The 144,179-nt window shown below is 39.5% G+C and overlaps 1 long non-coding RNA gene across 1 annotated transcript; it reads left to right on the top strand.

Annotated features, from left to right (window-relative positions):
* Window positions 1-30,762: 30,762 nt before the first annotated feature.
* Window positions 30,763-131,943, top strand: LOC132687813 (uncharacterized). The gene is made up of 3 exons (XR_009614273.3): window positions 30,763-31,036; window positions 67,157-67,269; window positions 131,794-131,943. It is a non-coding gene; the product is annotated as an uncharacterized LOC132687813 (long non-coding RNA).
* The last annotated feature ends 12,236 nt before the right edge of the window (window positions 131,944-144,179 follow it).

Here is a 144,179-nt window from a genome sequence, read left to right as displayed (position 1 = left end):
AGGCCAATGGGTTGTGAAGATAAGTGAGTAAGTATAATTTCTGATTAAATACTTTAGGGGCACCTGGTTGGCTCAGTCGGTTGGGCGTCCGACTTCAGCTCAGGTCATGATCTCACAGTCCAAGAGTTCAAGCCCTGCGTCGGGCTCTGTGCTGTCAGTTCAGAGCCTGGAGCCTGCTTCGGATTCTGTGTCTATCTCTCTGCCCCTCCCCCACTCACGCTCTGTCTCTCAAAATATGAATAAACGTTTAAAAAATTAAAAAAAAAATACTTCAAAGTGGTGTAAGTTTTCCATTTTTCCCCCTGCTGATGCAATCCTGGTAGGCCTATGTTGAGATAGCAGTGTTAGGAGATGGTGAGAACCTTCCTCAGCCGGATCCCCGAATGTCCATATGGATCAGAGCTACCTGCTGACTTGTGTGCGAGATGAAGCAAGAGTCTAAAATGAAGCCTGGTCATATTGCACTACTGAGATTTTAGAATAAGTTTGTCACCACAGCCGGGGGGATATCCGGAATTTATGGGCTGTGAAACTTATACAATTTGATAGGTGTTTTTACAACAGAACACGAAAATAACTTACTTTGGTAAATTTGACAAAACATATGACCGTGAAGACTCATTTGCTAGGATCCTTCTAGGGCCTTGGTGGGAGTCTGTATAGATGAGAGGCCCTGATGCTTAGGGCTTATTAGCTGTACTGTAAGTCTGCCTCTCCCCACAGCATAGCCTACTCTGATACAATTTCTTAGAAACATTTCCATCTCAGGCCTTCTGTTTCGTCATGGAAAGCAAAGTTCTGTTTCCTGACAGGGGAATTCACTCATTCCTTTAAGGGTAGGAAAGGTTTTGGAGGGGAGCTGGTGACGATTCCTACTCCCCTGAAACCGTCCCTGTGGTGACAGACACACATCCACACATGTGCATCACCCCAGTAGCACCATTTGTGTCTTGTGAAAAAGGAGCATAGACAACTTGCAATCCGGGGGAATGGTCCGCCAAACGCCCCGGCTTGTACTTCCCCTAGCTTTGAGAGTTTGCAGATTGCTATCAGAAATTCTCAATGAATGACTGGTTGTCCACTGGATCCACCTCTTCACCCAGTCACTTATTTAACAAGTATTTCTTGGGTCTGAAACTACTCTAGTTGCTGGAGATAGCATGATGAGCAATATTTTTGTGGTGCCTGTACTCCTGCAGTTAAAAACCTAGCCAATTCCTTGATCGCTACTATCAGAATATATGGGGCCGAAGTTAATTCTTTCCGATCTGTGGGTTAAGATTGTCCTGAGCCAAATGAGTTGACTGACCTTTGCCCCTTTTCGACTTCCCACTTGAGGCAGCAGAGAGAACGAATTAGGTCATTCAGGAAAAACTGTTATAGCCTCGGGAAGAAAGTGCTATTTAAATCCAAATCATTAACACCAATAAATCTAATAATAGACATATAAATTCATAATGCATTTGAATAACTCTAAAATAAATATGTGTGGTGATTAAGTGATGCTGTAATTGGAACTCTGTAGGTGGAGGTGGGATGAGGGGGAGAGAAAACCACTTTTTCTTCTAGTCCTTATTAACCACCCAAATTTGGGAAGTGTTAAGTTGGAAGTGGAATTGTGAGAGCATCTCTGATTATGAAGGGCAGGTAATGTAATCAGTTTCTGTGCGACGCTTTTGCAAGGTGTACATGCATGTCCTTTGAGTCTGTTTCTCATTGTTATTATTAAAATTTTTGCTACATTGCCAAAATCTCATAGCAGTCCAGGAGCTTTATATGGGAATCATGCTAAATGTGGAGCTTAGGCGCAGTCAGGTGATCATTGAAATATGAATGGTGGTCATGGATTAGCATCCACTTCTCAAATTTCATGCAGTTTGCAGGCTACAGTGGCTCATTCTTATTGCATGATATGTAATGGCTCAGTACTTACAGATTTTCTGTTTTTTAGTGCCAGCCCTTTCCTTCCCCCCAACAAGAGCTATCTTTATGACACCCACATATTTTAAATGAAAGAAAACATAAATACATGCAAAACTGTCATTGGCTTTTAAGGTATTATATAAGTGATTAAATTTTATCATGAGGAGACAACCAGCTAATGGTTTTAGTGGAACACATAAAACCTCATAAAATACAAAAGTTAAATTTTGTCATATAATGGGAATCGGTTAGAGAAACCAACAGAGTTTCCTTTTCCCCCTGAATAAATTCTAAACAGTCCTTAGAAAATGAATTACCAGACTGCAAATCAGGATGAAATATTTTATAGCCATAAAACTAAAGCTACTTTCAGACCACTTAGTTGGAAGGAGAAAAAAAAAAAAAAGGGAGAGTAACTTGTCAACCCTGTTGTTGCAGTGTCATTGCCAATGGCATTGATGCTGGGTTCTGCCTCCATTTTAACAGTTTGACCTTGTTTAGAACAACCTGAATCCGATCGACAGGGCTCCCTCACAATCCCCCAACCAGAATAGAAGGCGCAGCCCCTCCGAGAGCACATTCAGCTGGAGCTTTGCCAATTGAAGTAATTACGTGATGAAACTATTTAACTTTGACTAAAATACTCTCACCAGGTTCTTGCAAACGGTGTGTCTTATATCTTGTCGAAGCAATTTTATATCATGCCTTTAAAGTACAGTAATGGCCCCTTGCATTGACAGAATCCTCGTAAAAGGAGAAGACCGAGACCTGGCTCATGAAGTGGTATTGATTTTCTGAGTTCCTGCTCGAGTTGCCAAAGATACAACACTGTTGTTAAGGAGAGGAGATGCCTTGGCCTTCAATATCACAGGAGGGTTCCTCGGTAAGCACAGGCGTCCGGAGGCCCCTGTGATAAATAATGTATTTGGGTGATAACTGCCTGTATTACTTTGTTAGTTTTAAAGTGACTCAGCACTCGTTCATCCCAAATGCTTCTGGATGTCACTGGTAGCTGTGGCAAACTGTTCTATATATAAATAGTGCCCAGACTCAAAGAGAGCTCCTCTTGAGGGTTAATTTACATGAATGATTTATTTTAGGCAGATTTTTCTAAATTTTAATCAGTTAGGACAATGACCAGATCTGACTTCTGGGTAGAGTGATGGCTTCAATTTGTTGCTTAAAGAGAGCTTAAATGTGTCTGCAGATCCGGAACTATATCTAATACAGGTTAAGTTAGTTTTTAGTCACTTCTAGTAAGTTCGTGTGAGAAAGATTTATAACCTTGAGCATAGCTCTATGTATGTCATTATAGATAGCAAGAGAAGGAAACCAAGCATCTGATCAGATGCTTGCAAAATATGCATTTCCACCAACCTACATAAATGGATACAACTTAATCTTCCCTTTTTTTTCCAATCTTAAGTTGATAAACTGCACAGTGTCTAATGCTGAATAAAAGTAAGAAGAATGATCTGATGATTTTCGAGGAAAATTGAAAGTTATGCTTTTTAATCTATTGAAAATATGAATATCTATACTCAAAGCCTTTTTTTTTTCTTTTCAGTAGTGGTGTAGAGATGTAAGGGATAGGAGTGTTGTATATTGACCCCACTCCTGATTAGAACACTTCTTGGAGGAAGATAAAGGTGAGGGTGGAAGGTTTGGAACAGTGGAGGCAGAGCTAAGTCTCTGGCAGAGAGCCACGTAGTATGTGTCCCTGTCCCCCATCCCCACGGGGCCCACATGAGTACCCCATGAGAGAAAAGGAGAGGGAGAAGAGGAGGGAGGTACACACATGGTTTCTCCTCACTGAGAAGACAGAGAAGGCCAGAAAAGCAGGGCAATCGACTGGAGTCTCTCCTAACCAGTTAAGATGATACTGGTCTAGTAGCTTTTCTTTCCTCTCCTATTCTAAAAAAACTGGAAGAGCTGGCAAGTTGGCCATGAGTCACGAATGTACATGTTGTGCACTGCTTAACTTTCAGGAATGTCACTAAAGTAACAGGGCTCTTTGTTGGGATAGCTTTGGTGGTGAGGGTACTGTCTGCCTTGTAGTCTTTGTTGAGTGACATCACTGGAATTATGCAGCATTCAGCCAGCTTGCCAGCGTGCAGTGGTCCTGGAGAAAAGATGCTGTGCAACGAAAAGATAGCGCGACCTCAGTGTCCTTAGCCTTACTCCAAGCCCTTCGAGGTCACAGATGGCTCTAGGCTTGGCTGGGGAGAGAACTTTAAGTCATATTTGAGATTATGGTTTTTAAATGAATCGGAGTGACTCTTAAATGAGACAAATCTATCCTGAAAGAGACTGGGGGTTTATGAAACAGCAAGGTATGAAGAGAACCATTTATCGGGGGAGGTAAGGATTAACATGGTAGAGTGGGAGGCGGTGCTAGAAAAAAAGTTATATTGTTTCATGTTTACATGGCAATGAGTAGCAACTTCTCAATAAATTCAGTACATATAAAATGAGAAGATTGCCGCTCTCTTTCCCTGCAATCTCAGAACATTTTCATCACACCAAAATACATATTTTCTCATGAGTCTAAGGAAACTTACTTGCCTAGAAATCAGTTTTGCTTGACTTTGTGCTCTATTTCCAGTGAGGAGGCTCCTCCTAGTCACGTGTCTGCTGTGCCCTGTTTCCAAGGATGGACTATCACCTTTCCCTGTGTCTGAATCCATTCTCATGGTTTTCTACAACTGAATGCCTTTACGATCATGATCCTATTTTACTGTCAGTAGTTGTCTGAACCCCCATCCCTTACCTGAGTTTTATTTAATCTGATGCCAAAAAGTTTAGGGTTTGCTGAGATTCATGTGGAAAACCTCCCAAACTGGTTGGTTTAGGAGACGTGCTAGTGCAGGACCACTGAGGGCATTGCTGCTTGGTCAGCAGCCTCCTAAGACACTGTGTACCTTATTTGAGGTGGAAGGAAGCATCTTTGACAATCCCAATACCACCCAACATTTACCATTTGGCTACCGAGGAATGGTGTCATTCCTGGGTGTAATCGCGTTCTTCTAAATGTTCTGTCATCTTAGATGGACGATGTGAGGATAGTTAAGGGTCCATTAGCCTGGGGCAAATGAGGAGGTGATGCCCTCTGAAGCTTGATGAAGGTCAATTAAGGACAACTGAAAGATAACAGTAATTCACACAGTGGGTAATAAAACAAGGGACCTCATTATCCTAAAAGGTGATACTGGAAGGAAATATAAATGGATTTTAAAAGGGTTTGGACAAATTTATGAATGACAGATTCATAAATGGTTTTAAAGAAAAGTGGGATGCAGTCGACCTTTAAGGTGGATGTCAGGAAGGATAGTCATACCTTCTTGGGCCCTTCCACTTAGAGCTGTTTTGAGCAACAGGACCCAGAGTTGAAGGGAACACAGGCATGGGTGGTCAGTCTATTGCCAGCTCAGGAACACATGGAGAGCAGAATGGAAGCGGAAAGGTTGAACTTTGAAGGCACACCACTTTCCAGTTCAATGGCCGTGGGAAACATCAGACGTCTCTAACAAAGGGAAGGATAATATGTAATACGTACTTTGCACAGCTTTTAGGATCAGAGAGACTATGTGCAGAATATGTCCAAAGTCTATGGCGAGCACTCAAAAATTGCAACTGTTATTATGAGTAAATCAATGGATATTAAAATGACACTCTTTGCTACTTTTAAGCACAGTCACTTGTGCTGGGCTGGTGGTTTCATTACATCATTGAATATTCCATCTGTAGAACCACATAACTTTAGACCGTTACCCATAGAATCTTACCCATAGAATGGCAAGTGGACATCGCCTTGAAGAGGTTGGTTCCAAGAGCAGCCTCAGGTATTGTGATGCCTTAATGTAATTTTAGGAAGTTTTAGGTGCCTACACTAAAGGCTTATACCTCTCCCACCCGTTACCTTCATGCTGAATCTCTTTACAAAGGACAAGATTTACCGAAGCTCTGAAAGCTTCCCAAACAACCCTTTGAGGAAAGACAAGGTGCATTTAATGAAAATCCTTTGACACCACACTGCCAATACCACCCTGCCTAAGAATTTGAACATTAATTAATAAGAATTATTAAGAACAATAAGAACATTAAGACCAAAAAACAAAATTAAAACCAAAAAAAAAACCTTTCTCTTGCTGAAATGGTGTGATTTAGGGGTAGATGACACTTTTGGGTAGGAAAATACCTTCAGGAGCCCTCTTTCTTCAGAAAGACAAAATCCTTTGGATCTATTATGGAAAAGAAGTGAGAGAAATACTCATTTAGTTTTGCATAATTGAAAAACATAAAATTTGAGTTTTATAGTGACAGTTGATAAAAGAGATGGGCAGAGGACTTTTGCCTGGGTGTTTAAGGAAAGAAATGATGGGCAAGAAATTCCCTGGAACAAGGATGACCAAGGGACTTTAAGATTAATGGTATTTGCTTTGCAATTTTAGGTTGTTTCTATTTGGTGTTGTGTCATGATCTCTTCTATTCTACCCAAAGTAAAAATTAAAGTTAGTCACATGCAATAGCTTTGTACTGGTGGTACTTTGGGGAAGCAAAGACGACAGAGGAGATGATGCACATGGGTAAAGTGACCAAGGAAAGAGGGGCAGTCTGGGGAGGCAGGGCCATAAGTAGAAAGAAATAAGTGGGAGTGACCAGGAAAGTAGGACATCCTTACCTTCCTGGAAACTCTCAAATGTGTTAGGGACTGTACTACATTTCCCATGTGTGGGACTAGGCTGAGCCTGGGTCATTTCATCAGGACATTTAAAGGAGACTGTGTACCTAGAAGATGGGAGGGATTGAGACATTCATATTATATGTCTGTTATCATTTGAACTCCATTTAAATGAACTCACATCCCAAAGATGCTGGTATTTGTTGACTTTCATCAATTGTCAGTTATGGAGATACAGACCGAAACAAAGAATGCTAGTCAAATTAATACTTCATTGTATGTGCACAGTACTTGAAACTTTACAAAACACTTCCATCTCTATTATTCATTTGACTCTCCAATCACTTTGTTAAATAGGTAGCAAATTAGGAAAATTTTAGTTTTTCCTAGTTTAGGTATCTAGAAATCCCATCCTTAAATAGGTTACAGTTCACTCTATGCAAGTAAGTCCTTGGATATTTGTTAAGCGTTAAGTAGTTAACTCATAGTTGGTTAGAAAACCCACATGGGCTGGAATGTTGGTTTTGTTACAGTTTATGAACCCTGGTATTCAACATTAATATAGAAAAGGAAGAGGGGACATTTGCTGAGCCGAATGCTCAGGTCTCTGGTATCTTGGACACACAGAACAATATGTAAAGTAATAGCAAAAACAAACAGCTTAGGAAAAGCAAGGCAAGGTATATTTGTAATTCCTGAAAAGGATTTACGACCTATATAAACATGAATCATAAACCCATTGGCAAATAGATCCAAGCTCTTTCAGGAAGATGTTTCATTTATATGTGGGAACTAAAAAGTCGGGATGAGAGAGGCAGTCAACAACAGAAAAGAAGATTCACGTTACTCAGAACACATAATACCTTGGTAAATGATTATCCTGACATTTTAGTTATAGACATTTGATTTTAATTTCCTCCACACCTGTGCTCACTTTTGAGGGGACAAAGCTTGCCAATAATCCTCTCAGAATTTTTTGGGTTATATAGCCTTATGGAAAGTCTTCTCTGTAAAATACTGGACAAGTTCCTCTGTTAAATTTCCACTGTAGGCTCACTAGAAAGGGTCAAACTATATCCATCAAGAGGAAAGTGAAGGAGGAAGTAAAGGCATCTATAATCCAAGCTTTGCTGCATATTAGCCGAGTAGCCTTGAGCAAGTTGCTTATGTTCATTCATATATTTATTCAGGTAATCAGTGGATATTTATTGATTTCTTATCACATTTAAAAATATATATTTTCCACAATGATCAATATGAATATGAGAAAACAAAGCCATTTCCCTCAGGTGGCATACCACTTAGCAGACTTGAACTCAAACAGGAACTGAAAACAAGAAAGGAGAGCTTAGGACAGTGTTTGTCAGCCTGTAGATCCTCCAATAAATATATCTAACGAATAAGAGAAAACAAAAACAAAAACAATGGAAGTAAACAATCAAAAATGCATACATATATACATCTTTAATATCGGTATATGCCCATTCAGACTATGTTGTGTATAAATGGGGGTATATATACAGATGGGCTTACACTGGGCATACTATTTTGCAATCTGACTTTCCTTTTTTTCCTAATAATATACATACTGAATATTATTTACTGCTGACTTTATTGAATACTGCCTTGTAAGCTAAACAGTTTACTTTTTCCAAAAATTTCCTGTAATAAGGAGAATTGCAGGATCTGTGATAAACATGCCTTTTTTTTTTAATAGTTTTATGGGTCACTTTTCACATATCTATCTATACACATTTTATTTAATCATATTGATTTTTTTAATTTTTTATTTTATATCAAAAGGATATGTATGTATGTCTGTGTGATATGTATGATATGTGTGTGCGATATATTATTTCATATATATATACTAAATGTGCCCCGTAACATTATATCATGGACACCTTTCAGGTCAATAGGACCTAGCTATTATTAATGGGATTCTATGTCATTATGTCATTCAGTTATTTGTCCCATGATGGGCATTCATGTTATATCTGCTTTAAATTTTTTTAGCAGTTTAAACCAGTTGTCCAAAAAATGTGTCTGTATTATATGTATCTGTGTGGACTGATGTTTTCACAGGGAAGATTGCCAGAAGAACAGTTTCTGAGTTAAAGAGTCTGTTTATCTTTTTTATGTTTATTTACTTATTTTGAAAGAAAGAGAGCACGTGTGCACACTTGTGCAAGCAAGCAGGGGAGGGGCAGAGAGAGAGGGGGAGAGAATCCCAAGCAGACTCCATGCTGTCAGTGCAGAGCCCAACGTGGGGCTCAAACTCACGAACCGTGAGATCATGACCAGAGTGAAATCAAGTCAGATGCTTAGCCAACTGAGCCAACTAGGTACCCTAAGAGTCTGTTTATATTTAATAAATATTGACAGAGCGTTTTCTCAAAAAGCTTAGCAATCCATTTTCCACCAACAATATGTAATACCCTATGTCAATAGTAGCACCATGCACTGACCTTGAGTGAAGTTTTAGGTACTTTCTTACCCTCTCAATTATGTACAGAATGTCTCAGCCTGGCATTCAAGACCCTCTATAATATGAATTCAATTTAACATTTGAGTATTTTCCTTCATTACTGTCCTAATAGATAGTACATATATGGAAACCCTTACTTTAGCCAAAGTCATTGCATTGTTTCTAACATCACATTGGTCTTTTTTTTAAATATAATTTATTGTGAATTGGCTAACATACAGTGTGTACAATTCCTTAAGCTTTACTCAAGACTGTTTGGATTTGGCTTTTTCTTCCTTTCCACCACTTTCCTCTTTCTGACAAAATTTCCCTTGTTCTTCAAGCCTACATTTTTCCTTGGTCTCCCTGAGACCTTCAACTGTGTTCCCCTCCACTCTTGAACTGTCATCGTGTTTTATCCATGTCTGTCTTGTGGTACTTCTGTATAATGTATATTGTATTATATACAGTTCTTTATATACCTGCTTATTGCCCATACTAAATAGTAATATTTTGAAGATAGATGATCTGTCTCTTCATTAGTATTTTTCATATCTATACTTAATTTTTTTTTACCAAATTGAATTAAGGGGATCAGTGAAAGAGCTATCACAATATACTCAGTGAGTAGGGAACAAAGCAGAGGAAGCATTAAAAAATAATGAGTATATTTCACAACTGAGTTACTGGGAGAATGAGGATTCCTTTCTTTAACAAGTAGCAGGAGGAGACCATAGTTTGGACACAATCCGTTTTAGGCATTATCAGGACACCTGGGTGGCAGTGTACAATAGGGAGATAGTTGTATGCGATTCTGACTTTAGATAAATTTGTATATAGACTTCCCTCAATTCATTTATATGCTTTTATTTTGAAATTAGAATGAGCTAACACATGTATAATAGTAGAAATAATTATTTCCTATATGGGAACACTCTAAAATAGTAGGAAATTGCTAAAGAGGCTTTGACCGCCCATTCTTTTTTACAGGTGTCACAGATTTTGAAAGCCTTATTTTTCTCATGTAAGGCAAATTGGTGATGGTCACACTTCCAGTGGTGTGTGTGTGTGTGTGTGTGTGTGTGTGTGTGTGTGAATATTCTTAGTTCTTTCTAGGATAGCTGACGTTCAGCAGCTGACACATACGTGTATGGTCATCCTAGTTATCAAAATAGTGAAATCCTTCTCTATTGGAATTTAGATTGTTTATGATCCATATCCTATAAATGCTCTCTTGCCATCACCCTGGTAGCCCTAATCCTTCTCTTAGAATCCGTTTTCCTCTCTACCAGCCCCTTCCTTCTCACCCTAATCCTCCCATACTTAATCAAGATCTGGCAACTAAACTGTTAACACCTGACAAGGTAGAGCCCTCTTGGGTCCTGTTATAGCTCTGGATGGTGTCTATACATAACTGATCATCCCCAGATGTCTGTCCATTTGAATACACACAAAGCATGGTCCAGGCTTCTCCTCCCTTATTTGAACGAGGAATTACTCATTTGTCCATCTGAACCCGAGCCTTCTTCATCCATAGAGTACCACTCAGTCTTGACACGTCATTAAATACATTAAACCAGAACTGCAAAAGCTAGAGATTTTAAGAATAAGAGGTTGAATGGGCATATTGTGAAAAGAATTCATCTCAGAGAGGACAGATACATGCAAGCCCTGTTTGTTTCAATATTTGCATTTAAAACTGCTGAAGGCAACTTAACGACAGATCAGATGATGATGCAATCCCATTTGTGAATTTAAATCTGATTTGTTTTGATATAGTTTTTACCAAGGAAAGCACTGAGGGAGGTTCTGTGCCACTGCTGTTGCTGGTGTTATTTAACCCATCTATTCCTTCTAATAAAAAATCTGAAGAAATAAAAAACTATTGATCTTTATTTATTGACTTCCTTGTGAGTATAGTTAAAGTTGACACAGATCAATCACAATAAAGTTAAATGGATGATATAGTGTAACGTGCCCTGAGGATTGCGAGGGGGGGGGTTAATTATGAGAACGTTAACATTTCCCTGTATGCAAACTGGGTAGGGACAGGGATTGTCTGACTACATAGGGACACTAGTAGTGGCAGTGACAGAATTCTGGCCACTCCACATGTTCTTCAGCACAGTTTTAAGCCCCAGTGGTGAGGGGGAAAAGCAGGAATAAAGGGAAGTCACACAGCCATTTCTCAAATTTCTTATTAAATATGTGTTTCACCCTGTTCCTCTTTGGAGATCCTAACTAAGATTAATATCCAACATTGTCAAGAGGGAGAAGGGAAACATACCAGGGGTGGTGAGGCATGCTGGAAAAAGCAGAGTATCAGTCTTGAACTCTACTGCCCGCATCTAACCTATGCCACATTACAAGAGTCATTTCCTCTCTTCCTTCTACCCCTATCACTCTGCTATTTCTAACCCATGGAGTAAAATAATCTCTTGGAAAAAGAGCATGTTGCCAGTGGAAGAGTTCTCATCTCTTCTGTTGAGGTTGAGTCAGGACCAAACTGCTCAGATAGCAAAGTCGTCTGACTAATAATAGTTGTCTCTGACTCCTGTGTAAACGAAGATGACATAGTTAGCTCTGATTAGCAGTGCACGTGTTGTGATTATCTTTCTAACATTGGGAATGTCTTTGCCCTGAATCGTCCACACATGCTCACTCAGTTCCCATTGTAGCCAATATCGAATCTCAGCTGAAATTAAGCAGTTGGTGGAGAGCAATAGTTACAGATCAACTAAGGGGTATTTGTGGGAACTGGAGCATAAATATCTTAGCTTCATTAGGCTAGTGTTCTGAAATGGACTCACTAAGCATCTTGATCCTCTTATGGATGCCTGTTCCAGTGACTGCAGTCCCGATGGCTACCAATACTTAGTTGTGTGTCCAGGTGGATTGGAATTGAAATGATGATAGCCTTGTAGTGGAAAATTATGAATCCTTCATTGTTGTGGCATAAAGTACTGCCATTTATGTCTTTTGTATTTGATTTTATTTCTAAAGAACCCAGGTTTTAAAGTCAATAACATTAACAGAATTCGAGAAAAGTGTATGGCCCTGCTTTATATTGTATTCATATGACATTTGAAACCAAGAACATTTCTGCTGGTGCTCAGAAACATGTTTTCCATCTTGTATATGGGCTTTTCTTTACCCCATCCCCTCCACAAAAACCAGACCTGACAGAAACCGTTGTACTCTTATGTAAAGGTGAAAGAAATAGGGCTGCATCTCAGGGAATAAATGTTTCTTTGATTTCCTTTTCTTTTTCAATTGGTCGCCAATAATTTTAAACTTTGCTGGTGTTTTCCAGGCAATAGAAGAAAGAAAGGAAGGGACTCTGGAGAGGAATTCTGGTCCTTTCTGTAAAGTGTTCTCACCTGGTTGTCCATTTTGAAATGCAGCCTGCCTGCATACAAAGAGACCACCACCATTTTTCACATGCAAAGACAATTGACAGTTGGTCCAAATGCTGGAAATAAGGGTCACAGCAATTTCCATAAGAGGCAGAGTTAATGGGATTCTGGCCACTCCTAATACTACATGAAAATACTAAGTTTGGTGCAAAAATCATCTTAAAGTGCACACCTATATTACCAGGAAAAGAGAGTCCTGATCTCTTTGGGGAGCCTAGAAATCTAGGATGGCTAACTCATTTTCAGTGGATGGTACCTTCAAGCTTCTTGTTATCATCCACTTAAAAGGTTTATTGTGAAGTTCATAGTATTTCTCCTGGGTAAGGGGTGAGAGTGTTTGGAGGAAGAAAACTGTTTCTTAAAAAATACCATGTTATATATACATTATTTTTGGAAAGGCTATTTATTTATTTTGATGAAAAGGAACTCTAGTTTCAGTGCTTCAGTGGATATATTTGGGGATGCCTGCTTAATATATTAATAAAAGAACCTCATGGAACTCTGCTTGTCGGTTTGTTATTTTTCTTTAGATTCTTTTTTTTTTGATTGAGTATACATGAGTTGAGTCAGTATTTGTGCATTCATCAAACGTTGATGAATAGTGTATTAATTAGGATTAGGTTCAGCTGCTAGTAACAGAAAAAAAATGGCAGTGGCTTAGGGGAAAAACATGTGCTTATTTCTCTCTGACTTGATATTCTAGAGGAATGCAGTCCAGGGCTATATGGTGGCTCTGTTTCCCCTGGGCCTTCGAGTTCTCCACTCCACCAACCCTAGACTAGAGTCCTCAACCTTATGGTCTCCTGTGGCATTGATAATGCAGGCTGCAAGATAGAGGATGGGTTATGAAGAGAACAAAAGGAGAGGCGTGCTCTAAAGACAGGGTTCTGTTTTTTTAAGTTTATATATTTATTTTGAGAATGAGAGCAAGCAGGATAAGGGCAGAGTGAGAGGGGAGAGAGAGAATCCCAAGCAGGCTCCACACCATCAGCACAGAATCTGAAATGGGGCTCGAATTCACAAATGGTGAGATCATGACCTGAGCCAAAATCAAGAGTCAGATGCTTAACTGAGCCACCCAGGTGCCCCAAGATAGGATTCTTTTAAGGTGGCAAAGGCAGGGGGCACCTGGCTGGCTCAGTCGTTTAAGCGTCTGACTTTGGCTCAGGTCATGATCTCATGGTTTGTGAGTTCAAGCCCCACATCAGGCTTTGTGCTGACAGCTCAGAGCCTGGAGCCTACTTCAGATTCTGTGTCTCCTTCTCTCTCTGCCTCTTCCCGACTTGTGCTCTGCCTTTCAAAAATAAATAAATGTAAAAAAAAAAAAAAGATGGCAAAGAGGCATTTCCACTTTTATTCTAATGACTAGAACTTAATCACTTGGCCACTTGTTATTTCTGAGATACTGTGAAATGTAATCTTAATTCTGTGGGGTCCTGGCTTAATATTCTGCTATTATGGGAAAAAATTGGAGAACAGATATTAGAGTACAACTAGCATTCTCTTTAACAAGAAATTTACCTGATTTGGACACATAAATACAGCTGAGGGATGTAGGGAAGCCCTAACCCTTAGTTCTTCAAGGAATACTTCAGAAAAATGGTACAATGCCAAACATACATAGAATTAGCTACATTAAATGCAAAACAAGTAACCATTCTATTTGTTCTGTGACAGTGTAAAATTGCTAAATGTCATCAAGAGGGGAAAATGCTAAGTCAAAGAAGGCTGTAAGCTCTTTGGTGTAATTCAACCAATGAGTTCTGGTGAACCAGATTGATGTTCTTCACCCTTGCCCTAAATGTGTTTGTTTATATCAGGATTTTCCATGATTATGTAGATTCAAGCACAAATGTTGTACTCATTTAGTAGTTCCAAATTTTGGCAATGATAATTTACAGTTTTATTTATGGTACCTGTGATTATTATATGGTACCTGTGATTGTTTGATAATAACATCAACATATTTTTATTTGTTTCTCCCTTATAATCTCTTAGTGTCTATATCTCCTCTTCTGTCTTTATACACACCTTTTAATCTAGTATCTTCCACAACTAATTCAGAAATACTTGCTCCATTTTGAATAAACTGGAGAAAGATCCTCAAAGGTTTCCTATTGTTGGGGAAAACAGCCAACACAGCAGTAAGATGATCAGAACCACGGACAGCAACACACATGCTTCATCCCTACCCTAATCCCACATTCCCACAAGAGTTTTATTAATGTCTATAAATGTTAACCCTGAGGCAGTAGAGATTCAAGTGAGAGAGTCTGAAAGGGGAGAGCATTGGGGAAAAAGCCAGGGGTGGCCTACATAGTTCTGTACTCACTCCCCTTCCCACCTCCCACCCCCACATCACCAACCAGAGTAGTTTTTCTCCTGAACTCTCTCAACCCTTAATTAATTTCTAACATCTACCTCTATTACTATGGAAAGTATAGACCATGGAAAGTATAATAAACTTAAGATAGTATCTCATAATTTTCCCAGACTACATTTCTTCAACATCTTAATGGTTTTAGCTTTGTTTTCAATTCAAGTATATGAACAAGGCATAATTCAAATTATTTGACGTATTTCCAGGATTAATTAAGAGGAATGCCTAGACTCCGGAGTCTCTGGGTCCTGCTTATTGTTGCTCACCTAAAGTGCAACTTGTTCTAATGATTCTGACTCATTCCTTCTTATTCACACTCATTCTTTATGTAGTGACACTAGAGTTCAAGTTCTTTATTTTGTAGATAATTAGTTAAAAGCCCAGGAAAAAAAAAATCATGTAATAAGTTCAAGGTCATATGGAAAATTAGCAGCATATTTAAGCATCCATTCATTGTTTTCTGACCCCAGACCCGTCACCACTCTGATCTACTGTAACATATCACTTCTTCAGGACATTAACATTAATCAGATTTAAGGTGGTTATAAAACACATAGTTTGTGGTCACCCTGAAAACTTTATAGCTCAACTACCTCTCAGACAGGGTTCTAAAACACATCATGGCTTTAACTCTATTATTTCTTACTCTTCCACTTGGTACATATTTATAGAACTCTTGAGTATCACATGCTGCATATTCTGATGGAGCAACCTACTCCATCTGCTTGGGCTTCAGAGCTGGATACTGATGAACCATGAGTCAAAAGTATCCATGGAACTGAGAACTCTCATTCAGGTATATGGATCCAGAGCCCAGTTTGTAAGAGCCCCTCCGTTGGCTTTCTCACTGAATGCTTGCCTTAACTAATGGTGATCAGCAGCAAAGTGTGTCTGTGTGAGCTCACCTCTACTCCAAAAATGACCTAATAGAGACTTCCAAATGGAGAACTGACAGGACTCTGGGGCAGGCATAATTTCAGAAATAAAATGCAACAGCAGTTCAAACATAGCACAGTCAGTTCATTCTTTTTTTTTTTTTTTTAATTCAGTGCAGTGCTCTGGGCATATAGTTTGTTTTCTTATTTGATCCTCAGTTTTGCTCTTTTTCCCCTCTCTCACTGAGGACCATATCTAACCACATCCACCAGACTTCATAAGAGTGCTGAGTTGTCATGCAGGAGTTTTACCTCACACTAGGGAGATATTAGTTGATAAGATCCACCTTGTTCAGATTTATTGCTTTAGCATATTTCATGCTAAAAATATTTTTTCTACCATCTGCTAAGATTAGCACTCTAGTGGTATAATAAATTTACTCACCCTGTTTCTGTGATGTAGTTTGGAACCAACTTTATACTTTATTCGGCCTAATTGAAAATAGGATAAGATAAATGATGCACTTTGAATTTCTCTCTCCGACATACCATTGTTCATTACTTCAACAGAAGATGAGTACATGCAATTGTAATTTTAGTGGTTCAGTAAAACAAAAGTTCCCATGGCAAAAATACAGCTTTAGCCATTGTCATCATCCAGTGGAGTCTTGTAAAAAATATTTAATGTTGTTTGGCCCTCCCAAATTGAAATATTGTGTTTCATTGAAATACAAAACTGGTGGCCATCTTTCCAAAACATGTTATGAAAAGAGATATATTTCATGGAAATATGGGACTTGGTATTCATTTACATCTGAGGCCCAAACTTAAGGCCAAATTTAGAATCTGATATATTCTTGGCTCAGTAGGACATGTGGATTTCCTTCTCTGATTTAGTCTTCTGCTCAAGCTTGAGTTGTTTTGGCCATTTTGAAAGAGAAGTAGATGTAGGGAGTTTATTATGTGTTAGATTGTTATGGACCCATACTCTTGTGTAGCAGATCAAAGTCTCCAACTTTGATCCTGGGCTGGACTGTGAGACTTGCTTTTGCCCAGGGGACATCAGCAAATGTGATGCAAGCAGAGGCTTTAAAAATGCTTGAAGACTGGGACCTAGAACACAGTCGCCACAAAAAGAAGTAGTGACTAGCCCATTTGAGACGGGTGGCCAGGCTGACAGACAACACCAACCTCTAGACATGTGAATGAAGCCATCTGAGATTATCCAGCCCTTTTTGAGCCACCAAATGATGATAGTTGCATGTGTGAACCCTGGTAAGACTAGCAAAAGAGCCGTCTAGCTGAATTCAGTCTAACTTGTTGACTCACAGAGTCATAAGGAAGTAATATTTTTACTTTTTTTATTTTGACTTAAATTTCTTTCTTAATTTTTAAAATTGTGATAAAATACACGTAACAGTATTTTTAATTATAATCTACAACTTTCTGAGGTGGTTTGTTATACAGTAACAAATAACTGATAGAATATTTAAAACTTTCCTCTACCACCAATAAACACAGAGAACTTTATGATTAGGATTGAGAATGATGGACAGACTAAGGCCTAGATTAAGCCATAGTTGTGGCTGGGTGGAAGTTGCTAAAGAGACCATGTGAAATGTACTAGAAGATCAAGATAAGAAAAAAAATGGAAAACCGTTATTTATTACTGTTTATAAACATTATATACCTCACTTTCCTCTCCTATAAAATGGGCATAGTAAGGGTAACTTCTGATGAGGACTAATCCACATAAAGCACTCAAAACAGGGCTTGATACAGAGTAAGCATGCAATAAATATGAACTGTTATCATCCTGTGTACATAATATATTAACATGTGATTGGCCAAGTATCTTTGCAGCCATGATATTAGTGACTCACAAAGTTGAAACACAATAAATAAATAGAGGTGGTTAAGACTTTGTGATTCTAATTTAGTTTACAAGTGATGGGCATGTCATGGCTCAGCTGCAGAGAGCTGTCTGCACATTGGCCACTGGGCCCTTTCCAAATGTCTCTGTAGGAAAGTTAGTTTTAAATCAAATTAACACAAAATCCTACACGAAGTTTTCACAAGAAACTTTTTACTCCCAAATTACCAATTTGACCTATGTCCATACCCTCAGAAATCAGAAAGGAAAAATAGCACATAATGTAATAAAAATACCTCCATACAGCCCTATTTCCCATGCCAGATCGTTTTCCCTAGTGTAGAAAGAACTATCAAATGATTAATATGATGTGATGTAAAATTCTTGAAAATATATAAAAATGTAGATATTTAAATTTTTTCCTCTTAACATTACAGTTTGGTGACCAGGTGATGGCAGGAGTCTATATTTGAGTGTGAGTCTTTGAGCGTGAGCATACTCAGTGTGTGAAGAAGGCTTCCTCCACATTTTACCAGATATGATGTATTCATTTGCCAAAAGGTATAATTTGTATATTGTGGTCTGAGTTTGAAACATGGATATGTTTGAGAGAGGGAAAGTGTTGTCCCAGTTCTCTGACCAGAGCCTTGAGGCTCTACTGAAATGCCTCAGTATTTTGTGGATCTTTCTTTTTTACCTCTTTCCTTCCTTCCCTCCTTCTCCCCTCCCTTGTCCCTTCCTTCCTTATTTCTATCTCTCTTCTCTTCCTTCCTTCTTCCATTTTACCGGTATGGTTGACTGGAAGAGAGGAGTATATGTTTATTAGAATGTTATCATCTGCTGTACTGTTTCTGACTTTCTTAGTCATTAAAAAGTGAAAGCAATAAACTTTAACCTTTCTACACCTCTTCTTGTCTCTACAATCTGGGAAACCTTCATAGGAGTGAAGGTTTAAATCAGTGTATCATGGTGGTCAAGAGCCTGGTCTTGAGTCTGGAAAATCTGTGTTCAAATCCACACCCCGTACTTTCTAGGAGTCTGACATTGGGCGGACTAGTTAGTCTTTTTGAGGCTGAGCCCATCACCTGGTAAATAAGGTTAATGATTGCCACCTTAAAGAGCTGAGATGATTAAGTGATTTTATATACGCAGCATGAATGGTACATAAATAGTGGTCAATGAGTGGTGAGGATTATCATTTCATTTAATAGAATGTGCTGGGCTATGTCATGAAAATTTTCAACCACCCACTCTGCCCACCAACTCTACACCACTTACTACTAACTGGAATAAGACAGCTGATCAGGGATGGGGTTAAGGTCATGTCCTCTCATCAGCACGGACCTTAGAGATTACTAAGCTCAAAATCATGGCCACAATGGCTGGCACTCTAACATCCTGTTCTCACCCACCCACAGGTCACATCTACATTTTCAACCTGAGACTGATTTAAAATGAAGAGCAGCAGAAAAAACATTTAGGTGATGTTATTTCTCAAGATGATTAGTTCAACCTGCTCATTTTTCAACCTTTTGCTATCTAATATGCTAACCAGTAGCTACATGTACCTATTGAATAATTGGAATATGGCTAACCTGAATTGAAAAGTGCCATAAGTATAAAATATACACTAGATTGTGAAGACTTAGTATAAAAACTAATGTAAAATATTGCATTAATAATTTTAAATTGATTATACATTGAGTGATTGCATTTTACACACATTATATTTAAAAAGATATTAAAAGGGGTGCCTGGCTGGCTCAGTCGATGGAGCATGCGACTCTTGATGTCAGGGTTGTAGGTTGGAGCTTCATGTTGTGTGTAGAGATTACTTAAAAATAAAATCTTAAATTTTTTTAATATTAAAATTAATTTTCTGTTAAAACTTTTTTTTTTACTGTGGCCACTAGACAATTTAAAATAATATTTGGGTTCATATTCGTGGTTCACATTATGTCTTTTTTGGGCAGGACTGTTTCAAACAAAGCAAATTAGGCATATAGATGTGAAGTGACTTGCCCAGGACAGCTCAGCTTTCATCAGCAGGACACAGATGTGATTCCAGATTGCCTAGCTTACAGTGATTTCTCTCTCAACACACAACCTTTTTTTGGCTAACGATCTTTTTTTTTTAGACTGTAGAATTGGGTCTCTGATGGTGTCTGGGTCCCTGAAAACTGAGGTTTCTTTGAAAAATACTGCCAGTACCTCCTGTGACTGGCTGTGCTTTTTTGTTGTTGTTGCACTGCCTGGGAGACTGTGCTGCTGTTATCCATTTCTTGCGTCGGTTACAGAAATTGGTATTGTATCTAAAACAATTGCTGTTATTAACAGGTTAAGCTGCTGGGATGTTAAAATAAAGGCTGCCCAGCTTTAGTGCATTTTGTCGTAATCATCTCCCAGATGCCTTGTCGGAAATCAATTCAAGTTCAAAACTGGCTGGAATTGGGAGGTCAAGGCTTTGGCAGACTAAATATTTTATCTTCTGCTCATGTCTGGAGCTTTTAAAGATGTGGACTGGGGGCTCTTTTCTCATACCCCATCTGGACAAAGATGATTGGCTTTGCCATTTTGCCCAGGTTAGGACAAGGTTAAAATCAATTATAATCAATTATTAAGAGTCTTCTGTGGCTGCATTGCTTATAGGGGGATTTTAAAAGTTTCTCAGTTCTGAAACATGCATATCTTAGTTGCTGCTGGAGATGTTGTTATTCTAGAATGTCAAATATAGATGTTATCAGCATCAGGAGTAAATACGCAGAATTTCTACTTCCCATTTCTTTGATACCTATGTTTCAGGACAATGAGAAAAACCTAAAAAGGCTGAGATAATCATCGCTGCTGCACCAAGTTGAAAAATCTTGTTACCTTCTTATATGTGTTAGACAACTAGAGCTATTTATAATTTGGTCACACTGTCAAATTATTTCCTAGGAATTTATTGAGAGGCTCTCTGCAGTTCTTATGTGATCATTTGCAGTATAAATGCACATGTAAGTGCTCAATCTAAGGTAGACTGAAAGAATCATAGATTTCTAATTCCGTAGTAATTTTGAGACAAGCTAGATCCAGCCCTACATTTTATGATAAGAAAACTGAGGCTGAGAGAATTTAAATGGCTTCCCCAATTCTTACAGCTATCCAAAGGGAGAATTGTATCTCCATGTTCCCAAATGCACATGTGGTCCCTAAACATCCAAATGAATCTTTTCCTTTTATATACTAATAATTTTCTTCACAATGATTTAAGAAGAAAAGCTACTTGTACAAAATGAATTTCATTCTGAACCTTGGACCAAGACATGAACTCAATAAACAGAATATAATTTTAAAGTGTTTTCAAAAGGTCACTCAGCTTTATCCTTCATTTCATTTTCCATGAATGGAAATTCTTTGTATCTTAAAATTTCATCCAGATGCAGTAGCTCAGGGTTCAAAATGCTGCCCCCCAATTCTACTTTATTCAGAGTCTATATAGAAGAATAAATCTAGAAAATATGCCAGAATTTTTCTAAAGGCGTGTGCAATACCAGCTATTGAATGAAGAGCGTGGACCACATGCCGATTTTGTCTAGGATGAGCCCATCATTGGCAAACACTACTACATGTTTTCATAGCAAGATCCTTATCCTTGTACTGTACTTAAAAAAAAAAAAAAGAAAAAGAAAAACCACACTATTCCTAATTTGAGAAAAGAAAACACATGTAATCAGGGGCAGCTCTTTGATTTTTAATACTTACTTATCTTTCCACCATTAAAATGAAGACCCTACTGTACATATTAGCTGTCCACAAGCTTACGTTGGCAGTAGAACCAAAGTGAGATATATGTAAAGCTTTTGCAAAATTAAAATTATGAGGCCTCAGTCATAATAATTGTGTAGACATCAATGAAACACAATGTAGGATTGGGTAAGATCACAGCTTGAACCCAGACAAACCTGGTTTTGTGCCTGGCTCCACCATTACTAGCTATTTGGCCATGGACATGTTACTTACCTTTTTTAACTTCACATTTTTCATGTGGAAAACGGGGGTACTAATTATGCTAACCTCAGGGAGTTGTTTGAAGATTAAATGAAAAAATGTCTGTAAAACACTTACCACAAAGCTTGGAGTATAGAATAGCAAGCTCCAATAAATCTTAACTATAGTAATGATAACAAATAATAATCATTATCATTAATAATGGTAGCAGCAACAGCAGCAGTCACACTGATAATATATATATTCTCTATTTCTAACATTGTATTATTTTCTTTTGCATCTATATGTGCACATATGGGATAGAATTGCTTCAATGTCTGTTCAGATCAAAAGTTCTGGATGAATTTTTCATCATGGTTTATTTCATAGCAACACAATTCAAATACTGAACCTTTATCTGTGTGGAAGGATCACAATGTTCATTTGGATCATTGGTTATATTCTAAGAACAGTTTATTCACTGCATATGCAGGGTAACCTGATCCTGATATTACAAGGGGTATTAATTAATTGGTAGAACTGTTTACTCTTTCTTTCTGTATAATATCTAAGTTTGTAGAACATTGTATCAGAACTTTCAAAACCTTTCAAACTCAGCAGATGGCATAATGCAGTGCAGAAGATGTAAGGATTATGGAATAAGACAGACTAGTAGATTTTGCCACTCACTTGTTGGGTCTTGGGCAAGTCACTTCACCTGTCTGAACCTCTGGCTTGTCATATATAAAATGGAGAGAATAGTACTTACTTTCTGTTATCATTTTGAGTGTTAAAATTAATATAATGCAAGTAAAACTCTTAGCACAATGCTTGATTCATGTTAAGTGATTCTTAAGTGGCTGCTGCCATTTTTATTTTGTGTATTCATGCAACTGATAAATTATGGTATTTGTTTCAGGGAAGTGAATAAACATTTAAATTATATCCATTCATAGTGTCAGTCCACAAACATTGATTGATTGATTGATTGATTGATAACTGACGTGTGCTGGACACTGTGCTAGACCTGGGAGGGAAATGGTAAGCAAGAGAAACAGCCTTAAAGGATGAATGGTGGGGCATGAGGCATGGTGAAAGAGAACAAATAAACAAGTGATTTCGGTAAATTACATTAGAGTTTCACTGACTATCTGTTCTCATTGGGGTTGGTAGCCAGTTTGGCTTGCCTCGTTGTAGCTATCAGCTCAGAAGACCACCAGTTTGGAATCTGGATTCCGTGTACACATGCTTTGCTTTGAAGTTGTGCAGTCCTTTACCCTGTGTTTACATAGTTCCTCCATCCAAACATCTCGAGCATTTAAAATTGGCTCAGGAACCTAGTGTGTAACTTCCTAGCTGAGAAGAGAAACTGAAAATATACTCTACCTGCTAGAGTGTTGACATAGCAACAGATAAAGAAGCTCAAGAAAACGACTTTCCATTCTCAAAGGTACCCTGTGATGTCCTGCTATTTATTTTTCTTTGCCTGGGCATCATTTCTTCTTAACTGGTTTTGCATCTGATAAGATGAACATTGAGCATTTGCAGTATGATCCTTGCCTGTTGTCAGTTACCAGCCACAGATCACCAGGAGGACCTGCTATTCTTGCATTCAGTACCAGCGCTCCTCCATTCTATTTGCATCTACTTGCTTAGTACCAGGCATGGAAGCATAGAAAGGAGTAATAGAAGAATGAATAATCCTGTTTAGTTTTCATAGAGAAGAAAGTGATTTGAAGGAATGAGTACTCCAGAAGACCCCCATTTCCTTCACCTTTGTGAAAGGAATGCCCTATGTTTTAAATAATGGTTCGTGTGGTATGCAGCATATCCAAAGAGTAAATGCAGAGATGAAAGCTTCTATTTATTTTGTACAGTGAAAATAGAGATCTGGAAATCGCATCTGCTTCTCATTTAAATGTATTTTTTCCCTAATTATTTAGTTGTATAGAGGCATCAAGCCAGGTTTCAGTCAACAACAAAGGTCTTGTGTTATCTAAATAAAACCTCATTCCTGAAGCCACAGGTCATAACACTTAAAATAACTTAAAGATCTCAACATGGCTTTCAATGCAAAGTAATTATAATGCCTGGGTCATGAACAATATTATTTTTGTTTTTCTTTTTTTTTAATTTTTTAATGTTTATTTTATTTTTGAGGGAGAGAGAGAGAGAGAGAGAGAGAGAGAGAGACAAAGCATGAGTTGGGGAGGCACAGAGAGAGAGGGAGACAGAATCAGAAGCAGGCTCCAGGCTCTGAGCTGTCAGCACAGAGCCCCACACGGGGCTTGAACCCACAGACTTGTGAGATCATGACCTGAGCTGAAGTCAGATACTTTAACTGACTGAACCACCCAGGTGCCTCTGTTTTCATTTTTTAAATCAAGTCTAAAGGTATGGAGAAATAGAACTATATTTCCTGACACTTTATAACACCAGGTAATTTAACCTTGGTTATGAATCACCTTACTTTTTTTTTTCTTAAGCTTATTTATTTATTTTGGTAGAGAGAGTACAAGCAGGGGAGGGGCAGAGATAGAGAGAAGAGAGAATTCCAAGCAGGCTCAGCTGCTGTCAGCACACAGCCCAACACAGGGCTTGATTCCATGAACTGTGAGATCATGACCTGAGCCAAAGAGTCCAGTGCAAATGCCTAATCGACTGAGCCACCCAGGTGCCCCCTGACTCACTTTACCATTTGAAGAATAAACTTTGAAATCATGACTTCCATCTCTTGTTTGTAATAGAGAAGGATAAAGACCTTTTGGGGTCTTTGGGTGATTTGATAATACAGATTAGGTATTGGAAGCACATTCGAGAAGGTGGTGCCTCACATATTAACTGGTATAATTATGACTCCCTCAATTCCATGACTCACAAAATAGAAGAGTCCACAATAAAGACCTTTTTTTATATAAGCTCTATAGCTATTCAGAAACATTGTAATTTTGGAGAGAAATGAATTCAAAATTTTGAGGAAGAGGGCCCTTAGAACCAGCAAGTTCTCTGAACAGTGGGTGTGGTTGTGGAAGCCCAGGCGGTGTGGTGGATCTGTAGCCTATGGACAGATCTGTGTTGTGTAGGTAGCCCCACAGCCAAAATGAAGACAGAAGCAAAGGAGGGCCTAAATGGAGGAGAGAGCTGTCACTCATTGCTTTAAAAATGGTGTTTGCAAGGCCATGTGAAAAAATGAAGCTATCCCTGATTTCCTTAACCCCTTCCCTCCATGAGGACAAGGCTTCTAGTGCTGACTGCAGATTGTCTCTTACAAGGGATCTCCTAATTATTCCCAGTATGACTAGAGGCTGAAAAGATGTTGAATTGGGGAAAATGGTCTTTTATATTGCTATTTATTTATTTATTCATTGAAAGGAGAGCAAATGAATGGGGAAGGGGCAGAGAGAGAGAGAGGAGAAGAGAGAGAAAATGAATGGGGAAGGGGCAGAGAGAGAGAGAGAGGAGAGGAAAGAGAATCTTAACCAGGCTTTGCGCTCAGCATGGAGCCCAACGCAGGGCTAGATCTCACCACCATGAGATCACCACCTGAGCTGAAATCAAGAGTTGGACGCTTAACCGACTGCACCACCCAGGTACCCCCATATTGCCTTTTAGATAATTTACAGTATGTTCTGGAGATGTAAATTGAAAAGTTAAAAAACAAAAAACCAACACTTCTCTATTTCTCTCTGGCTTGCCCACCATACAAACCTATTTCAGTCTTATTTTACTAGCTCACCAACCTACAGCACTCATGACTTCCCTGATACATGACAATTGAATTTAGGATAAGAGTTTACATTTTTATATTTTCATATGATTTATAATCTGCCTGATTTCAAAAAGGATTTGGGGCAGCAAGAGTAAATGACCCTGGGAGTTACACTGATATTTTTACTCTTCATTTGGTCCATAGTTTAGACTGCATACATTTCCATAATTCTGAGCAAGGATCATATCTGGGTGACCTTTATCCAGGGTAAAATTCACAGAATTGCAGGAGGTGGAAAATGAGTTCTTCAGTATTTACAAAATCACCAAAGGCACATCTGAATGAGTTAAGTATTCTACCCAGTGTCTGTAATGGTTCTATTAATTATATTGTTTTGTACTTTAGACACGTTTCCTGTTGGGGGTGAAAGGAGAAGATGAAAAGATTTAAAGTATCCCTTGGATTGCTGTGTGACTTTGGGCAAAACACTGACCACTCTGAGCTCTAGATTCTACATCTGTTAAATGGGGATAATAAACTAACAGCATCTTTATGATGGGGTTGTTGTGAGGAGCAAATGAGATAATGTATACGTAAGAGCTTAGGAAACAATAAGTCACTATGTATTATGCAGTCAGTGTGGGTGAATGCTTTATTTACTTCAATCTCAGCTTCATACACTGAGAGAGACCAGGCCCTAGCTCTCGGGGATGCTCTGTGAAAAGTGCCTCATTGTGTTTAGGCTTTATTTATTGAATGCATTTGAATGAGCGATCATTCTAAGAGCAGAGAGTCATTCAATTTGATCTCACAATGGGGTGATGGGTGAGGCTGGAAACTACATTCTCAAATGCATTATCCAGAACACAGGAAACAAAACCACTTTTTAAAAGTGACTCATCTTTAATATCTCATAGCAGTTTTGAAATACTTCATTCATTCATTTTTATAGCAAACTCTTAATTGAGAATGTCATAAACCGCTTTGCAGAGAGAGGCAATCATGACCTGGGAAATTAAGTGGAGTAATTTACAAATAGGCTTTTGTTGGGCTGGAGGTTTTAGCTTATTCACAGCTTGCCTTTAGGTTATCTTAGCAACACACACTCCCCTTTCCCCACCCTGTTGGCAGTATCTATTTTGGGTGCCCAATATGCGCTGAAAATGAAACCAAACAGTTTCCTATATGTTGCTTTTTCCTGGCCTGCATTACAAAGTCCTTCTGACCCATTATTCTCAAAAACAAACACTGATCACTGTCATTGTTCTTTAAGACCCTTCATCTTTTCACCTCATCTATTGTCTATCCAACTTTCTTTCTCTGTGGGTCATATAAATAATATTGTGAATGAATGAACTCTGGGCCCATTTCCAACCAACCTTGACCTATGTCCTGGGCGAGTTCCCTCTTTTCTTATTTCTTTACAGCTGGGAGTCTCCATAATTTGGCACTTGAGAAAATATATCATTTTTTCTTACTTTAAAAAATATCTTGTTCCTCCTCCTCCCCAACCCAATTCTATGACAACTTATGTGAAAAATGCAGACTGCTAAGTCTGATACACTTGGATGAAACCCCTAGTTCTGCCATTTACGAGTTGGGTCACCTGGGATGATAATAATTACTTCATAGGGTTGTTGGAAAAGGTGAAAAAAAAAGATAACTCATATGAAGCATAAAGCACATAATATGAGTTCATTAAATCTTACTCAAAGATGAATTCACTGATTCCTCTCTAGACAAAGCTTCCTCTTTAAGGAGAGGAGGAAGAGAAAGATCTCTCTCTCTCTCTCTCTCTCTCTCTCTCTCTCTCTCTCTCTTCTTTGTAACCAAGGATGCATTGCCCCAACTTTCCCACCCACAAACTCTTAACCTTTTACTGTTGAAGATCCTGTGAACTTTCACCTAATTTCAGTCTTGCAGCTTTATCAAATGTTCATTGGTTTCAGTTCATTCTTTTTAACAAACATTGATATCTCCTGTTATGTGCCACGTATTGTGCTTAATGTGATCAAGAAAATGTTAAATACAAAATTCCTGCCTGCAGATTAGCGAAATACTTTTTAAAGCCATGGATTCATACGGTACTCCTCCCACTCTCCCTTTCCCATATACATATGCTGTCTTAAAAATTAAGCTTGGGGAAAGGGGGAAGAAAGTATCCATGAAGAGAACCCAGTGGACTACAGCTTTCTAGGTCACTTTCAACAGGCTGAACATCTACGATACAGTTTGTGCAAGGTACAAGCCATACCCTACATTTCATCCTATGGGTATTGTGCGTATTTCTGTGCTTAGTCACTATGTCTTACTTAAAAATTATTTGAGCCTTCTTGCTCTTACTTTATTAGGTATTGATTCAGCATTTTAACTCATAATTTGCAGTTTTCTGATTTTATGTATCCACATGCAATCCATTTGATCTTAAAACAATTGCTTCAAAAGCAATATTTATCTAGCTTAACAGTATTAATAGTCCTCTGCCAAAGATTCCTGACCAATTTATCTTTTTAAAAGACAGAATATTTATATAATTTTTAACTAGGTTAGAGCAGTTTATTTATTTAAATGATGGGTAAAGTAAAAAATAAAAATAAAAAAGACTGCATTGGTGATGCCAAAACTCAGTAAGTGCCCATTTTTTTCCACCTGCAGCAACAAATAGCCAACAGGTTATCATTGATTTTGGTAGATTCATAGAATTTCCAAGTTGAGAAATAATATCTAGTCACCTATTACTCAAATTGTGGTCCATAGGCCAATGACATCATCAGAACTTGGGAGCTTGTTCAGAATGCAACAAAATCAGAACATGTATTTTAACAGAATCCTCAGATGATCCGTAAACCACTCAAAGTTAAAATTGACGTTCCATTTTAAACCACCTCCTCCCTTTATTTAAGAGATGAGAAAGATCGAACTCAGAGTTAGTGCAGGCTAGGGCCTGCACTCCAAGTTCAGAGTTCTCTTTTGTACTCAGGGCTGCCTCAGTGGCTTTCTCACTGTTAACAGTAGAAGTAAGAGGCTACTGCCCAGCTGTTCACTATAGGTTTCCTTTTATCTTAGTTTCCTGGCTGATGTGTGGTGGTCTAGAAAAATAAATTTCAAGATTAGAGAATGACTTTCCCTTTCACCCTGATTTTTCTTGTGCAGGAGGCCATTTGGCTTATCATCCTATATTGCATAAGCCTCCTAAATAACAATGAACCCTTAATGAGGCCAGAACCCTTTTTATTATCATTAACGTTTGTCAGCACCTATGATAGGAATTTTACCACCTGACATTCTTTCCCCAACTCACAGGTTATGATTGTGTAGTAGATCTCCACTCATATAAGGAGGATTGAAAAGGCTGAGCCAAACCCTGTTAACAAAACAGTCCCCTGAAGGGCTATAATATTGCTCAGTGGTAATATCATCCCTATGCATTTTATCTTGTACATGAAATCTGGGCTAATTATCATTTTCTCATACAGTACATTTTAGACCATTGTGTTTTTGTGTCCCTGCCTAGTTCATTAAGCAGGGTTTTACAGCTCCTCCAGTAACAGGATTGCTATTGACACTTTCATTAGACCCATAATTCAAATGCTTGTCTGCCTTCCAAATGGAAGCCTCTCAGTCCAGAACCACAATCTGGCCACCGACCGTATGTTGGCTTTTAGAACTGTCATAAACTCATCATCACATTCAAGTTCTTGAAGGGTCAAAATCTGCTTTCTTGGTGAACTGTCTCCATCCAACAAACAGTCAACGTGTTCTCCAAGAATAGTCAGCCAAGCTTTTTCTGTCGCTCTCTGAAAACTCTTCCAGACAGTTCTTAGTATAGTGCAACTATGACACAAATAATCGTTGCCTATATTTAAATAATTCCCTGCTTCATTCATTCATTCTCTTATTTTACCAATTTAGATCAATATACCCATCATTACAGCAGATGTTGTAATCACTTAAAGATAAATAAGATGGTCTCTGCCTTGGAGTATCTTATAGTCTAATAGATGTGTGTAAGTGGAATGTGAACATTTTCACGACCAGGTTGTAAGCAATTGGAATGACTATAATTGTAGATTGCTGTGCTCTAACTAATGGCTGTTATCAACTGTTTTCTCATCAATGGTTCAAATGGAAATAGCATCAACAAGCCTAGGCTTGTCCACAGACATGATTCCGATGGGCAACAGGGACAAAGTAGGGCTGGATCAGAGATAGTCAGTGCTCTGGTGATCATGAAAAGTGGTCTTTGTTTTTTTATTAGTGTTTTGTTTTTCTCTTTGACAAGGTTCAAGAAAAGGTTCAATGCAAATATTTGATCTAACTGACAATAAAGCTTTTTAGGAGAGCCTACTAGACAAGGAAATTTTCTCTTTTAATGTTTGCAGAAGTAACTTATCTTGGCCCTTTGTGAAGAAGCAGGAAATCTGAACAGACCTATGTAGCTTCAGTGTGCAGTTGAGGTTTTCAACATTTACAAATTGCTTTTAGCTATTTATTTGAACATATAATTGTAGACCATATATTTCAAGGTACAGTTAATTGTGTTTGATTTAAAAGGCTGCTGTATGGATACTTTGCTTTTGTTTTATGACCAATCAAATCACAAAACAAAAAACAAACAAAAAAAACTTATCTGTGGGTAGTTTTTACCTCCATTGTATCTTTGCCTTTGAAAGAGAGGAAGAAATGGAAAATACGAGAGTATGGTCTTGTACCGTATCTTCGCATGCTTTTTTTTTAGTTCTTAGCCTTAACTAAGTATACACATTCAATTACCTCCTCTGACCAAACCCATGTCTGGACTCCAGAAAAAGAAGGGCTCCCTGCTGGAATGGACTCACACCACTAAGCAGAAGAAGGATGTAAATCTGGTGTCTGTTGCCGATCAGGATAATGTGGCTCCATTTTGCAGTAATACTGCTGTGGTGTTGGAAAATGACTTCAGCATTTTTCCCAGTGCATTTCATTCCACTGCATGTGCCTTCAGAAACATGCCCGATCGCGTGATGGAGGTCAACAACAATGTAGGGTTTAGAAATTGTTGCTTAGAAATCACACTCACTTAAATACCTGAATCTGTCCATCAGCCATGCCATAGCTTATTCCAAGCTTGTGCAGAAGAGTGATTTGCAATCTCCTTGCTTTTCATTTCAAGTAGCATCACTCACTTTAAGTCAGATATTCAGGCCTCTTCAGAAGCCTCCAGGGTGAAGGACAAGTAAGAAGAAGCTTATCAAATCTTTCACAACTGGGGCCAACTGTATCTATTGCATCAAATTTGTTACCTCTTTCTCTGATATTTTATTTTAAAATCACACATTCTTCCTTTCATGTGACAAATAATGAGGATTTTGCCACATAATTTCACAATCCCGATGGTTCTTTTTTGGTTCTACACATTTAATTGGTCACTCCCCAGGTTAAAAGCTGGGCCAAAATGACTGGGGTTAAGGGAGAGGATCTAATATTTGTTTTTGTAAGTTCTTCCCTTTGCATTATCTTCCCTCATCTTTTATCTTTTATAAGCTCAGGTTGCATAACTAAATTCTGGGTTTTTTTTTTTCTTTTTCACTCACAAGGATTTACCAATTTGGGCTTCTTCCAGCGCTAAAAACCGATTACAAATATGAAACAGATTTTACTACTGGACTTGAATACCATATTAAAAACAAGAAGATCATCAAAATAATTGAAAAAGATCCTCACCAAAGAATAGATGCATTGTGAATGGCAAGATATCAAGGAGGTAAGAGGTAAATTTCTTAATAAAAACATGTTTGTCATGTGGTCAGGTGTATACCAATTATGACTCTAGGCTAAAGGTAGCATTCTTTCTCAGTTAAGGGTCAGAGAGGGGAGGATCATTTCTAATCAAAAAAACATACTGGATAATCCAGTTTCCTTTTTTTCTGGGTCTGTCCATCTAACTATTAATTATAGAAATATTGCACAATGTTAGATTCTTTCTAAGGACATCATTTTAGAGGAGCGGTATGCTTAGTACAGGAAACATCCTCCGCAAAAAAACACTCTCAGAGACATTTACCAATTTCTTGTGCTTCATCTTGAAAGCACATCTTGAAAACCCATCTCCAGGATGACAAGGTAGCAAATCAGAGGCATAGGGCAATAAAGCTCTTAAACCTTGTTTATCTTGATGTTGGAAGAAAGGACATTCAATCCCCCAAAACCAAAGGGCAGGAGATGGGTGGGAGGGTACCTGAGGTGGGCATGTGAAAGATTCTACCGAACAAGAATGTAACATGAGGATTTGAGGAGGTGGTGGAAATGATTTTTGAAAGGAATAATGGAGATTGAACAGTGAGTATGTGAGCTCCCAGAGTGTGCTATCACTATCAAATTGATAGGCTCAGGGTATTAGAAAATGAGAGAGCGTATGAAATGTTAATAGTAATTGCTGTGCACTGCATTCTTGGATCTCCATTCTCCTCAATGAATGAGTAAAGGGTGGTATCCCCCAATTTTAAATAAAATGTCACTTTGGGTCTGAACACATGGCTGCAGGCTTTATTTCACTCAGAAAGCAAATATTCAACTGGGCACCTTGGCAATGAGATTTCTTTTAAAATAAATACTAGTGTCTTCTCAGTGCCCAAGCCTCAGCCTAAGTACCAGGTTTCCAGTTTTCTTCATGCGGCCAAGTTTGTAAAGAGCAAATGTTAGAAGAAAGTGTCAGCTTTAGCACTGGTGGAACTAGTTCAGTAACTAGGTGACTGAACCCAAGTCAGTCATCCGAGGTAATGCTGTGCACTAGTTGTGAACAGGACAGGACTTTGGAGTCATACAGATTTTGCACAAGTTACTTGATATTCATTAGGCATTGTTTCCCATATCTATAAATCTATAATGCTGGGCATTAAAAGAATCTCCCTCATCAGGCTTTTTAATGGCATAATGTATGTGAAGCTTCACAGTGAGGAGTTCAGTAACTACCAGCCAGTTATAGTTGTTACTGCTCTCAGGGTGGTGTCCTCAGTTTCCTCATCTTCAACATGGAAAGATCAGATAAAAAATTTTTCTCTATGCTCCTTTCTAGTTCTAAAAATCATTTCTGTAATTCCTCGGTGAGGCGCACCAACCATAAGAAACAGGTAATGTCAATGAGACAGCTCTTTTGCCTTGAATCTCTTAGAAATATTTGACTTCTTTTAAAGTGCCCCATCCTTGGAGGCACCTGGGTGGCTCAGTCGGTTGAGCATCCGACTTCAGCTCAGGTCATGAGCTGGCAGTTCTGAGTTCAAGCCCCACATCGGGCTCGCTGTTGTTAGCACGGAGCCTGCTTTGGATCTTCTGTCCCTGGTTCTCTGCCCCTCCCCCACTTGCCGTCTCTCAAAAATAAACATTAAAAAAAATAAATATCTTAAAAAAATAAAACGCCCTATCCTTGAGAGGGCCCAAAATTTCATTTAACATGTGCTTTACCAACGTGTACACTTGTATACCTGTGCTGCTTGTACACTTTCTGAATAGGAAGAAAAGAGATGTAGTTCTTCTCTTTCCATCTATAAACTAAACTATACCTGAAGCATTTGTGATTTACCCTATATGCATGGAGAAGTTGTTCTGCTTTTCCCTAGGAACATAGGTAGCCACCAAAATGTATTTTCCTTTTCCTTTTTTTTTTTTTTACCCTCCTCCTCTTCTTCCTTTTTAAAAAGATACTAAAACCCTACTTCTTCTGCAATATGAAATAGTCTCAGAGACTTTTGAGCTATTTTTTTTTCTTTTTACTTGATTTTTTGTTGTTAGAATCTGGCCCACAGAAATGTAATACTGATAGACTTGTTGACTGGCCCTAGAATATATCACAGTCCCCAAATACATGAAATTAAAAAAAAAAAAAAAAGAAAAAAGAAATCAACATTGTTCTGAAAGGAAGGTAGTTAAAATTCAGAAAGAGAGATTCTTTAATTAACTTAATAAAATTACTAATGGAAGCATTTTAACTGCTAAATTTAATTTACTTGTCAAGATATCAGGCTACAAAGAGGAGGGAAGAGTAGGAACTCTGCTTTCCATTATGATGTACTCTATTATAGAATAAATTTGCTTAAAATGAAATATATCACCAAAAGCCATCAATGACATCTTAATTTGGAACAGCCAGTTGAAAAGTAATTAGACTATGAAGCAATCAGTTCTAGTAAATCAGTGTTTCCCTTTACATAAACATACTTTTTTTTCTTTTCTTTCTTTTTTTTTTTAATTCTATTTATATACAGGAAAGACTTTCAGGTAGTAGGCAGGCAAAGATGCTGATTCTTTTGGCTGTCGGTGTTTTTACTTTACATTACCAAGCTGTCAAAACAAAATGTTTTATGATGGGTTTAAAAAATGTATAAGCATCTGATTTGATTTAATGTTTATATTTATATGTTGAACTGAGGAGAGTTTGCTTATCATAGGGGTTTAAAAGATTTACATTTGTCTGCTTCTTACTTCCAAAATGCTTTCCAGATCCACAGGCAGCCCTGACACCTTACTTCAATGAATGAGGCTCAGTCAAAAACCAGAGAGGAGCCTTGCCTCTCCCTGCAGGGTCCCTCCTAAGTTATATAAACAAGGGTGGAAAATGTGGTTGCTAATGATACATGGATGGGGAGGGAGGTGGGAGTGGTTAAAATTATCCTTGTGTTCTGTGTCTGACAGTTCACCATTAGTAATTTCTCAAAATGTAACTGGCCTTCCTAGCAGTGTGTTTGTTTATTATTATGAAAAGCTAATAAGGGGGATGGGTGAAACAGAAAATAGTCTAGATTTCATCTGATTTTGAAAAGTTAACCTGATTTAGCTGAGGTATCAAGAATCCCAGTATCCAACTCATTTCTATTAGGAAGATCTTTTGTATCTCTGTCTTTTCTGATCACCTTGGTAAACCTCTGAAGAAGACATTTTCAACTTCAATTTACAGACATAGAAATGGAGGCCCAGAGAGGTTAAGTGACTCGTGGAGATCGCAGAGGTAGTTAATGGAAGAGTGGGGGCTACAACAAGGCTTCTAGGCTCCTGATACTCTTTCCACAACATCTGCTTCTGATGATGGAATCCCATCTGTTATATATGGAGGGGAAGAGGTGTGAGAAAAAAATAACTAGATGAGATATCAATCACTCGGCAAAATATTTATGAAGGACTTCATTCAGATATTAGGGGAGTCACCATTGTCACCAGCCCTGAAACATCAGAGGCAATGATGAATTATGCCAAAGAGAGCATTAGCTCAGAAGATAGAGAGTACCTTGCAATGTCATGCTTGTGTTAGTGTGTATTACTCTCTAGTGGGAGAGAATGGCATGAGAGAGGAAAATAAAGGACAGTTTTTAGTGAGGAAAATAAGCTACACCTTGTTATGAAAGGAGAAATGTGGGGAAGCCTGTGAAACACAGTTCCAGGATGTGCCAGCATGCAAATCACTTAGCAGTATGCAAATGACCTCACCCTTATAGAGTAAATCATTTCCATTCTCTCCACTGCCTCTTTAGAAATGTGATCATTGATAACAGCACTACAAGGTACTATTCCTAGTTGAAAAACACATTGGGAGGAAATCTAGTATGTATGATACAATGAGATTATTAGCATTCATAATTGTAGATAGGTGTGAAGTAGCCTAAGACAATGTAGTCTAAGCGCAAAACAGATCTCTGCTGCCTGTAGCAGTGAGAGAACTGAACAGAGCACAGGGCTGCAGGCACCCTGCTTCCAGAATTCTAGTTAAAATACAGTTTGTCATCACCAGTGGCTGCTCAAGATTCGTATATAACAGGACAATTGCCCTGGGAGTGGCAAAGGCAAGAACTATATGAAAATAGACAGAACAACTTAAAGTTAGCAAAGAAGGATAAGGAGAGCAAAAGTGGGAAACGAGATATTGCTAGTAAGAGACGTTGGATGGAGTAAGGAGGTCTTTTATAAATGTATCAAGGAAAAAAAGTGATCCTCAAGAGAAAAAAGACCAGTGAATAAATGAGAAGAGGAGGGTGTGAAATTAATGATGGCTGAGATATTGACCTCCTGCTTTAAGTCAGTTTTTAAGAGAAAAATGAGAAGAAAATTTGGACAGCTGGAAGGCAATAATGACTTTTAAAAATAGGTATCGACAAAGAGGATGAGGGGAAATTTAGAAAAAAATTAAACATTGTGGCATATACAGATTGTAAGCTTCAGATAATATGCTTCCCAGGGAATTAGATTTCCTGCCTACTAACTAGGCACAGATATGGAAGAAGAACAATACAACTAAAAAAATGTCAGAAATTCCTCAAAACAAATGTGTTTCATATAACAATAGAATAATGATGGGGCTGGCTGGCGGAGCAAACACAGGATAGGCCCTCTTAGTGTTGTGTAAATTTTGGATGTACTTGGTTATGCCTATGTGGCAAATGCAATTTTTAAAAATTTAGGGAAAATTTTCTCTTTTATTTAGCAAGTAAGGAAGTAACCTCAATAACCCATGTTAGCTACTGTGTATTATGTACAAGAGATACTGTCATTGTCCCACAGGAGAAAATTGGAAAATGATGCAGTTCCTAAAACATTACTGAAAATGTTGATTAAATATGTACACAAAATTGGAAAATTCAGAGTACAATGAAAAAAAAGGATCTGAAAGAAAGTTTCAGATCCTAATAAAAATTTTAAGGCTAAATCCTTAATATCCAACTAATTCTTGGGAAGCTACTAGATACTTGGGAATAATCATTTAGGGAAGTTTTTGTTGATATTAGGTAATGCATTTTTGTAAGATAAAGATACAACTGCTAGTATTGGAGTTTTAAAGAGAGTAATTTATTGGAAGTGCATTCATTTTTATAAGTTTTTATTTATTTTTATTTTTTAATATTTGTTTTGAGAAGGAGAGAAAGCATGCAAGCAAGGGAGGGACAGAGAGAGAGAGAGAGAAAGACTCTGAAGCAGGCTCTGTGCTGTCAGCACAGAACCCTACACGAGGCTCCACCCCAGGAACCGTGAGATCATGACCTGAGCCAAAATGAGTGAGCCACCCAAGCACCCCTTTAAAGGTTTATTTTTAAGCGATCTCTATACCCAACATGGGGCTTGAACTCACAATCCCGAAATCAGGAGTTGCATGTTCTACTCGCTGAGCCAACCAGGCACCCCATGGATGTGCATTCTTTTTTTTTTTTAATTTTTTTTTAACGTTTATTTATTTTTGAGACAGAGAGAGACACAGCATAAACGGGGGAGGGGCAGAGAGAGAGGGAGACACAGAATCGGAAGCAAGCTCCAGGCTCTGAGCTGTCAGCACAGAGCCCGACGCGGGGCTCGAACTCGCGGACCGCAAGATCATGACCTGAGCTGAAGTCGGACGCTTAACCGACTGAGCCACCCAAGAGCCCGGATGTGCATTCTTAAGGGAAGATTGTGTCTTGGAATATTTGCCCCTAAACAGTTTCCTTGGCAGTCCTACATATGGGCTTAGTTGACAGACCGTAGTCATTGGCTTCTTGGTTTCTCTCATTTTCAATGTCCTTTTTTCTCTTTCCCTCTTGCTCTTCAATAACTAGAATCTGAGATTTGTGGTATACCATGCCACTGATGCACTATATCCATACTCTACAAGAACTCTGCAGCACCTACCTTCAAGCTGTTTACAGTCATAAGTCAAATGTAGTTTACTGTCAAGTCAGTACCACAGTGAGGAAGTGTAGAGGAGTTTGAAATCATATGCAAAGGGATGTGGCAGAGAAAAGGCTTGACTTCCTCCCTGAAGTTTACATGGAATTTAGACACATTGGCACCAAGTGGGGAGAGAGAACATTCCAGAGTCTGCAGCAGTTAGAGCAAAGGTCTAGACTGAAGTGCATCTGCACAAGGGGGTGGGAAATAGATCTTTTCTGGTGGAGCAGATTCTTAAAAGGCAGCAGATGCAGCTGTGATGTGGTAGGACTGTTTGTAATCTGAAGACCTGGACACAAATCACTGCTCTTTTGGAAAAGTCATTTTATCTCTCTAAATCTCATAGTCTCAATTTGTAAAATAAGAGCCATATTCTCCCACAAGGCTACCCTGCTGGGTGCCAGCCAATAGTAGAGTCATGGGTTTAAAGCAGCTATATGATCAGCTTCTTGCTTTTTACCCAATGTTCTGCTTTGCTTATGCTGGCATTCTGTTCCTCAACAGTTACTTTGTGCCTAAAAGGCATTTGACTCCTGGTGTATTACAGTTAAGCCATTTACTTTTGCTAATTTATGGTTTCATATTCCTTCCAAGATTTTTAAGCAGTTTCAATGTTTTCTATTAATTTTTGATATTTTATTATAATCATTCCCAAGTGGGATGGGAGGGAGATAACCCACTTCCCCATTGGATTATGACTGTGAAGTTAAGGCAGAGAACTTATGCTGAAAAAAGAGGAGATTCCACTCCATCTATAGAATGTTGGAGACTCTGGGGGTGCCTGGGTGGCGCAGTCTGTTGAACGTCTGACTTCAGCTCAGGTCATGATCTTGCAGTTTGTGAGTTCAAGCCCCACGTCAGGCCCTGTGCTGACAGCTCGGTGCCTGGAGCCTGCTTCGGATTATGTGTCTCCTTCTTTCTCTGCCCTTCCCTCACTCACACTCTGTCTCTCATTTGAATATAAATAAACATTTTAAAAAATTTAGAAAAAAAGAATGTTGGAGACTGATGACTAGAATAGTGGCAGATTGTGAGTGCAAAATGGGTGTACATAGCTGATTATTTTACATAAATCAGACCCTAAATCCAATAAAGAACCCAGTCCTCATCATTGAAAGTGGTTTCTGAGTACTACTGAAGAAGGGAAAGAGGGGTGGAGAAAGGAAAAGGAAGAAAGATAGAAAGTAAAAGAAAAGAGGGAAAATAAAGAAAAACACATAGGGAATAACATTTTTTAAGAATTCATTTTGAAGCTATGTTGTATCACTTGGATATAATTACCCACAGATGAAAAAGATCTTTATTTCACTTTTCATGTTTTTCTGTTCCTCTTCTCTAAATTCCTCTATTTACAACAACCTCACCCTTCTCTATTGCAAAAAAAAGTGAAAAGTGTTGGTCCATTTTTTGTTGTTGTTTTCATAGGTAGTTTTAGTAAAATCATTATACATAGAAAATTCTTTTTTAAATCCTTGGTTTCTTAATTTCTGCACTCTAGAACTTAGTCCCAAACTCTCAGGAAATCAAAGTAGTTTAATAAGTCAATGTACATATACACAGAACTGAAAATGCCTGACTAAAATCCTAGGTACTAATAAGTAACAGATAATGGTAAAAAAGATATTCCTCTTAGTTGGAATAAATGCTATTAGTTATAGTTATTTTCTCATGTGGCTACCATACAGTGTTTTAAAAGGTTACTTCCATATTTCAGACAATTGGACCTAACTTATGGCTCAGAAGACATTAAAAATAAAATTGTGTATGATTCAGTAAACAATAAATATGAGGAATGCTACAAACTGAAACTTGTAAGAGTCAGCCAAAGCTATACTCAGAGGTGAAGTAATAGCATTAAATATTTCATTTCCTTGGGGAAATATAGGATAATTACGAATGAATTAAAGAAGACCTCTGGAAATTAAATATAAAGCTATGAGGAAATAAGTAACGAAGATAATAGTAAAAGAATCTACTAAAAATAGTAGAAGTGATTAATCATCTCTAGGTATTAGCAAAACTATTAGCAAAACTATTTAGCAAAACTATTTTATTTATATAACAATGCAATGTTTATACTTATCATAAAAGTTAAAATATATTATATATTTATAATGTAATAATATATTACTTATTAATTTATTTTGTAAATAATTTTATTAATTGACAAAACCTTGTCAGTTTTAATAAAGGGGGGAGCCACAAATGAAATTAGAAATGGGAGCATGGATTTTTAAAATAGATTCAGGGACAATAAAAATCGTAAGAGAGTTGTGCAAAGTTATGTTCCAGTGAGTTTGAAAATCTCAATGAAACGAAACTATTTTGGAAAAATATAAATTACCAAAAATGTTTAAGAATAATTGAAAAGAAAGAATTAAAGCAGTGGCCAAAAATGAAACTAAATAACTAACCAGCTAAATACAATTTTAAACAGTTAGTGTATTAAAAGTGATTAGTGTATTTAAAGTATTAGTACTAAAACAAATCCTGGGAACTTCAAAGCCCAATTAATTTTAAATTAATACTAAATGTAGAAAAATATTAAAAACTACCTAATTTTATGATACTAGTGTTACTCTGATACCAAAATAGAGAAAGGTAGTAATATAATACAATAAAAAAATTTATAGACCTCTCCCACTTGTAAATATAGGTACAAAAAATGAAACAAAGTGATTCAACAGTTTGTAATATGAATGGTCTTCTCATCATGGTGTGGTGGGTAGGCTCAGTGTTCATTTCAGAAGGAGGTGAGGCGGTCATTGCATTTTTTATTTTTTATCAGAAGAGGACTCAGTCTTGGAAAAGTGGCAGGCAGTTGGAGTAGCCTCATCAACGCTGTGACCAAGTTGAAGATCACAGAAACAATTAGAATGTGTCTTCAGGAAATGATTTGATTCTGCATATATTTGCTTCAATACAGGGACTGGGGTTAAAGTCATGAAGCAGTCAAACTTTATTTTTTGTTGCTTCTACTATTTTTAAAGTCAATGTTTACTTCACAGAACAATTATAAATCAGTGTTCTGTATTAAATCTCCAATATAAACAGTCCATGTGGTAGGCACTGCATGCAGTTCAAAGAGGTCAAAGTAATTGTTAGTTGTCATAAACCTCATGCAAGGTGGGCACCTCCATTGTACTTGTTAGTGATCTGTTTCCTTCTCTTTCCACTGCGTAATACCCATTTCAAAGATCTATTTCCCTCTCCTCCTCCCCTTCTCCTTTCACTCATCTCTACTTCCCTCTCCTTTTCCTTCTCCCTCTCTCTGTCCCTCTCTGTCTCCCTCTCTCTCTCTCCTTTCCTTCCCCACCCCCATGTCTCTGATTCTTTGTATTTTGGGGGGAATTTGGCAAGCAGAGCCTTTGTCAAGAGAAACCTGAATGGCACCCTCTTGCAGAGGAAAAAGCTGCCTTTAAGTGCCATTCTTAATTTATGGGTAAGAGCTGCTACTGTACCTGTGTGAGGTTCCCATGAGAATTTCACTAAATGTGTCTCTGCCAATACCAATGACCGAAAGAGACCTTCCATTAACTTCTGAATTAGCCAAATGGGACAGAGCTTAATCTAATATGTGTTATTTCATTTTCTAGGTTACTTGTTTTAAAGGAAATAAAGTATACTCATAGGCTGTCTAAAACTGTCCTGGGAGATGTGCATGGAAGGACTCCATCTAAACAGTATTGGCTTCTGTGAAAGCTGGGTGCATGCCTGAGGGCCCAATTTAGCTTGCTGGATGCCTTTCTCACAGTAGGCAAAGCAAACCCCTAATTCCAAAGAGCTCTGAGAGAAATTACACATTCGTGAAAATGATGAGCGCTTGTGCTGAAGTTTTAAGATGCTGTAATAAAGGAGCTTTTTCCTGTCTTGATACCTCCACCAATGCCTATCTGACTTCTGCGTGGAAGTGGCCTTCCTCACAGTAACTGTGATCTCTCCTCTTTGGCCTGGTATGACAGTGCTATGAGCAGTCTAGCCGTCATCAGAAGCAGATTGGAAACTGCTTCTGAAACCTCAGAATTCAGACTGGCTTCTGAGGAGGCGGAGTGGTATAGTGGAAAGAGAACCAAACTCACTGCCTGTAGACTGAATTTCTTTCTCAGCTGAGCCCATAACAGCTGAGTGACCTTGAACATAAGTCCCCCTGGGCCTCAGTATCTTTATCTATCAGATAGGGTTAATAATATTTGCTCTGCCCATTTTCCATGATTATTATATTGATCAAATGAGATAATGAATATAAAAGTGTTTGCAAACTACAAAGCTCCTATAGAAATTTAAATTATTTTTAGTGTGATATGGCATATGGAATGGTCCAACAGGTTTCTGAGATCTTGTAGGTATCTTGGCAATGTCTTCTTGACTGTCTAGGATTTTCATGAAAGCAAAATTTGCTAAACAGAGCTAGATGCATGCAGCTCTCTCTCTTTTTATAGCCCTCCTTCCCAACTGCCAACCCTATTCATGGGACTTAGGAATGTGCCAAGGTTAGAAGACTCAGACATGGGGTGTGAGCCATAACTTCTAAATCAGTTCTGGAAGGATGCCAGACCATCAGTTTAGAAAAGTGATTTGAGTGTCTTCCTGAGGACAAAGAATTACTTAGAGAGTGTATCTTTCAAGAACATGTTATTGAAACTTGGAAAAAAAGAGTTTTAAAACATGAGAACACTAGTATTAAAGGCACTCTAAACCAATTACAGCATATTTACTTGGATTTCAATGGGCGGGATACCCTTTTCATTATTTGCAAGCTTCAAGAACATTAGAAACACTTCACTGAAGACAATGTAATATCCAAATCTGAAGTAGGCTGTTGTTTGTCCATTTAATCCACTTTCTTGCTTTTACCTTCTTCATGAAGGCAGAAGAGCACTTATATGTTTTTGGAATGCACAATGTACCCTGAGTAGGCAGTGTACTTTTGGATAGTTAGCACCCTTTGTCCCCTGAAAAAAAAAAACAAAAAAAACAAAAAAAAACAAACGTATTATATCCTCCTTACCCTACCCTGTAGTTGCTGTGTTGGAATAGGAGCCATGAAAGGGACAGGTTTAGACCCCTGAGCCCTTAGCGCAGAAAGGCCTTGTCATTTCCAAGCGCTTAAAGATCATTCTGCATGCTTCAGGGAGTTTCCTTGGGGCCATGGATGATAGATGGGGATAAAAGGCATAGAAGCCTGAGGGAGACTTATGTTCAGAGGTGCCCAGTATTTTAAAGATTTGTTATCCACAAGGCATTGACTACCTTCAGGTAATGTGAGGGCCTTCCACATTTTAGTACCCTTTAGCCAGATGATGGTCATTGAACGGAGAAAGAATATCTACATTTTTTTCCTGATTGCTTCTCTGTATGGGTTTGAAGTGAGTTTGGGGACCCTAAAGTGCACTGGTGAATCGCTGCATATCATCAACTGTGGCCCTTTTCTTCATGCCAACTGAAAAGGCCCAGTCTATACAGGCTTTTCTTTGGATCTTGTTTTTCTCTCACTTCTCTGGGGTAGAGGACTCTCCCACTTAGAAGGGCCTTGACAATCTGTCCTGCCAAACAGTGGCTTGTGGTGCCTGCCTATTTTATGCCAACTTCCCAAGCCTTACATGCTTCAGTGGTACCCAGGTCCTGCTTCAGTTTGGATGGACCCATCCTAAGCATCAGCACTTGACTCCGAGTCTTTTGACAGTAGGACTTCTGGGTCCCACCTGCTGGAGTAGCTCCCAAGAGACCACAGCCAGAGTGAGGGGGCCTCTGCCAAGGTTTCTGAGGCTTCCTTCCCTCTTGGCTCTCTTCTTCTCACTGACCACCTGGTCAGCATTTGATTCCTCCCTCTGTTGTCACTATCTCTGTGACTTTAAGCCAATTACGTCATGCCCCTCCAGAGAGATAACTCCCCATCTTCTTAGGCAGGGAAGGATAACTGCCATCACACTCAGATTCCCTAATTAAGTCATTATAATAATGACTTAAGCACACGGTAAGGTCAAAAGTCCAAGTTGGTTCGTAGTCAATAGCAGGATGTTGTTTCACAAAATCATTCAAAGACCTCAGCTAATGGTAACTCTGCTCTTGGCAACATGTAGTTTCCAAGGCCACAAAGTCATAAGGGTTCTAGTCTAGAAAAGAAGAAAAGGCACATGGGGAGCCCGTACCCTCTTAAAGGTGGTGGTCCAGAGTGGCACACATCACTTCTCAGCCTAGAGCATTGACAGATACTACCCATAAAGCCATGTGAGGGGCAGGGTGGCTGAGAAAGCCATATCTCAGTATGAGCTCTGAAGTGTGGAAGGAGAACAGGAAGGAGGACATTTTGGTGCACAGCTCCCTCTGCAACACACAGCATGTCTGGCTAGGTTTCCTAGGTTACTATTATATGTAGTTGTAGCGAGCATGGGCTACTTTTCAATTTTCTTCTGCCACTTACTAGTTTCATGATGATGAATAAGTAACTAAACAGCCTGCGCTTCAATTTACTCATCTTTAAATGGAGAGAACTTAATACTTACCTGGTAGGATTATTGTGAGGACTGAATGAGTTAATTCTCACAGGGCTTAGGAGAGAACAAGGTGCCTATAATCACTCAATACATGTTAGTCCTTCAGTCAACCTTCTGTGAGTTCCTGTTAAGATTCAAGATTGAGGCTTATGGTAGAATGGGGCATTTATACTCTTTGTGATGACTTGTGAAACAGGGTGTTTCTGTACTTCATAATGGCTTAGTAATAGCAATGCCCTTTCCCTAAGGTCATAAAAAATCTAAAATTCTAAATGCAGATTCCAAGTAAGAGACAGAGAGAGGGAGGCAAGAAAAGAAGGGTAGAAGGAGCAAGACAGACAGACTCCCCATTGGCCTGACTGAGCCATACTTGAAACTTCCCTGCAATGGGAACTTTCTACCCAGGCTTCATTTGTTCCCCTTCATAAGGTCAGACCTGCACTCAGGTCTGAAGGCTCTCCCTGCCTTCTCCAACTCCCTCTCCTTCTGCCTCTGTAGGCATCTCCTCTACTAAACTTCTCCCACATTTAATCCCATTTTTGCATCTGCTTCTCAGAAAAGCCAAATAACACACTGAGTATTTCACATATATGTACTCAACATAAAAAGAAGCTCTCCCCAGTTATCCTTATGCAAACCCCAAGAAACTCTCTCTCCAGTTTTGTGTAACATTACTCAGTAGAACATTTCATTTATGCCAACATTTCATTTATGTAGGCAGTGGCTAGTTTCCTATAACAGGGCTACCTTCTTCAGGGTACAGCCTGGGGAACATGTACAAAGAAGACGAAAAAGCCTGTCCTACTGCTGGACGTAATGCTTTTGGACCTTAAAGCATGCTGGCTTGGGACAGACAGTGCCTGCCACAGGGCCACAGAGGGATTGCATGGTGGCGAGGTGCACCTGCCGGCTCCTCTGTGGCAGCGTGTTTTGAGCAACGGTGAGTGAGCATCTGCCTGGCACTGTGACAGGTGCTAGGACTACATAGACAAAGGCCCACTCCCTGCCCTCACAGGGCTCACAGGCTGGCTGTGGGTAGACAGTTCAACAGGTAGTTGCAATTTCTCTTGTTGGGTGCTAGGTGAGAATAAATTCTGGGTGCTGAAGAACTATAGGAGAGGGCCATTTACGAAGGAGGGAGTCAGGGTGGGTGTCCTTGGGCAGGTGAAAGCTGGGCTGTGGGCTCCTCGGTTTTGACTAGAGGCTGAAGGGAGATGAAAAGCAGATGGTGTCCAGACTGGAGGGCATGACAGAGTGGGGAACATCCAGTCAGAACATCCAGTCGGCCTGGAGGGTGGGCCGGAACCAGATTTAGTGCTCTATGGGGAGAACTGTAAAAACAACTGTAATATAGTGTGATGGATGCCATCATAGGGCCTTAGAGACAACAAGGCTATTGTCACCAGAGGAAGGGAGGTGTGCTGAGAGTCTTTTAAGACCCTGATATCAGAAGGGCTTGATGGAAATTACAAAAAATGGAGAAATATTAAAAACATATTTTTCAACTTTCAGTTAGCCACCTCTTGGTGGCTCAGTTTGCTGCTTTCTGTAAAAAGTAGTATTTCCTTTTATTTGTTCTGAAATTCTATTCATTAAGCTTCAGGGGATGGGGTGTAGTATGGAGTATGTGACCAGACACTTAATAGTAACATCCTGAACATGAACTTTGTTAATGATTTCATATACAATCAATCCTTTAAAAAATCATGAATTTTGTCATGCTTTCCTTTAGGCTTTATCATTATATAGTGAAGAGCCCTGCTTCTTTATCTCTCCCTTTTGTGTTCTTCCCCTCTTCTTTTTCCTCATCTCTTCTGCCTACTTGGTCATCTTCTACTCAGTCAAGCTGTGAACAGATGGTTTCCAGCTTTGGGGCCCCCTGAAGGTGTGAGAAGCTCTTTGCTCTGTCTGTGATTCCCTCACGCCAGCCAAGGTAACCACATTTGATCATCACCCTCTGAACACTTGGCTTTCAGTGGAACCCTGGGCTATGTGTAGATATGACTCTGAATAGCATCCCAGCTGCTGTATGGACACAGCACCCCTCCCTCTCTCACCATTTCTGAGAACAGTTGGCCCCCATCCCAGTTCTGGAAAATGTTCTGTAGTACGTGGGTCCATGGAGCAGCTTAGAGTTCCTAGTTGGCTATTCCTACCTAATGATGCTATGTGCATTTCTGGCTCCTTCCTCATTTGGCCTTTTGGGTAAGCTGACCCGGAAGTACTGTTAAAGGTCCCCTGTAGGAGCTTGCTGCTGGGCTCAGATCTTTGGAGTAAATCGACCTCACTAGACAAACCCAGAATATGAAAATCTCTGTTTATCTGTCAAAACCCAGAGTCTTCAGTGACATGCTTTTAAAATAGCATGCACCTTATGTATAAAAATATTATTCCATTTCTACCTAGCTTTCCCAGGAATGCATGTATTATGTAAAATAAGACACACCTGTGTAGTTTCCCAAGGCTCCGGGTCCTGTTGCTTCTACTGCTGCTCCATTCTTCCGCTACTGAAAATAAACGTGTGAAAGGCTTGCCACACACCGGGATATTTTATTTTAAGCTAATTGGACACAAATAATTTTAATTTGGGTTATGATCCAAGTGAAGCTGCAAGTGAACTCCTATTTTAAGCCAAATCCATCTCTCTAAGTGACCCCACCAGATTTTTTTCTGCCATTGAAGAGCGTGCTCCTTCTCACCCTTTTAGATTCTGCTAGCACAGATATTCTTTAAAAAACAGGTAGGCTTCTCCGGGCTATGTGGTTCTTCTTTGTCTGCCTGGTGCTGTTGAAGGGCAAAGGGCATTTGAAAGCATTGGTCTTCACATAATGCTACCACCTTGCTCTTAGCTCCTTCCATCACCACATGAAAGTTGCCGTGAAAAAACACACATCAAAGAACGAGTCCCATTGAAAAGGCGAGTGCTGCCTGCTGAGCTGGCATTCAGAGCCAGGGCTTTTGTTTCAGTGGTGACTCTGACTCTCCTCCACCGAGTTTCCTGTTAACTCTGGTGCGGGTTCTGACTCTCTCTTGATGATATTGGAGTGTGTGTTTGTGGCACTCACTTTTAATCAGTGCATTTGAGTTTCTGAAGTAAGAACTTCTTTCTCCAGCAGGTTGAAACTTTTGAATGGAAACATCATGTTTGGCTAGATTTGAACTTAGTCCAGTGATACGGTTTTAAATCTGGGCCCCCAAATTTAACGCACATTTCGGGAAGAGAGATTTTCCTTTCTTATTTTCTTTCTTCTTTTTCCCCTTTATCGATGGTTTGATAAGTATGCTCATCTTTTGGAGGGAGAGATGCTTCCTTGAGAAGGGTTTATGTGGGGACTATGGCAAGAGGCAGTGTGTCTGGCCCTTTGCATCCAACTTGGTTCTTCCTGCTTTGCCCCCTCCCCTCCTCACCACTCTATCTGCAGAGTGTGAGGGATGAAGTCTCTGGCTGAGCCACCGATCTGCAACCAGTGGGCATCTGCTGCTAGTTCAGAAGGTTAGGCTGAGGTGGGCATTACATTACACACAGAGACTTACAAGTCTCTGAAAATGTCATAGATATCTCTTATCAGATTGCCCAGCCAGCCACAGGTGGTTAGCGGGATGCTCTTCTGCTATATCTTTGCTAATGGGCCATCATCTGTCCCTTTTCAGGGTTCCATACCACCATTTACTTAAGTGGCAGCCAGAACCCGCATTAGATGCAGTTATGAACTAGACAAAGCTGGCCTTCCAGACTTGTCCGTGGTCCTCTTTTGCTCTTCTCTGCACTCTATCCCATTGTCCTTCAGACCTTTCTTACTCTGCAAACAAGTTCATATAGTCAATAATATTGTAATAGCTTTGTATGGTGGCAGATGGTAACTATACTTATCATGATGGGTATTTGGTAATGTATATAAATGTTGACTCTTCACGTTGTACACCTGAAACTAATATAACACGGTGTGTCAACTATGCTTCAATTAAAATTAAAAAAAAAAAAACAAGTTTTCAGTTTTAGAGCTTTGTGGAGTTGAGTGCGGAACTTAGCTTGTCCACTGCTTTCCACAGGTGATCTACATAGAGCCTTTTCCTGGCTCCCAATCTCTACCCTGTGCTCCAAGCAGAGCATTGCTTCCATTCTTAAGCATTTTTATCTACTAAACAGTAATGAAGAATTAAAGGTTGACTTAGGGAAAGAATACTGCTAGAATGCTTCTGAAATTCACCAGTTCTATTCCAACACTGTCATTTGATAAATGAGGAAAATGATTTTCAGGATGGTTATAATTCTTGACATAGTTAGTCTGGTGGCAGAAACAGAATTAAAAACCAGATTTCCTAAAGTCATCCTCCTGTCTTTTCTTTTATATCACCCTGTGCAAAAATATTTTTGACCCTTGGGGCTTTTACATTTTGAAAGGAGTTAGAATTTAAGTTCATGTTTGAAAGAATTTATCAAACCCTATAAGTAAGCTTTAGGCATAAGCCATCAGATGGAGAATTTGTGTGCTCATATGTGCAATGACAGCTTCAGGATTCTCCTGGAGACTGAAATTACAAAGTATAGGGTGGCCTCTTGCTCTGTCCCCAAGTGGTGGCATCCCAGGTGCTTCCTCTACCTTTCTGCAGCAGGAATCACAAGCATTTGCTACCTAGTTGCAGTGCCTCTGTTCCATGAGAATTTTAAATCAGAAGCAGCTTCTGTCTGCGGTGATTATTATGCCTTATGAGAAGATTCAGGAGCATGCTCCTGAATGAGTATGAGAGAACATGAAGTCCTCCAGAAAATCTGAACTCAGCTCCACCATATCAGATTGTACCAAGTATATGCAAACTCTCTCTGAGAGTTCCACAAAAATGTCCATTTAAAACTCACTTCTTATATCTGGATTTCTTCCCTCATCAATTCTTCACAAACATTCATTCCTTAGCGATATCTCCATGAAACAGTGTATTTCCACTCTTGGATAACAGTTCTAAGAATAGTTAATTTCTACCTGTGGAAAAAAAAGTATCATTATAATGTAAACTGGATTTGCAGCCTACATTCTAGAAAGACATGTGGCTTTCTTGAGAAATAGATGAGTTCCTTTGAAATTTTTGTTGCTATTTTTAAGGTGTCTTGTGCACAAAATGATCTTTCCATACATTCATATAATGCTCAATTAATATATAAAGCATTATAAAATACATTATTTTGTCAGATTCTCAAAACCAATCAGCCAAGTAGGTAAAGCAGTTGGAGTCAGGATGTTGAGTTAGAAAGGTGGAACCATTTTTCAGGATGGGAACCTGAGTCTATGTTAATAAGCTTTTACATTTTGGGAAGCGGTCCCCTGCTGGAAAACTGAATTGCCACAGTTAAGTGAAAGCTGTAATTAATGCACTACTCGTACTGTTCAGCAGGAGGCAATAGAGTTAAAGTTGGCTTTCCATTTTCTACATAATTTTTAAGCAGCGCAACCTTCCCCTGGTACCTTTCTCTCATACTCAGGTATCATTTCCCTCCACTTCAACCCTATCTTCCTTATGCTCCTGACCTCCCACTTTATTAAATCTTGATTTTGAAGTGGAAGGATGGAACTGATGCTGATGTGTAAATTTTACCTGATGTTCTGCTATCTTCATTCATTCATTCAAAAAATATTTAATCAGCTTCTATGATGTGCTAGATACTAGAGAGCAGTGTGGAGATATTACACTGAACAAAACAGATACAATTCCTGCCTTCATGGAGCTTGCATTCCTGGGGTAAAGGCAAATGTTCTATCACTCAAGGGTTTCGCTTGCAAGCAATCCATTTTAAAATCGGTTAACTAAAGCAAAAAAGAAATTTATAATTGCTCCGGAATCAATAGGAAGCTTAATAGCAAGTTCAGGTTCTGAAATGGGCAAGACCTAAATGTAGCTAGGCAGCAGGGCAATAGAGACGAAGTTCTTCTGGAATAGTCTTGGTAATGCATGCTGCTGTCACCAGTGTGTTAGACGCTTGGTGCTAATGCAGTCCCATTCTCAAGGTCGCTCTGAGTGATTTCTCAACTATTTCTGTGTCTTTATTTTACTTCCTTAAGATTTAAAATCTTGAGTTAGAATGTTATATTGTCTGAGCCTACTCTTTAGCTGCTAGCCATGTAGAAAGGGATATCTGAACTCTTCGTACCTGCAGTGGGAGGCAAAGCTCATCCTTTCAACAACACACACTTGTTATTCTACCTCAAGCATTATATTCTTTTGCAATTGTGAAGGGCAATGTGAATCACGATAAGAAGTTTTAAATATTATACTAAGTGCAACAGGAAGCCACTGAAGTGCTTTAAGATAGAAAGTGATAGGTGTCAGTTTACATTAGAAAAAGAAATTTCTATGGCATTTTTGAAAGCCCCAAACAGGAACTTGACAGCAATATACTTCCCACAGACATTGGAAAACTAGCTTTTAATTATTTATATTTGACTTATTGTTAATTATTATCATTATTATTATTATTACTATTTTAGAGAGAGAGTGGGAAGAGGGGAGAGAGAGAGGGAAGGAGAGAATCTTAAGCAGGCTCCATGCCCAGCACAGATCCTGATGTGGAACTCGATCTCATGGACCCTGAGATCATGACCTGAGCTGAAATCAAGAGTTGGACACTTACCCAACTGAGCCACCCAGGTGCTCCTATAATTATAATTGTTAGAGTAATATATGTATGTTATATTACTTTAGAGTAAGTAATGCTAGATGCTGTAACAATGCCCAAATCTTAGTGGCTTATTTTATTTCTTATTCACATAAAGTCCAATGCAAGTGTTGCTAGTTACCAAGTAGTCTTCAATATGGTCCTTCAGGGACCAAGGTTCCTTCTATCTGGTGGAACCACCATTCATTTCAGCCTTGGATTCTTTTGCTGGAACCTCAGCATATGGCCAGGAGTCAGGGAAAGAGAGGGAGTAAAGGATCATGTGATAATGTTTTCTAAGCCAGGCCTAGAAATGCTTCTATTACTTCCTCTCATATTCCATTGGCTGGTACTCAGTCACATGGCCATTCAACAGCAAAGGATCCTGGGAAATATAGTCTGTGTGTCCAGGAAGTGTAGGGAACAGGTTTTAATGAACGCATGACAGCCTCTGTCATACAGATAAAAACTTATAGGCAAGAAGTGTTATAACAATAACAGCAACAACAAATCAAATCCTTTCCACCCTCCTAGCCCCTTTCAGTCCCTTAAATCGACCACTTCCAACTTGTTTTGAGAAGATGTGACAGTGAGAATGACCTTACACTTAGCTCTATGCAGCATACACATTGTGGAGGAGGAAGAATTCTACATTTCAGATTGTTAAAGTAATTCTGGATCAAGGATGCAGAGTTCAGTGAGTTGTGTCACTGGCCACTTGGGTGGAAGCATCAAGGTCACCAAAGACCAGGGTTTGTGAGTCTCAGCACCTTTCACATTTTGAGCTGGGTAATTATTTGCTGTTGGAGGCTGTCCCATGCACCATAAGATGTTTAGCAGAATCCCGGCCCGTATCTGCTAGATACCAGTAGCTCTTCTCCCCCTAGTTGTGACAATAAAAAGTGTCTCCTGACATTGTATATGTGCTCTGGTGGGCAAAATTACCTCTGGCTAAGAATCACTTCCAGAGAGGTTGAACCTGGGGGACATAGAGGAAGGTGGATCTCATTACCGTGGGCCTCAGATTATGGCACCCCTGAGCTTTTTGTAAGAACTCCCCTTAGCTTGCATTGTAGAGAAAGATGAGGGTGTGGAGGAAGAGCGTGGATGGGCCGCTTCAGCATAAAAGACTGTGTTAGGTGCTTTATGCCATCATCCCACTTTAAGATCGGTGAGTAGCTTGTGTCCGTGACTGTTTCCATCCTCTGTCTCTCATCCCTGTCGCAGCTGTTGGCCAGGAACATGACAATACTTGAGGAAAAGTTGGGCATTTGGGACAGAGGGAGCTGGGTGTCAACTTGATTTACTTGCTGTTGCCCCAAACTTCGGTTTTTTGTTTTGGGGGTTTTGGGTTTCTTTTCTGAAGTGCAGCCCCCTGGTGGATAAAGATTGACTCTACATCCCTGATTCAGCTGCTCTGTGGAGACAGAGACATTAAAAAAGAATTAAGAGTGAAGACAAGTATATTGATCTCCCTCACCAATCTCCTCCAACCGATACCTCTTAATCACAGAACAAATTGGAGTCCTGGTAAACTACTTTAATGAGCATCCATTCTATTTCCCAGTTCACATGATTGGAAGGGAAGCTGTCTTCCTCCCTCCCTACCTGGCTTCTCTTTGTGTTGTGATTCACTCATACCACATCTATATTTCATTTTATGTATACATACATATATATATTTTTACATTTTTATCTGTGTTTTGCCATAGCACTGGAGGTTTATTATTGTAGATCATCGTGAGGCACCTGAATATTTTGCAAGACAATGAGCCTCTAGAATCTCAGTATCCGAGGAACTAATTTTGTGCAGCAAGAGGAAAAAAAAATAAGGAAAGAAAAAGGAAACAGTAACTATACATCTGGTTTCTAGACAGTATTAGGATGGCATAACTTGTTCCTGTCTGAGTGAATTCAGTGGATTTGTATTGTACAGTGCCTGCTTAAAATGTGTAGCCAAATCAGAGCAGTTCTTTAAATTAAAAACAAACCCCATGGCTTTCACAGCATTGCGAGTGTGCCTCCTATTTGCAACTCTGTTCAGGTGAAACCAACTCTTATCCCAAGAGGGTGGGCAGGCAGGAGAGCTCTTAGTGCACAAGCATAAATTTCTTCGTCCTTCCAAATGATATTTTATAAAATTGTAAAGGAAATTGACACCCCAAAGTGCCTGGGTAATGCCATGTCATAAACTTCATAGTGTAAATTGGAGAGCTGGGGTGGGCTTGTGTTCTGAGCAGCAGGCTGCATACCCGGAAACTGGGTCCATGTTTCCAGGTCTGTTTCTGGTTTTGTGTCACCCAGGGGAAATCAGTACTTTTGTCAGGGCCCCAATTGCCCATCTCCAAAGTGTGGATATACACTTCACTCCCTCCCTTTCTCTGTCCCCAGCTGTACCTTGCATTATTGGTATTCAGAAAATAGATGAGCCAGTGTTTATGAAACACTTTGAAACTCTGAGTGAAATAATCTTATGCAAGCCTAAATTGTTATCAACTGTATTGTTATCCTTATCGTTACAATGTACATGCTGTTGCATATTTGCAAATTACATACAATAATTATCTGAGTACATACAGTAATTCAAGTACCATCACTAGCACTTGACATTAGTATTTCATAGCAACTTGCAGGGCAATAAATAATGTTGGGATTCTTTCCCTTGACACTTGATTATTTGTTCAGGGCTCAGAATTTGTTAGACATTGTAATTAGGAGAATTTAAGCCATATCTTCCAGGGGCTTTGTAATCTCTGACATCTTCTCTCTGGCAATAGTCCTGTGTTGTAAGAGGTTCCCAGAATACTAAAGCTGCTGGAAACATTTGCATTTACTCCTTCAGTGTTTTCATTTTGCAGATGAGGAAACCAAGGTTCAGGAGATCAAGTGACTTTCCCAAGGCTGTGTACCTAGTTAAGGTGTCAGAACTGGAATTTGAGTATCTGGATTTCTGGTTTAATCCTCTTTTCACTGCCCTTCACTACTTGGGAAAGGCAGAAGAGAAAAGGGATAGAAAAGCAGGTTTGATTATGAAATTCCTCAAGGACGATAGAACCCCAAAGTGTTAGGAGTTTAGAAGTCTTCCCAAATGCACCCTAAAAGAGTAATTGAGGTTGACAAGAAAGGTGAAGGTCAAAATGTAGCCCATGGGTTAGAGATGTTGATGGCATGGTTAGAAGACTGTAGGATCGGTTTCCCTAGAGAGCCTTGGCATCATCACCTAGTGTGAAGTCATAGTCCTTGAAGTTGTTCTCGTCTCTCTGGGAAGATAGTGGATGGGCTCCTTTCCACCACCTTTACAGCTGGGATGTAAATGAAGACTGTCAATTCCTGGCACTCATCCGTTGCCTTCTAGAGAACACACACCAAATAGTTAGCTATTGATGATGGTGGACGTGAATGTTGGGGCGGGTGCCAGGGGTGGAGTATGGCAGCCACCTCGCTGCCTGTGGAGCAGTGATTGCCATTACTGTGTGGAAACATTTATGGTTGACCGATATTCTCCAGGTGATTCGTGGGCTAGTCTTTCATCGTATTAATATTTTCTTCATAATACAGGACTATTCCTGGCATGAATTAGTAATGTGCTTATGATATTTTAATGGCATTTAGACAGTCGCTGTTTGATTGTTATCAGCGGCAGTGCATCTTCCCATTTTTTTCTGGTAGGAATCCTTTTTTTCCAGTCAGTCATCACAGATCACTTTTGCTTTAGTAGGCTAAACTTCAAACCTAAGGACTGATTTTGGGTAGGGAGATCCATATTATTCCTGGGAACATGGAAGAGTTAATTACATAGCATGGCACTGAAGTTGAGCGTAGTGTTGAGAATACTACACTAGAAGACAAAGGACCACGAAACTCACACTGACTTACCTAGCAAGTACCTTTGTAGTATAACAACTCACTTAACATTTCAGGGCCTCACCTTTCTCTTCTGTGAAATGACAGAATTTGATTAAATCAATTCTAAAGCCCCCTCTAGTCATAAAATTATAGGAATCTAAGTGAATTGAAAATTGATGGTACAATTTAGGAGGAAGCTTCCTGGGATATGGAACTTCTAGAAGATGTGATTGCAATTCTTCTGGAACACATAAATTACAGTAAATGACCCAAGAGTCAGAGCCCTGAAGTATCGAAGCTTCCAAGGTATGAGAGAATAGCTTTATTTTTATGCTGTACCCAAACCACTCTTTCCCCAGACATGACAAGAATATTTCCAAACGTAGATATTGAGTGATGACATAACAAAACATTGGCCGTCACAGACAATCTCAGTGTTTCTTAACACTATGTGACAGAATGGTGTGCCGTGTCAGGTCTTTCTTCTAGGCCCAGGAAGGAAGGGGAGCAAAAGAGAAGCTGGAGGGGAAGCAGAGAAAGGAACTGAGGCACAGACTTGCTGAGCTGAATGTTTGCTAGTAAAACGGCACTAAAAACACATCTACTTGGTATGACTGAAAATTAATAAAGCTGATTCTCGTGTGGCTAATAGGATCCATCCTATGTTCTTATCATGTCATTCCACATACATTAAAACAAAACAAAACACTGAAACCCAGTGGGGTAGCTCTTTGATCTGCCACCAACTTGGCAACAGAGAATTTGCCCTCATGAATTGGAGCCACACAGTGTAATTTTTCATTGTGACATAGAATTCCTATGACAGAGGGGTTCCCTTATTGCCCAGTGCCACCACCAGTGAGGTTCCATTGTGTGTGTGTGTGTGTGTGTGTGTGTGTGTGTGTGTGTGTGTGCGTGCCTCCAGCCCAGTGCCCAGTGTGTTTGAGGAATTACAGTAGTTTAGGGAAGAGATGTCGAGAAACCTCTCTTGTTTCTGCAAAGCCATCTTAATCATGCCTGCCTCTTTTCTTTGGGTTGATTTACATAGCAGTATGACATTTCATCATTAAGGAAGCAGGTCCCAATCTTCTGTGTCTTTTTCTTGGCTTGTCTGGCAAGCAGTTCTCTTTTGCAAGCTATGAAATCCTTAAGGAGGACTTCCTGGCAAGGGAAAAATCCTCAGTCATCCAACAGTCTCTCACTTTTCTATTTTAAATCTTGGCCATGCACATATGGTTGGGCATGTGTGTCTAAAAATTTCTTCCACATTGACTAACTTGAGCTATTTAATAGATTGTGCTGGCCGTGGGCCTCTACAGCAAATCCTGTGATGCTCATCTCCCTCCCTGGGGAGGCAGGAGACCGCCTCATGCATTTGCCTTTGTGCTTTCCTTGTAATCTCCCTCTCTGGCCCTGTTAGAGCATGAAAGTTAAAGCCCGCTTCTTTGCTCATTTTCTTGCAATTAACATTGTCTTTGCTCTCCTACTTCCAGCAGAAAAGTGAGATCTCCAAATATCTTGGTTAATGTCCCAGCAAATGCACTCTCCCTGGAGCTTTGCTAGGGATGTTCTAACTCATTTCTAAGGACAGGAGAGCTTGAGGATATTTCTACCCTCTGCTCTTTAAGGCCTGATGGTGTATATGTGTGTATGTATGCATGCATATGTGTGTGTCTGTGTGCATGTGTGAGTTTAATGTGTCTGAACCTTCACTTTTCCCCGAAATTTGTAATCTCTTGTCTCCAACAGTCCCAAACACAGACCTGGGTCCTATTAGGTTCTTAGAAATGATGGGTGAAGTGAATTCGAAAACAAAGCTGGGCTCTGGCAACTTTTCTCCTTCTTCCAGTTGTAGAGAATAGGGCCAAAGGGACACAGGAGCACGGTAGAGGCTTGCACCCAGAGCTCATCTCCAGCTGTGCCTCTTCCAGGCATGAAGCCCAAACCCCCACGGTTTTCTCAGCAACTTAGCAACCCCGAGAAGCTGGCAAAATGATGCCCTGTGATCCAAAAGAATAACTGCCCTGCCAGAAGGTGAACTGTTCTGTCTTCCTGAAAGAGACTGTTCCTAAGAAGACAAAGAGCAATACTAACAATAACATCGTCATCATCATCATCATCATAATGTGGGAGAAGAGCTGTACGTGAATACCAAGTAGTTTAGAAGCTTGCATAATTCCCACCCCCCACCTCCCCACCCCCAGGAATCCTATACGTTGTCACACTCTATGCCTGGACTGTTTAGCACTGTCTTAAAACTCAGAGCCGCTCTAAGAGTGGTGATATTATCCTCCTGCTGGGGAGGCCCCAGAAACTTCGGGTTTTGTTGAATGTTAAATATGTCCCCTGAAGTTTATCACAAACAGCATGAAGGAATAAAACTCCACGTGGCTCGTGTTCCGTAGATCTTCCTCCCCACTGAAATGACAAGCCCTTAAGTTAAAAAAGTCCGAAGGGTATGTGATAGATGTGAACATCAGGCTTACCTTCTCGGAGGGGTGCCTCGGCAGTGCACGTGGTTTCAAACTTTATATAAAATAATGCTGCTCTAGTAAATGGGAAGAACATGTTGTCGTTTTTGGACTCCAGACAAAGGCAAGAGTAAACATGCATTAAAACGGAATCTCTATTTTTAACTCACCTTTCTCTTTCTAGAAATCACATCAAAATTGGATGACACATACTACTGCATATCTTTCAAGGCTGTAGCAACTTCCCAGCAAAATTCACAAAAATCATTACTTTCCCACTGCTAGTCAGATGGATAATGTCTGAAGGCACCACCAACATTTTCTCTGGATTCTGAGGGCTCCACTTGGCGAGAAGTGGTTGATTTGGACTTTGTAGCTCATTTAGCAGCTCTCACTTTGTTGTGGTCTCTGGGAGGAAGGTATTTAGGTGATGTGGCCCCCTTTCTCCTTTCTCTGCTAAGCTTCCTCAGCCCTTGGAAAGCTGTTTGTTTATTTTGCATTTCTCGTTTTGCTTTTAGTTTGTTTCTGTATCTAGACGTGCTACTTAAGGCATCCGCCCCAAGAGCCTCAGGACACCGGGCATCCTGGAAATGGGGCACACATGTCTGTTTATGGGCTTTGAAAGCACGTGAGCAATGGCACAAGGGACTTGGGATCTGCTGCCCATGGAGCTTCTGTCATGGCTCTTCTCCTACCCCTCTGCTGAGAGGAAGGAACACCCAGGGAGGGAGTCTCAGCCTTCCTTGACATGCTGTTTGGGGCCTACTCCTAATAATGAAGGGGCAGGAGCCTGAACAGAAGAAATGAATATTCCCACAGAATCATCCTGAGGCTTTCCAGGTATTGCCAGGGTAATACCTGTAATCCTTGCACCGCCCTCACTGTGGTAAGGGCTTTGCATGTATTACCTCTTTATGCCTCCAGACCATGCCTTGAGGCAGGAACCGTTATTCTCCTAGTTTATCAGTTGGGAAACTGAGGCAGAGGGTGGCCGTGTAACTTGACTAAAGGTCACAGAGCAGTCAGACCATCCGGCACCAGAGACCACACTCATAACCGCTCTGTTCTCCTTCCTTCATGCACCACACCTCATTTCATCAGTGCAAGTAGCTTGTAAGCCAAAAGTAAAATGCTCAAATGTACTGTCCTTTGACTACCAAGACCTCGAGGCCATCTTTCCATCACAAGTGGTGCATGAGGCTTGATTTTTATTTTTCTTTGTTTGCACTGATCCTCACTGCTCACTTCCTAAGACCATTTTAGGAATGCCAGTGGCATTGTTTTTAATTTTTAACACTTGTCTGAAAATACACAGATAGTCCACAGGCATAGCAAAGTTCTGTCTGTAAACACACCCACGTTGGGATTGAATGCACGATCTTACGTTAGTACCACCTATGACCTTACGGAACTAACCAGCTCAGGTGATGGAAAACAATCTGAAATCAGACTGATGCCCCCTCCCCACTGTATGTAAATTCAGCCATATACAGCATACTGGGGGTGTAAGGAGAGAGTACAGTGTTGCTAATTTGTGGCTTTTATTTTATGGAAATTAATTTTTTAACCAAATATTAGAGTAAATAACTAATATTCACTCTTCTAATAAAATGTTATGGATCCTCACTGTGCATATAGAACTATGCTAGATGAGGAAGGGAATATGATGATACATAAATAAGGGTCCCTTCCTTTGGGGGATTATAGACTAATGGGGAGAGATGATGGAGAATGTAAAGTCCCCCTCCCCCAAAATTGAAAGTCACAAGAAAGTAAATATAACAAGTTGTTACACCCAAATGGCTTAGACACAGATTTCTCTGAATTGGAAAGGGAGAGGAGAAATAGGAGAACTAGCATTTATTATGAATCTATGCTATCCCAAATGCTTTTAAAATGTATTTTGATGTAATTATCACAACAGCCTTGTAAGGCAGACATGACTGTTTCCTCATTTTAATGATGAAGAAGCCAACTGATGCAGAAAAACTCCTGCCCTATCAGAGGGTGCACCATTCTGTCTTCCCTGTAACTATCACCATGGTTCCCTTAGATATTTGGTGGTAGACTTAGAGTTTTGAAGCCAGGCATTAGTTCAGGGAAGGCTTCTTCGAGGAGGCGGACTTGAGGTAATCAGGATAGAGAACATATGGGCAGAGAGCGGGAATCAGCATGGATACCCTGATGGAGAGAAGACTGTGCATACACACTGACCAGAGCAGACTTAATACTCTTAGGACATTTACTTAGGGGTGGAGTTGGAGATAACGTTAGAAAGAGGCATGAAGCTAGGTTTGCATCACTATGAACTGATTCTGGTGAGGAAACCATAATGCATGTGTACACACACACACATACACACACACACACACACACACGATCACCAATCGTTTTGCCACATTCAATCTCGAACATAGCACCAATAATATTTCAACTCCACATTAAATGTATGTTTTTAAAATTTCATATCAAGGTATATGGTCTACGTAGGAAAATCAGCTCTTCTTCACCCTGTGATCATTCATTGAATTGTTGTTTGATGTCAATAAGCTGTGTAAACCCCAATGCTTGCCTTACCCTCTTACCGTCCCGCTCATTGCTTGCTTTACCTGAATAGGTCAAGTAGAGAAATCCCTGTGGATCCAGATGTGTGGGTTTTGCATTCTACCGGAGTTTTCAAGGGGACTAGAAATGGAAAGTAGCAACTACATAATCCTCTCTCTGGGACATGCATAATTTTCTAAAAAATCCCCTTTGCCTGACTTTATAATGTCACATTCTAAAATATTCAGGTTGCTTTTGTTGTTCTCTCCATAAAAAATTAATGATCATGAAAGTATTATCATGTTTATTTTAAAGCAACTATTTTCTACATTTTAATTAAAAGTTGTAATTCACCATCTTTTGACCAAGTTATCTTAAATCTTCATCTTATTGGTAATGGGTATTGGGCTAGATTCAGAGAGAAATACAAGCATTACTTAATGCAAACAGTAAAATCTCGGCATTTCTAGAGATATGGTTCTGTTCATTTCATGTGCTGCGCTAACTCTGCCTTTTTAATTAGAAATATCCTCCTGCTTATGCAAGAATCCTGGGAAAGGGGCATTGTCTTATTCATTATGTATTCCATGAGAATCACAAGTGGACAAAACCAGGCATAATACAATGACTGTTGTGTTATTAAAGCACTTTAATAAGGTTGCTCCCTCAGTAGAGTGAGCTTCTCAAATACCCATTTCTTTTTCAAGAGGTGAGCTGCATGGAGCGAGATGTTCCATGCTTCTCTGGGTATGAGTGAGGCTCCTTTCTGTATGTATTTTACAGATTTCCGTGGGTGTACTACCAGACTAGTTCCTCTCCCTTTTTAGTCCCCTGTCCTGTCTTAGAGAGTGATGTCCTAGAAAGTATTGGATTTTCTATTTTTGTCCTGTAGTATATAAGAGGAAATAGTTTAAAATAATGATATATAAGGGAAAGTTCTGTAAACAAAGATCCACTACATTTGGGGCATTTCTATGCAGTGTTGCCCTGCTATATTTACCCCTCTGTTCTCCACCCTCGGCAACAAAAAACATATTGGTTAAGATTCTATCTGTAATGGTTTTCAGTAAAAACAAAAACTTTAATGGTACTAAAAATCTCTTTTTAAGAAAGAAACTGCAAGTTGTGAGGAAGGGTGGAAGGTGGGAAAGGAGGGAGAGAAGAAAGTGAGGAAGAATGAAAGGCAGAGAGAGAGGAAGGGAGGAAGGAGAAAAGGAAGGTTTTTTTTTTTTTTTAAGGTACCCACCCAATTGTAGCAAAGACTTATCTATATGCATTACTTTGATTTCAAATTATTTTTAGCATGGCTTTTATTGTACTCATTGTTACATACATAAATCTTTAAAGTAATACGTTTTGTAAGAAATGGTCATAAAAATTTACAGCCAGTAACTTTTCCCCTGTCCCTTACAATGATATTCTACTAAAACCATTAAATGGTTCTCATTAATGCCCTTTAAATGATTGTGTAATGACCCACAATCGCTTGTAAGTGAACAACCATTAAAGAATTACCAGTTCTTAGCATGCTTTTAAGTACAGCTTAAATACATGGGAGGTAACATATAATATATTAGAAAAAGTATTAAATTTGGAATAGTAAAAACATGATCATCACAAAAGAATGAGTAGGTGTGCAACTCTACCCTGCAATGACCATGGTTCCTACTGAACATATTATTACAGTAGGTTTTATGGCATTTGTCCTTTTTTCCATATTAAATCTTTTTCCTTTTTTTCTGGGATTAATAATAATAATAATAATCTCTGTCACAACAGGAGTGAAAGTGCATATAAAACCAAATGGGGGAAATAATTAAACCCATGTGTAACAGACAGCAGCCTATCTAAACAAAAAGTGAACAGTCTGTCCCCCAGATATTTTCTACATGAGGGCAATTATTCATTTTTTCCTAACCCTACAGATATTGGGTAAGGGATGGTCTAAGCACTTGGATGACTGAATTTTTTACACTTCAAAGTGTTCTGCATCCTGGGAACATGGTCAAAGATAGTAAAAAAGAATAACTCTTCCTTGAAGGTGTGAGGTCAAATTAATCCTCTGCTATCCAAGGCATGTTTTATAGCAAGCTTACCCACCCATGTAGAGTTGGGTGGTTGACTTACCCTAAACTACAAATGTCAAATTTGTGAAGAGTTTGGTGGCATGCATTTTTGAAGTTCTTTCCATCCTGACAGACCTTGTTTATACCCAAGTGCCACTTATGGGGATGTGGCAATAGAACCAGGGCTGCAGGAACCTTATCACCAGATACAACAACACACAGGTTGGCAAGATACCGAAGTAAACGAGGGACAAGAGAAAATCAAATTATTAACTTCCATTTGTATCTGCTTACCTTGAAGACATTTCATCAGGGGGAGGGGGAGCTGGGGGCAGAAGTAGTTTGGGGCTGGAAGGCACAGCTACATATTTTTTCCTGTGTAATTTTAGAAACCTGAGGTCAACATTAAATCCCCAGCTGGCATCTAACTGGCCTCCAAGGATTGATGTCACACTACATTTTCTGCTCTCCAGTAAGCTCTGCTTATCCCCACATGTTTCCTTTACTTGTCTCCTTCTGATGCCGTGAGCCAGTGGCAGGGAGGAGACTCCTAATCTCACAGGTGATAAGTTAGACTTACAAAGGTGATCAGACTTGTTTCGCTATATCTTCAAAGTCTCAGCTTAGGTGTTACTTCCCCCCAAGGACCCTTCCCTAACTCCACAGAGTTGTTCCCTTAATGCTTATCAAATGCTAGTAGAATGCCAGAAGATCTGGGAGGGCAGGAGCCGTGTTGGTCCTATTCATGGCCAATCCCTCATCCCTAACACAGTGGCTGACAATGCTGTGCTCTTAAATAAATACCAGGTTATTAAACTCACCCAGAAAGGTTGCAGAATAAATTCAGTTGGTCAACTAAAGCTGGATAATTCTAAATAGGTCACTATTCAAAAACAAAGCCATGTTGGAAATTTATAGAATTGTCGTTAGAAAGTGGAAATTTGGGCCTGTCAAGAATAAAATGAATCTCAGGCATTCCCCAATTTCTCCTTTCTGTGTCCTTTCTCCTGTTCCGTTCTGGTCCCTCCAGTCTCTGTCCTCTTTCAAGCAGCTCTGCTTCTATTATTCTCATCTCTTCCATTCCTCTCCTTTGCCATAAAGCCAAATCCCCTCGAAAAGCTGTTCTTCAGAAGCTGCTTCCACTTTACCCTAGTCCAAGGGTGTCTGTGCATCTTGAAACTTTGTTATATCGTAAAGAAAGTTTTTTTTTTCCCTTGACTGCAGTTCTGGGTATTGGTGGGCTTGTGGGACGCACTTCCTGGGCACCCTGGAATTCTGATGGAGTGCTGGCAGAGAGTGGAGTGGAGGAGGACTTGGGTTAACTTGAAGACTGACCTAGGAAAAAGCATTTCCCTTAACGGGCTTGTAAAATACATCAAGCATAGAAACAAAGATGAAAACAGGGCACACACACACACAAAAAAAACCCCAACTCTTATTCTCTCAATATTTTCTTAGCTCTGTGTCAGCTGGTCGTCTCTCTCAGAGTCAGGGACCTTTCCCATCTCTGACTGTGAGAACACATCCAACTCTGAGACTCTTCCCTGTGTGCCTGGCAGTAGCTGCCACACTGTGTGTTATTTAAGAAGCTCCATTTGGCTCCATGCTCTACAGAGGAGAGGAACATATGGCCTTGACTGTTAAAAATATTCATGAGTCATGTTGCCCAGTGTTGAAGTACAGCCACCTCAAGGGCAATTTTCCAACAGCTCATATTGGTTTACAACATGGAATGAAGACCAGATGAAGTTCCAGGAGGTATTCAGAGGAGACAGAATGCAGTGACGCAAGTTAGAATTTGGTCACTATGCTGGGTTGCATGTCCCTTCTGGAAAGAGGCATGGAGTGTTAGTAGAATATCAGAGTGAGGGATCCCACTCTCTGGTTCCATTTATAGACCCCTTGTTCTGCTAAATCCTTCTGTAGAAAGAACTTGAGTAGACTTGGAAGTGAGGGTTACTCCATGCATGGACTCCCCAGTGACTTTCTTCTTCTTCTGTGACCACCAAGAGCTCACCTTGCCTCATGGCATTTGCTTGGTCTAGAATACTGCGTGCTTTAACTCCCATGCTGCTAATGGAAGGCTCTTCCAGGATAAGCATTCCTGGTTTAAAAACAAAAGAACAAAAAACAAAAAACAAAAAAAAAATTAGTTAAGGCTCCTAGGGAACTTCTGAAAAAGTGCAGATTGTGGATTTTTGTTATTGTTTTGGTGGTTGTTTTCATTTTCACATTTCTGAAGTTTCTATAGAAATGGTCCTGAGTGTGTTTGGCTTCCTGGGGACATTTTATGTTTTTTGTCAAACACCAATATTAAAGAAGCACAGTCAGAACAACTGGGGCTGGGGGATAAAACGACTTAGCTCTCAGATGGTCTGAGAGTAGACAGGTGGGACGTCTATAATAGCTTCATGATTTAGAATACAATGTACTGTTTGCCCTCTATCCTTTTTTCTATTGTAAATTAATCATTAGAGGGCTCTATCTGAAGCACTTTTTTTCTCACTGTGTATCCTGTTTCAACCTGCCCCATGCGGGCGACTGCACCTGACTGTAATTTGGGGAACACAAATTGCAGTGGTTCAGCACTTTGTGACTCCTCTAATAAGTTAATGTCACTCCCATCTCTGACACAATTCAATTCAGAAAGGTTGTGATGTATCATTAATGCATTAAAAAATGTTGTGTTTTTAGACTTGAATACCTGGAATTAGTTGGGGGCCTGACAATCCAAAACAGACTCTTTTACAGTGCTTGGGAGCCCTGAGGAAGCAATTCTTGTTTAAGCATCTGCGTTATTCAGGAAGCCCAAGTACTTCAAAGGTCTGTGCAGGATGCTCAAAATAGGCACCTTGCCAAACAGAAATTGAAACACATATACATACTATACTATTTGCCTTACAGAAATTAATTTTCAGCCAGCAGCACCTAGGATTATTTAATATTTATCTTTAGCAGCAGGAAGATGAATCTATTATTTTATGAGTTGATTTTGTTATTTTACCTGAGTGTTTCAGTCAGTCTTTACAGTAGGAGACACTTACGGTCTCCCCTATGCCCTGCCTGTTACCCTCTTTTTTAATTATTATTATTTTTTAAGTGTTCAGAAGCAGTGGGAAGGTTCATTTTTTAATCACTTGATTTCCCCCGTTGGTTCCCTGGGAAGAAGTGATCAGGTCCTTTCAGTAATCTGAGTAAATGTTGAGATCCAGGGTCCTACCAGTTAAATGGACTGTTTGGTGGTAGTAGGTGTTGAAGAAACATTTCTGGATTGCAAGTCAGAAAACTGAATTCTAGAGCCTCTCTTCACCTTTGTGACCTGGGAGAGATCTCTTAACTTTTCCCAAGCCTGTCTCCCATCACCTGTACCTAGGTAGATTAGAGTCAACAGTCCCTACCGGAACTCTTTCCCCTAGTGATTCATCATCCTGAAATGCCACCGGGTCCTACAGTTCCTCCTCCTGTCGCTGAGATTCCAGAGGGTTGTGTGCTATGTTGATTGTTTGTGCCTGTGAAATTAAAGCACCGAGAAAGGAATATGTCAGTATGTTGAATAACAAAATGACTGATAGAGTATCAGGGGGACTTGAGTGTATAAAAAGCCACAATATTGCAAAGCACCTTGTAGATGGGAACTGTTAAATATCAATGGAGCATTGCTGTGTCTGCACTGTCAGCGCTTCCCTGTGACCACAGTGAGAGAGATGCTAAAATGTCATTTCATGGACCACATTATGTGCTGCTTACGATGAATATTCCGGCCATGGTTTATTACATTTTTGATAAATTGTAACTTCTTGGACCCAAATTTGGTTAGCTTATCTCTAGTGCCATTTAAATCTTAAAAGACTGAATTTGCCCCAAAGATTTAATCATCATTCAGCAGCGGTCTGTAACCATGTGGTACTAATTTAAATTACTGTAGCAATGGACAAGTCTCTATCCAGAAATTAATAAATGCAATTTATAAGGAATGTTAAGTAACAACTAACAATTTAATGCTTTGTGAGTTTCAGCCAAACTGATTAAATAATTAAAACAGATTTCTAGGGATAGGGGAAGAGATTTTACCATAAAAGAGATAAACAGTTTGGGAATTGTATGCATTCTTTTAGACATTTAAGATAATTAAATCCAAAACCTATGTTAAAATAACACTGAAGGTCTGGTTTAAATCACTAGTGGGAATTGCTAAGTTAAGAGTTGAACACCATCTTCAATGTCTGCTCCATTGTTTTAAATAAGGCATTTGGGGACTCTCAGAGCACTGGGTCAGTTTATAGAGTATGCTATTGGTAGAACAATATTGGTCTCAAGCACAAATAAATGTATCAAATGGAACTACCTTCTCACCATGATGTTTCTAGGCTTTTACTAAGCGAAACTAGATGGTTAGAATCATCTCAGAGCTATTGTACCAACCTAAAACTTCCTGGTTTTCAAGTTCTTATTTGTTGAAAAAAAGATAAAGGAATTTAAAGATTATAGTTGTTTGGACGGAATGTGTAATAAGGATAATATGTACTTTGATGGACTTAAAATAGTTTACTTTGCAACAAATTATTGAATGCTTGTACATGTGCAGTACAGGTATGTCTGAGATACAAAGATTAATAAATAAGGAATGGAAATGCTCTGTTTTCTGATGAATACTAAGTTTGTAGGCAGCAAAAGCAGATGGGTAGTCCCCTTGATAGAAATGACTATAGGTTACCATAGGGCATACTCCTTTTAAGGATAATTTTTTAAAGTGATTTGCATGAAGGGCTCAAAAGGTGCCCATCATTCATTCTTTGCATTGTGTCTGCAGTCCACCAGCCCTGGTGGAGAAAGACTATTGAACCACTTCCTGCCTTAACTGTGTGAAAGCTGGATGGTATTTACAGGATGGAGTGGAAATGTGAAAGTTGTTTAAAAACCATCTTTTTTGGGGGAGTGCATAGCTAGTGAACGCTGTGGGGGCTTCCTGCCTTAACTGTGTGAAAGCTGGATGGTATTTACAGGATGGAGTGGAAATGTGAAAGTTGTTTGAAAACGATCTTTTTTCGGGGAGTGCATAGCTAGTGAACACTAGCTGGTTGAATTTTCATGGAGCTGACCAGCTATTTGAGGGTTAAGTAGATGCCAGTTGAATGTTCTGTTGCCCAATAGGCTTGGAATTCATTACCTACCAAACTGAACTTATCACACTTTCCTGCAAATGTACTTTTCCTTATGTGATAACCAATTGCCCTGGTATGCCTGGGACCCAGAGGCTTCCCAGAATGAAGATCTCTTAGCACTGAATCTGGAAAAGCCCTGGCAAACCCAGATAAGTTGATCACCCTGGTTTTTACCTTTTTCTCTTGTCTCCTCTACCCTCATTAACCATACTTACCCGATCATTCTGGACTTTTCCAGTTCTTTTTCCACATTCAGATTTTTACTGAGTTCCATCACGTATTTCGTCTCTGCCTCTTCTCCAGACTCCTTGTTATTGCCTTGGCTCAAGTGATGTCTTGATGTTCCTGAACTATTGAAACAACTGCTAAACTGAACAACCTGCCTCTAGACTTGCTCTCACCACAACCTCCCCACGACCCAGCTGCCAGTGATATTTTAAGATGTCTATTCACTTTGTTAAGCCTTCAGTGTTACTTATTGCACCAAATCCCAATTTATATACATGAGGTAAAAAAGACTCTCTGTCATCTGGTTCCCGCCCAAATCTCCAGGCTCACCTCCATCCACACCTCCTCTTGAACTCTGTTCTCTGGCCATTTGGATATCCACTTGGGATTTTCACGGGGGCAGAATACTAATTCACACTTGTACACCTTTGGGTATAATATTTCCTCTTTTAGAAATGCCTTTCCCAGTCCCCTTTTCATCTCAGAAACAACTAATTATTTTTTAAGACCCACATCCTTTTTGAGATGTATAAACACAATGTGATGTTCAAGCATCACATTCCTTTATGAAATCCTCCTACCCCCAGAGTAAAAAGTAAAAGTGCCTAGTATACTCATCATGGATCTAAAACACATTTTACAGTTATTTATTGAGTTGTTAGTCTTCTGTTATAGATTATATATTTTAGTGTAGGAACTTGTATTGTGGTGATGAAAAACTGGTTTTATTAACATTTATTTTTAGGTTTTGGTATTTGGTCTGACACATAACAGACCCTGAAATGTTGGTGGAGTGAATGAGGAATCTCTCACGCTGCATCCTGGGAACTATACTTAGACAGCAATGCAATGTGTGTGGTGAGTTTCCAGGCACTTTGATAATGCCCTTCTCCTTTCACCTGGTTGAAACTTTTAGTACTTATTTACCTGTTTATCATTTCACTATTATGTCATCTATTTGCTCATAGAATAACTTCCAGAAGCAGATTTTATGTCCACAAGTTAGAAGAGGTACCATTTTATATCGTTTTCTTTTCTTATGTTGTATTCGTTTTCATTCAACTCTAACAAACACTGTTGACTGCCTATCCAACATCCATCTCCCCACCCCATGACTTATCCTTCCAAACAGAATCCTGTGTATTCCAGGGTCACCTTTCCGCTGCAAGATTGTGTACTTCTGAAAAGGTTGCTTTTCTTCCCAAGGAGGGTGTCTCCTGATTAGTCTAAGGCAATCCTAGTGCCCACATATGTAAAGCTACCTAAAGACAGCTTGAAGTTCTTGTGATACAGTTCTGGCCAATGAGATGTAAGACAAGTCTGTTGGAGATCTTGTGGAAAGGTTTCCTCTTACAACAAAGGTACCAGGAAGAAATGGTCTCTTGTTCTCTGAATGTCATTCTATCTATATGTAACACCTAAAACTACTGTGCCATCTTGTGACATTGAAGGAAGCCAGCCTTTGGGTGAAGCCAACACTGAGACCAACATAGCATAAAAATATAAGGAACCCAATTATGGATGTCATTATATGGAGTCTCTGATCCTGCCCTAGCTAGAGCCCTCATTCTCCTTCTTCTAGACTTGTAATTATGTTGCATATGGTTGAAGGTCTCAAAATTTACACAGACAAGTTTAACATTGTAATCTGAGAGGGCCAGGGGCATTTGTTTAATACATACAATATGGAACTTTGAAGGTAAGGATAAAAATGAATAAAATATACTCAAAGGAAGAAGCCAAAATGACTACCTGAGAAGATTCAAGTTCTACCATTTATCAGTAACTACTTTGAATGAATCAACCAATGAAAGAGGATTCTGTTCGAGGAATTACAATAAGTGCTTACAAAGAACACAAAGTCTAAGCAGTCATAACCTTTTTCTGTGTGAGCTAATGGTCTCATTAGGGAGCTGGAGCAGCGACCTAAATTACTATAAGATAAAGAAGAAAGTAATGGATATTATGGTAGTGATAATGATCTAGCATTTTACTGAGCAGTCACTATGTACTAGGCACCATTCTGAGTCCTTCCCAAGAATTTTTATTTGCATCAGCTGTATTTTATCTCTCAAATATTTTTCTCACAGACCACATCCTGTAAATACTTATATGCCACTATACTTGTATAAGTCTCTCCCATTCTATGAGAGAGAGAGAGAGAAGAAAACCACCATCTTTCCTGACTTTCCTTTCCTTTCAAGATACCGCCTTATTTATCTTTACAGACTTCACCAAGTTTTTTTTATTAATAAACTTTATTCTTTTTAAAAATTTTTTTCAATGTTTATTATTATTATTATTATTACTATTATTATTATTTTGCGAGAGAGAGACAGAGCGTGAGTGGGGGAGGGGCAGAGAGAGAGGGAGATACAGAATCCAAAGCAGGCTCCGGGCTCTGCACTGTCAGCACAGAGCCCGATGCAGGGCTCGACCTCACGAACTGTGAGATCATGACCTGAGCCAAAATCGGTTGCTTACCCGACTGAGCCACCCAGGCGCCCCTAAACTTTATTCTTTATTCTGTTTTAAGTTCACAAGACAATCGAAGCAGAAAGTACAAAGCTCCCATATATCCCTGTCCTCACATGTACATAGCCTGTCCTGCTGTCCGTATTCCCCACCATAGTTTTGCTACAATCAATGAATCTATATTAACACATTATCATCACCCCAAGTCCATAGTTTGCATTAGGGCTCACTCTTGTTGCTGTACATTCTTGTGTTTGGGCAGATGTAGAATGCATCTATCTCCTGTTGTAACAGCACACAGAATAGATTCACTGCCTTAAAAGTCTCCTGTGCTCTGCCTGTTCATCCCTCTGACCCGCTTCTCCAAGTTTTTTTAAAAACTAAATAAATGACCCCTTGTTCTACAAGTCTGTGACTTTTCGCATCATATTCATTCTTTGATCCACAGCACTTATTTTCATCCCCTTCATTTTTCTGAAACTGCCATGAGAGAGGTCACTGTGGACCATGATGCTGACAGCTCAGTGGCTGCAGCCCTGCTAGTTACTTCTTTTGCCCTTTCTCCTTTACAGCATCATCTGTCGAGTTGACCCAAAACAGAAGCCTCTCCCTTCACTTGTCTCTCACCCGTCGTCCCCTCTTGCTTGTTAATTACATCATTCTGTCTCCAAAACGTTTATTGTGTAAGTTTCTCCCAAGAGGAACAACTTTTCCTGCCTCTACTTAGGCTCCCATCTCCCCTCCTCCAGATGCCTACAAGCACCTCCGAGCTTATTCTCACATCAGCCTGTACCCTACAGCGCAAGTTAGAGTAACTTTCTAAAACATCATGGTCTCCCTGGCACTCACCGTTTGAAACACTTGAATAGTGTCTCTTTCCCGCAGAATAGCATCTAAACTCCGTGGCTCTGCTGTGAAGGTCTCCCCACTCCCGCAGCGGTGCTCCTTCCCAGGCCCTCCTCCAGCCTCTCCTCCTCCACGCTGTCTCTTCTGCCTACACTGGGGTGGTCTGGCCCTGAGCATGTGTCCCTCCACCGCCCCGTGACTCTGCACAGTCTGTTCTCTTGGTGTAGAGTGCCCTCTCTCCCTTGTCCAGGTACTGAATTTCTACTCCCGCTGAGCCACATTGCAAATGTTTTCTGCCTTCCTTTAGCCTTTTCATGGAACATCAAAACTGTTGTGCTGTGTTGTCATATTTGTCTACGTGCTCTTAAATGTGAGCTTTTGAGACAAAGTACTCTGTCTCGTTCACCTCAATATCTCCAGTACCTGGCATAGTGCCTAGTATTTAATAAATGTTTGTTGCATTAAGGCTATTGCGATAGAGTAAGCAGAGTGTGATGGGAGGTCTGAGAGGGAGCAACTGGCAGGGGAGCTTCATTCATTCATTCACTCATTTATTCATTCAACAAATATGTGCAAAATATGTACTATGATTCAAGCATTCTTCCAGGTATTGTACATAGTGAACAAACAGAAGGATGTCTTACACTCGTGGGAGATAAAATTCTGTTTTATTTTATTTTATTATTTTTTAATTTTGTAGAGGCAGAGAGAATGTGCAAGCAGGGTAGAGGGGCAGAGGGAGAGAGAGAGAGACAGAGAGAGAGAGAGAGAGAGAGAGAGAGAGAGAGAGAGAGAGAATCTCAAGCAGACTCCACACTCAGTGCAGAGTGGGGCTCAATCCCACGATCCTGGGATCATGACCTAAGTCAAAATCAGGAGTCTGATACTCAACCAATTGAGCCACTCAGGCATCCCAGTAACATTTTATTTTAGTAGGAGAAGACAGATATAGTGAGTTTGGCAAAGGACCAGTATCATGAATGAATGAAAGGAATAAGACAGAGGTATAAGGCATAAGGAGTGGTAAGGGCCATTGATAAACTGATCACTCCATGACCCACCCAAAGGCACTTAAACTCACATTAAAACATCAGTAACAGTAGCTATGCATGACCTGATCCCTGATCATATTCCAGGGACCAGCTTTAGCCAGTAGACTACCCCTTTGTGGTCCTTGTTGCAGAGGCATCTTTGGTCCAGATCTTGTTCCTTGAAAAAGCAGGGAGAGGCAACAGATCCTTGGATGCTGGCAGAATATCCTTACTAGTTTTACTCCAGTCTACCTTGATAATAGCACCTAACTGTGGCTTATCCTCTTTATCCTATGCTTATAGAGTAATGACCTTTTTTTTTTTTTCAGCAACCATAAATTGTCCTGAGAAAATAGTCTACTTGTATTCCTTGGAAGGAATACCCTTGTACTTGGAGATCAAAATCCCAACAATGAGAGTGCCAAGGAGCAAAAAAAGCATGGGCTTCTCATTGAGAAGTTTGGGTGTTTTAAAACAACTTCTGTAAGCATGCTTTTTAGGGGACAGGAGAACAAAGAAATGTTTGCCATTAGTATGTGTGTGTGCAACGAGATGGCAGAAAAATAAACTTCATAATATTTTAAAGTTGAAAAGACCCTGGAACGTAGCTCTAAATTAACCCTTTCATTTTACACATAGGGAAACTGAAGTTCAGGAATCAGTGACGTACCCAAAATTGTGCACCTCGCATATATTAACACAGTGTTAATGGTTGACCATCTACCTCTGCTCTGTGTTAGCAGCCAAGGGTTTCAAGCAGTTGGAGATATATTTAAGGCTCTGACCAGCAAATTTAAGTTTCTTTCCAAATTTCTGTGATCGAAATAGCCAGCATCTAGTGGGGAAGGGACCTATGATAAAGGTAGCTGGAGATGGGTTATAGTTGGTAGGAAGATGGAAGGATGGCACATGAAATGTGTTTAACTCCAGCCAGAAAACTGAAGCAAGAGGTTTTCAGAATCATAAAAGTTCTGATAGTATGTGGGAGAATAGTACTGTTTACCTATTAAATTATTTATGCATCCAGTTCACCTATTAAATTATTCATTCATTCATTCATTCACTCAGAAATGCTGGACCTTACTGTTAGTTACTCTGAGCTAAGAGCTGAGGAGGACATAATATGACAGGATGCTCCTCCCTTTCTGGGCTCAAAGAGCTCACAGTCCCACAGAGAAGCCAGATGTGCAGGCAAATCGTCACAAAGCTCTGTGCCACGTAAACATGTATGTTGTTCCAGAATAAAGGGAAAGCCCACCTGGACGCTGAAGGCAGTTTGCCCCAAGTCAAGTGCTGTATTAAAAATACTATTGCATCCTCCCTAGTCATCCTCTAACAATGCTGCCTGGGCACTAATAATCCTCTGAAGAATCTTTCTCCCTCGGGCAAAATTAACCTGCTTCGAAGATATGATGAAAAGGTTTCCTGCTTCTTTTGAAGTTACAACACTTGCCAAGTGATGTACCCTGTGTTTCCGTGACACTGTTCCCGGAAGGACCAAGGCCCCTGAGTCATAAGATGGCAGTCATTCTCTGCAGCCATTGGCTCCGGAGGAGCAGGCATTTCCATCCATCTGCAAAAGGAAGAAGAATTAGCTGCCTGCTTGAATCAACCGTATGTGTGTTGGTTGAGAGTTGTTATGAGACGTACCCCCGACAAGAGCCGAGTTGCCCAGCCAGCTTCCCTTTATCAGATGGGCCAGTGCCAATCATCATTGTTCTCGCAAGGTGATAGCAGGAGTCGTTCCCCGTTAGAAGATGGTGGCATTCTGGCAGGGTCACCGTGGCGTTAAGATGCATAGCATTTGTCAGGTTTGCCTAGGACTTCTGGAGGTTTAGTTATGAAACTTGTTAATTGAGCTATAAATATAGCTGCAGCCTTTGCCTTCCAGTAAGGCAGTGTGTTAATTTGGGTTTGGCAGGGGGATGGTGCAAGCTGCCAATGTTATGTTAGGATTAGTAACGTGCAGTACATTTTAACTCCACTTCCCCATGTGCCACGCTTTCCTCCTCTGTTTGTTATCTTTCTGAGGGAAGAGAGAAGAAGAGAAGGCAAGCTCATCATCATGGGCATCTTACGTTAGGGATATTTATCTGCAGACCTGCTTTTCACCTTACAAGTCTCCAAGTGGAGAGGGTTCGAAAGATAAATGAAGAAAGCCATGTGCACCACAGCAGAGGGCTCAGCCACAGCCTTCTGGCCCGAGATTAGAGTCACTAAGGTTGCCAACAGCAGGGTGTTTCTCTTGTTTCCCCACCCCCTCCCAAACTCCTCTCTATATTTAGGACATCCCTCTGTACATTAAGGTGAATGTGATAATAACAAATACATGTTCTCCGTAATAAAATCATGTTCCCCCGTCTTTTTACACACATGAAATTACATGTGGAGTAGGTTTGTTTGCTTGTTTCTCCCTCAAATACTCATCAAAGGGTAAATGTATCGCTTGCTCATCTCACTGAGAAAAAATGTGTGGATTTTAAGCTGTACATAAAAACAACCTTGGCTGTGTACTTTATGCTCACAGGGGAAAGGAAAGGGTGCTGCAGAAGCAGTCATAACATGCCTGCTTAGAGATCCTTGATAAGTATTAACTGAATGAATGAATGAATGAATGAATGGGTGAGTCTCAATTAAGCGGAGTTTCAAAAGAGTGGAGTTTGTAGATTACCCAGTCTGCCATGTCTGCTTTCTTTTCTTAAAACACACAAGTGACCTGGAAATAGGTTGGCAAAAATATAGACTTCTGTTTGTTGGCATTGTGGTAGAGGAAAGAACTCACTTCCAGCTAAGTGGTATCAAACATTTAATTTTTGTTTCCTGAAGCACCTGGCTTGAGTAGAAATACGAAAGAATGTAGAGGTCTAACATCCTGTTTGGATCTCTCTGGAGACAGTGCTGATGGCATTTCCCTGGTTATGAAATGTTAGAGAGAGATCAGCTTCAACTAAATATTCTTTGTTTTTCATTTTGCTTCCCCTTCATGGACATGTCTGTCACGTCTGATAAATAGAATTTTCCATTCTTTTTTTGTTTCGTTTTTATCTGTCTGTTTAGTTGGAGTCCTGTGTTTTGTTTCATGGTGGTTTTTTTTTTGGGGGGGGGGGGTTGTTTTTTGTTTTTTGTTTTTTCCTGTGGGTTGAACTCTGGGAGAGAAGATGTTAGATCATGGATGCAGAAATATTCTCAGCTCTAATAAGGATGGGATTAATTTTCTTTACAGTGAAACTGTAGCCTGCCTCAACTACACCAGCAGTTAATTGTATTTTCCTTAAGTCCTTTTGATATTCATTTGAGATGCATTTTATAACCCATCTGGTAACCTTGCTGCTAACCAACAATTATAGTCTGACATCTGAATACAAAGAATTTGGGACAAGCCACAGTTGTACATGGAAACTTTTAAAACAATGTCTCCCTTAATATATTCTTTACTAAAAAACATTGTGAAGAAATGATTATAGCCTCACTGAATTCTGACATGCTGAAAAAATGGCTGTTCATTCCTTGGGAGTTTGTACCAATTTAGTGATTGGGAAATTGAGAGAATAATAATAATAACAATAATAAGGCACAAGCTATGCCAAGCAGCCAACCTTTCCTCTGCTTCACCCCATTCACTAGCTTGACACAGCCTGGGCCAATATTAATTCCAACTGTTTGAGGTGGACAGAGAGTGGGTGCTGCTCACAATGTGGTTACTTTGGAGACTGAAGAGTCTGGAATCAAATTGATAGGATTATTAGAGTCTGAAGCAGGGCTGCTATGGGCAGTTGTGGGTTTTTGTACTTAGGCACTAGGCCGAGTAGGCAAGTGTGGGCTGGAATCTAGCCCGAGTACTGCTTGCCAAGCTGTGTGTGCCCCAGGCTGGGGCTGCATCAGCCGGGAGGAAAGGGCCTTTCTGTAATTCATCTGCCAGGGTGGAGTGCCTTTTTGTAACTCGCACAAAGATGCACTGTGTGCTAAAGGTGGCCTTGGCTGGAAGTAATTGTTGAGAGGATCCTGTCTTCTCCACTGCTATTATGTATCTGAAATTCTCCTGGTTCTATCAGCCCCTTCCTTTGAGCCCCTTCCCTTAATCTCCACTGTGAGAGGAGGAGTGAATTATTCGACAGGGCCATCCAGAAGGAGATACAAAGCCTGAGTAGCTCTGCCCCCATTCTGCTTGATGTACTTTTGGGGAACCAGCTGCCTGCAGGGAACACAGATCCTACAGGTGGTTGTGGTAAGTAAGGAGGAGAGGGAAGAGAGGCCTGACCCAGTCCAGTGTCTCCGATTCCAGGAAGCTCTCTTACCCATTTTTCCCAACCTTGCTTTATTCAGTAGGAAAGTTATAATTTGCAGCCCCCCACCCACCCATGGCTCACTCTATTTTCTCACTTTTGAGTTGGTTCAGAATTCAGGAAGAGGGGTGCTATTTATTGGACTCCCAACAGGATCTTAGAGACCATACAATTCCCCATTTCCCACCACACCCATACTTATAACAGAAGTATTCTTTCCAGCAGAAGCCATGAACTGGTGGGCTCTTGGCCAGATCCAGCCTACATCATGTTTTGTTTGGCCCACAGAGTATCTTTTGGAAATAATTGCACAAACATTAAAAAATGGGAGGTTGCATATGTCCACATCAAGATTTCTGGCCCTTTTGAACAACTAAAACTAAAAATGGAAAAGCTGTCCACACTGGGCCAGTCTCTCTACATGGCAGTAATCAGCTAGTGTTGTACACCCTTTTTCACAGGGCACACACTCTCCAACTTTGCTTTGTCCCCTCCACTCTCTATTGGCTCCTGGGCTGAGGCTAGGTGTCAGCTACCCATCCATCATTCCTCTCGCATAGTTTTGTGTTGAATTAAATGAGTGTCCCTTTATTCTTATGTCTCTTTTAAAAGTCAATGGGAAAGGCTCCATTTCTGAAGACACATGGGAGCGAGCAAATGTCTTTATGGAACCGTAGATTATTTCCATATGTTTAATGTATATTTTTTCCTGGATGATTCACATGTTATGCTACCTACCTGGCTCCTAGAGTCATTTTGGATTTCTGTAGCATTTTTTTTTTTAGTTTTAGTTTTTTAGTCTTTATTTTTCTTTCAAAATATAACCAATGAAAAGGTTCATTCTACTACATGGAAGCTCTTCCTTATCTTAAGCTGGAACCTGCCCCTGCACTTTGCGCATGATAATATTGGCTCAGCCATCTGGTATCAAGTAAGTAAATATCCTACTGGTAGTTCTTAGAATTGTTCACTGATATTTCTTCTTCTCCTTCTGGATGTGGCAGAATTTCACTTCCTTCAAACCTTTAAATTTCTTGACTGATGGGTCCCTGCTTCCCCTTGGCAGTTCTGGCATTTAAAGAGCATTCCTTTGTCTTTATTTTTTGTTTGCTAAGATAAAATTCCATTTAACACATGCTTACATGTTTTCTTAATATGTGACAAATTACCTTTCCACTCAGTTGTAAGAAAATCTCTCGTAAGATGATTATCCTTATGGTCAGCTCTGCCAACAGCTACAGAACACTCCAGAACAGAGAGTAAAATCTGCCTGAAGACAGGAAAAGGACAGGAAAAGGACAATGTGACCCATTCCTTATTTAAAATAGTGTCACATTGGGCTTGTTTGCTATTTTATGTGTTGTACAGACTTGAGTTTTTTTCTGATAGGGACACCAAGAAACACGTCTTGGAGAGCATAGTTACTGTCTAAAGCTAGGGGAAGTATGGGTATTCTTCAAACCTTCCATTGAGTTCCTGCCATGCTTGAATGTTTCCAAACTTTCCTTGAATTTTTTGGAGTATTTCCCTTTTATCTGTAAGCCTAGACTTGCTTGGTGGAATGAGCTCCAAGGTTTAATGACTAGTGCATAAACAAGTATATACTCCCTTTGTTGGTGCTGAACCACATCTTCCAAAATTTAGGAAACAGTCTCTGGTCATTCTTCTGGCTTGAACTGCATAACCTTTGATGTTTTGGTCCTACCAGGGAAAGACTATCTTTTCCATTGGGGGCTATTTGTAAGAATTTTTGAACATTTCCAATAATTCATCAGAATTGAAATAGTATGTAATTTTTGTATTTTTAAAATAAACACACATCTATCCATCCATCTTTCTTGTCAAAGCTAGTGTCTCCTTTTCTGTTTTTGCCTAAATGTGTTTTTGGATGGTGTAAAGAGTGATGAGGAACAACTAAATGTGAACTGCAAAGAAGAAATAAAATTCCTGTTGCTTTTCCCTACAAACCTGATGGGTTTCATGTCTTTCTAGCCCTTATTCAGGCCAATGGGGAGATGGAGGCTGAAGGTTCTAAAGGTCAAAGTGAAGCACATCCAAGATGTCCACCCACTGATTATAGCTTTGGGCAAGGTACAATAGAAAGAACTCGGAATTCTGGGATAAAAAGTTTCTAGCTCCAGCTCTGGAGGTGCTTAAGTCATTCGGCTTGTCTAAGCCTCACTTTCTTGGTCTGTAAATCTTGTATTCTACTGACTTCATTGATATAATGTGAGAGTCGGGTTCAATAGGGGAATGTCCCTTTCAGGTAGACTATTCTGAATGTGCTCAATTGTTTTTATTACTGTTCTTCCAGGCTTCATGGCAAGTAGAGACATGTTTTTTAGGAAGGGATACGTTTCCCAGAAATGTTTTGAGTGGCCCCACTTGTCCTTCCACCCCTGCCAGCTCTCCCTCCATAGCCTTTTACAGTACACAATCCAAAAAGTAATGGTGAGGCTTGTTTCCTGCACCAGGTAATCTTCGCTGCTCTCCCTGCTTCAGATTGAAGCCTCTAAGGAATTCAGTATCCCTCTGTCCCTCCCTGGATTTTTTGCTGAGTTTTTGTGGGAACCCTTAGAGGTCACAGGCATTAGGAAAGCTAATGTCTGAGATAGAGGGACTATATTGTGTTTAGGGACTATATTGTACTGGGCTGCACTCAGACCTTGGACATTTCTGGCATGGTGTGCCTCAATGGGAGGACCATGACACCAAGGCACTAGAGGGGTTCCTGAAAGGGTCCAGGAGTGCCGGGGGGAAAGGGAGGTTTTGGAGAGCTGATGGCAGGCCATTTGTACCCCAGACTCCTTTCTTCACCATAGGATGTGTCACTTCACCCCATCTCCCACTTCTGTCCCCCAGGAATAAGTTTTTTCATCAGACAAAAGTGATTTAAGGATCCTGAGTGCAATACTGAAAACTGGGCACTTGGTCAGTAATATTTTCTTTGACAGAGACTAGCCATTTTTCAGTTTATTTTCTGGATACTTGGAAATTTCTGGTGTGTTGCCTTTAGTAGCTCAGGGAATCCACACTTAGGGCCATATAGAAGTATACTTTTCTGCCAAGCTTTGGTTTCTGAGGTGGGAATTCCTATAAATTATTGCTGCCTTCTTAGTTCTCATTAAAAACAAATGAGAATTATTTTGAAACCGAACAGCTATGTTGTGGACTGAACTGGTGAAGGAAAGAGAAAGGATTTCAGCCAATCCAGTCACACATTTCTGGGAAAGCAGAAAACGGGGGTATAAATGAATCAACAGATACTACCCTTTTATGTGTGTGCCCATCTTAAGTGTATTCGGTGTAATAAGAATATATAAGCTAGAGGGGAAGACTTTGTGATCTATGCTTCAGATTTATTTCTACTCCCTGGAGTCACTGCTTCACTAACCTTGCTCTGCCCCACATCATCCTTCATCCTTCCAAAGTAAATAAATGGAGTTCTCTTCAGCTTTTTTTCTTAATTAGCTATCAAAATTTGAGGTGTCACCCAGACTTTGAAGGCCCCTGTGACACTGCCTTAAGAATGCGGGGGTCGCCCCGCTGTCCTTGACCAACTCGCCCCTCTTCCATCAGCGGTCAGCAAGATACATGCAGCCACACACACGTTCCCTGCCGGGCTCCCGCCGCCAGTTCCAGAGATGGCGGAGCTCCTGGCCTCTGTTTGTATATAGAGCTGTCTGAAATGCATTCGGGATCTCTTGAGGTGAAAAGAGTTATATAAACAGAGAATGTTATTATGGATTCTTACTACAGATGGAAATGACTGGGTATTCTCAAAATAAATAACATTTCACATTTTTATAGATATGTAACATAATATGCATGTGTGTGTGTGTATTTATATTCTTTCCATCTTGAATACACAGCCTCTCCTTCCTCAGCACTTGGATAAGCCATTCATTTTGCCTCCTGCTTTTTTGATTCTCTTCTTAAGAATTCATTTAATTGTTGCCAGCGTTTGGGGAGTGAGGATGAAGCGGTTATAGGCTTCCTGCTAGCTCCCACCAGATAAGCCTGCCGTGGCTGTAGCAGTTAGGAGAGCTGAATGCTGAAAACACTTAAGTTCTGTTTTTCCACTTCCCCTCTAAAGAGAGATCAATCAGCTTGTGGCTCAGCATAATTACAAATGGAAACTTCCTAGAAGAGATGCCCAGAGTTGGAGGATTCGATGTAAGGCACCTAGATTCAGAAGTTGCTTGTTTAGATATTTGGGCATCCCCCTCCTCTTTTTTTTGAATCTGCATATGTATTTTCTTTGAATTCTGGAGGGCAAAGCATGCCATGTCTCATTTACATTGATCTACTCTCAGTAAAACAAACAAGGGAAGGTAGGTAAACGAATGATAGGATTATCACTTTCATAATGGTGCCATTCCCACAAGAAAAATCTCGAGTATTGGGACCCTATGCTGGGGTTTGCAGAAAAGAGCAAAGATGCCAGAGATTTATCCTGAGCCAGGGAGGAGGAAGATTGGCATCCACAAGTCCAGGCAACACGAGGCGGACAACAGCTGGCTTTGCCAGCTCCACCTGGCTCCAATAAAGACTGGCTAGCATCCTTGGCAGTAGCTGGTGGGAGAGGCAGACAGAAGCCAACTGCCCCGAGGCTGGCCAGTTCTGGTGGAAGGTGGAGGAAGGAGAGGTAGCTGGGTGAGAGGGCCTCAGGCCCTCAGTATGGTGCTGAGAGAGTGGCTGACTTGGGGGAATTCAGGCCAATTAGAGAGTGATCCTTTCACACTCAGCCATCTGGAGATGCCTGCAAGGGGACTATCCTCAGTGAGAACTTCCAAATTTTAGGAGGATTTAATGAAATGTTAAACTAAGATTTACCGAATGCCTAATACACAAATGGGCTCTTTGATAGGTGCTGGGGTCAATAATAGGAATAATCGCTACAGTGATAAGAACAAGATGATACTAATGATAATAGCAAACTTTTAATGAGCACATATTAAGTGCCAGATTCTGTAACATCCATCAGCCCTCACCATCTTACTCCTCACAATCTTCTATAACATAGGTATCACCATCCTCCTCATTTTAGTAGGAGGAAACCAAGATTTAGGGAGTTTAAGTAGTATCCCCAGAATCATAGAATTAGGTGATAGCTGGGATGGACACCTAAGCAGTCCAACCCTTAATCTGACTTCTAGACTATATGAAAGAATGTAGAGTCTGTAGTAAAGGAATTAGTAGTCTAGTAAATAAGGTAGGCATGAAAGAAAATGCATAGAGTAATGATGAAAACAATCCCATAGTAATGCACTTTGCAACAAAACAAATTCATGTATAACAGGATTGAATATTGGATTTCATTACTGGCTTCAAACTATACTCGAACATTAACTGCATAATAACTCAACTTGTATTTTTGGGGTTAAATTTTTTGGACTCCATGCAGAGGGATATGGAGGGGTGTCACCACAGAGCCATAGTAAGAGTAGCTGATTTGTACAGTATATTGTTAATAGCTGATTTTCACTGGCCGTGTACCATGAAGTCACTAATTATAGTTCCTAAAACCATCCAGAAAAGTAAATAATGTTATCCCTGATATAAAGGCCAGGGAGCCTCAATGATTTGTTTCAAGTTCAGAGTTAGTAAAGTGGAAGAGCTGGGATCAGAAGGGTGACAGAATGATCCCAGTCCAATGCTTTCTTCACTATGCCGTCTTTACTGCCTGTCTTCAGTCAAGTGGGATATATGGAAAGACTACACATGGTACAATTACACAGAGTAGGAAGCATATTTAACTGTATGAAAGGAGTTTTCATAGGAAAGAGGAAGCCAACATTTACTGAGTTCTTCCTATGTGCCAGTCACTGAACTGAACATTTAGCATGTATTGTTTCATTTAATTTTGTAAAAGCTGAGTCGGGGGCACCTGGGTGGCTCAGTCAGTTGAGTGTCCAACTCTTGGTCTCGGCTCAGGTTCTGATCTCATGGTTCCTAAGTTCAAGCCCCACATCAGGTTCTGTACTGACAGTGTGGAGCCTGCTTAGAATTCTGTCTCCTTCTCTCCCTGCCCCTCCCCCACTTGCTCTCTGTATCTTTCTCAAAATAAAAAAATAAAAATAAACTAAAAAAAAAAAAAAAAAAAAAAAAAGCTGAGTCAGGATTTACAGATGAATAGGAATTTTCCAAAGAGAACCGTGAGAGAGATGTGGCTATTCCAAGCAAAGAGAGTAGTATGGAAGGTGTAGAGGCATGAGATATTATGGTGTATTTGTGGGAATTAAAATCATTTTGGTATTACAAAAGCATAAAATACAGTACGGAAGTGGAGTGTGTCAATGTGTGTTGGTGGGCGTGGAAGATGTTTGTGACTGGATGTGACATTGTAAAGATAGAACTTCAATGACATCAAGAGGGCCTTGGACCAAGGAACATGGATCTTTACCTGTAGAGATCAGGTGGCAGAGTGAAGGGAAAAACAAATCTAAGTACATATTTAATTTTCCTAAAAAATCTTGAAAAGTAGAGCTATTATCCCAGTTCTTTTAAGCCAATAAGAAGACAAGTTCACATAGAAAGATGAAGGAATTTAGCCAAAATCATACAGTTTGTAAATGGCAGACCTGGGCTTTGAACCCACTTTTTTGGGGGCTCAAAAACCACATTTGTTTTACATCAAGTTGTTGCTGCTTGAAGTAGTTCAGTTCCACAGATTGGAAAGGAAATGAACAAAAAGAAGGTGGACAGAAAGTGTTCAGCAGCTTCAGACACGCTCATCCAAGATTATCCTGTTACCGAAATCAATTGCTTGCTTACAGATTTTTATTTAAATTCCCAACAATTATCCTTGCCACCACGACCTTCTTGAAATGCCAGTCAAGAAAGGTGATGTAAGATGGAGTCACACAAAAGCATGAAGAAAATGACCACTTCAAATAAACATGGAGCTTCTCTAACTTCTTTCACTAGCTAGGTTGCCACTGTTTAAGTTTAGAAAGTAGGGCGGCCAAGAATTGCTGGTGCTGGTCGTGCATACACAATGACACTCCATGAGGACAAAAATCTTACTAGTAGTCTACTTGCCTTAGTCCTAACACTGAGCTGTCTCCATCTGGAGGAAAGGATCCATTTTTCTACCCATACAAAAGTGCCATATGGGTTAGCAGAAGCCCCCCTCAGGAAAGAAGGAAGCATCAATAAATTGGCAGTTCTCATCAAAAGTTTGATTTAGTCTCCACATTTTAGATCAAGGAGCACCACTGTAACAATTGTGTGCCTAATTTGCAGAAATGGTAGCATTTAAATTCAAATTCAATGGCGCTTTCAACCTCTACTCCAAGTTGTTGTTAACCTTCCCATGCGTGTGATATTCTTGATTGACACTGCAGGTTGTTTTGCTTGTTCGTTTGTTTGTTTTGGTCCTACCAAGAATGGAAAGAGCTGTGGTACAGGGGCCAGAGAGTTCACTTTTTCTACTCAGTAGTGGGCTGAACATTTCCATGTTGGTTACTTTCTCAGAACTCCACTTTACTCAGCTTTGAATTGTGCCTAATAATACCTACTTCACAAGGGTGTTTAATGGTTAGTTCCCAGTTGGAATTAAGTGCTGAAAAGTGGTCCTGATGATCTGATTATCCATGTGTTACATAGTATCCGAGTCAAGATAACACAGATGCATCTTCACCCAGCCTGGCTTGGAACTGCTTTCATGCCAGAACCCCGAAGGGACAGGTTTACTCCAGAGACAAATAATGGAGTCTGGATTCAAAATGGGGTGGTCTTAAGGAGATGTAAAGGCCAGTCTTGCAGGTGGCCTGACTCCACACCACCTACAGTCTATATTTTTTTTGCTAGCCACTCTTTAAACCTTCTTTGGTTGATATCCAGTTCATCATGAAACTATTTTATTAATATAACATGTAATGTATAAAGCTACACATTACTTTTACGTATAATATACATTTAGATTATACATTAATACAAGTATCTAAATTAGCTCCTTCAAAGTCTTTGTTCAACTATACCTTGTCAGTCTATCATGACCACCCAAAATAAACTCCACCTTCCTCATAGCACACCTTCTCCTCCTTTATTTTTACATCTATTCGTTATTACCCTCTAACATACTACTTACTTGTGATTTTGTTTATGTTCCTTCCCACACCCACCAGAATATATGTCCTATAAGAACAAAGATTCTAATTCGTTGTTTTCATAGCTTTTTCCCAGCGCCTAGAATTTAGTAGGAGGTCATTTTGAAAAAGGAAATTATATTATTGTTGCTTTTCTCTCCTAATTTCCAGGACCTGAGAGCTTATTTTAAACAAACTTGTCAATAAAATGCTTTTTCTTTTGATAGTCAAGATACAACTCCAGACATAGAAGCTTTAATTAGCATACTCAAAAATTTTACTTGGCCCATCATTTATTAAAACTAAAGTAATTTCCCAATTGTCCAGAGTGATACATTTTCCCTGGAGATAAGAAGCCTGAAGGTTGCTTTTGTCTATTTCATAGAAAGAAATAAAATTTGAAAGTTATGTCTTCCATCTGTGATTTTCTTCCCACAATATTATTAGAGACTACTAAGATTGTAATGTCAATCTGAGGTATTGCCTAATAGATAGTAATTAAAGACTTAAATCTCGACACAAACAATGCAGAGATATTGCTCTGAAAGGATAAAGAAAAAATAAAGTCCATCTGCTCCAAATCTCTCAATGTGAAAATACTTGTTTATAAATTGTCAAGCCCATATATATATGTGTGTGTGAGTGCGTGTTGCTTTTTTAAATAATGGTTATTTCAGGCGAGTGCAGAACTTTACTTTTGTCATCTATGCATATAACATTTGTATGAAAATAATGAGACTTTTTGGTGACTTAATTGATCCACTGAATTTTCAGATGCTAGTTAAACAGCTAAGGCAGATGAGGTGACAAAATTTTTTTTTTTAATTTTTAAGTAATGTAATGGAAACACAAATAAATTACAGTATGTTTGTGTGAAGGAATCATTTAACAAGACAACATACAGATATGTGTGGGTTGAGGGGGAAGATGGGTAGCTTTCTTATAGGGAAATATAAAATGGTACATAATTCAAGATCACAGACAGCTTAATCACATAAATATAAATAGAGACAACCCATTTTATTTGTTGCCTTCTTGCTTTTATATTTTATCCTGTAACTTTATTTTGTTTAACAAACAGTGATTTTTCTTTCTCTCTCTGTGAGTAACTATTTTTCATTCCTGAGTTTTGGTGGGGGTTGGGGTAGGGAGAGGCTGAAAATATCAGTAAGAAAATATGAAGAAGGACTGAGCTATCTTTGTCTGCTGGTTGTAACCTGTGTTTATTATTTTTTAAGGGGTTAAGATACAACTGCTATGGGATCCAGAAAAAGGAAATCATATTGGCTGCTTCTCGTGTGTAAGAAGCATTTCAGCCTAAGCCTAGTGAACTTCCTGGAATGCTACCCTCGGCTGATGGAAGCTGAGCCTGTGTTGTAAGCAGTGCATATTATTGTATAAAATTTACTGCAAAGGGGAGTGATATGAATAGAGAATGTATACAGTAGCTTACTGCGTGCTAGCAGGTCTTTTCTGGGCTCCTAAATGTTAACTGGATAGTAATGTAAGTTATTACACTCATTAAATTAGGCCACAAACAAGTCAACAGTGATTCAGCAAAATGGCTTTGTTTGTATAGTGCAAGGAAGTCTGATAGATATCCAGTCACACATTTATGGCTAAATGGATGAAGATTTTAACATTACAGCCTAATAAAAACCCCATACTGTGTGATTAAATAAGAGGGAAAGCAGTAAAAAAGAGAACGCGTAATGACGGTAACATGTAGGTCAGTTACAATTTAATTGTCATTGCACTTCATTGCTAACATATCAATTCTCTGCTGCTTAGCTGAGCAGAAAACAACAACTTAACATGTACACTGGGCCCACTGACGAGTCGTCAAACCCCCACTTCCATCACCTGCTTTTGACTACTTCCTTAACAACCACATGAAGTCTTCCTGCTTTAATAGGATAATCTCGCTGAAAGCTCCTGCTGACTATTTCTTCCCATGCTCAATGCATCAATGATCAGTAAATTTACTTCACACTCTACATAGATGCTAAAATTAGATTGTTTGCATTACAACTTTCAATACTTCTGCAACAAGAAACACCTGCCTGCAGATTTATATTGTTTTGTTTAATGGTTTAAAATAAAGATAGCCTCACAGTGGCGATACCTTGATGTACTATATTGGAGGCGCACAATGGCTGATCATTTTTCTTACTTATCCAATTTGTACTGTATTTCTTGCCATATAAGGTATAGCTTCATTATCATTAATTGCAGCTTTAGAAAAACCGAGGAAGTATTTATTCTTGCCAACTTTGCTGCAATTTTACTTATTCAGTGCAACTACGAAAGGGAGGGGGGTAAGAAAGCACTGTATATTTAACTCCCCACCCCCCCCCCCCCAGAATCTGGATAATTCACGCAGATCTCAAAGGGGCTTTGGCACCTTTTTAAAATGTTAGCTCTAAAGAATTGTCTGTCTAGCACACTTATGCTGATCTATAGTAAAGACTTAACCGAGTACATAACTGAACTATTAATTCAGGTGCCTAAGGTGACATTTTTTATCCAGCTTAGCGTAGTCTATTCCGTATAGAATAGAGTACAGCTCCTGGTAGAAAAAAAATGATCCAAGGGAAGATAGATAACTTTATTAGAATGATTAGAAACATCCACATTTTTTTTTTCTATTTCCAAATCTTATTTTAATTCAGATTTCTGGGAATCCGGCCCATAGATTCCAAATGTCGCTAGTGTACAAATCTGGCAGATTTTCTTTCCTTTGCACCTCACCTACCTAGATAGAATTATGTGTCATCCGAGGGTAAGGAAAAGGGCCTGGCGTTCAAGATCATGAACAAGCAAAGAGAAGACCCCAGGAATAAGTTCTGCTCCTAAATTAACATCTATAGGCAGCCTCTAAGCAGTGAGAGTCAGTAGGTGTGTCTTAAAGATTTGGGAAGAGCCTTGTGGTTACTTCTAAGACAGAGTTCATGAATCACCATTCTCATTTAGAGATCAAATATGGATAGTTACAAACCCAAGGCTGTGATCGTTAAGAAAACATTTAAAATACCACCTTTCTTGTGTTTTGTTTCTTTCTCCTTTATTCCTTGTGGAATAGGAACTCCTTTCTTTGAGTTCAACCAGGGAGAAGACCAAAGTAGTACAGTACTTTTGGTTTCCATGGTGCTACTTATAAAGATTATGCAAAGTGCTTAATGAATAAGTAACTCTTCTCAACACTTTGCAGATGAGACACTTAAGAGATTTGGACAAAAATAACAATATGAATAAAAAGTTAGCTGTGGTGCTCCAAATGCCTGATTTTCTACATATACCCCTGTCAACTCAACTGCACCAAAAGAATGACTTATCTTCCGGTGATAGTATTCTTTGACATCGTTCTGATAATCGGTATAGGTCAAGTTGGTTCCTCTAGCATGGTTAGCTTTCTTACCATCCTGGACAATCATGTCTAGTGGAATTGATGACACTCATCCCCATCTAGGAAATGAATGCTGGTGATATGCAGAAATTGCTTGACATACTACAGATATGCCAGCAACTGGGGCAGAAGGCTGAGGAAGACCTATCATCTCAGAACTATCCAAACAGATATTTTATTGGTAAGGGTTTTCATCCTTTTCTTTTAACTCATTTGTTGAGTGTTCATATACATTTCTCTCTGTCCCTATTAGAAATAAATTGTAAGTACAAGACTCATTTTCACAAGTAACATATATTATTGAGGGGGGGATAAATGCATTGATTTTTCCATAAAAATGAGCTCTGTAGATTTACAAGTGCCTGGCTAGCTAAATACAGAAATGTGATAAATTCAAATTCACAACAATGAATTTAACCGCATTATCATCCGAATAATCCATTTAACCATATTTTAACCTATCTGAAAGTAGCTGGAAGAAGGATTGAGGGAAAACAGTTTTCAGGTATTTTTAGATATTTTTGAATCATAATTCCTACTTGTCTAAGTTTTAAACTTGACCAAAATGCCATATTCATTTTATCTTTGAATCAAAGAGAACTTGGCAAATTTCCTAATGACAAACTCCATTCAGTGACTTGAAGCATTGACTCATCACTCAGAATATTAACTATCTCGATTTTTTTTACATTACTTAGCTGCCTTAAATGTTAAGGCTGATCAGTGTTCTCTGGGGCCATTTTAGATTTGTCTCTCTCAGAGCAGTAGGAGAGCAGGAACGGAATGAGAGAGCCATAACCCCACTACACATTGTGTGTATGTGTGTGTGTGCATGCACGCACGCCTGTGCACACACGTATGTGTTCATGACGCTTGTGTAATGCTTGATTTGGCAGTATGGGCTTCCACTTTCTCCAACAGCTGCTTTTTATAAGCTTATCTGAAACCCTGACACAATTTTTGGAAGCTCATTAGACTTAAGAGTGATTGCAAATGAAAGAGGATGCACGGTTACTCACTGACATTCATGCCTGCGTTTTAAATCTCATGCTGTATTGTTGCAGATCTTGATTTCACACTCAGATGCTTAACCCCACATTAATATGTGTCTTCTTTCCCAAGATGAACACAGTTGCCTTCCCTGCCTGGCATTATCATTCCCTGCCAACAAAATGGATTGCAGGAAATTGGGGGCGGGGAAACAACGATGATGTCTCAAAACTTTAACCATGATTTTTCAATTTATTCTTTAATGCAGTGCATATTTTTGAGTGCCTACTATGTACAACCCTGTACCAAGCACCACATAGACTCTTCTTGTGAGTTAGGTTCTCAAATAAGATGGCAGATGTTTTCATCTCCCTAGGGTCATGCCAAAAGTCTATTTCTTTTTATCTTTCCTATTAAATTATGTTTACCTGAATATATCAGGTTCATTTCACCTAGGCAGGATGTCCCATTAAGCATGACAAGTAGAAGGTTGCAAGATTAATGCCCTTCTTGAGCTTGAATTAGTGTGTCAGCATCTTTCCAGACCTGGGACCAGAGTATATAGGAAGTATTCCATAATGGACCTTAGCCTCTAACTGAACTGCTCTAATATTATTTCTATAACAAGACTACTTTTAAAGAGCCTCATTATTGGCTTCATTAGATATGTTACTTGCATCAGTGGCTGTAGTTATGCATATAATATAGGAGAGGTTAACATAGCGTATTTTTTATGTATTATATGGCATATAGCTTGAAGTAGCCAAAAGGTTTATGGCGATGTAATTGGTAGTTAGTGTGAAATTTGTAAGACAAATAGACAATATCTAGGGTAACCCCTCTAATCCTCTTCTTTCAGTTTTTTACAGCCACCAAAGGGCCTCATTAAAACAGCAGTCAGCACCTTAGTGAAAAGATACAGTGCTTAGAGTGCCCAAATGTGACAGAAAATCTGCATTTTGTAAATCTGACACCTTTGATAGATTATACAGTGTGAAGCCATTTCTTCTAAGCGTTATGATAATGCTTAAGGTTCTCTTCTGAATCCAACTTTGCTATATTCACTAGCTATAACAATGTGAAAAAGAGCCGATTGAATAAAATGAAGCTTAGAAGGTAGAGAGGAACCTTTTTCTATGGCACAAAGCTCTTTGCACGCAAAGGGGCTGGAAAGCAGCCCTTGGCATTTCCAAGGACCACTTAATCTTGGGGGTAACATTCCTTTAAATATGAGGATGCTGTTTATGATATGCTGGCATTTGTGTTGTGGAGGTGAAACAACCTGTGGGCTTCCAGGGTGGACGAATAGTGGTTTTATATGCTACTTGGGAAGGATTATTGGCTTTTCATCTATTTTTACAGATTAATGTTTTACAACTGTACCCAGGCTGAGGGAATTAATGAAAACCTTACTGTTCATTTCACAAAAGAGACTTTTGAAATCCGAGACTTCAGAATGCAGAAGTTCGATGTAAATGATGTGAAACTAGGCAACTCTGGTTAGTTCAAGGTGGCGGCCAAAGCAGAGCAGGCCCTGTGAAAGTGCCACCGTGAGTTTTGGAAGCGTTACTGCAGGTGTCCGAGGCAAAGATTGCCTCCCTCCAAACCCTCCCCGTATCTTCTCCCATGCCAGCACAAGTGTTTGGCCTGGCTCCTTTCCACACAGTCTAGACCCCAGTGCCCCATTCAGGAAGATTTGTGTGGAGGGCCCACAACAAAGATGGAACTTAAAATTGGAAGATCTGTAGAAGTAATCGTTAAAAAAAAATTGTACTATCTGTAAATTTACATTTTCATGGTAGCTAGAGGGGAAGAAGGTGTAGCATAAAACTTATGAATATGATTATTCTCTATTTTAGCCCAAGATTTGAGAATATTTACTAATTATGATAAGACCAAAATGCAAGGATGACCTCTCTTGAGTCTTTTGTTTCTGCCTATGATTGAACACTATCCCTGTAAATATATTTCCAACAAAGGAAGAAAAGCCCCTTCCCGACTCTCCCAAGCTTTCCGTCTCTCTGGTCAAATGATATTGAAATGAATCTTTTGTATCTAGAAACCTCTAAAAAGATAGCCAGACCATTTTGACCTACATACACTTTATGCATTTTATGATGAGTATAAACTGCTTACTAAAGTAGTAGCATATATTTATTAAAAGTTAAAGATAGAGAAGATGATTAAAAAGCTTCTTGAATTATTTATGTTTTTACTCCATAGCATGACAATAGAGTGTTATGTGTAAGCACCTATCATTCGAATGAAGGAAACATATCTGACATTGTTCATGTTTTAGAATTGAAAGTCTTCGAGGACGGATTGATAATCAGATTTAAACATGCCAAGGTAATCACCTCTTGTTTCTCCTTAAGTATACATGGCCATACATGCCTACTGAAATTCCCTTTTCAGTATCTTAGGTTACTCATTTTGAATCTATTTATTAAAAGGGTTAGGTTTTTTCCCCCACTGTGATAAAAGAAACCAGTTTTCATTTAAATGATTCCATTTAGGTATTTGCAATTATTAATAATGCAGAATACAAAAGGAAATATTTCTATGACAGGAACCTTGAAATGAATCCTTGAGAATTTGGAATGGATATTGCTTTCTCTGACAATAATCTGGGGCCAGTCTCTACTTTTGTTGAATGCAGTAGTTTTGGTTTGGTTTAGGTTTTTTTTTTTCTTGTTTTGAGGGTCAGAGCTATTAAATTTTAGTCGGTTGCTAGAGGGAGTGGCGGGCCTCTTGGCTGAGAAATCTACTTGAAATTACTCTTTGGGAGAAAAAAAAAGGAGAAAATTGCCTCATCAGACCCATCTTTCAACCAACAAATCCTGCGACTCTCACTGTTCTTAATTGTTGACCCCTACCATCTGTGTCATGCAATGTGGCAGGAACTCTCCCTTCAAATAAAGATCCATGTTACCTCATCAGGATGTACTTGTTAAAAGTGATAATGGTTCAGAATCGGTACTGAGCCACGTGAAATACAATATCCTCTCTTAAAATGTGGAGGTTTGGGGCCTAAATTAATACCCTTGGTACATAAGTCATTATGCTATCTGAAAATCTTTTGATTTGAGTGGAAACTATCTGTGAGATGCTTTTGTTATCCAAAGAGTTCGAAATGCAGTATTTATTTAATTTGGAGAAGAAGTTATTGTGTGATGTCTACTACTAAGTGTTGAGTGCCATTTAGCCTTTAAAAAGCTGCCTTTACACATGTAGTACCAACACTTGAAAATGTCTTTAAGGAATTATGTATTTTCTCCTCAAATACATTTTAAAAAAAAATCTGATATGTATGTGGCATTAGGTGAGGGGGACTGGACTTAAGAAAAAAAAAATTGCAACCTTTTACAGTGAATTCTCTTACTGCATGTGGTTTGCCTGCCCTGACAAATGAACTTAAAGGGGCATTGTGAATAGGGTGTGTGGGTTTAAAATTCAGTGGATTATTCACATCTGTTAGGTGAGAATTAAAGAGAGCTGAATAATGTATTCTTATGTTTTAGAGCTATCACTGCCAAAGGCTACTGACTAGTAAGTGTCAACATCTGTGTTACTTCTTTAGATTTCCTGATTCGATGTGTCTAAACATTTCATTTACTACCGGAATTTTTTAAAGTTGTTTTAAGCCTCTGATGCACTATTTCATTGAAAGATATTATTAGCAAATATTAGTTAAGGGATTGTATGTACAAATAGCCCCAAATAACATTAACTGAATGTTGTGATTCGTATTATTGAAAGAACGTCAGACGCTTGAAACGGTAAATAATGGAATAAAAATAAATAAAGGTACCTGTATTTTGACAGTGATATTCCACCTCTGGTTTTCCCATGCGCAAGCGTAAACACGCGCGCACGCATACACACACACACACACACACACACACACACACACTGTCTCTCTCTCTCTCTCTCTCTCTCTCTCTCTCACACACACACACACACACACACACACGCACAATCATTCAAATGCCTTTTCTTTCTCTGTCAAAAATATTCATTAAAAACATTTCACTGTGCTGCCTTTTAATATAGCACGGGCATTCAACCTGCGCAGGAAGCTTCCTGGAACCGCACAAATACTGTGTAATTATCTGGTGGCTCCCTGCTGGCTGCTGCATATTCCAAGCACAAAGTGAGCAGCGCATTTCTAGAGCCTGACTCCTGTCTTCATTGTCCCTGCTTGGAATATGAAGCCTCACTTCATTATAGTAGACCTGATCAAACTTGATAGATTTAGCCATTATTCTTGACTGTGTCAACTTTCCACAGTTTTTTTTTTTTTTTTTTTTTTTTCTCCCTCCTTGGGCTCTTTTGTTTTGCCACCCAGGGAATGCAGAATATTCTGAGTCTAGGTTTCTCTCTTTCTCGACTCTTCTTCTCTTTCTTCCCTCCCTCTGGGCTCTCTCAATCCCCCTCCTTCTCCCTCCACCCCATTTCTTTCACCATCTCACCCCCTCTCCCTCTCCCTTCTCCCACCCAAACAAACCAAGGATTCAACAAATAATGTTCCTTCCACATCATGTGATTCAAGGAAAATAAGGCTTGCAATTTTTCTCTCAATTGTCCTCTTTGGTTTTGATTTTTTCAGTTACTATAAAAGAATTCTGCAGCAATGTTGACACACAAGGCAGAAATGCTTTGAAAATCCTTTTCTATTTCCTGTTAGTAGCACAGTAACTTTTGCTCTATGATGTTGTTGTGATGGTTGGGGTTTTTTGTTTTTTTGTTTTTGTTTTTTGGGTTTTTTTTTTTTTTTGCAGGGGGGTCTGTTTTATGACAACTTTCAAGAAGCACTTCAGAGTTCATATTTTCAAGGATTAGCCACATCAGTGTATCTTAACAAATTTTATAAACGTTGCAGTGCATCTTCTTTACAAAAGGCATTAGATCATTCTCTAGGCAAATACAGATGTTGATACAACTGGTTTAGCATAACAGATTGCCTTGTAGTTTTTGAGAGTTGCTATGCAACAATAGAGAATTGTATCATAGTTCTCACAACATTTTAAAGTATCAAAAAAAAATAATGCAAGTTGTATTACCATAATTAGGATCACACTGATCCCTTACACTGTCACGGAACAAGTTAATCAATATGTAAGGTATTTGTTAGTGACCTTAAAATACTTATAAAGTCAGTTTATCATTACCCTAGTTAATGAACATTTTGTGGTGAGATTTTATTCCTGGGGTTTTAATTTTTTTTTCTGTAGTGTATACATCCCTTCGGTGGACCCCTAGCACTGTTTAAAAGCAGAAAATAATGGTTGATGTTAAGGTCTGCTTATTAAGTGCAAATTATTAATACAGTAAAAACTTAAGGGGCTTGGAAAGTCCTCTACTCTCCAGAGTCTCTCTGCACTCCAAACCGCTTCCCCCCCCTTTATTATGTTTATTTTTTGAAAGCAAAAGCCAGGCTCCCAATCTGATGGTTTTCAACAAGTTTGCTCACAGGATTCTTATTGTAGCATCTGGTTTTATGCCACAGAAATAAGGTACGAGGCTAGTATGGCTTGAATTTAATATTATCCTACTTAAATTAAAAATAAAATAATTATTTTTTAGAGTGGCATTTTCAGTCACACCAAAAGCTTCGCGGCATCTTAAAATGTAAATTGCCATGAAGCAACACAAAGGAGAAAGGGAAGATTTTGAAGGCAATCGCACTGATCACTTAATTCAGTGGCTGCATATCCACTTGGCATAAGGTAATTAGAGTGCCACATTGCTGTAAAGACAGAAAGCTTAGGGTCCCATTCTGACTCACCCAGACGATAATACATGATTAGAAGTCAGTGACAGATCACAACTGCTGAATGACCCACCAAGGTCTTATCAAGGGCAAATCGCATAATTAGCATGCACTTCGCTGGCAGAGGAGTGCAGTGCTATTGTTCCCGCACAATCAAATTAGCCCCGCCAATGAGGTCAGTGTTCTGTGACCTTAGAGACATTTCATGTATTATTCCCCCCTCCTTGTCACACACATGCACACACACACGTGCAATGTGCACACATTAATACACACTTAAACTGAACCTAAGTTCTGTGGACACTAACAACATGTTTTATAGAGACATTTTTGAAGTACAGTCCATTGACTCTTTAGTTCACCATGTATGGAATGAGGAATGAGGAAGCCAGTTAATGTAGTCTGACCCTGGGGGACACATATGTAATGGAGCTACTTTGACATAAATTCAAGAATCTAGTGAGGCCTGGATCTCACATTATTTGCTCTTAATACATCTGCAGCATCCCACATGTACTAATGAAGTCTTAATTCAAGCTTCAGGTCTCTTCGTCCTTCTAGTGATCAAAATGACGCCGTGGATATGTCCACTCCACCTCCACCCCATCTACATTTTCCTCAGGCATTGTCCATTTCTAGGACCCGAAACTTCTCTCCAAAAGGACAGTGTTTCAGGAATGGCCGATGTCTCTCCTAGTTCCAGACTATTCTTACAGCCAAAGCCCCACCACACTGTGCCACCAACTGTCCACTGAGTGCAGCTGTCGCAGTGTCCGGTGTTTTCCTTGCTGGGTGACATGTCAGGCTGCAAAGCTGGCATCTTCTTTTCATTTTCAGCAACTTGGGGATGTGGGCAGAGCCCTTCAGTGAAACAACTTGAATGACTGGCTTGGAGGCTGTTTTGTTTTCTAGCCTGAAAGTCACTTTCTCATTTGTTCTACACACTTTGTCACGTGTTCGGTGCACATAAGAGGTTGTTTGACACTCAGCAGGAGTAGCAGCATCTGTTCCCTCCGCCCTGTGCTTCCCCTTTTTCGGCTATACTCTTTCCAAACCAGGTACCATCTCCCACACTTCTGGACGCCATTTTGCTGACATTACCTGCTATTGAACTTTCTACTGATTCTTTTAAAGAAATTGTTTACATCGTATCATATTAAAGCTGAGTTTGGAGTCCTTTAGTGAAGATAATGAAGATATTTCCTTTTGTGTAGAGCTAAATAATTTCAAGTTTTTATTCCCCAAATCTTGCCCAAACATGACTCACAATTTACTACTATTAAGAGAAAGCTCACATGAGCTGAGATTTCATGACATTTTCAGAAACATCTAGTCCAAATTTTAGTGCTAATGAGAAGTCTAGGGAATATTGATTTGTGTAAGAGGGAGGGGCTCTGGCTTGAGGCTATTGTGGGGGGGGGGTTGCTGCATGAGGTGTAGAAAGCTTTGGCTGTATGGTGCAATCAAGAAGCAATGGACTGAATATCAGATGACTTGGGTCTAGTCCTGGCTTTGAACTTGGCTGAGGCTTTCTTCATTCTTGGCCTTGATGTCTTTATCTGCCAAATGACTAGATTTGGCAAGAGGCTGTCTGTGATCCCTCCTAGCAATAGTGTTTTGTATTTCTAAAACCTGTGTGAAAGCTTTGCCCAGTCCATTTGGTTATATGTACTAATCAACCGCAGACCTTAATGTTTGCACGTTACAGCTCTGACCGCTGTAACGGATAGTGATATTGCAGACGGGGGACCGAGACCTTGGAATTCTAACACACGCAAGGAAGAGAGGGGTACAAGTGTATCTATTGTTTACAAGATTTCCTCCCCCTCCCACCTTCCATGCATACACCTTCTATAATTAAACACTAAGGAAGGGGAGAAGCCAATGAAAGCACAACTGATTTATGTTTAAATAATATGTTCCCAAAGTGTCACTGAGCAGGCAAGTTCATCTTTGAGCCAATTAAATAATTCGAGCTCCAAGTTGGCCTCTTCCGTAATTGTTCTATTTTGTGATGCTTGCATTTTAATGGGCGATGCATTTTTACAATTGTATCGTGGTACTGTTGTGCTTCCAAACGTATTTTCTTGGGGAAATAAAGGATTTCGATTGACTTCTGTTTTCTGAAGCTGAACTACATGGACATTTTAAGAGAAGGAGACTTAAATTAGAGTTTAATAAATAGTACAACGTCCTCCTGAGAATTTATTTCTAAAGTATATTTCTTTTATTACGGATGTCTTGGCCATTTGTGCTAAACGCATGGATGAAACTTTTTTCTTGTATGGCACAATGATAATTTCTAAAGGTGTTGATTGTGCAAACACAGGGACATTTCCCTTCAATGAGAATTAATATTGTCTGTCTGTAGAACGGTAGCAATAGTCAGTGTGCCACAAAAGTTCCTGAAAACATTATATTTATAATGATTGTGATACGCTGTTCCATCCTTCTGGTATTTAGCCTTCATGGTAACTTCTTTTTGATGAAAAAATATAGAGAATTATGCACAAAGGAGCAGTTTTTATACTTGTAATGGAAATATTAAAAAGGGACCCATTTTTACAAATTGTCTCTCTAATAGAGATTTTACAGCATCTGTAAAATATAGACACTGCATCTTGCAGCACTGTATCTGCTGTAAGGGTGTGTGCCAATTTGCATAAAGTGTATATTTTCATATGTGTGCTCCTTGTCCATTATATACATCACATATAAATATAAATCATGGCACCCAAAGTCTCAGGGGGTCCCCCCCCCACCTTAGTCCTCCAGTGCAAACCATGAAAGTCCCCTAACAAACAGGATTAAAATTCACTCCTTTCAACCATCCCAGGCATTTATTCCTTCCTTTTCATTGAGCTACATTTGTCTGATTTAACAAGATAAGATTTGAGTGCTGATGCAGCCCGTTGTTAATGTAGCAGCCGCATCCACCATACCATCGACACTCGGCATCAGAGGAATGCATAAATCAGGTATTCAAAAAAAATTAGATATGCAGCACACCAGTTTTATAGTCCCAGCCTCAGAAATTGAAATGGCCCAGATTAATGTATTATATCTTACACACTGTCCGAGTGAATCAACTTTAATATATTGAACAGATTCGCAGAACAAGACTTTGTTATCTAAGGAGCACTCGGAAGAAGGAATTGACCTGAGGATTTGATTTGGTTCAGGTAGTTCATGTTGTACAGCAGCATTTGAATAGTTTCACATAAAAATAAAATTTGTATTAGAAATATTTCCCATCATTTCTGGGCTCATCTGCACGGCAGCTTTGCAGAGGGCCAATATTACAGAAACAATGTCCGGCCAAGATATGATTTTAACCTTTGCTTCTGACATGGCAAAACAATATAATTGTAATTTTAATGCAAGCTGCTGTTTCTCAGCAAGGCAGCTTGTACGGGCTGACTTTAACTAGTTTGGATTTTGACTGGAAATGAAATGCCCATTGAATTGCTCATACAATAGAAGCACCACAATTTGTAGCGTTCCATTCCCAGAGGCTCAGTCGGGGCTGAAGCTGTTCTGTGAAGAAGCTGCTTTTTATACTGCTGGATGCCATTCCAGGGAAGGACGGGCTTGGAAGCAGTGCAAGGTTGTGAGGACAGTAGCTCTTTTCCTTGCCAGGCTGGGAGAACCATGATGAGGAAATCGTTTAGGGATTTGCAACCAGAGATGATGTGGGTTCCCCACCCCCGTCTGCCTGGAGGCGGGGAAGGAAGGGGAGACAAGCAAAAACTGAAGTCTGGGGAGAAACAGTCTGCATTTGGGCAGCGACAGTCGGGGGGGGGGCGGGTGTGGAGGGGGTGAGTACGTGGCAAAGTGTTTCATTCTTCCATGACTTTCTCTTCTCTGTTTCACATTCTAGAGAGACCTCTTTGTGCAACCTTAGGACCCACAAGGTTGTGCTCTCTTTACAGTGGTGGAGCCTGAACTCCTACCTTATACTTCTTGATGATGTCAGCTGTGTGATCCACGATGGGTTGTAAACTCCCCTCTGACTCAGAGATGGGGTTCTACCTGTTTAATGCGTTTGATAGAACAAACGCTATCAGTAGTGATGGTGACTTTATCATTGAACCCTGAAAATCTCCATATCCCTAAAGTACTTGGAACAAGAGAAATAGGCAGAGAAGAGTTACTAAATGTAAAGACAGCAAATAGATGCACAGCAGGTCACACCCCAGTTCCTATTACCTGCAGATGCAAGGTAAACAAGAAGTCAAAAGAAAAAGCACACTTCTTCCCAAGATGGCACTTCAGCCCTTGTTAGCATTGGCAACAAATATTCTGCCTGTTTACCCAGTTAATCTCGCCTCTTTCTCAGGCCTTTGGTGTATTCTGATTTTGCAGAGATTGAAGGTCTAAATGGTCTACCACGAGCAATAGCTTAAAGGGTTGCTTTGGTACAGTCACCTTCATGGGTAGATGGCTTATGCCCCTTTTTCTATGATTAGTGAAGTCATATATGAAACTTGCCTGACATCAGAAATCTGGTTAGGTTTTTACAACTTTTACTAATTCTCTTTTCACCTGCCTAATTCTTGTGTGCTCTCCAGATGTCAACATAGGTATCGCTTTTGATACAGGAAGCCAAACCTTGGCCCTCTTTCACCTCCTCCCCTACCGGCCCCATCCAGGCTGCTGCTCACCTACCTGCATGCCCTGCTTGCGTCCTGCGTTCCCCCGTGTCCCACATTTACCTGCTATTTTGTAACTGCTTGTTTCCATCTCTTTCTCCCAAGAGGACTAAAAGCTCTTTAAGACTATCTTTTCCATAATTCTGTCTCCCATTCTTTTTTTTTTTTTTTCAACGTTTTTTATTTATTTTTGGGACAGAGAGAGACAGAGCATGAACGGGGGAGGGGCAGAGAGAGAGGGAGACACAGAATCGGAAGCAGGCTCCAGGCTCTGAGCCATCAGCCCAGAGCCCGACGCGGGGCTCGAACTCACGGACCGTGAGATCGTGACCTGAGCCGAAGTCGGACGCCCAACCGACTGAGCCACCCAGGCGCCCTTCTGTCTCCCATTCTTAGCACAGTGCCTGGCACATAAACAACTTTCATTAACTATCGGCAGAATGTACTCATTCATTTATTCAGTAAATATTTTTGAATGCCTACTATGTGTCAGCACTGTTCTAAGCTCTAGGGACACAGCAGCAAACATGGCAAAGTCACTGATCTCACAGAGCTTACATTCTAAGGTGACATTAGCAAGCCAAAAAATATTAAATGAGCCGTGTGAAATTTGACTATATGAGATCTATAGAAATGGCAATTTCATATGGTCCAGCCTAATGCATAGCATGCCATGTGGAGATAATGAGCACATCAGTGCAGTAATGGTGTTTGACAACATCATCTGAGCCATGTTACAGTGTGAAAGGCTCCTGCTTGAGCTTATTACACTTTAACATAAAAATTCTCCAAAAATCATCAGGCAAAAATCGGGCACCATTAGTCACATGGAATATAATAGTTGCTTTAATGGTTCCTGAAACAGCAGTCCTTGTGTCCTGTTACATATGTGTTACTCCACAGCGTTCCCGTGGCCATTCCAGACATTGCTTCTGTACTCAGGGGTGCTCAGCATGTCCTCAGAGCCCCGCACAGCCAGCGTTTGCCAACTTCCCTTGTGGCCTGATCTCTGGGTCTGTGGCCAACAGGATTCTCATTGTGCCATGGTGACTCTTTTTCCTTAAAACCTCACTCTGGTTCTAGGAAACTGCTGTTGCTACCCTGGGAAGAATAACTTGGGGGTGCTGAGCCAGGGGAAATGAGACCAGGCACTTTGCTCTCTCTCCTCCTCTCCTGACCTGACGGGTACCAGAGTCTGTAATTTTATTGCAAGTGGCAAGTGTGACTGTCTCCCCGCTGACCCTCACCCTTCTCAAAGACCGTTTGGGGGCCCCTTATCTGTGTGTGCAGAGTGGCCATCAGATGGTCCCTGAGCCCAGGACACCGAGGGGCCATGCTTCCCTCCAGCAGGCACATTTGGCGCGTTCCTTCTCACAGCATGTTCTTGTTGTAACATCCAGCTTTGACAGTGCACATTCCCTGAGTGTGTATGGGAAAGTGTCAAAAAAAAAAGTGCTAACATTTCTACTTGTTGGGATCATTAATTTTTTTCAAGGAATTACTAAATGAAATGACGTTTTAAAAAAGCCCTCCCACGCTTCCATTTCTAAAGTTTTTATTTTAAATGTTGTGTGCCCTTAACTGCTTTATTCCCCTTGCACTTAGCTTATTTTTCCAGATTAAAGTCCATAGTGTTTTTATATGATAGAAATGATAAGTATTTTCACGTATTTTTTAATTACATAGGAAACAGCACTGTTTGCTAGCTTTCGCTGAAATTATAAAGGAATCTAGAAAAGAGAAAGGACATCCAAAGCAAAGGAAAGGAAAAGAAGCTGCTACACAGGGGGCTTATGGTGGATTTTATCCATCTAAGACCCTAGGGCTGGGGGTGGGTTTTGATCACTCCCTAACTCAAGCTGACTGAAGGCCAGGGGCATATGTCTTATTTGGACCATCTCTACAGCAGCTAGTACAGGTCTCTGTGCACTGAGCAGGGTAGAATGGCATTTGTGGAGAAATCATTCCAGCTACAATGTGTATTAAGCACAAGTTTTGTGCCAGCTCTAACTGGACCCTGCATTACTGCATTATAGAGATCATCTTCCCATTTTACATACAGGCAAACTGAGGCCCAGACAGTCCAAGTAACAGAGCTAGGATCCAAATCCAGGTTTCCACCTCCAAAAGCCCATGCCCTCTCCACTCTGTTACTCAGCTTTTAACGTGGCAAATTCTCAGGATATGGTAGAGAGATCCAAAATATTCATCAAAGGAAAGCATTTGCCATCAGGAAATGGTTGAGATACTCATTCATATTAAAATTGAGGTCTGTGGTGTATCTGCCCCAGGCTTGTTTTGGAAATTATAGTGATCATTTTATCATTTTTTTTCTCTTCTCTTCTCTTCTCTTCTCTTCTCTTCTCTTCTCTTCTCTTCTCTCTCTATCTTTTTCTCTCTCCATTCTTTCCTAAGGACTTGAACCTTTCTGAGGGTTCTTATCCTTGATCCCATGTAGTATGACTTTAAGACACTATATGCAGTAAACTGTGCAGTGTGAGTGAGAGATGTTCTCCAGCACACTTCCTCCTGCCCTCATCCTACCAGACGACTTGGAGATCCACAAATATCTTCCAGCATTCCTGTCTCACTCTTCATTGAGATAAAAACAAAGTGGCTCCAGCCCCCATTATTCCAACGTTTTTGGAGATCTGAAAGGGGGCGGGAAATGCTGTGCTCCCCCAGGCACCTGTCACTCTGAATTCTTGCTTTCTCTGAACTCCCTCCACAACACTCAGTTGCACTTATGAACGCTGTCTTCATTCCCTAAAGTACCACAAAAAATGAGTTATTGCACGTAATATGCATTCATTGACGGTTTTCAATAGTAAAGAGAGATTACAGAACAGAAAACAACTTTAAATTGACTATGTGATTGCTCTGCTCTTGTAGGGCCTTAAACATCCTCATTGCAAGGCATGTCCACCTGGCCATGGTCTTCCCTAGAACTCAGCCTTGGGCTATTGAAGTGGAATTTGTTCTTCCTACTGTAATCCTTTTGCTGCCTCTTTTCTCCTCAGATTTTCAACCTCCCCCCATTCTTGTTCCCCCAGCCCCCAGAAGAAAGCTGAAAATTCCTGTAAGTTGTTCGGCTGAGCAACTGAGCACCACTTTTTCCTGTTCCCCACTTTTCACAGCTACCTGCTTTCGCACACCCGAAAGGCCCACTAAATGGCAATGTTAAACAAAGAACCATCTACCGATGGGATGATTTTAGAAGCTTTCCTAGAAAGGAGAAAGTGTGCCAGTCATCGTACTTTTGTAAATCACATTCCACTCCTCATATCGACCTGTTTTGCCCACTGGTCTGATCTGGGTTTGACCATATGCCAGAGTTCAGCTAGTAGCCTGTCCCCACATTTCTCTGCTTCCCCCACATACTTCATTGATATTTTCCTCACTCAAGAAACCAGATTTGACCAATTTGAAAAGGTATATTCACCCCTGTGTTTCCTGCAACATTATTTACAATAGCCAAGATATGGAAGCAACCCAAGTGTCCATTAATAGGTGGATGGATAAAGATGTGGTGAACATCTTCTAGAAATAAAAAGGCTGGATTAGAACTTGAGCCTTTTTGTATCCAGAGTACAAGTTCTTTTTTTTGGGCAGGGGGGAAGTACAAGTTCTTAACCATTCTACATACCTCTCTACACAGGTCTTCACATATAATCTGTCTTTTCACATAATCTGAGCTAGTGGGCTCCATAACTTTAGGTCAGTAATGGAAAAAGTCTTGAGTACATTAAAGCCAATTAAAGGAAGAGTAAGGGGCCACAGATTCAAGTATTCTCCTTGACCAGAGCTCAATTTATCTTTGACTTAATTATTTATCTTGGGACAGCCTCTTATATTCACTTAATAATCTACTTTCCTCAGAACATCTGATAACAATCCGTTGCTTATTCATTTCCTTTTTGTATCTCTGGGCATTTCTTAGAGTATGTCTTAGAGCCTAGAGATCACCAAATGAGTCCATTTTTCTAAAGCATATCAAACCAAGCGTCTGTATAATATCTAAAACAACAGTGGTGGGAGTTTAGAGTATATTTTACAGTGCTTCTGAATGATGACGTTTGAACTATGATTCAGAACTCCCTTTGTTGCTTATCTTACGTGCCCAGAATGTTCGAGGTGTACTTACCTGAACAGCATGGTTCTCTTCTGTGCCCCCTTTAAAAATGGTGCTCTGCTGGCATGAAGCCTGGTGAGTCACTGGTGCATGTTGCTGGAGAACCACATTTTAAGGAGAGCAGCTGCTTATTGGTTCCCGGAGGATTTCCTGCTCCTAGGTTGACAATCACTGTGAGATTGCTCAGAGGCCACTCAGAGTCCCTTTTTTCCTAAATTCCTCTAAAAACAAAGAAGGTACAAAAATCTAAAAGACTAAGAAACTCTTGGCGACATTCTCAGAGCCAATCTAAACACCAACAATCAAAACAAAGAAAAGGTTACGTGGAAAACTCAGTCAGTCATCCAAATGTTTTAACATTCAACATCTAGATGTTGTCAACGTTGGTATCACATGAACAAAGCCATAGTACTTGCTTGGCCAGTGGCCCAAATGGTATAGAGTGACCTACTCATTCAGGAGATTTTTTTTTCTTTTAGATGATGAAAAGATTATCTTAAGTTTCGAATTTAATGATGAAAGGGACCTTAGAAATTATCTAGTCTAAGTGCTTCTTTATCAGGCCAGTGCCTGGGAGGATATGACTTGGCCAGTCTTAGTCACATTGCTAATTCCAGAGGCAGCAGTGAAACAAAGTTCTCCTGCTTCTGGCTGCGTCTTCTTATAGTGATATCATGCAGCATTTCCTTTTTTGAAGGAAAAGGAGTGTGAATGGCTAAAATAGTCCACCTTGGACACTGCTTTGCCTATTCTGTTTCCAAATATATACACTATTAAGCCTGTATAGGTAGGACTTACAGTACTGGCTGTTACATCATCATCATCAAATATGTGGTGTGAATACACTGTATGTGAAAAACCCCTGACTTGGTGCAGGTGAAGATATGAAGACTTTCAGACGTCAGCCCAGATATTCATTTCTGGTCATGCCAATGAAAAGAATCATTATACAAACCTACTATTTCAGGGGACGTAATGCAGCCTAGAGAAAATCAGGCCTTGAGTCACATAGATCTTGAATGTGTTCACCCTTCCCTGAAAACCAACTATTTCATGAGAACATGTGTATAAAGGAATTATGGGAACATTTGAGAAATGCAAATAACTATGTTTTCTTAGCATAGCTCAGGGAAGTAAGCATGAGTGAATGGGATGAAGAGGTGGATATAGAGTCGCTAAAGTATGGGTCACACCAATGGAACTTTAATACGGTAAAGATAGATTTTTGAAGCCATTGGCATGGAGTTGTGATTAAAGTATATGTGGTATGACAAATGTAGGAAAGGCCAATAAATAAGAGGATATGAATAAGCTCATAAAAGGAAGAGACTAATTTTATTAATGTGCTCATCTTTTAAGAAAACCCGAAAGGGTTCGTATTTTAGAAACTTTGCTCCCCAGGATGTCCTCATACTGTAAAAACAAACGTGAAATTTCTTCTCTAATGAGAAGAACTCATGAGAGAATTAATCAGGTTGTTTGTTACTATTTCACAGTTCCAGCTTTTATCATATGCCGTCCATTTTGCACCATCCGTTTTAAAAATGCTGGACGCGTTGAAACCCCTGCCCCCCGCCATGCCAAGAGCGAGAGTTCTTGGTGCCTCAGTGAGTCCCCAAGCCCACTGCTCTTCAGATTTTTCTTCCTTGAGAAGAACGCCTCCACCCCCTGGCTCTCCCACCAGCACAGCTACTGCCATCACGCACCAGCATAAAGCACAGATTGCTGCCCAGCTCCTTGGAGAGGGGCCAGTGCATTTGTCAGGAATTGAAAAGTTTTGGAGCCAGTTCGAGGACTTTCTGGTACACAAAGCGTTGGCTGGGAATGTGGTAAGTATTAAATGGGATGTTAATTTTCATGAATATTTTCCCCATGGTTGTAGCTTGTGGTCATTGAGCAATTTAGCAATCACCATGTGGTCTGTTGGACACACAGCCTGGGTGAAGTTCAAGAAATTAGCAGCCAGTCAGTGGGGAGAAGGCCAGAGCTCAAATTCATGTGTGTTTTTACTTTCTTCCTTTCTTTCTTGCTCTCTCTCTATTTCTCTCTCTTCTACCCACCTCAGGGGATGGCTGGTGCTTTATTAAATTTTTAGGTGCAACCATATGCCTGAGATCTCTATGTACCTTCCATGTTGGTGTTCCTTCACATTCCCAGCCATTTCATTCAGCCTGTGTTTGTCAGACTTGTATTCTGGCTCTAAAATCAATGTTTTAACGATTCTTGGCCAGTTCATTCTTTGCCTTATCATGTAGGATATACTGCATCATTAATTCCATGTACGCATATGTACAGGGGCAAGGCATTCTCTATTTTACTCTTTTCTTCCAAAGTGAGGGGGGTTTGTTGGAGTTCTGGGAGTCACAGGACATAAGGGAAGATATTTGACATGAGGACTGTGGGAAATCATGGTCCATTATTTGACATTAATACTGCTCTCCTTTTATATGGTACCCTTCTTACATCTTATGATCTTAATTAGCTCTCGTAATACCATGTGAGGTATCTAAGCCTGGAACTCTACCACAGTCCTTCCTTTATAGGATCTTATAGTCCCTAGAAGTGAAAGTGGGTTGCTCAAGATCACACAGCTAGTACTGAGAGACAGGTCTCCTGCCACCAGCTACACGCTCCTTTCTGTCAACTCTTTTCCACCTTGATGCCCAAGCTATGTCATGAGGAATTTGTTTTTTCTTTTTAATTTTTTTAATGTTTATTTATTTTTGAGAGAGAGAGAGAGAGACAGAGCACGAGTTGGGGAGGGTCAGAGAGAGAGGGAGATACAGAATCTGAAGCAGGCTCCAGGCTCTGAGCTGTCAGCACAGAGCCTGACATGGGGTTTGAACCCACAAACTGTGAGATTATGACCTGAGCTGAAGTCAGACACTTAACCAACTGAGCCACCAAGGTGCCCCAGGAATTTGTTATCAATAACAAAAATAAGAAAGTCTGCCCCTGACTTATCTTTCTAAATTTTTATAAATTATTGCAGGTGAGGCTTTCACTTTCATGAATCATAATCCAGTATGCTTTGGGGAACAGAGGAGAAGGGACAGAAATATCACATGTACTGGGAGTTGTGTGTGACACAAGAGCCTTAGATTATCTCATGGGTGCAACCAGGGGAGAGGGTGTAGCATGCAAATGACATTTGAGATTTTGTTGATGCGAGTTTGAGAAACCTCTCCTGTGTTAGTCACTGCTGTCTACTGTATTAAAAGGAGATATTCAACTGGGTCCATTTAATGATTCTCATTCTTTAAATGACACCCACGATAGAACCCAAGAAATCAGACTTTTTAATATTTTCCATCTCTGGTTCAGGGAAAAAGGAGCTCTGATATTGATGTTATTTTCTGAGAATTAACTACTAGATCAATCTGAAATAAATCTCTAAGAGTTCATTTATGAAAACTATGTTATTTGGTTATCTGCCATAGGTGTGGGTATACATATAATTGATAATATATGGTAAAGTACATTATCTGTCATATATTTCAATAAATGCATTGCATATTATACATTTATTCTCAAATATACACATTCATATGTATAATATATATGTGCCACCCAGTTATTTTTTAATTTTTTTAAATGTTTATTTATTTTTGAGAGAGAGAGAGAGAGAGAGAGAGAGACAGAGCGTGATTTGGGGAGGGGCAGAGAGAGAGGGAGACACAGAATCTGAAGCGGGCTCCAGGGTCTGAGCTGTCAGCACAGAGCCCGACGCGGGGCTCGAACTCACAGACCGCGAGATCATGACCTGAGCCGAAGTTGGACGCTTGACCGACTGAGCCACCCAGGCACCCCTGTGCCACTCAGTTTTTATTCAATATTGTCAGAAAATACATTCTTCTACGTCTGTGAAATTTGAGCTTCCTTAAACATGTACCTTTTTAGAATTTAAATGTGTTGATGGACTTTACTATGAAATGTTTTACATCCTTCCCTTTCAGGAAGTAGAGAGAAAGATAAAACTCATTTGCTTGTCTTTGGATGATTTCTGTCAATATTGTCAACAGAATTTATTTGTTTTGTTCTCTTGTAAAGATCCCCTCAGGTATGGTGGTGGCCTTGGAGATTATTTGAGACGTTCTGTCTTATTATCTTTTTGTGTCCCTTCTCTTATCAGGAGAACTACTCTAGTTTTTAGAAATTTCAGCCTGATATTCTCTAGCGCTCTTTTTTTTTTTTTTTTCTTATCTCCCTCGAGCAGATATAAAACATATCTGCTCATGTGTTATGTGATATAAAAACATAAATATTATGTCTAAAATAAGAGTTAATAGGCTCTGAGTGATTAAAGTACCTATGAATTATCAGGGCTTTATTGTGTGGAATATTACCCCTGAATTTCTGATTCCAGGAGCCACTTTTCTCTGCTGTCTCTTTGGTTTTCAGGTGGGGTATAAAAAATGGAGGTTGCCTAATAAGGGAAGTGTTACTCTCCATGAAAAAACAATGAGGTGCATATGAATGCTTTAAATCTTACCGGGATTAGCTGTGTTTAGTTTGGGATGACCAAAGGATAACCATGGAGTGCTTCTGGCTGTGCATTTGAGAGGGGTGTTTTTATTTGTGTTTTGTCAAGGATGAACCTTTGAGCACACTACAAAAGGACAGTGCCTCTTTAACAGAGACTCTGGCTTCTGTTCCTGGGCGCTTCGCAGTGTTGTTCGTAAAGCAGCATGAAAGAGTTGATTTTCATTTTATGTTGTGCTTGTGAGGCATTAGCATGATGTTCTAACACTTGTAAATGAATACAGCTCTTGCCTAATCTGTCATTTTAATGCCTTATAGATTTTATTTCACTCGATGTTGTACCAGATTCTCAATAATAATAATCAACTGCTTTGTTGTTCTCTCGCAGAAATTAAATTTCTGCAGTGGGTGTGCAACTAATAAAAGATGTTGCTTGAGGAAACAAAAAATAAATATGATGAATCATAAAAGTTGGGTGGGGGGAGGGGGAGAGGGGAAGTTGCTCCTAGATGAAAGACAATTACGGAACCAGTGGCGAATGTGTCGGATTCTCATATTGTCAACAGCTTAATAACCCTACAATCTTTAGCCACACTACCTGTATCTTTGAGTGTTAACCTCATGGACTTGGTGTTTTCCTCGATTTCATTTAGAAGCATTAAAATAAGAGGTGAAGTAGTAAAATAACTATTCTCTTTACTTTGCACCCTAGATAAGTTTGCTCAGGGTTGCCATTTTGCTGCTCACATACCTTTTATCTTTTCCCCTGTCACAAGCTATCTAGAAGAGCAGCATTAAAGGCAGCTGTGTGGGACTCGGAGTATTGGCAAAGACTGTAAAGTGGAAAATAAACAGTGTGTCTATCACCAAGCTACAAGAACACAGCACTCGTAGCAGTGAAATGACAGTCAGTGGCAAGCAACTAATTGGTCACCAGCTTTGGAGGAAATATATTCTTCCAGACCTCTGTCATTTACCATGTTCTTTAGTTGAAAAAAAGCACCAGGTTGAAGCGTTGGCTCTAACCCCCAAAAGAAAGAAAATGAAGAGTTAAAGTGGCAAGGCTGGGCAGGCCCTTTGGAGACTGAGTAATTGGAGGCATCCACTGCTAGAAAAGTAGTTGGCTCCCCGCAAAATAATTAATTCACCCCCTCATACACAGGTGTTGTGTGGGTCCAACACCAGTTATGTGATGAATGTTGTGTTTCACACAGCTTCTGCCTGAGAATCTAGGCTCAATGAATTCAGGGTGGTGGCTGAATTTTCATTAGAGTCTTCCCTTTTTCCCCCTCATTTTGTCCATCTAATTTATAATTACTACTGGAAAGGCTGATGCATTGATGAGCTACGAGAAAGCAAGAAGAAACATGTTCATCTACCAAGAGGAGGAGGGAGGTCTACACCATAAACATTTAACTAAGAAAAAAAAAGCCAAATGTGTGGTAACAGACACTTACAGTGCCAGACCTAGAAATGTAGTGTAATGCTAAATTAAAATATATTAAAATGAAGGACCTTAAAGCATAATTCAATTTACCTAGCATGTGACCCAACCCAATTTGGACATATTGCATGGAGAAACGAAGGACTAAGAAAGAACTCCTCACTCGGACAAGCACTTTGTTTACCACACAGGGTGTTCCCGTTCAGTATAGCTTGGTCAAACAATGCCTCTGTGTGCATTGAGATTTTGAACTCAAAAAGCAAGATGTCATCATAGGAATAACTGGCTGGTTATCTTATTCCACAGAACTAGGTAGTCCAAGAATTGTAAGATATTTTAGAATCACGTGGGTCAGTAGCTTTATAAATTTAAGCACTGTTTAAGTGCTGGGAAGTCTTGCCTCTGCTGGGTGCTACAGGACCCACAAACCCTCTGGAATTGTACCCTTTATTTTATATGAATGGATGTGCATTTGGGGGGTGCTAGAGAAGATCACTGGTTTTCCTCAGGTTCTCAAATTGATGCAAGACCAGAAAGAGGCTACAAACCACTTATTCATGTAATCTGAAGGAAAAAAAGGAAGGCAGAGAAAGGAAAGAATGAAAAATAATAAATTTAAGGAAATCTAGGATCTAGTTCTTCATGAAAGTCAGTTATAAGTAGGAAAGGATTGATTGAGAGCAGTTTTTAATTTTACTTAAAATTTTTAAATGTGATCGAAAGCAGTTTTTAAACATTGTTTTCGTAACTTGCTTGTAATCCCAACAGGAATCAGCTGAGAATTTGAAATGGCATCCTTTTGCATACTGTGACTTCAGTCCCGTTTTTAAAACAAATATATAACCTTAAAAATGTCCTGAGGTATTACTACCCTATGTAATATTGTTCTATTTTTTTTTTCACCCCCTTTTACCTTTTCTGAAGCAATAACATGGTTTGCCCAGGGATCTGCATTGGATAATACTTGTGGTGACCAGGAGGGCATATCTCTATGACTGCAAGGAAGGTAACTGACCCAGGGCCTCGACTGCTATATTGGTGATCCATCACCATATGAGTCTGTGCTTCCCGTGTTGGGTATCTAGCCCATGAGGAAGCACGGCACTGTTATTGAGGCCTGCCCATTCCTAGGAGGTTCAGGATCCCCTGATGGGCCAATCTGGCTCAAGGACTGTATGATGACTTTGCCAGACTTTCCTTAGAAATAAATGCATGACAGTTTAAGATTCTTCCACTCAGTCTTCCTTCTCTCCTTCACTTGGGGTCACTCACATCATGGCCTGAAGGCTCTCCCAGCCTCTCCTGCCTCCCTCCCCATATTCCTGCACAGGCATTTCCTCTCATAAATTTCTTATACATGGAATCCCATCTCGGCATCTGTTTTTTGGAGGATCTTGACTAATGCAATACTAAAATTCACACTTTTTTAAAAAACCATTCACTGTATGCAAATTAATGTGCTACCTTGTTGTCTCGTTTAATCTCAAATCCCAAGAGGTAAGAATTGCATTTATTTTACAAGAGGAAAAACAGTTGCTCAGAGAGGTAAAATTACCCAATCTTACACAGCTAGTAGATTTCAGTTACCATTTGAAGAAGGTTCTGTACTACTCCAGAGCCCATGGTGTTTCTGTCACTAAATTGTAGGCCCCTTAAAAAGCAACTGCTGCTGCCTCCAAATCCTAGTAGTACTAGTCACTATGTTTGATTTTTTTTTTTCTTGAATGTGATTGTGATTTAAAATGATGACATTGGCATACAGTCATGTATCCTCTTTGGCTTTGTGTCAAGAGACCGTGACATGAAATTCCTGCCTCCACCATGGGAGGAGTTCCGAAATGATTGATGTGAGAGGATTTGGGTCATCCATTTGGACCTACCACCCAGCCCAAAGGTGCCTTAGTAAGTGATGTTCGTGCATCCATTCAGCTTTCCTAGTTAGACTCAGCTGCTGGGAGTGAGAGGGAGCCCGTTCAAGGAGTAGAAGCCCTGCCTCTCTATTCCTCCCTAGCACATGTGACACATGTGACTTTCACCATTGTCAGAGAGCTCATGGGTTCAGAGCTGAGGTTGTTGTTGTTGTTGTTATTGTTGTTGTTGTTTAGAGAGTGAGAAAAATGAACGTTCCTCTTTCAAGGTTCCTGTTTCGTGGTGTTTGCTAGACAAAGTAGGATTTTCACAGCACAAGTCCTTAGCTCAAGAGCTCCACTCAGTCAGCAGTTATTTTATGTGCCTTTTATCCAGGCTTTCTCATGTAAAAAAAAAAAAAAAAAGTGAAAGAGAAATTTATCCACTCAAAGTGCTCTTTTTGCTAAACTTGTGTCTTTCCTTGTTTGTCATGTTAATTACATCCCAAACAACCCCCTTTCAGAAAATTCTGCAATCAAACTCTAAAGCCCCATCAGATGTACAGTGGCTTTTAAGTGGACTGGTTTTTCATGTAATAATGAATTCAATATTATATTTACCTCTGTATAAATGTAGATTCTGCTCCTTGGCAAGATATCTAAAATCTCTTGTTTCTCAGTTTCCTTACCTTTAAGATAGAGATAATAATAGTATCTCTTTTGGGAGGTTATTATATAGTGTGTAATGTGCCAGGCATTCAATCCACATTAATGTTTGTAAGTAAATAAGCAGATTTAATCAGCTAATTTTTGATCCTACAAATTCACGATTCTGTCATTGATAGTTCTGTCCAGCAAATTATACAAAAGGGGAGACTTTATATGAAGACATTTGGCTGCATAACACTTGCGGGTTCAGACAACTTTAGGAAACGGTGTTTTCAGGGTTGGCAGAATCTACGGAATCTCAAAGAACATAGTGTGTGCTCAGTGAATGTCACAAATGTGTAAAAGAAAATGGGAAAGAGGGAATATGGCAAATAGTGGGTTTGGTCCTCTAAGGTAAGAGAAAGCTAAAGACTCTGTTAGTAAAAGATTATTTCTCCAACTTATTTTCAGGGAATAGAGAACTAATAATTCAAGAGTTACTCAGCTTTCCCTGAGTATTTATACTAAATATGGAGGTTCCATATTACAAACACACTTTAGAGCCAAATCAGCAAGTAAGTCAGTAAAATTATTTTGTTGCAGAAGTAGGGTGGTGATGACTATTTTATCACTCTGCAGAAAATTCCCTGCTCATCCAAAGTGAGGCTATACTCACCTTCCAGCCTAGTCCACTTGTTTATAAACTCCAACAAGCAAAACAGTGCCAAAGGACACACACAATTTTTCCAAACAACTTAAAGTGCTAAACTGATGGCCAAAATTCTTGCATGATATGTCAAGCATGGTTACTGATTAACTGGAAAAGTTACTAGTTTAAGAAGAAAGGAGACAAAGACTCCCTCCTGACTTAAAGAATTAAACTCATTTTGGAGAGAGAGGGGTTTGTTTATATGGTTCCTAACTGGATGGTTTCTTTTTAATACTGGAGGAATCTAGGAATCCAATGGGGTCCGACATTAGATTTACATGTAATGTGGAATCAGCTTAATTGGGTCTTATAAAGCTTATTTGGGCCCTCTTACATAAGAGGAAACACGGTCCTAACCCAAGGACCTCTTAAGAAAAGGAAATAATAATAGAAAGAAAATTTATGGGTTTCCTGGCCAAGCTTCAAAGTAGATCTTGGAAAAGTCTCCAACAGAGACGAATCTGCTTTTTCCCTAGTCGCTACTCCCTTACGATTCTGCCTCATGGTATGTGTGTACATAACGTATTTCATCCTACTGGATCAGCTCTTTATAGGTCAACTCCATTTATTCACTAAATAAAACAGGGATCGAATCCCTGTTTTGTTATGAGCACTAGTAACACGAAGGAAAAAAAGAAAACACATAATCACCAACCTCAAGATCCTCATCTGATAGGGACACACTTAAAGAATTCGATTTGTATGTCCTTGTGCATCAGTCTCCACAATGAGGTGTGCATGTTGAGGCTGTGTAAAGATCATATTTGATATTAGAACATTAGGTAATATCATAGCATCTATTCATAGTTTTAAATGAGAAATTATGTTTTACTAATATTGAATATTTGAATTTACATATATTACATATATATATATATATCATTATACATAGTTATATGCTAAAAATACTTTTGGGGTGGAGAAATAAAGGTTTGAAGACAACTGTTATAGTATATCGTACTTTATACCCACTGGATGTCAGTAAACAGTTGCTGAATGAAAGCATTCCTATCTCAGATTAGTAAATCGTCCTATTTTCCCAGGTGCACTATAATTCACTTCATGTCCTTTTATCCACCCATGCTTCCTCTTCTGCATGTTGCCCCCATGACCAGATTGCCTCAAATGTCTATATAACTCATAACCTTCCACTCTTCCCACTGACCAGGTCAGAGCTCCTAATTCAACTATCTGAGTTGAATAGAATAGAGTTGAATATTCCCCTTGAATGAATTTCTGATAATATTTTCTTGAGGTAACACACGGCAAGCTTCACAGATTCATTTCCATTCCCAAGTGGAAACGTTTTAAACCCAGTGTTGCCTGAGTATATCAAGTCAGTCTGCTTATCAGTGAGAAAATTGGGCAACTTCTATGAGTCACCCAAAATTAGAAAATGTAGTCGTATTAGATTTCTAAACTTTCTTCCCCCAAACTCTTGCTCTAGTTATTAATGCCCCTTTAAGAAAGTAGGGTAGGGTTTATTTTGAGGAGTCAGAGTAGGGTTTCTTAGCCTTATCACTATTGGCATTTGGGACCAGTACTTCTTTGTTTTGGAGGCTATTCTTGCATTGTAGAATGTCTGATATTATCTCTGTCTGCTACCCATTACATGCCAGTGGCAGTCCCTTTCCTTCCCCCATATTGGACAGCCATAGGTGTCTCTAGACATTGCCAAATGTTCACAGGGGAATAAATTTGTCCCAGTTGAGAGCCACTGGGTTAGGGTATGTAGTATGAAGCATTTAAAAAAAAAAAAAAAAGTGCACTGTAGTTTGGCAAACAATGGATTAACCATGTAATTGGGTTCAAAAGTGATGTGAATATGTGAAATGTGAATAATCAAAAATGATTTATTTGAGAGGTTAGTGTCAACCCCAATCCACTGCTAATCAAAGTAATTTCAAGTTGTAACTAATAACTTAAATCTAATTCTCTCAGATCTTGTTTGACTGTGGGGGACAGAGATTTTGAGCAGTGAGATGGTAAATGGTAGGAAGGGTAACATGGAGGATATACAGACAAAATAATAAATTGTTGAGGGGTGATTAATAGCATATTTTCTGCATAATCAAATGAATCAAGGCTATCAGGAAATTCTATCACTCATGACATCCATTGGGAGGTGTGCCCAGAAACAGCTAACAAAAGGTAGCATGCTATGTAGGAGAAGATGATTCTTGAAATCTCATTATTAAAAAGTGGCTCAAGGTCAGTTTCACAGCACATTAGCAGAGTGCATGTTTTCTGAATGAGCTAGCTAATTTTACTCTAAAGGCTTCTTCTAAATTCTAATTGGGGAGTCTTTAAATCTTCAAACATGAAAATGTTGGAGAAGGGATTCAATTATGTGTGAGTTGAAAATAGGAACAGATCTGCTTGACCAATATATCTCTTCTTTCCCATGAGAACTGATGGAAAAACAACCCACCTACCCCAGTGGGCTCACTGTCCATTTGCTAGATTTATGTCAGATGGGGAATTATTAGGAATTCTAGATATTGCAAACGTAACTTGGGTCAAAATTGTCAATTAAGTGGAAAAACTATATATAAAATTAGGATTTCAGAGACCCAGATCTTTCGGCAGATAGCTAAGTTCTGAAGCCCTTTGAAATCAGAATATAGTCCAATGACCCTCTGGGGTAATCCTTCCCATTAAATTTGCAATTCTTCAATGTTTGATACTGTCCAGGGAGCAAACGAATTAAGACTTTCTTTTGTATAATGTTTTTTTTTTTTCTTCCCTACCTGGCCTAAATTCTGACTCCGGCTCCTCTGTGAGCTGCAAATGGAAAGGTGCATGTCCTGTGGCAAGTGCCATCCATAATTCATGCTTCTGAAAATTAAAACTGGCTATAGTTTATTGTTTTGTCACTATGTATTACACCTACAGATTGTTTAAATGAGAAGAATTTAAAAGGTCTCCACGTATATGCAAAAGCATGTGTAATAGAATGCATATATGTAGGCAGTAAAGTGAAGGAAAAAGACATTGGTTATTGCATGTGTAAAGTGATATGATTTTAAGTTACATATACTACATATTTGTTTACCTTATAGCAAATAACATACATAGGGTTACAACTATTTGTATATTATCTTTTGCATATTTGGGAAGCTGCCATCACTAGTCTATAGCACAAAGTCAAAAGGCATTTTAGGAATTGTATACAATGAGTCGTGGGTCACTTGAAATAAATTTGTAGGAAGCCCATTAAATCTTTTTTTCTCTCTTTAGTACAAAACACCCCAAAGATCATTTCTCTAATGCATTGGTGTGTCAAATCTGTATAAACAAGTATAAATGTTAAAAAAGTAAAGAATACTAATCAAGAGACACAAGACATACACTGCTTAATAAATCTTGCCTTCAATTTATTTGTCTAGTATTACAAAGGCAGAGGAGATATCAATTAATATAGGCAAAGAGGACCCATAATTTATAATTAACTGGCAAGTGGTTTGTAACAAACAGCAGCACCGAGTCTAATAGCCAGTAGAAAAATAACTAGTGTTGATTTGTCCCTCGGCAAATTAATAGAGTGCTTATCAATGACAGGGTTACATAAAACTGCTAAATAAATAATCATCAGTGAGTTCGAGTGAAGCAGATCTTTAACAAGCTTAATCTGAACCTCTTGACATCTGTAGACTATGAAGAGATTAAATGGTAAGAAAGGGAAGATACAGTGTGCATATTGTAAGTCTGCTCAGTAACTGTACAAGATCGTGTTCTTATGTAATGAGAAATAAAGAAACATTTTTATTACAAAATTACATTGAAAAATGATTTTCATTATAATTAGAGTGAAAATTATAAAAGATATATCAAGTAAATGCTGAATTGGAATTCACCAGATGAGAATTTCACTACACTTCTTAACAATGAAAACACATAATTTTAGTCATTTTTGATATATTTTTGCTCGTTTGCTTCACTTTTATTACTCACCTTTGTACACGCCATGCGTTCCAACTCATATGTCACTACAGCTACATCAGTGAGCTTATTTTTGGTTATTATGGTTTCACTACAGAAGAAAATTAATCAAGGTCCTATATTTAAATGGACATTTCCACCCTGCCTTCCCAACCACCCCGCAGCCATTTACATGGAATTCTAAGTTTTTGTTACAGGATGTTTTATTACTCATGGTTTATACTGCGCACCGTTTGCATTGCTGTGAATTAACAGATCTATACAACACTTCAGATCTTTTCTATTAGAGAGGATTCTAAAAGATCACCCTTATTTGTTAGTATATTATCATACCACTTCTGTTTTCTTAACGAATAAAATAAATTATTTATTTTGAAAATCCCTGGGCTTTGGGAGCAATATCCTGAAGCAGGATGTTATCATGTTTTAGATACTAACTTTTTTAAAGACTTTATTTTTTTTAGAGCAGTTTTAGGTTCACAGCAAAATCAATGGGAACTTGCAGAGATTTCCCATGTACAACAGTGCCTTTTAAAGACAGATAGAGCTGAAGCCTCTCACAAAATGGGGAAATGCCCAAATCTTAAATAGAAACATGGTTTGCAGTGGGAAAAATAATATAGTCTCCTGGTGTTCCTATGAGAGACAAAACATGAGAATCTGGGGCTGGACAGTCATGGGCTGCAGCCCATGTCACAATTCTTCGCTTCTTTGAGTAGAACATTTCCTTACCAGCTGGCATTTCCACATTTTGGGGGCTAGGAAATGCCACCTCTATAAGCGTTCACCATTATATTCGTAAGTCTTTGCTCCTCTTATGTGCTCCCTGTCAAGATTCAGTTGCAGATACAGTAGATCATTTACATTTTGTTCTTAAGATAGATCTTAACTTTGTCATGTTAAGTACAAGTTAGTAACAATGAAAGCTACTGAATATCGAGTGTGAGTATGTGCGTGTTATGTCTTTAGGATGCTTGGTAATTTATAGCAGCTATTCTGAGACTTCATGCCAATATTACATGCCCAATGCTCAGATCTTGGTCAGCTGTATTACTGCTTTCCTGAATTACAGACCCAATTTCCAGCAACCTTGTGGGCATCTCACTCCTAACATTCTATGAGGACTTTATAAATCACACAGTGGAAACTGTATTCACAGTAATTAATGACATCGTCTTTCACCAGTTTTTTAAACTTAATAAACTAGGAGACATCTGTAATCTCCCATTCTCCCTCATGTCCTCTGTACCCTCCAGACCCACCCAAATGAATGTATGTATTCTTTTACTTATGCATCTAAAGACACTCTTTAATGTATTCCTTCCCATCTGTTTCTATTACCACCACCTTTGTTCAAACCCATACCCTGTCTTACCTGAGATTTTGTAATAACTTCTGTAGTAGGAAGCATAATGGCTTCCTGAAGCTGTCCGTGTCCTAGTCACCAAACCCTGTGATTATGTTACATTACATGGCAAGGGGAAATTAAGGTTGCCTATGTAATTAAAGTTGCTAATCAGGTAACCTTAAAATAGGGAGATTATCCTGGATTACAGGAGTGAGTCCAATTGAATTTCGGGGGTCTTTAAAAGTGGAAGAGGTAGCATAACAGGCCAGAGTGATGTGTGATGAGAGGGTCTCATTACTGGCTTTGAAGATGGAGGAAGGGACCACAAACCAAGGAAAGCAGGTGGCCTCTGGAAGCTAGAAAAGACAAGAAAGTGAATTTACTCCACAGCCTCCAGCAGGAAGGAAATCCCACCAACCACCTGATTTCAGCCCAGTGAGACTGGTGCCAGACTTCTAACACAAGGACTCAAAGAAAATAAATTTGTGTTGTCTTAAGCCACTAAATTTGTGGCAGTTTGTTACAAACAGCAAAAGGAAACTTATACAGCATCATAGCAAGTTTTCCTGACTTCTGCTTTCTTCTCCTGGATCCATTTTACCTGCCCATGATGCTCTCGTGTTAAATTCTTCAATGGTTTTCTGTCTTCACCGGGATCCAATTGCACTGCTTTTGCATGGCACAGGAGGCTTTTCATGATCTGGTCTCAATTTCCAGCTTTTAACTCCTATCTTGTTTACCACTTCCTCTTTTTCCCCTTCCCCACATGTCCTAAAAATATATTCTGCCCTCGACAGACATTATCTTTTTTAAAAAAAAATTTTAATGTTTATTTATTTTTGAGAGAGAGAGAGAGAGAGAGAGAGAGAGAGAGAGAGAGAGAGAACGCACGCATGACTGGAGGAGGGACAGAGAGAGAAGGAGACACACAGTCCAAAGCAGGCTCCAAGCTCCAAGCTATCAGCACAGATCCCGACATGGAGCTTGAACTCATGGACTGTGAGATCATGACCTGAGCCGACGTCGGACACTTAACCAACTGAGCCACCCAGGTGCCCCTCAACATGTATTATCTTAATCACAGTTTATGGAAAATACCAATAACCTTTTGGCTACTAAGTGCTTGTTTACACTGTTGCCTGTTAGTAGTGTGCTTGTCCCTCAATGTCTTCCTGGCGTAACACCAAGTGTAAAATTCTTCCAAACTCTGTTCAATGTCTGTCATTCATGGCTATTCCTATGACACAGTCACTCCTACTTCTGCCACTGTTCCTTGCTAGCCTTTGCGAGCCTTACTGTGTTCTCCATGCTGCACTCCACTGTTCTCTACATTTTATAAGGATTAAATCATTTCTTTCTCACAACATCCCTATGAGAAAGAGATAGATCATCTCCATTTTAAGACAGATGAAATTGATGTGTAGAGAAGTTAAGCGATGTTCACAAGTTATAAAGGTAGTAAGAAGTGGAGCTGAAATTTAATCCCCGGCAGTCTGACTTCAGAATCTGTGTTCTAACCACTACTTTATCCCTCCTCAATATCCAAAGCATGGTCACTTTAGTGAATGAAGAGAATTACTGCTTTTTTGACTTTGTGGAAATGAGAAACTTAGTTATATAAAATGCTATTTTACTGGAGGAGTTGACAACGTGATAGCATCATAGACCTTACTCTGTGTGGTTTTACTAGCTTTGATTTATTTTGTTCATCAAGCAAAATCTTTCCAGCAAATTCCATTTGATAATTAAAACAAATTGTATCGTGTTCATGAGGAACATTGATCTGTAGTTTTCTTATAATATCTATCTTTTGTTCTATTATTGGGGTGATAAAATGAGATGGGAAATGATTCCTCCATTTCAATTTTATGGATGAATTTGTGTGAAATTGGTATTATTTTCTTACATGTTTGGAATTCAACAGTGAAGTCATTTTGTCTTGGAATTTTCTTTGCGGTAAAGCTTAAAACTTAAAAATACTATTTTAAAATATGCATAGACTTATTCACATTATCTTTTTCTTCTTGAGTGAGTTCTGGTAGTTTGTTTCTTTAAGGAACTTTCCTGTTTGTATAAGTTGTTGAATATATTGACATAAAGTTGATATAATATTCCCATATCCTTTTAATATATGGAAAGTTTTAATGACACCGCCTCTCCCTTTCCTAAAATTGGTAATTTATGCCTTTTCTCCCTGTTTTTTACTAACTAGTCTGGCCGGAAGTGTCCCAATTTTATTGATTTTTTTCAAAGGACCTGTTTTTGTTTCATTGATTTTCCTCTCCTATTTTTCTGTTTTCCATTTCATTGATTTCTGTTCTGATATTTATTATTTCGCTCCTTTGGCTTACTTTTTAAATTTATCCTATTTTTATGTGTGTGGTGGTATTTTTATTTCTCATAGTGGACAGTGAGTTTATTAATTTAAGATCTTTCTTCTTTTCTAATGCAGACATTTCATGATATTAATACCCACCTCCCACCCCAGTACTGCTTTACTGGGCACACAAATTAATGATACGTGGTATTTCCATTTTCATTAAGTTCAAATTACTTTCTAGATTTTCTTTTGATTTCCTCTTTGATCTATGGTTTATTTAGAAATGTGTTAAAGGTTCCAAATGTAAGGGAACTTTTCAGAAAAATTTTTGTTTTGATTTCCTATTTAATTTTCTCATGATTAGAAAACGTATTTTGCAAGACTTGAATCCTTTTACATTTACTGAGACATGTTTTGTGGCCTGGAATATGGTTCATCTTGGTATGTATTAGAATGGGTATTCTAATGTTTATAGGGTGGAGTGTATATACATATATATCTCAATTAGGTCAACTTGGTTGATACTATTGTAGTAAGGTCTCTGTGTCCTTACTGATTTTCTGTCTGCTTGTTCTATCAATTATTGAGAAAGCAATATTGAAATCATAGATTGTACTTATGTATTTGTCTGTTTCTCCAAGGAGTCCTCAGTTTTTTGCTTCGTGTGTTTGGAAGTTCTATTATTAGATGCCTGAACATTTAAGATTTTTATGTCCTCTTCATGAACTGAGTCTTTTATCATTATGATATGACATTCTTTACCCTTGCTGATATATTCTTTGCCCTGGCATCTGCTTTGTTTGATATTAACATAGTCACTCCAGCTTTCTTTTAATTAGCATTAGAATGGGATATCTTCTTCCATCCTTTTACTTTTAAAGTATTTGTTTCTTTATATTTAAATTGTGATTCTTATAAATGACACATAGTTTTTCTTTTTTTAATTAAATTTGACAATCTGTGCCTTTTAATTGGAGCATTCAAATCATTTTCAGTCAATGTGATTGTTTGATATGGTTAGAGTTAAGTCTATCATCTTTCCATTTGTTTTCTGATTGTCTCATCTGTTCTTTATTCACTTTTTTCTCCCTCTTTTGCTTTCTTCTAGGTTACTTATTATTATGATTCCATTTTTACTTCTTTTGCTGGCTTACTAGCTATAACTCTTTTGTGTATATGCTTTCTTTAGGACTTATGGTACACATCTTTTAACTTATTATATTCTACATAAGGTGCTACAATACCACTTCCTGTAGAATATAAGAATCTTACAAGAGTATACTTTCAGAGCCCCCCTCAGTCCTTATGCCACAGATGTCATACATATTTCTTATGCATTTGTTTTATGCCCCACACCACATTGCTATTATTATTGTTGAAACAGTTGTCTTTTAAAAAGATTTAATCAGTAAGAAACAAGACTCTTACATATGTACTCGTGTGTTGCCATTTCCAGTGCTTTCCATTCCTTTCGTATGCAAGCTTTTCTTTTTAATTTAATATTATTTTCCTTTTTCCCAATGGGCTTTCTTTAACATTTCTTACAATGTCGAACTGCTAGTCCTGAGTTTTTCAGCTCTTTTGCATCTGAAAAAAATATTTGTCTCACCTTCATTTTTGGAAAGTATTTTTCCCTAGGTATAGAATTCTGGGTTTATGGGGCCATTTTCCTGTCCGTTCTTTAAAGACCCCACCGGTTTCCCCTTTACTTTGTTTCTAAAGAGAAATCTGATAGAATTCTCATCTTTGTTCCCTGGTGTGGAATATGTTTTTTTTTTTTCTTCTTCTGGCTGCTTTTACTATTATCTTTTTATCATTGATTTTAAGGAGTTTGGTTATGATGTACTTTGGAGTAGTTTTCCTCATATTTCTTATACTTGGGTTCATTGAAATTCTTGGATTTGTGTTCTCTAGTTTTCATTAAATTTAGAAAAATTTCATCCATTATTTCTAACTTCTTTTGCCCCATCCCTTTTCTCTCTTTATAGGATTTCAATGTAAGGTAACTAGAAGTTGTCCCTCAGCTTACTGATGCTTTAAATTTTTTTCTCTTTTATTTTGAATGGTTTTTATTGCTACATCTTCAAATTCACTAATCTTGTCTTCTGCAATGACTAATACGCTGTTAAGCCCATCTAGATTTGTTTCACCTCTAGGAGTCTTTGGTCTTTTTACCCTTCATGCCTCTTCTGAACTCCATGAACATATAGAATACAGTCATAATAACTGTTTGATGTCCTTGTCTTCTGATACTAACATCTGTGTCTATTTGGGATTCGTTTTAATTTATTGATTTCATTGTGCATCAAGGTAGCATTTTCCTGATACTTTGCATATCTGGTAATCTTTTACCCTGTTGGTTGCTCGTTACTTTTGTGGTCCCATAAGCATTTTTCTCTTTTCTTCTGGGACACAACTAAATTACCTGGAAATTTGAAATTGTGAAAGGTCTTACTTCTAAGATTTTTAAGTGAGTCCAGAGCAGTGTTTAGGCTAGGGCTGGTTATCTCCCACTAGTGAGGCAAGAGACTTCTGTGCACTCCTCACAATGGTCTGTGAATTATGAGGTTTTCAGTCTTGGTGGGAGCAGGTACTCTCCCAGCGCCGTATGGGCACCTGGCAGTGTTTTCTCTAATCCTTTTGATTGCTTCTTTCCCCGGCCTCAGTTTCATCACAGGCCTGTGCTCGTAAGTACTCTGCTAAATACTCAAGAGCCGCTCTGCAGATCTCCAAGAGTCTTCCTCTGGCAGCTCTCTCTTGTCTGGAACGGTGTCCTGGGGGCTCTAGCTGCCTGTGTCTCCCCATACCCGGCTCTGTATCTCTGTATCCTCAACCTTGGATTTGGCTGGTCTCTGCCTGGGTGCCCCCCTCCCTCTACCAACACCTGAATACCGTCTCAAAGCCTATGTTAGTGGCAGTTGTAGGCTCATCTCATTATTCCCATTGCTTAGGGATCACTGCCCATTGCCCGATAGCTAATGTCTAGAAAATCATTATTTAAAAAAAAAATTAATGTTTATTTATTTTTGAGAGAGACAGAGACAGAGTGCGAGTTGGGGGAGGGTCAGAGAGAGAGGGAGACACAGAACCTGAAGCAGGTTCCAGGCTCTGAACTGTCAGCACAGAACCCGACGTGGGGCTCGAACTCACGAACCACGAGATCATGACCTGAGCCGAAGTCAGATGCTTAACCGACTGAGCCACCCAGGCGCCCCTAGAAAATCATTATTATTATTATTATCTGGTATTTTTAGTTTTATTCAGGCAGAGGTTAAATGTGGTCACTTTTACTCCATCTTTATCAGAAGCATCGACAGGTTAACATTCTTGTTGGGGACAAAGATCCAGGACCCAAAGTCTGAATTTTCTGTTTTGAACTATGAACACCAATGGGCCAGAAGCGTTCTCAACCTTAGTGCCCTATGGGTGTTTGCTAGGAATAACCAATAGTGGTCCCTTGCAGAAATGAGGTGTGTGAGAAAAGATGCTAGAGAGTCTATCCTGATAATACTAACCCTCACAAATCCCAGCTACTCTTTATAGCACTTATGGCCAAGGCTGTATACAGACCACTTCTATACTATGCTCCTGTAAACAGAAGTCATGCCATAAAAATAGACATAGATTTCTCTTAATAGACCCATGGCTTTGATCTGAGAGACAAACAACTAAATCTGAGGCTCCAAAAATCATGTATAAAGTTTTGAAGACTTGGTGAGAAGTTTGACTGCTTACATGTAGTACTCATTTTTGTCAGTTTTCACCAACTGCAGCTCCAAAATTGTTCCCGGGCCTGACATTTCACGGGGTCATTTGCCTTTTAAATGCACCGCTCACTTTTGTATGCCTGATCTTCAGGGCTTAGGACCAAACATCTTCAATAAAAGTTTCAGCAATTACAAAAGACAGCATTAAGTCCTCACACCATGTTTTGAAAGGCTTTAGGTTGTTAACATTGAAACGGATGTCAGGTTTGAAAAAGGAAAGAAAAAAAAAGCACTTTTTTTTTTTAATTCAAAATTAATGTTTTCACTTCGGGGCCAGCAGAGCCATATCTTCACACATTTCGGAGCATGTTGCCCTTCCAGGCGTATGTAACTCTAGGCCTCACAGACCTTGACTGTCCAGAGGAAGACCAGAATCACAGCAAGAATCACCAAAAGCTGTTCTCCTGGCTCCCTTCCCTACATGCTTTATGAGAAAGTCAGGCTTCCTCCCAAGTCTGGTGCTGGGAATTTCCAGGGAGCACCCAATTTTTGGCTTTTTGTACTAGTTCTCTCGAGGGTAAGGTGTTTTCATTTTCCTGTCCTCCACTCCTGTTTCTCACCTCTCCTGCCTCTGCTGAAAGGGTGACAGTCACTGGCACCTGTCGAGGTAACAGCCTTTATGGCCACTGAAGAAGGCATCCACTGTCCTCGTGTCTGATGTCTAAGGACCACTGTACACACCAGAAGCCCCAGGGCAGGACGGCCTCACCTCCTGAAGGCACCCCCCATGACGCCTGATGCCAAACAACGCCTGCGCCAAGATTCCCTGTACCCTTTTCCAAGGGCAGTGTCATTCAGGATAAGGACAGTTGTTACCACTGCTGCTGACTTCTTGAACGCTGAGTAACTCAGGGAGGTTCTGTGCAGCGTTCTTTGTATTCGTCCCCCCTCCTGTTGTAGGCATCCCAGCCCAGGATTCCAAGGAAGTCACATTTCATCTAATCCATGGAAGACAAATAGGGGAAAGCAAGATTTATTCACAGAACTACAAAAATAAAAACCCATGTGACTGGAACCCATGTGGAATAGTAGCCACAGAGTGCTGGGGTTCAGTCATTCATCTTGGCAGAGGAGCCCTTCTTTTGATGTGGTTCACTGCTCTGGCACAAACATCTCCACTTTCCCGGGAGGACCTGATTCTTCAGGTAAATACATATACCAGAAAGAAACTCATACCACCATTTCTTAAACATACCTGCACATGCCCAAATTCTCAGATGAATTCACTTTTGGAGTTCAAATGGAACTCCTACTACCCTTCAAACAACATGTGCGAGGCACCCTCTTGGAATGATTAATGATGAACCTCCAGTGACTGTGAAATGGTGAGGCCCACAATAGGAGGGCCAACTGGACAAGTTCGTAGAGCTGTCTGAGCTTTCCTAGACCTGAGGGCTTCTGGGATGGCTAATTATCAGGGTGTTCTCTCAGTACCTTGGGGTTTGTGAAATCTAGGAAAAGACTGTGATTCTTTGATATGCTTAAATGGTTTCCCAGAATGACTCCCAGATAAGAATAATTGAAAGGAAGTTTGGTTGTTAGGCAACCCCTGGGCATCACGGACCTTCCTCTGTCTGGTGGAATGATGGGCTTACACTAGGCCATGGGAAGTCTGCGTGAGGTAAGGCTGTATGTAGGAAGAACTAATGAGTGAGGAATGGCAGAGAGAAATTAGGGAACCATTAACTGAGTGAGAAATAGGTATTGCGTGGCCAAAGCCATAGATACCCACTCATCAGGCAATCAAAAATACCAGCATTGAATATGTGTGGTGTGCAAGGCACTCAGAGAGTGGCCCTGAGGAGCAAACAGACAATAACTAACAACAAGGATGACAGGTAACTTTTATTGAACACTTTCCTATATGCAAGGCACGATGCCACATGCATTACCTTATTTAATTCTCAGAACAACTTGATGAGACATACCCTTCTATTATTCCCAGCTACAGATGAGAATACTGAGCTTTGGGCATTTATTCAGGGTGCATAGTTAGTAGAATATGTGGGTCCCTTTCTCTTAGAACTGCAGTATATGGCCTAGCCCTGCCTTTAGGAGTTTACAATCTAGTTGTACAGAAAATATCTATATTTTTAAAACTAATGATCGATACAAGGCAATAAATAGTGTGCTATATTGTGATATGTATAAATTATACAGACTAAATGTACTGTGACATTTCTAAAGATGAGAGGTTCCTTTCTAGTTGTGGATGACCAAAGGAAAGCCACAGGATTTGGGCTTGACTTGAAGAAAAAAAAAAGGACATGAGAAGGCAGAGATCAAGCGGGGAGGAAATATTAATTCAAATAAAGACAACAAGAAAACTTAAGCTCAAAGTGAGAAAAGTCTAAGTTGTGATTCTTCTTTCCTATAAATGGACACAGGAGTTTACCCCCAAAAAAGAATTGATTATGTGTATCTCAAGCAAGCAATAGTCATTTAGGGTGAGTGTGTGTGTGCAGTGTAAGTGTAGATGTATGCATCTCAAATATTTTATCAAAGCTGGGAATGATGCACCAACAAAGTAGATGCAAAGCCTGAATTGGACTCCTATTTACTTGGGATTACATAGGGGGTTTTCATTGGTGGGGGGGAGGGTGGGTTTTTCCTTAAATGATAGAAAAAGAAAGGGAAACTCACTTGATTGAATATGCTTTCTGACTCTCTGATAAGCTTTCATGCAACTGGTAGAATCTCCTGAATTGGAATCAGGCTCCAGCAGCTGTTTGGGGAACTTGTCACTGACCACTTTTGTTGCAGCAACATGAGGCTGCTCTGAAGGGGCACTGTTAACTCTCATGAGCTTTCATCTCATGCTCCCCCAGTCTTTGGAGGGATCCTTTTAGAAATGCATTTTAAAGGTAGCATTTGTTTATATCTGGTTTGCAAACTGGATGAGTTAGAGTCTTTGGGTTCCCAATACAATGGATAAAAATGAGTGATTAGGGTAAAGAGAATCATTAAATACTTAAAATAATACTGTTGCTTTTGTTCAAAAAGTATTTTTCACTTGAATTGATTCTTGTTCTCATTTTCTTTGATTTATATCTATGTGCCCTTTTTCATTAATGGCACCGTTTCGAATACTAGAATATTTGGTGGCACTCTTGAAGGAATTAAAGTGCATCCAGAACTATCATACATTTTGTGCACTTGCCCTTTACCACTGTGCTGCCATTTGAATAGAACTGTTTCTTGTCCTGAGCATTATGTTCTCAGGAGGAAAACTTCTTCCACATTCTAGAAAACACTCCCATTTTTCATTTGCGTTGGTTTAGTGCTGCACATTATAGCTTCTTTCTCTCTCCTTCTTTCTCTCCCTCAGTCTTCCTTCCTTCCCTCCTTTCTCCCCATCCTTCCTTCCTCTCTCCCTCCCTACTCTGTCTTTCTTTCTTTCTACTTGTAACAAGTTGTACGTCTCTTGTTTTCCTGAGACTAGCTTACTGAAATTGCTCCATTGGACAGATATCACTATAACTGAATTGTAAACCAAAATATTTGTATGTTAATAAAAATTTGGTAGCTCATATGGGTAGCTCATATTGATAGCTCAGTATATAGTATCACAACTAAATAACACCATCCTAATATTATTTTGGTACAAATTTCTAATAACTAATCCTGACCCAGTTTCTCTGAAAATACCCTTCATATTTCCAGCCAGACATTCACTTATGTTTTCTTTGATTTTGCATCTTTATTTCCTTCTGACATAGGAGATCTGGAAAAAATATGCTTATTTAATTCTAAATTATAATGTGAAAGTTGTCCCGTATCTCCAAGAACACATATTATAGTTATGAACAAATATATCCAAATCTAAAAAATAAATGTAAAATAATTTTTTAATAAAAAAATAAATGTCAGTGCTATCCTATCCTGTATCCTTTCTGGATGTAACACATGGGTCACCTTTATAGGCAACTGTATTAAGGATTTATAGTCATAGTGTAATTAGCAGAAGGTATCTGCTTTATTAGTAGTCCTTTGTAATCTTGTTTTTCACTGCAGGATCAGAATGGATTGGTGAATAAATTTTAAAATATAGTCCAATATAGTAAGTCAGCCTTGTTTTTTGGAGTTTTGGCAACGACATCTTCCATAATAAACAGTATCAACAATCACTTGCTGCCTCATGGTCACCCAAACAACAAGTAAGCTGACACACTGTTTCTCAGCTCTGCCCTTTACTTGAAAGATGTTCTGTCCATAGTTCCATGAGTGCTCTAATCTCTTGTAGGCCATTTACTAACATCATCGTTGTCTGCTCGTTTACAAGCTAGAAAGACCTGATGTTGGACACCCAGGTGTGGTGCCCAGCACAAACTGTCAGGGCTGGAGCTTTCACCAAGCTACTGAGAATAGCTGTGGAGAATCAGCCATAGAATCTAGCTCCCTCAGTTATAAGGGAAATAAAAATGAGGTTCTCTTTTTTTAATTCTAATGTTTTTTTTTTTTTTTTTTGAGCCCAGTCAGTCTGGGCTGCTAGAACACATTACTATAGATTGTGCGCTTACAAACAAAAGAAATGTATTTCTTACAGTTCTGGAGGCTAGAAATCTGAGATCAGGGTGCCAGCACAGTCAGGTTTGGGAGAGAGCTGTCTTCTGGGTTTCAGACTTCCTTCTTTATTTTGTGTCTTTACAGGGCAAAAAGGGCTATGGAGCTCCCTGGGGTCTTCTCTGTAAGAGCACTAGTCCTAGTCTTAAGGACTCTATCCTCATGACCTAATGGCCTCCCCAAAGCCTCACGTCCTAATTTCATCACACCGGGGGGCAGGATTCAAAATATGAATTTTGGAGGGGGGACACAAATATTCAGTCCATACCAGCAATGCAAAGTGAAACGAGCAAATTCTACAAGGAGACAGAAAAAAAGCAAGGGCTGTGAGAATTCTGAGATGGAAAAAGTTAGTAGCTGGGGGAAACCTAGTATTTGTAGACTAAAAGGGACTTTAGTGATCATCAGGACATTGGTATGAGTCACGCTAGCATTTTCTCTTTCCTCTCTTTTGCCCATGGTCAGGATTTCAAATCAGAACTCAGAACTCAGAAAGGAAAGAAGGAAGAAAGGAAGGAAGGAAGGAAGGAAGGAAGGAAGGAAGGAAAAGAAAGAGAAATAGAAAGAAAGGAAAAGAGAGGGGAAGGGAGGGGAGGGGAGGGGTGGAGAGGAGAAGAGAGGAGAGGAGAGGAAAGGAAAGGAAAGGAAAGGAAAGGAAAGGAAGGAAAGAGAGGGAAAGAAAGGGAAAGAAAGAAATCTCATTGTGCATTGGATACATAATAGTGTGTGTCTATCTCAACTCCTCTCTGTCCTCTAGATTGACCATTGACATAGTCCATAGTATTTGTATTAACAAATTAACAAAGGGATTTGTATTAACAAATCACACAGCAAGAGAAGCAGCACTCCACTGAGGAGTCCTGGAAATGACTGGCCTTTATGGAACTAACTACCAATGGACATGGACACCTGATAAAGATCGGAAGGAAGGTCATGAGACTTCCATTGGAAGGCTGAGCTTTTCTTCTAATTCTCTTAACCTACAATGGGCTACATAAATTCCTGCCTACCTAATAGTATCTTGTGATTCTTTTCATACCCCCTTAAACACAGTGTTACAGACTCCACTCTGACGTCTTCATTCTGAATCTCTCTCCCCACGACACAGAGATTTCTGTAAACTCAGCAGTAAAACCCAGCCCCAGAAGTTGGCAAAGCTGCATAGTAGGCTCCTCTTACTCAGGTCTGTCCCCCTCTGAATGCTGATGTGTTCTTGAAATGAGGGAGCTTTAAAACCCCTTGTTGACATCGGTCTAAGATCTCTCTGTCTGAGGTACTATCAGGGAATTCGCAGGGCATTCATCAAAATCAAGCTGATGCAAGCATGAATACTCACAAGAAAGAGCCCTTTTTATGCTGAAAACTGCTGAAGGCTGGAAAAGGGGCTAATTTATTTAAATTATCCCTCTAAGTGTCAAGCCCCACACTTTGTGGAAGGGTCTGACAACTGTGGGTTAAAGAAAGTTTTCTCAAATTTATAAATAAATTAGTGACGGTGGGAAGTTAACCTGGGAAATCAGAGTAACAGAAAAGTAATCGCCATTGATGTTGATGCAGATGTAGGAAAAATACAGTTTTCTGCTATTAAGCTTTTAAATGTCAGCAAATGGCAGTTTAGTAGATCATTTGCTAATAATGATTAAATTTCTCATTAAAATGTTTCCTTCATTATTCTTCAGGTAGAAATGTGTAATTCAATGATTGTTACATCAATTACACTTAAAAAGCTCATTAAAATACTGAAATATTATCTCTCGTAGTCGGAGTACTTTAAGAGTACTGTACTAATTATAAAAGAAATAAACTCTTATAATAGCACCATTTGAACTGATGCCTTATAAATTCTTAATGTAAAGCTAACATGTAAAGTTTAAATCAAATATATAGATCCAATAAAACAAAACCTTTTTAATCTTGTTTTACCTTCAAAAGGACTCTGATTATTGTAATTAAATAATGCATGATATAATAAAGATCTAGAATGTGTGATTATTTCATTGGCAATTGAATATTGGTGCTTTTTATTTATGCAAGCAATGTATCACAGGCAATATGCATCAAGCGTTAAAATATTGATACAATTACACCTAGCTTGCCGAACCAATAAAAAAATCTGTGACATGACTCTGCTGATGATACGAGGACAGTTTGAAATCCTTTTTAAATTTTAATAGTCTGATGTTCTGGGTTATGCTAATTTTGCTAAGAAATAATGCCTCCAAGATTCACTGTTGTGCTTTTCATTCCTGCGAGCGAACAAATCCAGCTTTGCTCAGCATGGCTAACAAGTAGAGTTTGCTTCTGTACGCATTTGACCATTCTTTTTCTGGGAAAGATAAAAAGCACAGTAAGGTTTGGGGTTAGTTTGTTTGTTTTTAAGGGTATTCATTCATATTATAATGACCTTTCTCTAATTTTCTCATTTACTAAGTTTCACAGTTGCTTTTAAAACATTCAAATGCTTTTTATTCTTAAGTCCTTTCTCAACAGAGCAAAGGGTTAGGGAAGTTTTCCTTGTAGCTGTTCTATTATTAAAGCCTTGGCAAGTGACTACGTGGGGCTCTGAGCCTGCCCCAGAAGTCCTCCATGAAAGCAATAGATGACAGAATTTTTCTGCCATGTGCACACCTGGGGTTCAGTGTTACATAGCTGACCCATTTTCTCACCTGTACAAATGGACCCAAAATGCCTTTGTTGTTCTGTGTGCACAGGAGTAATTTCATACATAATTGTTGACTTAAAAACACAGCAACAGAAAGAGACACTCTGCTCATTTGGCTGCTGAAATGTTTGTATGATTCTGGGGGCTCTTTGCTTTATTTTTAGACCCTTACCCTGGCTGGAGGGGGAAGGTGTTTTCTATTATCCCACCCAGCAGCAGTGTTAATACGGAAGGATGCAGAGATTCAGAACACGATAGCTGTGCAAGGAGCGACAACAACAAGAAAAAAAAAAATCACATAGTTCAACTTGCGTATTTTACAGTGAGGGCATCTTGACACCCTAAGAGGTGAAGGGGTTTTACAGGCGTTCCTTCTTTCGACCAGTCTTAGATCAGAGCAGGATCTGATGGAATTACCATCACACCATGGTTACCTAGACCTTCTCCTCAGTGATGGTTATCTGGGAGACCTGATTAAAAAAAAAAAAAAAAAAAAAAAAAAAACCCACCCGGTCCCTAAGCAAAAGCTGCCTGATATCTTTGCTCTCCAAAGAAGTACCAGATATACTATGGAGCTCTGAAAGAGATGGGAATTGTTGAGCCTGTAAACAGAATGTATACATTGCAGTAATTTAATCGTGTCTTAAGACCCCAGAGTTGTACTCTAGAGCCAGTAACTGTGTAAACTCCATCTTCACCTTCCCTTCCAGTGACTATAGTTCCCCTTTTAGCAATGTCAAGTGTATTTTCTCCCTCTTTTCCTATATGAGTAAGTAGCAATGGCTGGTGATGATACAGCACAGTTGATCATCATGAATGTCTATAGGATGTCATATTTATGCTCTTCTGTTTAGCTTAAATCTCACTCAGGTTCTAATAGCAAACAGTCCAGTTACAATGGGCTAGCATTGCAAAGCATCTGCTCAATTCAGATAAATAAGACCAATGCCTTTGAAGGGCAAAGTTTCAATACAAGTGGCCTGCCATTTCATTTGGAGATGCAATTCTTCTGCAGCGTAAATAACAAAGGGGAAAGGGATCATTTGCTAATTGATTAATTATCTTGTAAATGAATGACAAACCTGTGGAGTGCTAGCTAGGTGTGTGCAGAAGACCTGGCTGCTTTCTTTTCTCCTTCGAGTGTCTGAGTACAAGTGATGATGAGGCTCTGTACACACAAAGTGGCATCTGTTACACCAGGCTGGAGGCCACATGCCATGATGTGCTTGTCGTTGTGTTAGTACTTGAAAACCATTCGTTGCTGAATGCAGGTATTTGTGTGTGCACGCTGGTGTGCAGAAGCATACAAAAAGAAATGAAAATTAAATTTCAAGTCCCGAGCGCTCCAGTGAGTTAAGAGTTCAGTTGGGATGGCCGACTGTTCTTTTTTTTTTTGCCTTGATTTTTACATTCTATAAATGGCAGAGTTGTTCTGAATAACAATCTTTTGTGGACTAAAAGCGCCAAGGATTAAAGATCAGGGAGAAGAGTGTTCGTGAAGTGCAAAAGCTGGGGGTTGCAGTGCCTTGATAACCACAGAAGAGCCGATAATTAACATTCCTGCTTCCTAGGCAAAAGGGCAATTGGTCTTCCAAAGGCGTAGCCTACTGCTCTGTTTCTCCCTCTGTATGAAAGTAGCTGATTTAGTCAGAAAGGTGACAGTTAAGGCTCTTTGCTGGCGGAATTTTTGCATCTTCCCAGTGCGTCGTTTCCCCGACTTTACCACAGAGGCTGTCCATCACGGTTGTTATGTATGCAGGCTGAGTGAGCCCGCAGGGGATCCTAGTTATTTACACTCTTTTTCAAGCTTCGAAGCTGTTATAATCATTCGCTGTCAACTTTGTGCTGACACTGAATTTTACTTTGTGTTTTTTATGCTCGGTTTGGGTCTAAAATACTGGCATCCATACCCTACACTGTAATTCCATGGGTGACTGAGCTGACCAGCCGTATCCTGTATTACTAACAGAGCCCTGGAATCCTGCTCCATATGGAAATTTCAGAATTTGTTGATTGTGGACACTAAACAGAGTCCTCCAGCTTTGTGCTTTTATCCTGGTGGTGGCCCTCAAGAATAAGCCAAGCGTCCGGTTTCATCTCAGTGCATTTTCGTCTTTAAGAACATGTAAGTATCAGTTTCATTTGCCCCTGAGTTGTCAAGTTGGAACAGGCAGAACTTTCCCTCTGCAACACCCAGTGTGATTTTCAGGCATTACTCTTTCCTCCAGACCCCTGTTAAAAGGAAAATGTTTGTGATCTCCCCTTGTGGTTGCCCCCTGCTCATTCCTTTCTGCCTTGAATGGGTCAGAATACGTGCTGGAAATGCATTCATGATTCAGATCAAAATAGAAGTGTTGTTCTAGGTGCCACGAATGACAAGGGACAGATTATACAGACCCTGGGTAAGGCCACCAGAGGGATGTGAGTGATGTGCTTTTAGACTTCATCAGGGGACATTTGCATGCTCAGCCCTCAATGTCCTGTGTCCTAATCATGCGGGGAATAAACACCTTCCTTTCACTTGTGAACAACATCCTTCCCATGTAGCCCAGGGCCTGAAACCTTTAATGACAGGGCAGGGAATGGTTTCTCCATGTTTAAAATGTACTAAGTTTCTGTGCACCGTCCCCATCCCTCCAATATGAAAATTTCATGTACGTCGGGGCCCAAAGGGAAGTGATCCACAAAATGATATGACCCTATTCTTAACTGGACTTGAAATAAAGCTGGTCAAGGAGCTTGTGTGCTCGGCCAATGTAATAAAGTAGACAAATAATTACCGAGCAAATCAAACACACTTACACCTCAGATGATTTTGAAATATTATCTATAATCGGGCACTTCTGTGCTAGGAGGAAAGGTTAATAAAGTAATTTAAAAAAGATTGTGTGGAGTATTATAGAATCAGAAGAGGGCTGGCGATCATAATTGTTAATCTCCTAAAACACCAGTTCTGCATTGCACAAAGCAGATATTTTAGTACATATTCTTATTGTGTATTCCACTTATTACTATATTAGCTTGCTTAATTATCCTGTATAAAAACCTTACTTTCGATTTTTTTGGTATTAAAAGAGTTGATATGATTATTCCAGCAGACCAGCCATGCATATGTCAGTCTTGATGTGTAGATGTGTACAGACAAGTAATATCTTTGGAAATTAGTTGTCTTTATGTATTCCACATAGGAGAGCAATACTGGAGTGGGCACATGGTATTTATGTAGCAGCAACCCTTTCCTTCCTGCTGTCATTTGCCACAGATACATAGACAATGACACAACTTTTGCAGTTGGAATTGTTGGAATCAAGAAAGGTAATTTCTAAGCTAGTTGCTAGTAGTTTAATACTCTTGAGATAGAGCTAAGGTGTATGGTTGTGGGATGTACCTGCAGGAAGATCTGTTCACATAAAGACATCTATTAAAAGTCATATAAAAAAGTAAGTTTTAATCATTCTTTCTTCTATTGAAGAATCGATTTGGCATAGAAGGAAAAAAAGGGAGGAGGGTAAGCATGGGAAGATATAAGTCCCACCTCCACCAATATTTGTACCCCAGGGCAGATTGGTTTCTGGAAAATAGGAATAACAAAAAGATCTGCCTCATAGGGCTTTTAGAGGATATATGAAAGAACTACATAAACTTCAAAAGCCCCTGCTAAAAATATTATTTATTACACTTCTTTGTTTCACCAAAGTTTCCCATCACCTTCATATCATAATATTTTCTCATAAGTATTTGAAATATTTAATGTATAGTTATGCAACTATTTTTCACCTTAAATTAAGCCCAGACTGGTTAGAAAAACGTTTCTAATGTTTTTCTGTGCAGATAATTTGTGCTTTAAATTATTGCCCTCTCTTGGCCCTCCTGCCTCTTCTGGTAACCTTATACTTTTCTCCTTCCACTTCCAACATCTCAGCCAGGTGATGTGCTGCTCCCATGCTTTCACATCCAGTTTATCCTTCGCCTCCTTGTACTCACGCTTTTGTGACCGCCACACCACTGAAACCGATGTGTGTTCGTCCACGGCGGCCAGTGGTCGTTTCTCCAAACCATGCCTTTGACCTGTCTGCCGTGGGCAACCCTCGGCCTCTGTGACACAGCCAGCTCCGGGTCAGCCGCCCACTCCCGCTTTGTGTTTCCCTTCCTTCTTCTCCTTGCTGGAGAGGATGCTCCACAAGCTCAGCCTGAGCTCCTGGCTCTTCTCTCTTTCCCCCTGCCCTCCCCGGCGCCTTCAGAGGCTCTGTCCATTCCCGCTGCTTCAAAGATAGCCTTGCTGCTACTTACGCCGCCCACATCTCCCTTTCAAGCCTCAAACCCCAATCCCTCATAAGAACATAAACAAACACAATTCTGGCTGCAGCTGTGCAGAGCTCTCCACTAGCAGGAGTTACTGTAGCTGTCAGAGTGACCAGATTTGAGGAAGCTTTATTTCAGAGTCAGGGGAATTAGGGTCTTAATTCCTGCAGACTGAAGCAATTGTGACGTCGTTCATTTGATGTGATTTTGGTGTAGAACCAAGCAGGCTTGGTAACATGTTGGAGCCCTGTGCTAGAACCAGCTACTAAACATTGTTTCTCATAACAGTGGGGGTTCAGAAGGAGCCTTCCACTCTCATCTACCACCTGATGGCATGGGTTGAGGACTGTGGGGATATGGCAAGGTAAGGGATACCCTGCCAGCACAGAGGACTTTCAGAATGACTGAGCTGACATGTCTATTAGTTGGCTTTGTGGATTAAGATTTTCCTTTTCTCTGGCAGCAAATACTAAGCTCTTAGAACTCTTGGCAGTAATGTTGGCAGGACTCCAGTAAGCCAGCCTCTTTTGAGGACTTTGACCCAGGCCAACATGGTCTATGATTTCAATTAAAAAAAAAAAATCAAAAGGTGAAAAAAAATGAAGAAGAAATCACAACACATTGTGACTCTCAGGTGGCATCACACCCACGAAATTTTGTGGCACCGTTCCACCTGTCTCCTGAGAGATGAGAACCTTGTCTAGTGCTGTCTTTCATCACTGCAAAAAAAGTTCAAGTCAGGACCACAGATGTCTAATATGTGTCATTGAAAGCATGGCTTTTCTCTGAACTTGGCAGCTGAAATGAGTTGACTCCAACCTTCTTCTGGGATCAATACCAAGTCCCTATGGAGAGCCGAATGTCTTTCTTGAGGAAAACTCATGGACCCAGTGTAGATTAGGGGGTGGCAGGTGTCGAGGGAGGATGGGAGAATTATGTTTGTGAAGGAAAATCAAGGGAGCAGGAAGATCTCTCTTCTCTTCTCAGTTTTTGGAACTCAGCTACCATCACTTCACATGCCCTGCTTCTGTAATCAGTGCTTCTGGATCTAATGTTGCTCTTCTGTCTGGCTGCAACGTTAGGACACGAAGCTTCCAATGGAATTTGCTGGATGAGTACCTAGTTGGTCAGAACAGAAAACTAACAGACATTATTTTTTTTCAGCAGTATTTTCCTTTGGCCATGTTTCCAAATAAAACCTTCTAAATTCAGTATAGTTGTGTCTGCATGACTGATTTCTAGAGTAAAGCAGGTAGGTAGCATATTATTTCAAATACATAAATATTAGCCATATGTAATGCTGGCCAACAATTTATTGGATGGAATTGACTTTGTTGATATCAGCTCTGCTTTGTTGATCCCTCTCTCCCTCCTTCTCTCCTTCCTTCTGCCATCCTTTCCTTCCTTCTTTTCTACTTTCCTTCCTTCTTCCTTCCTTCCTTCCTTCCTTCTGTCTTTCTTTCCTTTTTTGGATACGATATGGATATCTTATATTTATTATCATTGACCAAAATGATTTGTTGTGTTTCCTTGCTTATAATACTGACATCAGCCATTGCATTGTTCAATTGTTCTTGTGTTTACATTTCTACACAAGGTTAGAGTTTTCCTACAATCTCTGGAGATGTAAAGATACAAAGAGTAAAAAACAGAATAACTGGTATGTCTTTATATAAGTAAGGTCAGAGCACATCATCGTATCACATTTTTTTTAAACAAGGTAACAGAATTTCATACTATGAGTACCTAAGATCCAGTACACGGAACAGGTTAGAGAAATAATATAGTCATAGTAATTACTTTCATCTGGCAAAATATTTCAGTCAGCAATGACTAGCAATAAAATAAAATGATCACCTTTAGTGTATCTATTACAAAAACAATTGCCTAAAATAAGAGTGGTTTAAAATACCTGGTGGAATATAAAACATCCATACAGACTCTCTCTCTCTCTCTCTCTCTCTCTCTCTCTCTCTCTCTCTATCTCTGTGCGTGTGTGTGTGTCTCCCCCTCCCCCCACCTTCCCTCTCTGTCACACACGCGCGCACACACACACATTCCACACAGGCCAGAGACTGTGTTAACAGCAATTTACCTGAAATGTACAGCAGTTTTTGTTCAAGAAAAAAATACTCCAATTAAGGATTTATAAATAAATACTGTACTATTATAAGTACTGTCCTTTTAGAAATGAGTTTTCTTTTAGCTTTTAAGGTTTATAGAAATCACTTATCTGCTCCTTAAAAGACTCCTATTCTTTTTTTCTTCTCTTTTTTATAAATAGAGTGAATGTGAAACATCATTAATCCAGTCGTAATATCATCTGATAGTAGCTAATCCTTTCTTAGGCACAGCTTTTCTTGGGCCTTTGGAATATAGAAATGTGCTTTTACTGTCAGGCATTTTATTTAAGCATCAATCTATTCTTCATGCTTAATTGTGTTTTGTGAAAGACCACCAAGCAAAATGAACAGTGTCTTCAAAGTTCCTTCCCTGGGAGTCCTGTGACATTCTCCAGCCCGCTGTTTTGTATGCTAAGGTCATGGATCAAGGGCAGCTCCGTGCCTGTGGTTTGGACTTGGCTGTGGGCTCCAGCGGGATGATGCAACCCGCACTGATCCTAATCGGTCAGAAGAAGTCTATTAAGTTTGAGCCCTTAAGCTGTCGCAGCCAAATCAGGGATACCAAAGTTACATTTGTTTTTGTGATGACCATTCATTTTGGTCAAATGAAGAAATTGCTCATGTGGGTTTTTGTGGCTTCAGGGGCAAAATCTGTGAATGTCACGTATCTTTTAGCCTCTCTGCTTTCTCAGAGATATTATTGAGAAGACGTTTATGAAAAAAAAATCATTTTTATTGCAGCTGTTTATAAGTCACCTTGATCATAAAGGAAAAGAGGCAAAAGAAAGGTAATCAGAAGCTCGGTTTCTTTCTCTTAGTGAATGACAAAGTTGGGAAGGCCTGTGTGCTGAGGTCCTGGGGACCCAGTGCGTGGAGCTGGGGCTGGGGCTGCCTGTGTCACTTACTTAACAGGCAGGAGTGGGCTCAGGACTTTCATCGTGAAACTCTTCATGCTTTTTCAAACACCGTAGTCTGGCTGAATCAGAAAACATCTAAATCTTCTCTCTTAGATCCAAATTATAGCCGTGCACTCAGTTTTTTTCACCTATGAAAAGATTTTTGGTTTGAGAACAATGCTGCCTGGGGATGGCATCCTGACCCATAGCTGCCAAAAAGAAAGAATTAATTTTTCTTCCCATTTTCTTCTTTAAAATTGTTGAATTTTTAGTTAGCCAGGGGAAGGGTTTCCGAGTGATACAAATGTTTATCTGAACTCACTTTCTAGTAAAACAAATGGAAAACAGGAGTGCATCTGGTGTATGCATTGCTTCATCATTGCAGAACAATAGACTTCAATGTGCTTGGCAGGGAAGAACTTAGGTGTTCCATTTCACAGATGGAAAAACTGAGACCTGAAAGAGTAAATGTCTTGTCCAGACAACTGACAGCAGAGATTGCTAGAAGCTATTTTAACTCTCATGAAAGTGGTTTGTTTACCACCAATATCCAGCAAAAGCTGTCACCTTCTGTAGGAACAAAAATTTTCATAATGTTCATTATTCTAATAATAAGAAGATATATACAATAGTAGTTGTTTTGTGGCTGTAAAGTCAGGCTGACTTGGATTGGAGCATAGCTTGGACCCCTGTAGAAGTTCTTCAATTTTTCTGAGCCTCAGTTTGCTAACTTGTAAAGTGGTCAAGGTAATTATTCATACTTCAGAAGTCTGTTATAAAAATGCATATAAAGTATTTCACACCAGATGCAGAACATTATAATTGCCCTATACATGATGGTTAACTTTGCAGTTTACTGACAACCTCCCCAACATCAAGGGGAAGAAAACTTTACAGTTCCAGTCAGGAAAAGGAAAGCATGTGTGAGTATGATATAGAAAATAATACATTTTCTAAGATTGCATTGTGAGAACTGAAAAAGTATAAAAATAATGGTATTTCAAATTGGCGTACTATTATGTTGCAGTACTGCTAGCAGATAGATGTAAAAATAAAGTACAGATGTATCTCTTTTTAGCAAAATCTGATATATGGAAATCTAGATTTAGAGAAAGACTGGTTATAGGGTCATTATTTGCTTTACAAAGCTATTTGGCTTAAGGTTCCTTTATAAGGGAACTTCCCTCATATCTTTAATGTAATATTTCATTTACTGAAAAAAAAATCACACAACTTTGCAAGAACTCATTTCATGCATAAATTGAAGCACATCTGTTGAATGTATAGAGGAAAAAATAGAAGTTGAAAGAAGGAGTACATTAAAAGTTAGGAATAAGTCAGATAATAACACATATGAGGCACACAGAAGGAGAACATTAAAAGTTAGGAACAAGTCAGATAATAACACGTATGAAAAATAAAGTAGCAAGGGAACATGACGTACTGAAACTTTATCTTTTATAATTAAGGCTTATTAATAATACAAATTCATAGAGTTCCTATTCTGTGTGTGTGTGTGTGTGTGTGTGCACATGTGCTTATAAGAGAGAGAGAGAGAAGGAGAGAGAGAGCCTGCCGTCACCTCTCTATATGGCTTTCTGTTTCGCTGTGAGCTGACTCCTCCCAAGTTCTCCAGAATTTGGCACATGCACCTAAAATGCAGCCATAATGCATTCACGTCCTTCCAAACTCCATTGATTTTGCATGTCATTCCTTTTGACTAAAATTTTGTCCCCAACACTCTGGCAACCTCAGTAGCTAATGTCTATATCTGTCTCAGCTAGGCTTCCCCTTCACTGGAAGGTCTTTTGGATGGCATTTCATCTCCAGAACACTCAGGGAAGCCAACCTTTGCTGGACATTGGCCTACCTTCTTAGATGGTTTTGTTGTGGGGTGTAGCAGAGCATAGACTTTGGAATCCAATGGACCTGACCTTGAACTCTGGCTCCATATCTGACTTGAGGTTTGACCTGGATCATGGGTACTGATCTCTCTGGGTTTTACCCTCGTTCATCAATACTCCTGGGAAAATCAACGGTACTTCATATCATTTCAGAGGAGATATGGTGAAATGCGTAAAGACCTTAGCATAGTGCCTAGAAAAAAGTTGGGATACAACAAATGTTTCTATCATTTTTTCTATATTACACTGCATTGTAACTACTGTTTATTTATTTATTCCTCTGTTTCCCCATTGAACTATGAGCTACTTAAAGGAAAATACTGGATCTTACCCAGCTCATATTGCCAGAGCCCATCTGATTCATAAAAAGTGGGCACCGAATGCATATTTGTGGAATCTAATTGCGACAAACACAACAGCATATATTTTCATGGAATATGGCAAGTCCGAGAGTAAAGTTATGCGGAAGGAGAAGAGAAAGAACGAAGAGGTACAATGAAGTCCAAAGGGCACATATCACTAGAGAACTCTCCAGGTTGCCCCCAATTAATTAGCAAGTATTCTTTGGGAACATTTGTTCAACCAGTTTTGAGTCACTCTAATTACGCTGACTTTTTTTTCAGTCTACTAATATGTTATGCAGTAATGTGCTAAATGCCTTGATAAAACTGAGACCCGTTCCCCCAAACTGTTTGGTTAATCATTCCCAAAAACATAAAGGAAACCTCAGAAAGATTAGGGAAAGAAAGAAAGGGAATGAGGTTGATAAAGAGGAAGGAGGAACGTGGGGAGGAAGGAAGGGAGAGACTCATGTGCTCTGGAGTGAATCTCTGCTAATTGTAGGTAATTGCTACTTTCTCTAAGCACGAACAATTCATACCTGTGATAATCTGTTCTAGAATTTTGCTAGAGATATATTCTGGATATTTTTCTGGTTTTTCAAATTAAGTTTTTCCTTCTTCAGACCACACTGATCCCTGGTTGCCTATGATTAAACCACAATTTAAAAAAAAATCATTGATAGGCTTTTCACATTCACATCTGGACCGTTTATTAGATTCTTTCAGTTACCTGGGAGATAATTTGCCTGGCCTGGAGCCTTGAACTCATTTTAAGCAACCAGGTTATATTTTAGTATGTCTTGACTTATCTTGGGTCACAGTTCACTCTTAACTCTGTTTGCTCTGCCCTCTCTAGTTTGAAGATCATTCTTCATGATAGAGACCACAAAATCAGAATAGGAGTTGAATAGTTCTGTGTTCCTTGTGACATCTGTTAACATTTTGCTGTGTGCCCCAATCAATGTACCTATCCCTTTGTTCTTCTTTACAAACAGAGCTTAAAATAGCTTTCTGTTGTCCTTGGCAGTTTTTCAACCTATAGCCAACCTTTAGCCCTCCTGACAACATTCTTAAGGCACTTTTTATATTGGCTTCTCATCATCTTTTCAGCCTTCCATTTTGGGTCTGTGTCCCTTTATGTTTTGCATCCAATAGCTTTAAAAAGGGAAAACAATGCTCTTTTCATGTTATATTATCTTGGAATAATCTTTGGAATAATCTGTGATTGTTTTGTCAGAATTTTTAAAATAGATTTATTTTCCCTTTAAAATGATACAATCATAGGATCATATGTACATTCTCATTACTTTGATGCCTGCTTTTCTAAATTCTAAGGTAAATACCTATGTCCAAAATTATTTTTCTGTGAATATGACTCTAAGATGACATGTTACTTCCCTCCAAGTTTCTCATCACTTTTAGCTCATCAATTGAAGCTTCCTCCTTGTTCAAAATAAATTCAAAGCAAAAATTCTCCAAACTGATCTGTCATCTTTCCCAGGGACGCAACCAGCAGAAGGCAAGCCAAAACCTTACCAGAAGTTTTTCGTTTAGAAGAATTTTATGGCAAGTCTGTGGGAGAAAAGTTTCCCATCACTAATTTAACTTATCTCTATATTAGTTCTATAATCTGTGTTAGGAAGGCATGGGACAGGGAGTCAGTCCATTTCTGAAATGAAACAACTTTGAGTTTCCTCTTCTTTTAACCTCACTGAAATGCATTCTCTCACAGTTCCTCATCAGGGCCATTCATGTCCCTTCTTCCTTGATACAAAGTGCCGGAGCCACATCCACATTACAGACTCTTTTGGGGGCCAATTATACCCATTCAAAATGTGGCTCATAGAACGGTGCCAGTCTGCATGTGGTTTATTAGTGGTTTGCAAAAAGATAAGCACAGAAATGGAAAGTAATTCTGTTGACACTTTTAAAGCAATTTAACAAAAATAATTTTATGTATGTTGAATCTAATAAACATCGAGGCTTGAATTTTATATATCTTTTTAAGAATTTTTTTCTAGTGATTTATTTTTATTACACTGCACAACAATATTGGTTTAGAACAGACTGGAAAGGAAGAAACCAGTGAAGGACCTTGGATGATCTGGGAAGCACTACTAGACAGGAGGTCCACATCTTACAAAGACTTGATGTAGGTGTAAGATCATATCTAGCTTTTTTTATTGAAGTGACACATTAAATGTATTATTCATAGTCTGTTTATTTGTTGTATATGACCACATGGAACAAATTCATTGTGTCTGCCCGCCTTTGCTGTTGGTTTCTTCTGAAACATCCTGATCGACTCATGGACAATTCAATATCTCTAAATCACATCTCTTGATACAGCTTAATACGAAGTTTTAAAGCTTTATTCAATTTTTGCCTTTTGGGGGCTCAAATTTCAGCACAGTTTGCTTGGCTGTGATATTGTATGGCATCAGTCCTCAAAGGACTACTTCTTCTGTGCAGAAGACCCTCTTTGTACCATCAGGAAGTGAAGGGAAAACAAATCCTCTTTTGGACCACCTGGTGATTTCCCAGATCCCCCTGGGGTTCTCAACTGAAATTAGAGACAGATGCTTCTACCACCTGTAGGCCCATGTCCTCTGCTTCTTGCTTCCATTTCATGGCCACAGGTAAACCGTGACCACATCTCCTAGAGACAGCATTGACCACCACATAGAATCACAGTTGAGATTCTATGATGACTTACATACATGTTACATCTACATCCCAGAAAAATCGTTTACATCACATAAGGGCCAAACGTGATTTCCTGAACTCCTTTGTAGAGAGCTAACTACTCTCTCCCTCCACCTCTGCCTCTTGGAGAAGTTGATGAAACTCTTCCAATGTGACTGTCCTGAGAATTCTCCTCATTCTATGTGTAATGGGAGGGAGGTTGTCATTGCCCTTATGGGAAGTCTATACTCATTATCCAGAGAAGTGGCTCCATCTATGACACGAAACCCCACCAGTCCAAACTTTCTTCTTTTTCCCCTCTTCACACCAGATTCAAATTTTCCTGGCTTCTCAGAAATGTTCTTTCTTCTTTCTTGTTGGGTTCCATTTATTTACAAGTCATTTCTAGGACCTTTATCTTCTTTAATAAGCTGGAACCACAGAATGGCACTCATCAAGTTCCTTTACTTTCTGCTCAGGACAGAACTCCAAGCTACATTTACAAAATGCATATTACTGAGATCCTGGACAGGAGGAAAAACACAGAACCATCCAGCAGGATCCTCTGTGATCCTAACCCCCAGGTATCAACACACACGGCTGCCTATCACAGGTCCCCTTATAGTCCGTCTATTTGCTATTCCTTGTTACACCAAGGTTTCCAGCACAGGGTTGTGTGTGGTGGTGATGGCTGTGGTGGCACGGGGCACTGAGTAATGCTGCCACTAACCAGTGTGCCGCGTGGGTTAGATCTGCTTCCTTGTTCAAACCCAATGCAGAATAGCCCACCTGGAAATGGGAGTTCTTCACAGCCTCTTCCTTGTCTTTGCTCCTCATTCCTTCCAACATCTCGTTAAAAGCCTTTGGGATGTGATGAGCGCAAGCGCTGGGAGGACGGATGAGAGAGGTAGTGGATCTTGGAGTTATGAAAACTGTGGATTTGTGCAGCCTCGGTGCAGGGGCTACAGAGTTTGGGATACCATGAGGCCGTAGATACCTGGGTGTAGGCCTGGGTCTAGGGTCCTTTGCCAGTAGAGGTGGGAGAACTCACGCTCTGAACAGGAAATAGGAAATGATGCTCTTCTTCAGATCTTCCCGTATTAACCCATCTCATTCTTTCCTCGCTTTGTATCTTATGCTTTTCTGTTTCCTGGAACCAAAGGGCAGGCCAAGGTAGTTTGCATTTCAACTCAGCTACATGATGACAAATATGTTTTCTATGGGCCAAACTGTTATTTAAGTATTGTTTCTATGGAAAAATTAATTACAAATTCTAAAGCTATTTACCAATTAACTTTGGGAATTAAACACATTTGTCACTTGGAGGCTGACTCTATGAGGTCGATTTAAGTAAATACATGCAGAAGTATATGTGTGTACTAGAATGCTGTATTTCAAGGCGGCTGTTAGATCGAATATAAAATATGGTGTATTATATTGTGAAAGCAAAAAATAAATAAATAAAAAAGCTTGACTTGATCTAAACAGAAACTGTAATATTCTAGAAGTTTTTTACAAGCTAAGAAATGTATCTATGTAGACCTTGAACCTTGATTTGGACCTGTGTATTTAAGGATGAAATTTTAAGAGATGTGAATTTCACCAGATGTATGTTTTCAAGCAATCACTTGTTGGAAACAGTACACTTCTCTTTCCAAAATATTTTGCTTTAGCTCTAACATTTAGCTTAAAAAATTAATTGCAATAGAAAATTGAAAATACCGTATCTGTTATTTCCAAAGTTGGGATAGGGCAAAACACCAAATTCATAATGCAATAAAAATATTATTTGAGAAATTTTATTATGTCCCTTTAAAAGGCTATAAATGTTTTAGCTTTCATTTGATGTTTTTAAATACAATCCTCCACTTAATGTGTGTGTGTGTGTGTGTGTGTGTGTGTGTGTGTGTTTATGTGTTTGGTTATGTATTTTCCAACAGAATTAATAAAGTCAAGGTGCTAAAACAAGGCCAGTGCTTGTTCCATAGAATTGTTTCTGGAACAAAGCAAATAAATAATTATACTTTATTACAAGTAGCAAAATTTAACTTGATTATCTGAAGACTAATTATGTTAACTTCTATGACTTAAAGTGCAGTTTTTC

The sequence above is a fragment of the Panthera onca genome, chromosome A3 (genome assembly GCF_046562875.1).
Source record: "Panthera onca isolate mPanOnc1 chromosome A3, mPanOnc1 haplotype 2, whole genome shotgun sequence".
NCBI classification, from domain to species: domain Eukaryota; kingdom Metazoa; phylum Chordata; class Mammalia; order Carnivora; family Felidae; genus Panthera; species Panthera onca.
The sequence above is the reverse complement of the archived record's forward strand: the minus strand, read 5'-3'. Positions and strand labels throughout refer to the sequence as shown.